Raw genomic sequence first — 121,896 nt, forward strand, 5'->3', positions numbered from 1 at the left:
GTCACCAAATATACTGAGGGAAAAACATATGGGATCACATGAAAGCACATTAGTGTTCCTTTCTTGTTTTCCATGTTTCTTCACAAGATGTGAGATACAAGGCTTGTGAAGAATCCTTGGGAAAAAACAAAGGAACACATTTGCTGTTTTGTGATCCCTTATTTGTTTTCCCTCAGTATATAATATAGCTGGAATGTTGCTGAGTGCTGCGTTGATAAAAACAAACAAAATATTGTTTCGCGAACACCTGCTATTTATATCTCTCGATAGTGACTCATACACACATGACTACAATGAACACTGTCACGCATGATTATCGAAAACCCTTTCCCAACAAATCCAAACACAAATTTATATGAATGAAAACAAGAAGACAAAGTCATCAATATCCCCCGCAACGGCAAAAGACTCTTTATGAATATGTCTACTAGTTATGATTATGTCAAATGTTTTGTATACAGCAAAGTGGAAGGAGGGTAATGAAAGGTTTTTTAAGATCTGCTCCAGAAAGGAGCACTGCCACCAAATTCTGTTGAAGCCTAACCTGTTGTGTATCAAGTTGTGTACTTTGTTGTGTACATGCTTGATATGTGTACCAAGTTTGATGATGCTAGCATGTATAGTTTAGGAGATCTGCTCCGGACAAGAAGACATCTTCATAGCCACAGCCTAAGATACGTTTCCATGGAAACCACAAAAAATCAAATTCATATCTGGGTCTAAACCCCAAAAGGCACGTCTAGGGATCATGGTTGACATGTGTACCAAGTTTGGTTAACTATCACGAATAGTTTAGGAGACAGCTTTGGACAAAGTGTGACGGACGGACGGACGGACACACGGACGCAAGGACGGACGGAACTCGTTTCTATATCCCCCGCAACTTCGTTGTTACGGGGGATAATAATGGGGGAATATGTACAAAACCACACGATTGTGTTCCACCAAACAAAATGTACTCACGTTGAAGACATTTGTCAGTGTGCCACCCTGCTGCACAACCTAAAGGACAGATGCCTGTGTCCTTGTCACAATAGGCAGCGTTGAGGCAGTTTCCACACTTGGAGGTGCAGTTTCCATAGTAACCGTCTTGACACCCTTTCCATGTAATAAATCAGTTCAACTGTATCAAACATTAGACATTTCATACATTCAATGTGTCATGTGTATATATTTGTGAAATTTGTATATATTCATTTTGAGGCCATTTTTTTATAATAAAGTTTCATCTTATCTTATCTCATCTTATCTTATCATAATGTTTATAATATATGTTACACATGTCCAATACATCAGAGGTATTTACGATAAAGGCAAGAGTAAGTAACAAATTCCTAGCACATGCCAGATATGAACGTAAGTAACCGTTTATTGGAGCTGGCGAAAAGTATTGACAGCGTCTTTAATTACTGACGATGCTTGCCTAGATATATTATGATTTACATTCTATGTGCTACATTCTGGCTGACAGACTAACAATAATACACAGATTTACATGTTGTTCTTCGTGATGTTGAATGTGAACGTGTTGGCTTAAGATCATAGCAGCATCACCACTAACATAATGTTGCAATCACAGGGGTTCGAATCACTGTTTGGATAATACATGTAATAGTTTTAAATAAAAATCTAGATTTTTGCTACCGTATATTGCTTTTAATTTTATGAGTACCTTATTTTTCAAATTTGAACAAAATCGGTGAAGAAATGGATTTTTAAGAAAATTCTCCCGCTACACTCATTACATAAAATACACAAGGGGTGACACTCGAAAACCGGACAGCCCGACTATTTTAAATTTCATTCACTTTAAATATTATACATTCATTCTTCGTACCCCAAATTCTGACTTTAGTAGGATTTTTTGGTACTGTGTTATGAAAACATGATGTTCCAAAATGAGTATATGCTATGTAAGAAAAAAAACACGTGCGTAGCTTTGCCAATCTGACATTACATTTTCCGTATGTATACCGAAGAATGCAAAATTGACTGACATTTTCAGCGAAAGATATAAACGTGTCATAACTGATTGAAGGCATAATTATATTCATGTCTATAAAACGCACAATATTTATATAGAGGAAAGAAGCTTGATAATAATAAAAAATAGAAGAGAAATACATGTGAAATGATGGAGCGTAACCCCATCGATATTAGCGGCTGCCAGCCCAGTTGTCGCCGTAGTTCTTACTCCTTTCCCTTTCCTCGATAATTCCTCTTTGATCTGGTGCAGCAAGGTGGTCTTGCCTGTGCCCGCTTGGCGCCAAATCAACAGATTATGGCAGTCTAAGTAAACTTAAGCTCAGTATTATTCGTAACACTGCTATACTGAGTCAAACAAAACCTGGTAGAAAGTCGCGTCAGCTAACCTTTGAGCGACCTGTGACCGTCCAATCAATCGCGAGACGGCCGAACGGATTTGACTAATCAGGCAACGACTACTTGTTAGCGCTCAGCGGGACTTACAAAACGGTTTTTTGGATTTTCTCTTCCCTGGTCGCTGACACTGATCTAACCTTGTGGACTGGCCAATAAGAACACGGCTTACCAAATCGTGAAAGTTCACATTCGCACATACCGTTTGAACCTTTACCTCAAAAGCTCGAACGATTCTGAATGCTTTTTTTCCGCACGATAGCTCCCGAGTGATACACATGGAGGACGCAATGAGTAACCAATCGCTTAAATTAGCGTTTTTGTCATTATTCAAGGATGTCATCTTGCGGAAATATAATCTAATAGTAACCATGTCATTAGAAACCCCTAAGCGTACATACTGCAGGTCAAATATCTGTGTTTTATGCGGATTTTCGTTTGTTGATAGATCGATGTCAGCGACCAGGAAAGAGAAAATCCAAAAGCCGTTTTGTAAGTCCCGCCGAGCGCTAACAAGTAGTCGTGGCCTGATTGGTTAAATCCTTTCGGCCGTCTCGCGTTAGATTGGACGGTCATAGGTCGCTTAAAGGTTAGCTGACGCGACCTTCTACCAGGTTTTGTTAGTATAGCAGTGTTGGTCAGTATAGCAGTGTAACGAATAATACTTAGACTGCAGATTATGGCCACCGATGGTCCCTCTCACTGCCCTGTCTGCCATGGTTGTTTGTTTTTTTCCCATACACGTGGAAACTGACCAATGAGAGCCGTTTTGTGTTCCGAGATTTTCGGACAGGGTCGATGTTTACCGAAGGGCGGCCAGACGTTTGTTCAAAACGGAGGGTAGTGCTAATGCGAGGGTCAGTGGTCAAATATGAAATGCAGTTAGACAAACTGAACACGATGAGCAGAAGGCCAAAAGAATAGTCTACAAGCTCAACACATTGTTTTGAGAAAAACGTAAGGTTTGATTGAACGCACGTTAGAATAGTGGTATTTTATGTAATGATTGTAGCGGCAGAATTTCTTAAAAAATCCATTTCTTCACCGATTTCCTTCAAATTAGAAATATAAGGTACTCATAACATATAAAAACAATATACGGTAGCAAAAGTCTAGATTTTTATTTGTAAAAAGTATTGTCCAAACAGTGATTCGAACCCATGTGGTTGCAATTATTTAGTATATGGCTCGTTCCTCACGCCTGTGCTTTTGTCTTACCAGCTTGTCGACCCCCCAACCTTGGGTTATCTTCTCGTCGCGATCAGTCACTGATGATAGTGTCAACAGTGTGCAAAATAGCCACTGCCCCGCTAGCCAGGCGGGCCAGTAAATCTCCACAGTCACTGGCCTAACTGGCTAGTGAATTTTCATAGGGTCACTTTGTAAATATATCACTCTCTCCGACTTGTTAACTTATAATGCACTTTTTAATCATCCAAGATTATGGCCTGAAAATATTGTTTACCATATTAGCAGCTTAATGATGAAACCTTTGCCCGTGCCAACATTATCTTATTCTCATTTATTGAATTGTTGTTTATTCAGAAGTAATCTATTTTTGTAATCATTTGCTTAGTTTCTACATTCAAATTTCGGGCAAGTGAATTATGTGTAGGCCAGTAACTTTCAGGCATAGCTAGCCCGACAGGCTAGCAAAATCTGGAAACTATTTTGCACACTGGATGTCAACAAATCCAAACTGAATTACACAAGTTTATCCTTCGATATTTATAATTCGATTCGAATTCTTCACTGCAATCACCATCATATTGCGTCTATGAGGTTCAGAGCCTGTACCTGCTTGACAGTCTATTTCCATGTATCCTGGAGCACATCCACTCAGACAATGTCCAGTGATCTTTTCACATACTTCTGTGTTTTGTGAACAGTGACACTGTTTGTCACAGTCCTCACCAAACCAGCCGTCACTGCACACTGAAAACAAACACGATGAGAATCCATAACTAACATGAAAAATGTAATTGACAACTTATGAATAATATTGGAATCATATTTTAAATTTAACGATTAACAAAATTGTGGAAAGAGCACATTCCCTTCGGAGCAAAACAAAACCCCACAACACAATATGAGAAAACGGAATTATAATTCGCCATTAAAATGCGTATCTATCGTAACAACTGTTACATTATGAGCGCTTATTTGGAACCCCGTTGTCTGTGACGTCATGTACAGCAACAACTTTGCCCAGCTTTAGTTGAGATTCATGGGTGCTACATTTGATGCTGATTCGAATATTTGGTCTGTCGTCAATTGTCTCAGCAAATAACAAGCATCAATTACCAGGCTTAACTGGAAACTTTTCCCTTACTGAATTGCTGTTTAAAAAACGTTAAAAACGAAGCATTTCCATCAAACGCTCAAAGGTGAATGTATTTTTCCATCTCAAGGGATAAGTATTTCAATGTTAAGACATTGAAGGATCTTTTGCTGCTGTATAAATTCTTATATAGTTTTTATATTGCATTGTCCATAATATTTGTTTTATTTTAAAGTCACAAGCTAGTTTTTAATCTCTATCTGTGATAATCTAGATACTTTACTGTCCTTCGTCGACAGGTGTTTATAATCTAATTGCGTTTATTATGAATGTATAACTTTTAAAGTCACGATATGGCAGAAATATTGCCGACGTGACTATAAATTGTAACTCACTCACTCACCCAAAGGTGCATGTTAACCTACCAAATATCTGCACCTCGCACAGAGTGAGAACTTTGTTTGTCTGTATGGTGAGGTTGTTTCCTTTCAGTGCTTGTTGACATTTGACGTCAGCTGTAGCAGGAGGGTATGTGTCCATTGACCGCTGGAAGCAAAGCTGTCCACCAACATATATCTTCATACCATTGTTTCTAGATAGGTCTGCATTTCAAAAGAGGAATAGGTGCTGTTAAACACATGTGAAAATGTACAGCATGTTTCAGAATCCATGAACACTAAAACAAATCTTGTCTAGATGGCCACTGACAAGCATATGACAGCACTGGGTGGATACCCGTTAATAAGCATTACAAGGGACACACCAACGATATCTTATATTATTATGTTACTGTTCTACATAATAAAACATAACATGTTTTCGTACTAAAAACAGAAACAAGACATATATTGTGCTACCAATACTCACAGTCCTGACGTAGATACAGCTTGATCTGTTGTATCTTGTCTGTGTTTGAGTTGTCCAGGTACACAGTCCATGTTTGGTCTCCACTGTTGGTATATGTACATGTCAGTGGTTTACTAAAGAAGTCGGTGGTAGCTATGCCATCCACGGCGTACCTGGCCTCGAAACGGTGTAATTTATTCCCTGTCCCGTCAGTGGATTCACTGTATGTACTGCTCTGTGTGGCATTTCTTCCTAAAGCAATAATTCCTGAAGAAAGTGAAACCCATATACAAGGCAATGGTGGAAATAAACGGCGTTAGGTTCATTGTGTGATAACAGTTAATGTATGGCCGTGTACATTATTTCTTAATATACATTTGTGTATATGTGTATGTCCATTTGTGTATGGAAGGAAAACAATATTATACAATACATATTTGACATGTCGTGCCTTCATGTGAATAGGAGGTCGTTATCAATTGCTTTGTTTTTCTGAACTGTAATAGTAACTGCAAGAATACATTTCACGAAGTCAAAATATGTTTAATACGTTGTGTGTATATAATCATATATAACTCTTTTGTCTGTTTTCAACGATAGCACCTAAGGACTTCGCTAAGGACATGCAAAATGCATGTATTTTCAACTTTGATTAAACATAGAGTCTTCAACAACAGCTCGTTTTTTCGATTGTATTCTCGTTTCTTTAAAAAAAATGATATTTCGAGTATTTTCTTGTTACTTCCAGTATTTTCTCTTCCAGATTCGGGGCGATGGGGTAGTCTAGTGGTTAAAGCGTTGGCTCGTCACGCCGAAGGCCCGGGTTCGATTCCCCACATGGGCACAATGTGTTAAGCCCATTTCTGGTGTCCCTCGCAGTGATATTGCTGGAATATTGCTAAAAGCGGCGTAAAACTAAACTCAGTCAGTCTTCCAGATTCACTCAATCGTATCTGTGACGAAATGTATGGCAACTGATTCGGGCCATCGCCTCATCATAATGAAAAACCTATTCAATATGGCGACAACGCGACATGCAACAAAATGCAGAAGTATAAAACAGTGCAGAGGTCTGCATTACAATTTGAATACCACGAATACTCACGTCTCTGGCAGTAGGGACCGAACCATCCTTCCTGACATCTGTCTGGATCACCGACCTGGCTACAGGGAGTAGAGGGGAACACGGTACAGGCAGCTACAGTGTTACAGTGACATTCGGCATCTGGAGGTATGAAGTGAACATATTCATGTATTTTTTAACAATGCAGGTATATCTACTATTACAGAGGAAATGCCTACTCAGGGGATGTGTAAGGCCACACCATTCGAAGTATATTATTCCTTCTACGTTTTAAATAGTTTTAGTCGTAATATCTTTGTGAATGTTTAATCGTTGGCTGGAATAGCATACTAGTGACGGTCCGATTAATTGAAATAATCGAAGATTGACGCAGTGGCTAAACAACCAAGCAATCGATCATGTTTCCTCATCATCGAACATAAAGAATTTCGAGCACTTGTTTGCATTTACAAGATTTTCAACAAGGTTTTGTTTTTTCGGTTACATTTCATAAGCACTACAACCTCGTTCCAATTCATGATTGAATTTATCATACTAGTCAACCTTTGGAGATGTGAAATTTGCAAATGCATTTTGTGCAATTTGAAAAAAACTCCGAGAGAACATGTTTTTTCTTTATTTTTTGTGCAGTAACAAAGACAACCAGGACACGCTAACCAATAATTTTAGATGATTGATCGGTTGTAATGAACCAATCATCAATTATGAGATCTAGGGATCATGCTTGATATGTGTACCAAGTTTGATGAAGTTAGCATGTATAGTTTAGGAGATCTGCTCCGGACAAGAAGACATCTTCATAGCCACAGCCTAAGATATGTTTCCATGGAAACCACACAAAATCAAATTCATATCTGGGTCTAAACCCCAAAAGGCGCATCTAGGGATCATGCTTGATATGTGTACCAAGTTTGATGAAGTTAGCATGTATAGTTTAGGAGATCTGCTCCGGACAAGAAGACATCTTCATAGCCACAGCCTAAGATACGTTTCCATGGAAACCACACAAAATCAAATTCATATCTGGGTCTAAACCCCAGAAGGCACATCTAGGGATCATGCTTGATATGTGTACCAAGTTTGATGAAGTTAGCATGTATAGTTTAGGAGATCTGCTCCGGACAAGAAGACATCTTCATAGCCACAGCCTAAGATACGTTTCCATGGAAACCACAAAAAAATCAAATTCATATCTGGGTCTAAACCCCAAAAGGCACGTCTAGGGATCATGGTTGACATGTGTACCAAGTTTGGTTAACTATCACGAATAGTTTAGGAGACAGCTTTGGACAAAGTGTGACGGACGGACGGACGGACACACGGACGCACGGACGGACGGAACTCGTTTCTATATCCCCCGCAACTTCGTTGTTACGGGGGATAATAATGGGGGAATATGTACAAAACCACACGATTGTGTTCCACCAAACAAAATGTACTCACGTTGAAGACATTTGTCAGTGTGCCACCCTGCTGCACAACCTCCAGGACAGATGCCTGTGTCCTTGTCACAATAGGCAGCGTTGAGGCAGTTTCCACACTTGGAGATGCAGTTTCCATAGTAACCGTCTTGACACCCTTTCCATGTAATAAATCAGTTCAACTGTATCAAACATTTGACATTTCATACATTCAATGTGTCATGTGTATATATTTGTGAAATTTGTATATATTCATTTTGAGGCCATTTTTTTATAATAAAGTTTCATCTTATCTTATCTCATCTTATCTTATCATAATGTTTATAATATATGTTACACATGTCCAATACATCAGAGGTATTTACGATAAAGGCAAGAGTAAGTAACAAATTCCTAGCACATGCCAGATATGAACGTAAGTAACCGTTTATTGGAGCTGGCGAAAAGTATTGACAGCGTCTTTAATTACTGACGATGCTTGCCTAGATATATTATGATTTACATTCTATCTGCTACATTCTGGCTGACTGACCAACAATAATACACAGATTTACACGTTGTTCTTCGTGATGTTGACTGTGAACGTGTTGGCTTAAGATCATAGCAGCATCACCACTAACATAATGTTGCAATCACTGGGGTTCGAATCACTGTTTGGATAATAATAGTTTTAAATAAAAATCTAGATTTTTGCTACCGTATATTGCTTTTAATTTTATGAGTACCTTATTTTTCAAATTTGAACAAAATCGGTGAAGAAATGGATTTTTAAGAAAATTCTCCCGCTACACTCATTACATAAAATACACAAGGGGTGACACTCGCGATGCTAAAGGCCTGATGGGAAACCAGACAGCCCGACTATTTTAAATTTCATTCACTTTAAATATTATACATTCATTCTTCGTACCCCCAATTCTGACTTTAGTAGGATTTTTTGGTACTATGTTATGAAAACATGATGTTCCAAAATGAGTATATGCTATGTAAGAAAAAAAACACGTGCGTAGATTTGCCAATCTGACATTACATTTTCCGTATGTATACCGCAGAATGCAAAATTGACTGACATTTTCAGCGAAAGATATAAACGTGTTATAACTGATTGAAGGCATAAATATATTCATGTCTATATAACGCACAATATTTATATAGAGGAAAGAAGCTTGATAATAATAAAAAATAACAGAGAAATACATGTGAAATGACTGAGCGTAACCCCATCGATATTAGCGGCTGCCAGCCCAGTTGTCGCCGTAGTTCTTACTCCTTTCCCTTTCCTCGATAATTCCTCTTTGATCTGGTGCAGCAAGGTGGTCTTGCCTGTGCCCGCTTGGCGCCAAATCAACAGATTATGGCAGTCTAAGTAAACTTAAGCTCAGTATTATTCGTAACACTGCTATACTGAGTCAAACAAAACCTGGTAGAAGGTCGCGTCAGCTAACCTTTGAGCGACCTGTGACCGTCCAATCAATCGCGAGACGGCCGAACGGATTTGACTAATCAGGCAACGACTACTTGTTAGCGCTCGGCGGGACTTACAAAACGGCTTTTGGATTTTCTCTTCCCTGGTCGCTGACACTGATCTAACCTTGTGGACTGGCCAATAAGAACACGGCTTACCAAATCGCGAAAGTTCACATTCGCACATACCGTTTGAACCTTTACCTCAAAAGCTCGAACGATCAGGTCAAAGGTTAGCTGACGCGACCTTCTACCAGGTTTTGTTAGTAAAGCAGTGTTGGCCAGTATAGCAGTGTAACGAATAATACTGAGACTAAGTTTACTTAGACTGCAGATTATGGCCACCGATGGTCCCTCTCACTGCCCTGTCTGCCATGTTTGTTTGTTTTCTTCCCATACACGTGGAAATTGACCAATGAGAGCCGTTTTGTGTTCCGAGTCATTCCGAGATTTTCGGACAGGGTCGATGTTTACCGAAGGGCGGCCAGACGTTTGTTCAAAACGGAGGGTAGTGCTAATGCGAGGGTCAGTGGTCAAATATGAAATGCAGTTAGACAAACTGAATACGATGAGCAGAAGGCCAAAAAGAAATAGTCTACAAGCTCAACACATTGTTTTGAGAAAAACGTAAGGTTTGATTGAACGCACGTTAAAATAGTGGTATTTTATGTAATGAGTGTAGCGGGAGAATTTTCTTAAAAAATCCATTTCTTCACCGATTTCCTTCAAATTAGAAATATAAGGTACTCATAACATATAAAAACAATATACGGTAGCAAAAGTCTAGATTTTTATTTTTAAAAAGTATTGTCCAAACAGTGATTCGAACCCATGTGGTTGCAATTATTTAGTATATGGCTCGTTCCTCACGCCTGTGCTTTTGTCTTACCAGCTTGTCGACCCCCCGAACTTGGGTTATCTTTTCGTCGCGATCAGTCACTGATAATAGTGTCAACAGAATGCAAAATAGCCACTGCCCCGCTAGCCAGGCGGGCCAGTAAATCTCAACAGTCACTGGCCCAACTGGCTAGTGAATTTTCGTAGGGTCACTTTGTAAATATATCACTCTCTCCGACTTGTTAACTTAAAATGCACTAATCATCCAAGATTATGGCCTGAAAATATTGTTTACCATATTAGCAGCTTAATGATGAAACCTTTGCCCGTGCCAACATTATCTTATTCTCATTTACTGAATTGTTGTTTATTCAGAAGTAATCTATTTTTGTAATCATTTGCTTAGTTTCTACATTCAAATTTCGGGCAAGTGAATTATGTGTAGGCCAGTTACTTTCAGGCATAGCTAGCCCGACAGGCTAGCAAAATCTGGAAACTATTTTGCACACTGGATGTCAACAAATCCAAATTGAATTACACAAGTTTATCCTTCGATATTTATAATTCGATTCGAATTCTTCACAGCAATCACCATCATATTGCGTCTATGAGGTTCAGAGCCTGTACCTGTTTGACAGTCTATTCCCATGTATCCTGGAGCACATCCACTCAGACAATGTCCAGTGATCTTTTCACATACTTCTGTGTTTTGTGAACAGTGACACTGTTTGTCACAGTCCTCACCAAACCAGCCGTCACTGCACACTGAAAACAAACACGATGAGAATCCATAACTAACATGAAAAATGTAATTGACAACTTATGAATAATATTGGAATCATATTTTAAATTTAACGATTAACAAAATTGTGGAAAGAGCACATTCCCTTCGGAGCAAACAAAACCCCACAACACAATATGAGAAAACGGAATTATAATTCGCCATTAAAATGCGTATCTATCATAACAACTGTTACATTATGAGCGCTTATTTGGAACCCCGTTGTCTGTGACGTCATGTACAGCAACAACTTTGCCCAGCTTTAGTTGAGATTCATGGGTGCTACATTTGATGCTGATTCGAATATTTGGTCTGTCGTCAATTGTCTCAGTAAATAACAAGCATCAATTACCAGACTTAACTGGAAACCTTTCCCTTACTGAATTGCTGTTTGAAAAACGTTAAAAACGAAGCATTTCCATCAAACGCTCAAAGGTGAATGTATTTTTCCATCTCAAGGGATAAGTATTTCAATGTTAAGACATTGAAGGATCTTTTACTGCTGTATAAATTCTTATATAGTTTTTATGTTGCATTGTCCATAACATTTGTTTGATTTTAAAGTCACAAGCTAGTTTTTAATCTCTATCTGTGATAATCTAGATACTTTACTGTCCTTCGTCGACAGGTGTTTTATAATCTAATTATGCTTATTATGAATGTATAACTTTTAAAGTCACGATATGGCAGAAATATTGCCGACGTGACTATAAATTGTAACTCACTCACTCACCCAAAGGTGCATGTTAACCTACCAAATATCTGCACCTCGCAATAGTGAGAACTTTGTTTGTCTGTATGGTGAGGTTGTTTCCTTTCAGTGCTTGTTGACATTTGACGTCAGCTGTAGCAGGAGGGTATGTGTCCGTTGACCACTTGAAGCAAAGCTGTCCACCAACATATATCTTCATACCATTGTTTCTAGATAGGTCTGCATTTCAAAAGAGGAATAGGTGCTGTTAAACACATGTGAAAATGTACAGTATGTTTCAGAATCCATGAACACTAAAACAAATCTTGTCTAGATGGCCACTGACAAGCATATGACAGCACTGGGTGGATACCCGTTAATAAGCATTACAAGGGACACACCAACGATATCTTATATTATTATGTTACTGTTCTACATAATAAAACATAACATGTTTTCGTACTAAAAACAGAAACAAGACATATATTGTGCTACCAATACTCACAGTCCTGACGTAGATACAGCTTGACGTGTTGTATCTTGTCTGTGTTTGAGTTGTCCAGGTACACAGTCCATGTTTGGTATCCATCGTTGGTACATGAACATGTCAGTGGTTTACTATAGAAGTCAGTGGTAGTTCTGCCATCCACGGCGTACCTGGCCTCGAAACGGTGTAATGTATATCCTGTCCCGCCAGTCGATTCACTGTATGTACTGCTCTGTGTGGCATTTCTTCCTAAAGCAATATTTCCTGAAGAAAGTGAAACCCATATACAAGGCAATGGTGGAAATAAACGGCGTTAGGTTCATTGAGAGATAACAGTTAATGTATAGCCGTGTGCATTATTTCTTAATATACATTTGTGTATATGTGTATGTCCATTTGTGTATGGAAGGAAAACAATATTATACAATACATATTTGACATGTCGTGCCTTCATGTGAATAGGAGGTCGTTATCAATTGCTTTGTTTTTCTGAACTGTAATAGTAACTGCAAGAATACATTTCACGAAGTCAAAATATGTTTAATACGTTGTGTGTATATAATCATATATAACTCTTTTGTCTGTTTTCAACGATAGCATGATGCAAAATGCATGTATTTTCAACTTTGATTAAACGTAGAGTCTTCAACAACAGCTCGTTTTTCGATTATATTCTCGTTTCTTTTAAAAAAATGATATTTCGAGTATTTTCTTGTTACTTCGAGTATTTTCTCTTCCAGATTCACTCAATCGTATCTGTGGCGAAATGTATGGCAACTGATTCGGGCCATCGCCTCATCATAATGAAAAACCCATTCAATATGGCGACAACGCGAAATGCAACAAAATGCAGAAGTATAAAACAGTGCAGAGGTCGGCATTACAAATTGCATACCATGAATACTCACGTTTCTGGCAGTAGGGACCGAACCATCCGTCCTGACATCCGTCCTGGCTACATGGAGTAGAGGGGAACACGGCGCAGGCAGCTGCAGTGTTACAGTGACACTGGCATCTGGAGGTATGAAGTGAACAAATTCATGTGTTTTTAACAATGCAGGTATATCTACTATTACAGAGGAAATGCCCACTCGGGGGATGTGTAAAAGGCCACACCATTCGCGTAGTATATTATTCCTTCTACGTTTTAAATAGTTTTTAGTCGTAATATATTTGTGAATTTTTAATCGCTGGCTGGAATAGCATACTAGTGATGGTCCGATTAATTGAAATAATCGTAGATTGACGCAGTTACTAAACAACCAAGCAATCGTTCATGTTTCCTCATCATCGAACACAAAGAATTTCGAGCACTTGTTTGCATTTACAAGATTTTCAACAAGGTTTTGTCTTGTCTGTTACATTTCATAAGCACTACAACCTCGTTGCAATTCATGATTGAATTTATCATACTAGTCAACCTTTAGAGATGTGAAATTTGCAAATGCATTTTGTGCAATTTGACAAAAATCCGAGAGAACATGTTTTTTCTTTATTTTTTGTGCAGTAAGAAAGACAACCAGGACACGCCAACCAATTATTTTAGATGATTGATCGGTTGTAATGAACCAATCATCAATTATGAGATTTAACTAATTCCCAACACTATAGCATACAGTCGCCAATCGCAGAGAAAGCTGAAGTATTGTACGTCCCCATGGTCCCAAGTGGCCAAACTGGTTGCTAGTGATCTATAGCCTAACTTTATATTGTGTTGGGGAACAATTAGTCATTATATACTCTCCCCAAAAAGAAACGCATATATGAATTTCAACTGTATTTTTATGTTTATTTTGAAACATCTTGTAGGCTTTATGAGTCAATGAAATATAGCGAAATTGCACACTGGGAATGCAGAATTATCCGTCTTTGTCACCAACTCGAGGAAAGTCAGTTTGAGTGTCACATGGAGACGTGTGGTGGCGCTGAAGTCAATACCTCGTGTGACCACCGTGGGCATCCAGAACTGCACGGCATCGCCTCAGCATCGAATGAATAAGTCTCAGAATCTCGTGTAGCCCAATCGCAGCCCACTCTGTCTGTAGTGCCTGTGCGAGTTGCTGAAGTGTCTGGGGTTGAGGGTTATGGCGTCGCACCCGTCTGTCCAGGGTATCCCACAGATGTTCGATCGGGTTTAAGTCCGTTGATCTTGAGGGCCAAGGGAGCACATTGATGTTGTGGTTCTGGAGGAAGTCTCTAGTGTGACGTGCTGTGTGGGGCCTGGCATTGTCCCGTTGAAACAACTCCCTCTGGCGATCAATGATTGGAAGGAGGTGTGGGCGTAGGATTTCGCCACAGTACCGTTGAGCTGTCAGGTTGCCCTGGATCATCACCAAATCACTTCTCCTACGGCAGGTGATCTCTCCCCACATCATAACACTTACCCGGCCGAATTTGTCTCCCTGGGGAACGCAAGCGTCGGCGAAACGTTCACGCGTCTACGTCTGTACACCTGCATTCTTCCATCGCTTCGTTCCAATAGAAATCGTGTTTCATCACTGAACCAGATTCTACGCTAATTCGGTAGGTTGCAGGCCTGAACGTTGGTGCACCCACAAATATTTGAAGGAAACGGTTACTGGGAAGATTTCTACGTTCAAACTGTCGTCATTTAGTAACTGAGAAGGTGAGTTCTTTTCAATTTGCCCATACTAGCCAAACTTACAAAATACACGAAATTTGTTACCCTGAACCGGGAAACTATTGTAAAGATTTTTCCAGCCATATGGTTCTAGCGCTGCGCTCGGGACAACACACCACTCGTCCGGGGCTAGATGACGTCACGATATCTATAAATACGAGCGCTAACCACGCAACTTCCTCTTTTCAATTTTGAAGCTCGGGGATGCGGGATTAATCTGAAGGCAGATGATCCTCACCCCTTATGTTTAGCATGCCGACACTTCTCTCGGTCATCGCCTTGTGCTGTGTGCAAGGATTGGACACCGGAGTAGTGGACCCAGTTGGAGAGGCGAGTTCGGAAGGCAATGCGGAAACGGGAGCTTCGTTCCCAGCGACTTTACGAACACCGTCTCTCCAACGGTCCTTCTCCGACGTGGTGGCGGGTGTAGGGGGTCTCAGGGCCACCTCCCCGCTGCTCGGGACCTCTGGATTCGTCCCGGACGTCACTGACGTCCCCGACTTACCCGTGACCGACCTCTCCCCTGGGATTGAGGACGGCCCAGATAGGGTCTTGAGTCGACGGCCCAGATAGAACCCGAACATCACTCACGGGACCGGCCGGGAATGAGGTCGGGTTGTCCCCCAGCGGGACACAGAGCCTTCTGTCTCGTGGGCCGACCTGGCTATGGGCCAGGTCCCACCCGGCCCTGCCACTTCAGTTCCAGGGGACCCACCCCCAGGTTGTTAGATGAGACACAGGTGCGGCGATCGTGCAGGCCCCGACAGTCCCGGTAGGTTCGTCCCAAGGACTCAGACCCGGATGACTCCTCGTCCGTGGACTCGAGCATCCTGTACGAGGAGTCTCACCCTAGGGTGGGACCCTCCTCTACAGTCCAGGGCAGTCGAGAAGGACCCACCAGGTCTAACCTTACTGTCCCTAGGGGTCCATCCACCTCGGTGCGACCGGACGGCAAAACCTTTGGGAACTTGGAGCCCCACGCAGGAGGCCAAGCCTCTCCTGACTCCTGCGCAGGTGAGTAGGGGGAGCGATGCGCCTGTCTCTCCCTACCCTTCTCTAGGGACCTGGATGAGGTATGGACGGAGCTGAATGACCTGATCCCAGGATCGGGAAATTCAGACCTGCCGGAGGACGGCAGGTTCATGAAAACGGGTGAAGTGCCCACCCATAAATCCCCTCGGACTTACAGTCCGGACACATACTCTTGCTTTGAACCAGACGGGTCGGAGCCATTCTCCCTGGCAGCTCCCCCCGTGCCCTCCCTCTCACCCAGCAAAATTGCTGATGTCTTTGGAAAACCTGAGGAGCTGGGAGGAGATGTGCCGCCACTCTTTTGTGGTGATCTCACATCTCTTTTTACTCCTTGGTGGGACCTTCCTGGCCCTGCCTAAGGACTCGGGGGCGAACACACCTCGCTTGCAAGCGTGGATGACGTCGGCGCTGACTGCGTTGTCTCATCTGTCACACTTGCAAGGGCGCCTCATGGCAGGTCTCCTGCTAACGAGGCGAGACGCGTCCTTGGCTGCTTGCTCCTATGTCGAGCAGACAAGGGCGCAGTTTAGGTGTGCCCCCATTGAGAGTCGGGTCTCCCTCACAGAATGCAGCAGCTGGCAGACAGGCAGAAGGACGACGCGCTGTGCACCCGTCAGCCGCCGTCTCTTTCCGTGTTCAAGTTCGGCGGACCTAAGGGTCCAGGGCCGGCAGGGAAAGCCGCAGGCCGTTCCTGACTCTCTCCCCCCACGAGACAGGTCGTCGGAGCTCCACAGGGAGCCTCCGATACCGGTGTCCGCATGGGACCTGGTACCCACTCAGGCCTCCGTATCAGGGGCAGAATTCCCTATAGCTGGCAGGCTGTCACACTTCCTACCAGCATGGGAAAAGGAGACACTCGACCCTTGGGTACATTCCGTACTACAGGTCGGATATTGCATTCAGTTTCACTGCGTACCGTACCCGCCACTGACATGCCACCCTTCTCTGTCTGCCCTCCCCTGGGACAAAAATCAATTGTCGTTGTTACGTCAAATGCTAAGGGAGTTTCTCGGAAAAGGGGCGATCGTTCCCCTCCCAAATACCTGGCCGGGATTTTACTTCCGACTGTTCCTAGTCCCCTTCACAGAGTCAGCAGATTCAGGAACTATTTGTGAAACTAAGGTTTGTAATAAATTTCGAGAAATTGGAACTAGTCCCTTCTCAGAAATTTACTTTTCTCCGAGTGAAATTTGACCTAGCGGAAGCCACTGTGTCTCCCGCCGATCACCGTCTGAATGCCTTTGTCACGCTAGCATCAAGTTGTGCACGAAGACTTTCGCCACGCCGAGAGAGATTCAATCTCCTAGGTCAGATGGAATCATTTTCAAAAATTCTGCCCTGGGCTAAACTGGCAAAAAGAGAGAGCTACAGCTGATGCTAGCCTCCAAGTGGGACCATCTGAGCTGGGACACACCCGTTCCCCTCGGGAAGTGGTTCAACTCGTCCATAAGTCAATTGTTAGCACGAGACTTCCTGTCTCAGACCATGCCGTTACACCCACCGACACCGTCGCAGTCCCTGTTCACATACGCCTGCGAGACGGGCTGGGGAGCTCATCTAGGCACCCTACAGGCCGACCTTCCGGAACTGCACCTTCTCAATCTCCACATCAATGTTCTGGAGATGGAAGCGGTCAATCAGGCAGTAGAGGTGTTCAAACCCCACTTGGCAAACAAAGTGACTCTCCTTCGTACCGACAACACAACGGTTGCCACGTACATAAACAAGGAGGGGGGGACATACTCTCCCGAACTCTGTCAGAGAACACTCATAGTTCTCAACAAAATGAGAGAGCTGAAGGGTCACTTAATACCTCAGTACATTCAGGGGAAGATAAATGTACTGGCCGACACCCTTAGCAGAAGGGGCAGGGTGGTTCAGACAGAATGGACACTACACCATTCGGTGGTGAAAGGGATATTCTCTGCTTGGGAGACTCCCCATGTGGATCTGTTTGCCACATGGTTGAATCACAGACTCCCCCTGTTTGTATCCCCGGTGCCGGACCCCCTAGCGTGGGCACGCGATGCTCTCACGTTAGATTGGACAGGTCTTGTCGCCTATGCCTTTCCTCCACCCCAGATACTGGATCGGATGATAATGAAAGTGCAAAAGAAAGTTCAGATCTCACTCTTATAGCTCCGAGATGGCCTGCTAAACCTTGGTTTCCCACACTGCTTGAGCTCCTAGTGGCCCCACCGATAGCGCTTCCACGCCGGTTCAATCTGTTAGTGCAACCTCAGTTAGACCTACACACCTGGAAACTGTGAAAGACTCCCTCCAGATGCGAGGTTTTTCTAAAGCAGTTGCCGAGCACTCGCTCAGTCCAGGCGCTCGTCAACTGGGAGACTATATCAGTCACACTGGCAGTGTTGGGTGGATGGACGAAGTCACAACAGGTGGATACCTTACGTCCAATGGTGAAAGACTTAGCTGACTATTAAGTCTTACCGCTCTGCGATTTGTACCACAATACGCCAAAGCGGGGGTCACGATTTCTCGGGGGATCCAGTTCTGAGAGATCTAATGACATGAATGTTTGCGTCCGTGGTGTCGAGACAGTTGACTCCCGAATGGGATGTATTCTTAGTCCATGAAGCTTTGAAGAAAGCCCCATTCGAGCCAATGGAGACGGCAGAGTTACGGCTTGTTTCTTACAAAACAGCCTTCCTCGCGGCTTGGCTACAGCTTGTCGCCGTAGTGAGTTACACGCTGTCGATTTCCAAAGTTTACGGTGGCAGAATGACTTGGTAAGCTTACAAACTCTTCCAGAGTTCAGGGCTAAGACTCAGAAACCACATGAGTGTTTAGCTCCGATTACAATCCCTTCTCTCTCCAATACCTTGGAGAAAGAAGATTCGAAGCGCTTACTTTGTCCTCCTGTACGCGCCCTTAAGTGGTATATCCACAGGGTTAAACCCCTACGGACTACACAGAGGAGGTTGTTTATTTCCTACACAACGGAAGGTAGAAAAATTGTGGCAGCCTCCTTCTCAAAGTGGATTACGAGCACTGTCAGTGTAGTTTATGATCAGGCCGGTAAATCCGAACTGCTGACCACTAGTAGTGTGAAATCACACGAATTAAGGGCTATCTCGGCCTCACTGGCATTCGCCTCCTCGGTCTCTTTAGATGCTATTATGAGGGCGGCTTACTGGAGACAACCTTCCACTTTTGCGAGATTTTATATCAGAAACATTGCTACACACCGCAACGGGTGTAAACGTCTTCCCCTCGCAGTTGCACAGAATTTATCTCTCTGTTAATGACGATGTCGATAATTCTGTGAGTTTGGAATATTTGTCCTGCAATATTGAGTATATTGCACTGTAGTTGCAGAGTTAGTGTGTTCATAGTAATGTTATATGGGCTGCTTTTATGGGTACCAATAACACTGTGCTCCAAAGTGCCATAAATGTAATTTTCCCTTAACGGAGATTGGAGAAGAAAACTTATGTATACCCTTCACGGGGTGGAAGTCATGGTAACGGTAATCTTGACGATTTACAAGCCCAAGGTGAGTAAATTTTCTTTCTCTATTTCTTGTGCACTGAAGTTTCCTATGGTCTAGGGGAAGCAACTTCTATCAGGTCGGGCTGACCCGCCCCCGCGTGGGTGGCAGTGTCAAGGCCGGATTGACCTGACCTAGGTCAGCATGACCACTGGGATTTTCCTTCATTTTACAATACCTCTACTTTTATCGGCGACTTGTCAAGACGAGGCTCGGTTCCCGCCGTCCGCTATGACAAAGTCTCATGATATAAGGAGTAGGTATTGTAATAAAAAGGGGGAATTCAATAGTAATTCCTGTTTGTATGAAATACTTACGAGTAATATCATAATTCCCACCCTCCTTCCCCACATTGGGAAACTAATTTTCCGAGTGTTGAGCAACGTTCTAACAAGGACGGGCCTCTAGGAGTGGTAGGGTGTAAGGTTATGATTTGGACAATGAGGAAGTTGCGTGGTAAGCGCTCGTATTTATAGATATTGTGACGTCATCTAGCGCGTGACGTCACCCGCCACGGACGAGTGGTGTGTTGTCCCGAGCGCACCGCAGCGTAGCGCTAGGACCATATAGCTGGGAAAATCTTTACGTTTGTTTCCCGGTTCGGGGTAACAAATTTCGTGTATTTTGTAAGTTTGGCTTGTATGGGCAAGAAACTATGATATTACTATGATATTTCATAAAACAGGAATTACTATGGAATTCCCCCTATTGCAACGACAAAAATACATGTTTTCAGAAAATATGTAAATACGAATACATTCATAATGTTGGGTCTAGATTTAGAGACAAAAAAAGTATAAAATTTGAAATAAATACAATATTTCCTTATATTTATATATAGCACGTGAATATACCATATGAAACACAGTCTCACATGCATTGCTGATACTTAAGGCAACAACCATTCCTACCAGTGAGTGTCCCAGTGATGGAGACGAACAGCAACCCAGTCAAACACCATGTCATTGCGTCTTGGGTCTATTCCTTTGGAGGCGGATCCTGAAACACCACATAAATAAATATATACATATTCCCAGAAATTATTGAGAAAGTTGTTTCAGCAAATATCTGATACATGTATATAAACTATAGAAGTTTTACTTTTATGAATATGTTGAGATATGATTCTCTTACAGGCTAAGTGTCATTTTAGTACTTTGTGAGACCTCCTTGCCCTGCAATACGACTGACTGCCGATCAAAGTTTGTAGCGTATCCCAAAATTCGGCCTCTTCTCGCTTCAAGTCCTCAATAAGTCCCTTTTGGTTTATTCTGTCCTTCATTAGTCCACACACATTCTCAATAGGGTTAAGATGTGGGCTGTAGCTGGGCCAGTCTAAAACTTGAACATTTTCGTCCGACAACCACTGTTTTGTGTGCTCGCAATTTGTTTTGGGTCGTTATCATGTTGGAAAATCCAATTATCTTCATACAGTGTTCGGGCCGTTGGAAGTAGGTGACCATTTAAGATGTCAACATATCGTTCCTTCGTCCGCACAACGAAGTCACTCCACGTGATGATATCCCACCCCACATGTGAAATTTCGGGCTATGTTTTCGGTGTTGGTAGATAGGTGTCACTGTATCTTTTGTCTAAATTTCCACACAGTTCGAAAAAAGCCAGACAGGAATTTTATCAGAAAAGAAAACATCCCAATCCCAATTTTAATTTCCTTGAGTAAAACACCAGTTTTTAAAACGTCTTCCTTTTTGTGCATCTTTCATCAATGGTGAGGAATTCCGCGCTTTTCCACCCAGTTAAGTCTTTGTAATTCTTGTCTAAGGGTTTCATTACATACCCCAGGACTTCCCTATTAATCATCTCATTTCTGATATTCTCAACGCTTTCAATTTTCCCTACTCACAATCTGACCAAGTCACGGGCGATCCGTAGTACTTACTGAACGTCCTTGGCCTCTCTGCCCCTGTCGTGCTCATTCCCAACTCTTGACTGAATATTCATCAAAGTTCTGTATACTTTAGACAGAGGAATGTCATGTCTACCAACAAACTCATTTGCATTAGTCACACCCCTTTCGAACTCATCTAGAACCAGCTTTCCTTTCTCTTCTGCTGTCAAATCGGCCATGTCAACAAAGGGATCTGTCTGCTACACCAGGGGAGATAACTCTTGATGTAGTAAGATTCATTCTTAAGCCTACAAGAGTTGCCTCCCATATTGAGTACCTTACTACATAATGTAACACTTGTTATAAAATTCTATTATCAGTATTAGGAAACAAAGACTTTTTCAATAATTTCTGCATTCAATGCATTCAGTCACTGTTTTTCATGTATCCAAAGTTATGATGTATTCAATGAATTTGGATGTGTTGCGTGTATTACGAAAAAGGTGGAGACATGTATCATTTACCATGAACGAATGTTACGGTTAATAATTTGCCGTGACAAAAGGTTTAAAAGTCCCTTTGAACCAGCAAAATAGAACACAGACAAGTCTAAAATATTCCATAATATATTGAACAAACAATTAGCAAACTACAATGAATGACAATACAAATTTCTAGTACAATGCAACTGAGTCACAAATCTAAAATATTGGGTCACAAATATTATATATCAACTCACCAGAGTCTTGACATTTACAGTGAAAGCAAATATACTGATTGAAGGTTGTCTACAGTGACAGTAGACGAATAGGCTAGCAAGGTCAGTGTTGAATGTTGAACAACCTGACGATGGCAGACATATGTGTATAACTCCAGTGATGTGGTAAGTCCGGTCGCACAACGCAACAACCAGCCTTTATATAGCTCTTACACAGTTCTCGAGCATTCTAGCAAAGCTCGGCTACATCATTATTCTCTCAGAACGATGCGGGATTTTCTCGAACATACGACATGACAAGACCATAATAATTATCACTTAATCAATGTGATATTACAATTACAAAAAACCACTCTTATAACATGGGAAGCAGACATCCACCAATACTTCTTCACATCAACGCAAATCGCTCTGCAGTTGATAATAAAATCTTTTATAAAAGACTTTATAATTATACTTTCACACACGGTCTTACCTGCTAGTGCTTAAGATAGTATTAAGTAAGTGATACGCGATAGATATATTTACTTTATGCGGGATCGGTAATAATGTTTACTAACTTAAATTACTTATTGATAAGGATTAGATATTCAGCACTATGAAATAGAGAAATAATATAGAGAGGGTCAACACCTGTGAATATGGAATACAACATTAGGGAGATGTTGTTGTGTCAGTGACAATTGAATGTGAATTCGAATTGTCATCCGTCACAGGTGTAGAAGCCCGCGATTTTGATGGTGAGCCAAATACGGGTAGCACGTACAACTCCCTGTATAAGACAATGGAGAAGCAGCTTTCTAAGGGGAAGATAGAGAAATAAAAGACTGTCAGTGACAATTATAATTGCAAATTGAATATATAAAACTTCAAAATACTCACCAGTGTAAATGCAACGAGGGGGAAATTTGTAGGGAGATGACCAGATGCCGTCCGGTTCGAGTAGTGATATTCAAGTTTGATATTTTGTTGATATTACATCCTATATTCTAGGTTATCTTGTGGGTGGATTTGGTTTTAAGTTATGTTTTTGACGACAAGGAAGAAAGTGTCTCTGTCCTACTAAGTTTCATAATGATATTTTGAAAATAAGATCCTTGTTAAGCTTAAATGCACATACACGTTTATGCTCCTCAGCTGTCACACCATGCTCACACGCTATGATAATAAAGAGTTGTGAGTTTAGCTAATGTATTGGTCATTTATTATCGGGAAGTGACACCTTTAGTTTTCATCATATTCCGCATTTTATACCACCTGTCGATCATGCTTGTATTGCTAGCAATCAATATATGTCACTGTGAATGTTTATAAAATTGCCACAAACAAACAAGTATTTGCCGTGACAGTTTACATAACATCATGTTTTCCATGGTAGCCAATCTATTTAAAATGCAAATAATTATGTGATTGTGATCTGCGACCAAGAGGGAAAGTGAGATGCCCCAAGCACTAAAAGTAGACCAATATTAACAGATTCAACTATGTCCCTTTTAATATAGAGACTCAAAAACGAATATCATAGCAACGCCCTCAAGGTACATAGAAACACCCGACACCTTACTGATAAAGTTCAACTCTTCACACATCCGTGATATTGACATTGAGGATAAATTTCAAATTAAGATAAGCGCTTCATAACTTTCACAATGCAGTGAATGTCACCGAGGAGGAAAGTTGTAGAGTCGTGTTAAATTGCAGTGATCCATTCATAAGCCGGTGTTTTGTTGATGTTCTTACATCCTGATTTCAAGGGTCTCCTCATACAACATGTCTGCTACCTGAATGAACTGGATTTGCTCATAAACCTGCGCGGTTAATCTCAAATCAGAACTAATTTGCGATAACGGTAAATAATTTTCTTCGCGAAAACGAAAGAGAATTTGTTGTGGATAAGGAAACACTGCTTGATATATTGTGCATGATGAACCAAACTATTTAAATACAAAGATCCGCAATGTAACCGGACACGATTTGGTTGTATCACCATTCTAACAAATGATGACTCGTACAACATGACTGACTGACTGAGTTTGGTTTTACGCCGCTTTTAGCAATATTCCAGCAATATCACGGCGGGAGACACCGGAAATGTGCTTCACTCATTGTACCCATGTGGGGATTCGAACCCGGGCCTTCGGCGTGACGAGCCAACGCTTTAACCACTAGACTACCCCACCGCCCCTTGTACAACATGAGAAATGATGTAATCGCTAAACGGATGGTGCTATCTGTATTATGTAAATTAGTTCCTAGTTTATCATATTATCCTGTTTGTGTAGATGTATCTTAACTAATGTTGCACAATCATTAACAAAGAACTAGTGATATCCTTTACTCAAATGAAATTTCTGAAATAGTTATATCACATTAGTTGACGCCATGGCTTGTTTTACGTGTTGTCGCGACGTCGGAGAAAGACGACGTTGGTATGTTTATTAGTATATATCTCACTTAATTTCCGTTCAAAGTATGAAAGACTTCGGTATTTGTTGCAGCTCAGTGTGAAATATATTCGATGTAATAGGCGTCTCATGACCGACCTTAGAGAAACTTGATTTTGTAAACACTCTCCAATATGGCGGAAAGCGGGCCTCGGTGTTCGCCAGATTCTAGGTTTATAGGTGACGTTCCAGAAAAACTATTGGTGATTTAATGATAAACTGATATCAGTGATCATTCATATACTATTTTTAAATTCAGTACACCGAGTAATTATCCAATTTAACATTTCAAAACATCCACCAAATAACGCCGTGAACCGGGATTTCGTAATGTTTCAAAATGGCGAGATTTACAATATAACCAATTTTAAAAGGACATTTTCAACACTTTTGCTTTGCCTAAAGTGATAGTGGATGAGTGAAACGAATGCACCTAAGGTGGTTCTCGGCTCCTTTATTGCGCGCCAACTTACGCCAAAGTAAAGTGGATATTGCTATAAGCGAGACCGGGCGCAGCTTACAAATGCACCAATCATGTCTCTGACGTCATGTCTCTCTGAGGTCATGATTCTGTGACGTCACGCTATTGTTGCCCATATGCGCATGGAAACAAGCCGCATATACAACAGCGCAAATAACTATCATATAAAATGGGATGTAAGCAAACTAAAGTTACACCATTGAAGCAAACATCTCCCGAGGAGGCTCTGGAGGGCAAGACCAACTGCCCTCACGAACTGTACTACGCCAAGAGTCAGGTGACATCGTCCACGCCCCGCCTGTCAGGGGACGAGATTCTCCAGCAGCTCAGAGAGGAGGGACTGGTCCCTGCCCACCAGACCCGCGGAGGAGTGGCTTTCTCTGTGCCCGCCACCGAGTGTGTTAGTTCCCGCGGCAAATTACCCCGACGTCTGGAGCAAATCCCAGTGCGATGTTTCTACACAGCAGAGAGGAGGAGACAGAAGGCTGACGCTTTCAGATTTAACAAGTATGCCATTACCTCATATATACGGTATTGGGGGATTGTCTTATTGAATATTGTGATCCGTGCTCTGATATGCTAGGCGATATGTAGCCTAACGTTGCATAAAAGAGTTTCATTAGTGCCGTTACTGATATACTTTTGTGCATTCCTCCGATTTGACTGACATGTTCCCATTACAATCATCTATTACAGGCTAGTTGATCAAGTTCAGAGGAAACAGTTAGACAGAGAAATAAAGCACAAAGCTGTGAAAGACGAAAAGAAACGTCGCCTGTCCTTGAAGAAAATGAGGGCGGAGCATCAGCTCCAGATGAGGGAGGAGAAACTAAAGAATCTGGACGAAGAGCGGGCCGAGAAGAAGAAGAAGAAGTCATCCAAGAAATAAATGGACTTAGGTGTGGGTGGGGCTAGGGTGGTTCGGGGTCGGGGATAGGGCGGGCGTGAGCAGAATGTAAAATAAAAAAGGATGTTGTGCAAAAGCAATATGTACATGCACTGTTTGTACTAAAATAGATATGAAATAAGTATACCTTATTTATACAAATATTTTTTCATAGATCGTTCATGACAGGCCAGATAGTTAGGGTTGGTCATCAAGAAAATAGCTATGTATTATCTGAAAAGATTTCCCAACACATGTACATCCACTCTCAGTGCTATAAAGATTTATAGCATGTTTAAAAATATATTTATATATCATTTTGCATTAATGTCTCTAACATTATTTATTTCAAGTATTTTGTACGTTATCTATTATCCTGCCACAGAGGATTGTGTACCATATAAAAAAATATACACGATTATGATTGTATTTTGCATACTAAATCAAATATTTAAACTGAAGATTGAATTTGTCTTCATGTCTTAAACAAAAAATGCATCTTGCAAGCTACTTTCTCCTTTCATGGGTCCTAATAGCTAATAGCATCTATTTGCCAAAGTACAAGACCATAACACACACGCATACAGGCATACAGGCATGTATGCACAATGGACTGACTGTTGTTTAACGCCGCACTCAGCAACATAATTCCAGCTATATGACGGCGGTCTGTAAATAATCGGGTCTGGACCAAACAATCCAGTGATCAACAGCATGAGCATCGGTCTACGCAATTGGGATACGATGACTTGTGTCAACCAAGTCAGCGAGCCTGACTACCCGATCTTGTTACTCGCCTCTCGCCTCTCTCGGCAAAGACCAATTCATGTCCGGATCTTCACGGGCTACGCATGTACGCACAGTTTACACACGTTTATTTATGAATCAACAGTTTAAGTTCGTTAATGTAGATACTGATTGTTTCCGTCTCTAGGGTAGACTAGAGGTTAAAGCGTTCGCTTGTCACGCCGAAGAAACGGGTTCGATTCCCCACATGGGTATAATGTTTTGAAAAGATGAAAAGTGACATTGCTGGAATATTGGAATATAAAGCGGCGTAAAACCATACTTACTCACTCTTAACGCTTTCTCTGAGCACATTGACGTGCTGAACGAACAGGGTTTCTCTCTGGGGATGTTACCTTCTACTCATTAGAATGATATTTCTTTCGAAAACCAAAAATTCAAGACAAAGTGCCGATCAGTATTAGTTAAATCCAAAACACATAGCACACTCACACCAGAGACGATATTATATGGTCTCTGCTAACACTTACAAATTAAACGCACACGCACACTCATACACACGCACGCGCCTGAACATCGTTCTTTTAATCTTGATCGTGGAAAGTGCTCCTCTGTAGTTCGCACAGCATACAAATCAAGTTATGCAGCTTTGAGGGGTGATCGTGTTCGGTAGATTGGCTCTTGAGGCCTACCCAGTACTGAAGCACATGTTCTGTCTCCGTAGGCAGGTGATTTTGTTGGAAATACCTACTGTTCCCCGCGCAGTCAATGGGTACCGGGAGATTAGAATGAAATGGAACATACACAGATGCATTTATCGGGGTAACAACCTCGTGGTGGGGAAATATAGCGCATCATACATGTATATGGCTTTAGTGTTATTTCGCCTCACTTCACTTCACTTCAAGACTACAGAATGGTGACTGATGCGTATGAGGGAATGAATTAGGAGATTTGTGAGTTGACGCAAATCAGTTTGGGAAAGGGCACACGCACGCATACGCATCCAAACACATACGTGCGTGATTTTCATTGATCAGCTCATATCATCTGCGACAATTTTAAAAAATATAAAACACGAGGACACGTTGGTATTTAAGTGACTGAATGAATTCAATTCTTCATGCTGTTGTTTTTCAGAGGTAAAGGAAACGAGCATATTCTGTCTCACATTATAGAGAATTTATTTCACTAAGATAGTGAATTACAATTAAAATAGACACTCCTAGTCGCAACAACAATTGTACAGTGAAATACAAGCAGTGTTGAGACAAGGACATTCGCGAAAGTCAAACATATCCTCTCTGAGCTACTGAATAGAAAAACATCTGAAAGTAAAAGGGGAGATTTTACTACCGCGTTAAGGACTCTCAAAGACTTTCCAATAAGTTATTATCACGCCAAGACTTATAAGATTGCAAATTTAGACCATAATATTTATGTTCAGAATATTTGAATCCATTATTTAACAATTTATTTACCATAAGTATTGGAAACATCTTGCTTTATAACTGTTGATGTCTTTAAATTGTATCCGCAGCGTATAGCGTTTCCTTTCTTCCACCTAAATTCCCTTGAAGTAGATGTAATCCCCTAAGTGTCTCTTCTGAGATGTCAACCAAAGCATAAAGGACAACAGCAACATGATTCACCTTCACTGACATCGTTAAATTGTTTACTGATTGTCAGGTTGAAGATCTATACAAGCGTTTAATTCCATACCCAAATAGGTAACATGTCATTACACATACTGCAGTATTACTTTTGGCTAGGATATGGGGTACATTTCTGTAGTACCCGTGTCCACAACGACCCCCTTCAGGGTTATTTGGTTATCCACTTCAAAGTTCAGTCAAGTCAATAACAGCCACCATGATCTATGTACACAAGTTTAGTGTACATATAGTGATCTATCAAGTACATGATTGATGGTAATGTATTAGATCTAGCAACATTTGAAAAGGACACCCACACATCATGATCTGGTTTCTGTTTCATACTCCGAGTTGCTATGGAAGGAAATACAGACCCGTGCAAAAAGTACTCGGCCACTTGACGTAATTTCCATAGACTGTTATTTCAGTGCAGCATAAATAATTTTCATGAAGTGAGTTTTGGATGGATCTTTGTAAAAGTTGACAGGCAAATTTGAAATCATTTCTGCTCTGCGCACATATTTCAGTTAAATTTTCCGACCACCATTTAACTAATGACATCACATTTATCAACTTGGGTGTAGTTCCACAATGCACAATCCCATAGGCCACCATGTTAAAGGAGTTCACGGCACTGTACATATTTTGATGAAATTGTTGCCATTCGATAAATAAGCAACGGAAAATTAAACAGAAATTATGTGATTGTAGGTAAGATGATTTCTCACAAATGTGCAAAATTTGACTTGGATCTTACCAAAATTAAATTCATGAAAATTATTTATGCTAAACTAAATTAACATGTACAGTCTGTACAGTAAGTCTTTGGATATTACGTCAAGTGCCCGAATACCTTTCGCACGACTCTGTATATTGACATAACAATGAGAACAGTGGGACATATGGAACTAAATGCAAGTGTCTATCTTCAAAGAACACTTTAGCTTTCAACTGACGTTTAGCGTTGATTGGGTCAGTATCTAGTGTCCGCTGCTTGCTCAAAACCAAATAGTTATACAAATCAATTAAATTATGGCACCAGTTTCAAGTGTAATGGGTCTGGTAAAAGCTCGCCGAGAGGTGACAGAAACTTTTCAAATCGTCTCCCACTCACCACGACGACTGTACGAACATCTTCAATCGATCGTCTCCCAAGATCACTGACATCTTTGGCAATCAAAACAAAGGCCACATTTAAATTTTCAAATTCAAATTTACGTCTTGTGCTTTCCCGCCCACATTCTCTGCTATCGACACCATTTTGAACTGAAAACGTCTCCGGAAGTGTCTTTGATAAAGGGAGATAATAAAAGACAGGGGAGATAAGAACTTATTCGAAAGGACTATTATCTACACACAAAAAACACACAACAGTGGATTTCCGATATATACTTTATGTATTATATACATCATCACCAGATCATAAATAAGTTGTTCATATTTAGCACAGGTCGTCGTCACTGACCGAGGTTGGTCATGGTACACGTGAAAAAATCGAATGTCTATTTTCAAAATTGTGTGTATGATCTTGTATGACCAAAGGCAGATTTGACTTCTTCTTTATTGACTTTTCGAAGGCCCTGGGCAGAGACGGGTCTTTTATAATATTTAAATCAAGTTTTCAACGACGACATGCATAGAAGATCAAATGTATCCTCTCTGAACTACTAAACAGAAGTTCATCGAAAAGAAAAAGAGGGATTTTACTGCCGCTGTATACATTGTTCGGAGGCTTTAGATAGACTAAAAGTTTAAATAACCTATCATGGTTTAGCCCCTTTTGTGCATGATAATCTCTGTAATCACAGAGGAAAAGAACTTTTCGTGGTTTATCTTAAGCTAGTTTTTATATTGAATGCATAGCATTATACATGAACTGACAAATCCGTTTGATATACTCTGCAAAATAAAGATACGCACAAAAGGCTTTCACATGTATACTTCATGTATCATATACATTATCAACAGATCCTAGAAAATTGTTCATATTTAGCATTTGTCATTTCCAATTACCGGTGGTTCATCACGGCACACATTAAACAGTTGTGGTTCCTCAAATGGTCGTTGTCAGTCTTGCCGTGTGAGGTCGGACATTGTCCTGTTGAAAAATAACGTTTGCTTCTTGCGAAATTAGAAGGACCGAAGAATTGTATCTGTGTAACAATGCGATGCTAAATTGCCCTGGAGCATGTCTGTTCTACAGGTAAGGGAGATGGCGATCCACATCTTTACACCTTCGTCTACTTCCTGTATCAACTTCAGAACATAATGTTCTCTATTACGTCTTCCGTCTCTACAGAGAAGCGAAAAACGTGACTCGTCACTAAACCAAAGACGTTTCCATCACTGTTGTGGCTATACTCTGTGTCCTTGAAACCACTGACGTCTAAGCTGATTAGTCAGAATGACGCCTCGATCTGGTCGTCACGGCGCGTAGAAGGTTTCTCGCGGTCTGGGCTGAAATCCTACGCTATCCGGAATTGCTGTAGACTAAGTCTAAAATAGAGTTTGATACAAACAATTACGTCAGTTTACATTGAAGTGGAGCCCCAATGAGATGGGAGATTCAGTCTGAACCTGAGGAAAATCTAGACTAGGCTAGCTGACTCGGTTGACACAAGTCATCGTATCCCAATTACGTAGATCGATACTCATGCTCTTCATCACTAGATTGTCTGGTCCAGACTCGATTATTTACAGACCGCCGTCATATAGCTGGGATATTGCTTAGTGCGGCGTTAAACAACAAACAGATCATTGTTGACTACTGTGGGATTGTCAAGATTCCAGGTAACATTTATTGGACTTCAAAGTGAGGGTTGAAGGAGAAGGACATATATGTCCCTTTGGCAGCCAGGGGGGTTAAACAACTAACTCCAAAGCGTGTAGTTGTGTGGGGTTTTATTGTTTTTTGACAGAATTATATTTATGACGTTCCGATACCAGGAAGTATTTTGTTCGTTCACCATCTTCCATAAACACGTGAAACAGATTTACAAAAGAAAAAACGTCCCTTGGTACGTTTATAGATGTACGCTAAAAAGTACATCTATTTAGATTTACCGAATTTTAACGCAAAACAAAATTTCGAACAACACTTAACCTGGTATTTGCACTTGAATTTACACCATTAACGTTCACTTTTGGCGATTGAGTGAAACGAATGCACCTAAGGTGGTTCTCGGCTCCTTTAGTGCGCGCCAACTTGCGCCAAAGTGGATATTGCGATAAGCGAGACCGGGCGCAGCTTACATATGCACCAATCATGTCTCTGACGTCATGTCTCTCTGAGGTCACGATTCTGTGACGTCACGCTATTGTTGCCCATATGCGCATGGAAACAAGCCGCGTCTACAACAGCGCCAATAACTATCATATAAAATGGGATGTAAGCAAACTAAGGTTACACCACTGAAGCAAACATCTCCCGAGGAGGCTCTGGAGGGCAAGACCAACTGCCCTCACGAACTGTACTACGCCAAGAGTCAGGTGACACCGTCCACGCCCCGTCTGTCAGGGGACGAGATTCTCCAGCAGCTCAGAGAGGAGGGACTGGTCCCTGTCCACCAGACAAGTGGAGGAGTGGCTTTCTCTGTGCCCGCCACCGAGTGTGTTGGTTCCCGCGGCAAACCACCTCGACGTCTGGAGCAAATCCCAGTGCGATGCTTCTACACAGCAGAGAGGAGGAGACAGAAGGCTGACGCTTTCAGATTTAGCAAGTATGTCATTACCTCAGATCTACGGTATTGGGGGATTGCCTTATTGAATATTGTGATCCGTGCTCTGATATGCTAGGCGATATGTAGCCTTAGGTTGCATAAAAGAGTTTCATTAGTGCCGTTACTGATATACTTTTGTGCATTCCTCCGATTTGACTGACATGTTCCCATTACAATCATCTATTACAGGCTAGTTGATCAAGTTCAGAGGAAACAGCTGGACAGAGAAATAAAGCACAAAGCTGTGAAAGATGAGAAGAAACGTCGCCTGTTCTTGAAGAAAATGAGGGCGGAGCATCAGCTCCAGATGAGGGAGGAGAAACTAAAGAATCTGGACGAAGAGCGGGCGGAGAAGAAGAAGAAGAAGTCGTCCAGGAAATAGATGGACTTGGGTGTGGGTGGGGCTAGGGTGGTTCGGGTCGGGGATAGGGCGGGCGTGAATCCTAGACCAGGGTGTGAGCATAATGTAAAACAAAAAAAGATCGGTAAGATTACAGAATACCGGATACCTTCCTAACTCCTAGGGTTAGGGTAAGGTTTAGGGTTAGGGTAAGGTTTAGGGTTCAGGTTAGGGTAAAGGTTTAGAGTTAGGGATAGCGTTAGAGTTAGATAGACGTGACATTAACAATATGGTTAGTATGTATCCGGTATTCTGTAAGTGTACCAAAAGATCTTGTGCAAAAGCAATGTGTATATGCTCTGTTTGTGCTAAAAATATATATGATATTTATACCATATTTATAAACATATTTTTTATAAATCGGTGATGACAGGCCAGGTAGTGAGGATTAGTCATCAAGAAAGTAACTATGCATTATCTAATAAGATATGCAAAAATGTGTACTTGTCAGTTCTATTAGGAGTAATATTCAAAAATATATTTCTGTATCAGTTTGCATTTTATTTGTGTAACATTGTTAATTTCGAGTTTTTTGTATAGTATATAATATATATACCATACTGATTGTATTTTGTATCCTAAATAAAATATTTAAACTAGATATTCAATTGGAAGTATGTCATTATGTATTTGTATATTCCTGGGATGAAACATGGATACACCTTTGGATTTACTGAGATTTAGACCTAGTTTGAAATGAACGTATACGAAGGATTCCCTATTGCTATCGTTTTCGCACTGGTCGTATTCCGAAATATGTACAGAATACGCCCGAAACAGTTCATACTCTCGAATTGTACAGGCATAACCAAACGTCATCCATTAAGTGAGTGAGTGAGGTTAGTTTTACCGAGCTTTTAGCAATAATCCACCAATATCACAGTGGGGGACACCCGAAATGGGCTTCAAACATTATACCAGTATGGGGAATCGAACCCGGATCTTAGGCGCGACTAGCGAACGCTGTAACCACTAGGCCACCCCACCGTCCCGCCGACCATCAGACATGTTCTTCTCTTGTCTGTACTTGATGGCCCCTTAATTATGCAGCTCAACGACAAATGTGAAACACGTCCATTGTTGGTCATTAAATGCGCATTCTAAATATGCATATTATTTTTGTTTCTTTTAACCCTGATTTTTATTCATCTCTTTCACTGATGCTCACAGCAAATGTTGACGCTCGACGCTATCAAATACAATCATCACAATATGAACAAATCGCTCTTGTCATATCAGAGGGGACTGAAGCTCTTGTGATTGTAGGGTAGTGGGGAAACCTTGTGGTTATCGGGTTCTCTTACACGGGTTCGATTCCCCAAATGTGCCCAATGTGTGCGGCCCATTTATGGTGTCCCACGCCGTGATATTGCTGGGGCAGTGGGATAGCCTTGTAGTTGAAGCGATCGCTTGTTACGCCAAAGACCCAGGTTCGATTCCTCACATGGGTTGGATACGTTGTGTTAAACCCATTTGGGGTGTCCTCCGGTATGATCTCTCTGGAATATTGCTAAAAGCGGCATAAAACCATACTGTCAATGAGACTGGTTACACACACGCACGCGCACGCACGCACACACACACGCGCGTCTCAACGCTTCAAATCACAATATCAATAGTATATAAAGTGAAACCTAAGTGGGTTTTTGACAAGGACATTCCCAGAGATCCAATTTTGCTTTTTGTGCTACTAAGCAGAAATTTATCTACACGACCAAGGGCAGATTCTTCTGCCTCTTGATTGACTTTTCAAAGACACTGCGAAGCACCGAAGTGCTCTACCTTACCATCGCGCGTTCAAATAACGGATCATTTTACCCGCAAAGTTGGTATTTGAAAGTTATCTGTTTCGGGGCCCAGACCTGGTATACTATTTTTGTTAAATGAAATCTCACTCAACATAGTTTGTTGGTATGTTGTTTAATGCCGCACCCAGCAATATTGCAGCTATATGGCGGCGCACTGTAAAGAATCAAGTCCGGACCAGGCAATCCTGTCATTACCCAGTGATCAACAGCATGAACATCGATCTACGAAATTGGATACCATGACATGTGTCAACCAAGACAGCGAGCCTGACCACCTGATCCCGCCAGTCACCTCTTACTACAAGCATGGGTTGCTAAAGTCCAATTCTAACCGGGATCAAAATAGTATTCAAGAAGCAAAACAAAGTGTTCAAAAGTCATGTAAACAGTGTTACAGGTTATTGAATGCAGTCAACGGCAATGATGAGGAAAGACCCGCCATGGATACCATGTTTTGAAAACAGCTGTAGTCTATACCCATGAGGAATCACTAGTGAAGAAGTAAAATATTCACGTACTATGACAAAATAAGGCCACCATTTGTGTTTCATTACACTTGATTGCATGAAAAACAAATCATGTTTGCTTTTGCATGCGTTTGCTGAAAGGCAGGTTGAACTGGGACCCGTTTCAAGAAGCGATTGTAGCACGACTTGGATTTAAAACTGAGGGTAAAGTTTGAGTCCCGTGCTAAAGCTTATAAACCTAGATGTGTGATGTCAACTATATGTTCTAATGTCTTTTCGCGGTTAGATTCTGCATCACCATTTTCGCTCAGATTTTGGACATTAAAGATTTTCGAACGGCAGTGTTTACTCGCGTTATAAAGTGTTGTGCCTCGTATATATACATAGACACTGGAAATTGGAAAGGTTTTTGGTTTTTGGTTTTAGAATTTTTAATGCCGCACTCAGCAATATGGCGGCAGTCTGTAGATATTCGCGTCTGGACCAGACAACCAAGTGATCATCAGCATTAGCATCGATCTGCGCAATTGGGATACGATGAAATGGTGTCAACCAGCTGATCACCGGATCCCGTTAGTTTCTTCGTGCGACCAGCATGGGCTGCTGAAGACCCGGATCTTCACGGGGCATCGTGTTATGGGTTTTTGGACATCCGCTGTTGTCTCGATCATCGCATTCAGGCACGAACAACATGCCACTATTAACTAATAAAAAATAATTTTATCCCAATCATAAGCCATTATTTAAGATTTTACAATGTAACGCAATACCTTCGTTGCAGCCCGAGTGACCACTGGGGGTCGGAAACCTGGAAAAGCAAGCTGTCATCCGTAAGACAAGAAGAGACTTTACATGAAAAGTATACGAGCATGTAAAAGAAGGTATAACTTCGATGAAAGTATAAAAGTAGAGAATCTGAAAACAAAAAACAAAAGCTTTTGGAGGCATTTTCGAAAACTCAAACAGCAAAAGGAGAAAATATAATGCAGAGGATTTCAGGGTATACTTTAACAACTGGCAAATGAGGGGTCAAACGAATCGTCCGTAAAAGGTAATTCGGAAAACACGAATTTGACCAGTAAAGCTGTGTTTGATGAACTGGGTCACGGGAGGAAGTCCTTACAGCAGTAAAGAAGTAGCTGAAAATGATAAATCACCTTCAACAATATACTACATGAATACTTAAAGAAGCAAGTGGCCTGTTGGTGGTAAGCATACTTATTCTCTTCAAAAGATACTAAGAGAAGACAAGTTTCCATCTTCGTTGTGTGCCGGACTTATCACTCCTATTCATAAAAAAGGTTCTAAACACGATCAAAGTAATTATAGAGGAATCACCATAATCATTTGGTTTTCTAAACTCTTTACCTCTGTATTTTCATCATGACTTGTTCCATGGTCCAGAAAATTACAACACCATCTCGTGTGCTCAGTTTGCCTTCAAAGCCCACTAGTTGGTTAGCTGTGGATGATATATTTGTAATACAAAACCTCATTTCTAGATATACCCAGGAAAAATAGAAGTTGTTGCGTTGTCGACTATAGGTCGTTTTAAAAAGCGTTTGACTCTGGTAATCGTGACAGTTTATTCTTCAAGTGACATAACATGCGCATCATATATAGACTTTGGAAAGTTATTGTCTATATATGATACTGTGAATTCATGCGTGAAACACAATAGTCAGATATCTGACTCCTTTCTCTGCTCTCTGGGTATTAAACAAGGGGAGGTAATGTCACCGATTCTCTTCTCCCTATTTCTTGAAGATCTTGACGTGGCATTGCAGGACTGGCTGACTGACTGACTGAGTTTGGTTTTACGCCGCTTTTAGACTGACTGAGTTTGGTTTTACGCCGCTTTTAGCAATATTCCAGCAACATCACGGCGGGGTCACCAGAAATGGGCTTCACACATTGTGCTCATGTGGGGATTCGAACCCGGGTCTTCGGCGTGACGAGCCAACGTTTTAACCATTAGGCTATTCCACCGCCCCGGCATTGGAGGAGAATATCGATGCGGGATTGTTGCTATACTATAAAGTAACTTTTTCGTGTACTATGTGCCTATGATATGGTTTGCACCCGTCTCTCCTCAACACACTATCCAACTGTGTTCGGAATGTAGTTAAAAAAACAAACAAACAAAAATTATGATTTTTCGTAAAGGAGGGAAGATTCGAGCGAAGGAGAAACGGTTCTTCAGCGATTCCCAATTTGAAGTTGTGGACCAGTTTAACTATTTAGGTACTGTCTTGACATACATCGGTTCTTTTACACAAGCATATAAGAATCGAGCAGACAAATGTCTTAAAGCCATGAATGTTTTGCTTAAAAATGTGAGCAATTACGATTTATCATTGAAATTTTGTGTGAACTGTTTGAGTGAGTGAGTTTGTTGGGTCTTACGCCGTATACGCCGTTTTCAGCTATATTCCAGCAATATCACAACGGGGGACACCAGAAATGGGCTTCACACATTGTACCCACGTGGGGAATCGAACCCGATCTTTGGCATGACGTGCGAACGCTTTACCACTAGACTGCCCCACCGCCCTGTGAACTGTTTGATACATTTGTAAATTCTACCATGATGCATGGTTGTGAATTGTAGAGAATCACAATATGTACTGAACTTAAAAGAATTCACTTAAAATTTTGCAAATCAATGGCAAATCTTAACAGTTGCTGCATGGTGAACTTGGGAGGTACCCTTTATATATTAATTCGTCTATCGTGTGTTACGTTGTTGGTCTAAGTTATTACGCAGTGAGAGCAGTATACTGCGGGTTATGTATGGTTTATGTTCAACTGGTTTAAATCATGGTTATAAATCTTGGTTCAATGGTGTTAAAAATATGCTTATGAACTTGGTTTTTGGACACGTTTGGGAATTTCCTGCTGTAAATGTTGATATGTTTTGTAAAGATGCAAAGCAACATGTTATTGATATTTATATTCAAAAATGGAGATCTGATTTAGGGTTGAATGGCAAATTATTTTTACACAAAATAATTAAAGTATTTTTTGTTACAAAACGTATCTTGATCAGGTTAGAAATTTCAGGGATAGAAAATTATGATGCAAATACGACCGTAATACCCCTCGCCTCATGATAACAAGATACAATAATATTCCGAGGGGAGACGGCGTTTATGTGCATATTGTAACAGCCAAGGAAATATTTTCATTGAAAATGAGAATCAGCTTATGTTAATTTGCCCAAAGTATTTACAGTTTAGAACGTTATATATTAAACAGTTTTATTGGGTTAGACCTGGTGTATTCAAACTTGTGTCATTGGTTAAACATTCAAATAAATCTCCTTTGTTAAAATTATCTAAATATATCAAATTCTCTAATGAATTAAGAATTAAAGCACAGTACAATGACCAGTTTCTATAAACAATTGTTTCTGTCCATGTCTGTATACCATCTGAATTGTGCACGAGGAACAAAATTGTTCAAATCCAAGATAAATTCGTTTTCATACAATGCGACCTGCCTCGTTATACCGAGAGTAAATACTGGCGTTCGAAAATATCTGACGTCAGAAAACCGGGACCCGACGATAACTGGGGCTTATTACCTCAAACCTATAGTGAATTATGAAGAATATACCCGCACTGAATATGGGACAGCATATGTATTTTAGTAATACTATTCTTCCTACCTGCCAATGCGTGTAATCCCGTCATAATTACACACAAGTTTGAATTAATTCTGTACGCAGTACGCGCTAACTGAATATTTTAAAAATACCGTCGTGTTATGGGGTTTTGTCACTTAGAAACAATCGTTGTTGTCTCGAATATCGCATGAACATTTGTAAAACATGTCACTAACTTATAAAAGATACCTTTATCATTCAAGATTTTACACTGTCGCTGTGACGTAACACCCCTTGTTACAGCCCGAGTGACTGCGATCGAAAACGTTTGCTGTCCGAAAAATAGTCTGCCAAACAGACCCTGAAACAAATATACCCAATACAGCCCATGCAAGTCTAGAATATGTGGCCAGTCTAGATTACCCCAGTTTGAAAATGAATAAACTTATAAAAAAAAAATATTAGATTTATATTTTATTAACATAATTTAAGAACCGTTATTTCTGTTAAATGTTTTCATTTTTAGGGTCTACTGTAGCCTACTATTGTGCATGTCTATCCAAAAACCTTTTTGATGTGTTGTAAGATATACCTAGATAACATAACACTGGTTTACAATATCTATTTCAAAATAACTTATCAATCAGATTTTTAAAGAGCTCTAAATCTCTCACAGTGGAGAAACGTTCTTCTGCTACTTGACCCGACGACCCGACTTATCCCAAACCGTCATTGTCGGGTCTCTGGGATCTTTCATAGTGTAAGTAATTCACTATCTCAAGCAGATTTCACAGTGGCAAATAATTGATAATGGATACCGACAAGATTACGTCTCGATTCCGAGATTTAAATGTATTGGTGATACTTCCGAGACCCTTCTGATTGTAAAGTGTCGCTGAGATTAGAGCCGAACGAGCACTTCAACCCGTGGCGTCCTGTTGCTAGGTGACAGGGCAACCCTCAATGGCGTTGTCAACAAGCAAACAAGATGGCGGCCTACGGAGCAGGTTCTCGCACCGGATGGATAGAAACTAGTTAATGGATGGGTATTACGCCACTGTCATCCTATTCATGACGGGTAAGATAATGTCGATGTATTTTAATGATAATTACGGCCTGAGATTGAAAATGTCCAGTGACAAACAACAGTGAACGCTGATAACTTTAGCTTGTCCCAAGTCGGACACCCGTCGCAAACACCAGTAAACACATTAGGCCTACAATCCTAGACTCGGTATTGGAAATATGAAAAGCAGCTGTCCCGTAGTTTGAAGAATTGAGTTATAGCTTTATCATGTCCAGAATGCAATATTTACATGCAGGTTTATCCTTTTTCTCGTAAAATTATGTGATTATCTTATTGAAAAGTTGAATTTTGACAAATTTTCCTTACACAGAATTCTTTCTGACATTTTTAGTTATAGTAATCCGCAGTTATCTACCACACAGCTATTTAGCATATAAAAAAGCATGAATGTAATATTTTCAACATATTCATGTACATTGTGTATTTTTAACTGAACATTATTCTTAGAATTTCTTCGCCCTATCAGTGTTTGAACTGTTTGTTTCTTGATCTCTTAGTAGTTGACGTGAAATAAACTTTCAGAGCTACCAAAGCTCCTGCATCTACAATGGCTAATATTGCTTTGTCTCCATTCTGTTGTAATAGATCTATATCCTTGACCCTTCAAGTGTTATAGCATCGTCTTGAGACAAAGTTTGAATGACAACACATTAAATTTTACAGCACAGTCACATTACATTCATACATGAAAACTTTCAAGTTGATATTACTGAACAAAATTGTAACATTACTTCCAAACTGAAACAATGGTTATGTGGTACCAAATGCAGCAAATCTAATCAGTGGAGATTTAATACACTGAATAATCATGATTATCATAACTCCATGCATCTGTCACCTTGGGTACAGTGAAAATGTGGTATAAATGTCACCTGATACAGACTGAAATGATAGAGAGTGGAATGTTGTAGTGTGTGCATGCATGCACACACACACACACACACACCCCACACAAAACACACACACCCACACACGCCATAGACAGTGCTGTATAACTGCAAAATCAAACCATCATACAAACCCAAACAAAAACACACAACACTGATGCACTCACCATAGACAGTGCTGTATAACTGCAATAATCATCCCATCATCATACATAATCACCCAACATCGTCACCTCTCCTAAACTTGAGTTTTACTAAAGTGTACAAACACTACAACCTCCACTTTACTCCCACATTAAGCTGACATCCAGTGATTAAACTGAAATGATCAATAAATGCTTCTAAAAGTGGCCTACCTCAAGAATTTATCATTCACAGAATTATCATTCATAAATCTAAACATAATTCTATTACGGGTCATTCTGCCAATGATTAAGTGCTCTTTGGTCAGTTGAGTACTAGTATTAATGACAGATCATAGTAAGAGGATGAAGATATCAGTCATCTAAACACGGGCAAGGCTTGACTGACGTGTTGACAGTGGAATTGTTGTATTTACTGACATCAGCTAGTAACATGATAATTACTATCTGGCACCGAGAGGGCTTACTGTCAAATTACACAGTGACCTTACATTAATTAATCATAACATTTATTTAAAATATGACCCATGAAGAACAAGTTTAGAATTGGTCTTCAGTAGGGCTGCTCAATATAACCGGTTTACCAGTATTTTCTGGTTCAGACATGAAAACGATATGTATTGCGATACGTTGGTTGAAAACCGAAAACTTCGCAACACTCTCGGAAATCTTCGGATATTTCCTTGTTTCGTTTGTGCCAAATATTCTTCACATTTTTATTTTATCATGATTAAAAGTTGTTATTAAAGCTTAATCAAGCATAGTGATTTTGTTGTGTTTTTGCTCTATAAATCAAGCATTAACTTGCTTATAAGTAGTATTTTGTTTAAAAATACTTCAGGCAATATATTGCAATACATATCACAATACATGCTTTTCGCATCGCAAGATATTGCAATATGAAAATTCTGTGCAGTACCCACCCCTAGTCTTCAGTAACCCATGCTTGCCATAAGATGCAACTAACAGGATCAGGTGGTCAGGCTCACTGACTTAGTTGACACATGTCATCGTATCCCAATTGTGTAGATCGATGCTCATGCTGATGATCACTGGATTGTCTGGTCCAGACTCGATTATTTACAGACCGCCGCCATATCCCAGGAAATTTGCTGAGTGCAGCATTATACAACAAACAAACAAAATTTAAATATTGTTACATTTTCCAAGACACATAAGTCAGGCTGCCTGTTGGTAGGTTTCTGATCATAATTTTGATAGGTTATATTAGCTGTGTTTAATAGATACTGAATGAAGAGAAATAAACCATAATAGGCAAGACCTATGAAAGAAAGGCTTTTAGTGACAGAAAAACAGCATTTAACAGAATTCATCAATGCGAAGCCTGAAGAAATTATTTACCACATTTTCATTCAAACTGTTCAAGGATGTGATTCATCTTATTTTTCTTAATCTAGTTTCTAAATTAGACTGTTCGAGGCACCTGATTTACAGGGAAAATATATATAGGTAGGACTATGCATATGGTGTTAGATAAATTGAGAAGAAAACAGGCATATAGTTTAAAATATTTTAGGTACGTTAGGAAAATGAAATAATGTGACACAGGGTGTTTGGTACAGGTGAGTATAAAAAGCTAATTATTTTAGGGACCGTTCATAATTTATGGCTAGATGGGGTGATGATGATTTTTATGGAGAAGCATATCCAAAATGAATGACCCCCCCTAAAATTTATGTACAAAGTAAGTGACCCCCCACAGCATGTCATGTACAAAATCAATTATCTCCCTCCCCTTCCTGTAATTTTTAAGGATATTTATTTAGTATTTTTATGTACAAAATTGCTGACACACCCCACAACTCCCTAGTACATGTGTACAAAATTGTCAACCTGCTACCTTCCTAGAAGAAAATGGGACCCCCAAAAATAAAATTCATCATCACCTCCTCCTCACCTTACATTCATTTCAAAATATGTTGTTCCATAGTCTTATTTGGGGCATGTGGGTGCAGTGTATATGGAAATCCTATTATGTTAATCTCCAGTACAATGATCCAAGACATGGAATGATTGGCATGTCCATTAGCTGTGGGTGTAACCCCCTCACTAATCCAGCTAGTTGCCAACATAATGTATATGACTCATGCATATTCATCAGGGGTTGTGCATATTCATCACCCAGTCATTGGGCCAGGTCGGTACAATGTAAACAATACTGATCAATATTCTATAATCACATTGTAACCGCCTCAACTCATGTTGGCAACAACACAAGACCCTTAGCGGTTCTGACGGTTTCCGATGCATTTTATTAAGCGGTGGTGATGGGTTACTGGTGAATATTTGTTTGTTTTTTCAGGAGGTGCTGATGGGCAGAGAATATGGTGATGACATAAAGGTACCTATCTAACAGAGGTCTGTGACTATTCCCAGGATGGAGGAACCGTTCTTTTTCCAACAAGCTGGGTTCAATTATCCCACAAAACGATTCCGGAAACTTCCAGAGGAATTACCAGACAGTTTAAAATTTGCCCATCTGAATCCTCGAGTTGCTGCCTACTTGGCCAGCAAGGAGAAGCAAAAGCAGGAAGAAGACTTGTTCGGAGATGGGCTCGGGAAGAAAAGTCTTATGCCAGAGATTAACCAAGCATTTCAGCACGTCAAAAACCATCTGGACACCACTCTGTCCAATGATGAAGACTCACAGAGATATCTCTTTGAGGAGGCAAGGAGGTCTGCCTTAACTATTCTCTACCAGTTAGGTAGAATTATATACAATTACGAAAATCTGGGAGAGTATATTCCAAAGAGTTTGGAATATCAGTTAATGCTCAATTATAAGGATCTCACAGCAGATGTGATACACATTCCTCGGGAATGGCAGACAGTGGTAGCACAGGGAGATGTACAATCGAAAAGTTACCGAAATCCCGAGTGATGATGATAAACAAGGTACTGACGATGACGGGAGGTCCACCCGGGCTGAAAAACAAGACAGGTTAAAGAAGAAAGTGCCTAAGTCGGGTTTGCCGGAAATAGTTGAGGATGAGGACACGAATCGGACTACAGGTGTCGCGACAACTCGACGCAGTGACAGCAAGCAGTCTGGACAGTCCAAGAAACCTGGAATGAGCCGGACGGATCGGGGGAAAAATACGCTCCATACTGAATCTTCAAGAATGTCAGGTTGGTTCTTTGCTTCATTCTTTGTTGTTCTTTATTTGTGGGTTTAGATTGAGGTATCACCCAAGGTGCACAGTTGCCATTATTTTCTGATCATGGGTTTGAATCCAGAGTTCTGTGTTACTTTCAGCTTTATTCTGGACACAAAGTGAAGCAACTTTACACCCCAGTAGGCGCATTGGTTTGAATCCATGATTGGTCATTAATAATCTTAGGCCTATTGGGTTTGGCCATGTAAGACAGTCACTATAAATGTTGAAGAATATGACATATCATATGTTATGTATTTTTCATAAATTATTAAATTAAGTCCCTTTGTAACTAAAGGGACAGATCAATATTTTCCTGGTTGTCAACGAAAAGTTCTCATATTTTGATTGAATTACTTATTTGTGAATTTCTTCAGTCATTGAAATATATCTTTAAACTTTGTGTGTAATGTACCAAGACTGGATTTCACCATAAAACATGCACTGGTGCAACCTCATATTGAAAGTGCAACCAATTATTCATCTCTACATGCAGCCTGTGTGTGTGAAGATTTTACAAATTTGTGACTGACTTACGAAAGACTGAGTGTTCTATACAACATCAATCTTTGCATACCTTACACAATACCAGTATATATTATTTATCATGCTACATTATTATTTCCAGTGTGATGTGTAATTTAACATTTTCTTTTGACGTCATTAAAGTAATCTTTAAGGACAATCATTAAGAATGATAAGAAACCAAAAGAATATATAGAATATATACACGGTATAACTGATTCAATAAAACTAGTCTTGTTAATGAACTGAAAATTTCAGAATATTGACAACACTGATTATCACTGTGTAAACATCCACAGTTAATGGGCTCTGCTATACGTGCAACTTCGTTTAGTCTGGCACAACTTGTGATGTCAACTTAGTCCAGGTGTCAGCTATATCAGATTCCTTATACTGATCCCTGCGTTTCACCTGATATAATTTTATTATAATTGTTATTTCTACAAATAGTATCATATATCAATGTTGTTTACAGATCAAACAGTGAAGTTTGTAAAAGGTAACGAGAATTGTTTGGATGTTGTTTACAGTATTTATGTTATTTTACTGAATGTTGTTCAAAAGGGAATATAATTTTCTCTGTTGTTACCATAGTTGGGTAGTTTTGTTGTTGTAATTTGTTGTAAGTTTCCTTAGCAACATTTTCATTAAAAAGGTTTATTAGCTTGATTTGTGTCATTATTATAGTCAATTACTGTCTTGTTCAATTGTTAAACATCATTGTGAGACACTTATTATTATTGTACAATTTTTTTTATTTTTTTTTCAAGAAGTTGAATTGAACTTAGATTAAGAAAATTCAACAAAAATGTATGCTCTCTTACACATACTCACACATGCACACTTGCACATGTGTATGCACACACATGTTGCTGGAATAATGGTAAAAGTGGCGTAAAATAAACTCACTCGCTTTCATCCGATCACTCACCCGATCACTCACTCTCTCTCTTTCTTTCTCTCTCTCTCTCTCTCTCTCTCTCTCTCTCTCTCTCTCTCTCTCTCTCTCTCTCTCTCTCTCTCTCTCTCTCTCTCTCTCTCTCTCTCTCTCTCTCTCTCTCTCTCTCTCTCTCTCTCTCTCCCTCTCACGTACACACACACATACTCACACTAAGGTTACAGCAACACACAGTGACACTAAGTATATGTCCACGTTTTCTATGTTCAAACAATTGCTGTTGTGTGGTCCCCCTAGTACTAATGACTTGAAATCTAGAACATTTGTATCTCTCAAGCCCCTGACATTTGTTATTTTTCAAACAAAATATCTGTCCACTTGGACTCCTGACCCCTCCGTGACCACAAAGTAGGAGCATTAATGTCCCTCAAGGTATAAAAGCATGTAAATCTCCAGTAACATCTGGCCTTGTCACAAATGTAGAAGGCTAGCAAGTTTGCATGGCCATAGAATTGCCTTGAGTTGCTGCCATAAGATATTGAGATAGACTTTGACGAGAGACAAGGGCTACCTTTGTAGTTATTTCAGCGTTATCTTTCATGAACAGAATAAAGCTGTAAAATGTCTGTCATTTGATGGCAGTGATTTCTAGATTACAGTAGAAATGTTTCCTCGGTAATTTGTTGGATAACATCATCTGAAGATAGACTGCTTTGTACTTGAGGGATATCTTCTGCTGACTTGTAGTTTTGTGGAAGATTGGATTGAGTAGATTTGAATACAGGACTATCAGTCTTTAGTGTGTTTGATTCGAGGAAGGAAGATCATTTTAAACTGATCTGCAACTATATCATTCATGCTGTATTATTTCAGTAATATTTACATACATCACATTTTGTGGCCAAAATATTCACAGCATTGTAATATAAAATGTAATCATTAAAATAGAAATATATGATATAAAATATAGCAATGTGCCTTTTAACTGCATATCTAGAAGATCCAGGTTAGAATTGGTCTTAATTAACCCCTGCTTGTCGTAAGAGGCGACTAATTGGATCGGGAGGTGAGGCTCGCTGACTTGGTGGACACATGTCATCGGTTCCCAATTGCGTAGATCAATGCTCATGACGTTGTTCACTGGATTGTCTGGTCCAGACTCGATTATATACAGACTGCCACCATGTAGCTGGAATATTGCCGAGTCTTGGCGTTAACCCCTGGATGCCACAGGGACATATATGTCCTTCCCTTCAACCCTCAATTTGAAGTCGAATAAAATCAAAATATCCCACGCACACAAATACACTTCACAGTTTTGAATTCTCGGGAAATTCCCTGTTTCTTGATACCATCCACTATTATTTTAAACAAAGCTCAAGTGCTGAAAATGACCTTACAAAATAGGCTTCATCGAAAATGGCGACATTTTTTGACACAGTATGAAATCGCGATTCACAGCGTTATTTGCTGTATGTTTTGCAATGTGAAAATCGGATAATTACTGTGAGTATTGAATTTCAAAAATAACATATTTATGATCACTGATATCAGTTTTACATGATTTAAGCTAATTATAATTCTGAAGCGTTGCCGATGAATCTAGAATCGGTTGGGATGTTTTCGAAAATGCACTTACCACGAACACCGTGGGGCGCTTTCCGCCATATTGGATAGTGTTTACAAAATCACGTTTAGCGAAGGCGGTATTGAGGCGCCTATTACATCGCGTATATTTCATATTCAGCTTCGAAAAATGCATCACTGAATTCCCCATACATTTTAGAATCAATTTGAAACTGGTCTGTGTCACCAATAATAACTGTCTAGATAAAATGAGGCCGAAACATATTGGGTGTGAAAGCGAGCGGCTGTGCTTGAAAGACTGCGTTTGTGTGAAATGTAAACAAAGACAAATTCGATTTTACACTCGCAGCATTTTCTGAAATTTTTCAACATTCATCCGTCTATTCATTGCTTGCAATGGCTCAATACCTTTAGAATATACATGGAAAGGGTATAAGTAGCAAGAAATAGGAAATTATAAATAGATACAATGCAATGATTTGATAATTCATAAGAAATTGTCAAAGTTTCCGTGCAGCGTGGCGCCATGACTGGCCTTAAAATCCGCATAGAGCGACAAGCGGTAATTATCTGCATTTCTGTCCTTTTTCTCTTCGCACGTATAGTGAAAGCGATAAAACATATAACAATACACAGATAGTCAGAATCATTCTGATTACTTACATCTCATATTTATGTACAAAGCGATCCCTGAATCAGTGGAAGGGTCCTCATAAAATCCTGTGTACCCTTGTCAGCCAAAGCCCGCCATTTTGTAAGAAATGGGTCAGCGGTAGTGATGTCATCACGTCAACATTGTTGTACATATTAGGCAATTTCTTTGAGGTGAAGGTCGGTTGAACAAGAGTAAACACAATTGCCATATCCTTCCGATTACACTGTCAGTATTATGATGTATATTTTTGCGGATAGTTCGGATACTTTTCAGGAAACTGACTTCAGTATCTACATTTAGCCTTGTTCAATATCATATCATATACATGCATATAGGGTTTACGGTGTTTTATTCTTTGAAAGTTTTTGATTGTTTGAATCATATTTACATAAAAGAAATTGACATATTTATTGCAATACACCATATTTTAAACCTTTACACAAGTGTTAGAAGATCAAGCGTAGCCATAACTGCAATTACTTTGGTTCCCTATGATGTACAATATTCAATTTATTTGGACTAATATTGCAATTTCATATGAACAGGTTAATGAGCGGTGATATAATTCAACCTTATATGCAAAACTGATAATATTCATGACAATGATTTATACATGGTATGAAATGTACATGCACACATATTTAAAGGAATTGTCTTGTTCATTGCATAATTTTGTGTAATGTTTTATAGACAAAGAATGATGCATATAGATCGGCTTAAAGATGGCGTTTGTTGGAAGCGTTTTATGATTCTCTATCATTGTTTTTTCGATAATATATTCAATTCATATTCGATTAAATAATATTGTGAAGACAGGATGTCAAACTCTAACTACTTATAGGAAAATTGTTGAAAAATATATATACCATCTCATGTATTGAATTCGGACAAATCTTATATCCATATTCTAATATATAGTTCCATGTATAAAAGCTATCTTTATGCATCTTTCATTGCATACGTATGAAGAGAAATAGCTTCATAATCATAAACAAACAAAATTCTTATCCCAAACAAAATATTCGGGTGTTGTGAAATATTATTTTTCTATTTCACGTTAAATTGATGCCAAACAGGTGCGCGTGTTGGTCACAATAAGATCGCTGTCAAACTGTCTAATTGTTGATATATTCAGGACACTATTTAAAATGGAAAAATCAGTCATTTATATTTTGTCTAAAGAGTGTTAAATTCTGACATAGAAAGTCTAGACCTTTTATACAATGAATGGAAATTAAATTGAGATATATGCTAATCAGCATACCAGTGTAAATGCGTTTTCAAACGCCTTATAAAATGCATAAAACAAGCGATAGCGTCAACTAAAATGTTGTATTATTTTTCAGCAATTTTGATTTACATTTGAAGATATGGCTGAGTACTCTGGTAATAACGATGCAAAATTAGTCAAATTACATCTACACAAACAGGAGAATATGGGAATCTAAGAACTAACTTTATATATCGGATAGGGCCATCCAAATGCGGCTATTACGTGCTTTCACATGTAATACGTTGTCATCTTTTCTTATAAATTGTGAAGAACTACCAAAGCATCCGTTCACATTGGGAACTTTGAATTGGAATAGTGAGGTTCACCATGAATATAAAAGTTAAACAACAAACCAAGCATATCTAGATCAGTGAGTTAAAGTTAACGTCACTTTGGAATTATTTGAACCATATAGCAACCACATGATCTACATGATTGCTTTGATAAGCGAATAGTAATGTTTTCTTTCAGATGGTACAAAGATAAGTCGTCTAGTGTAATATATTCTATTGATTGTCAATTTATGGATAACAAAATTTATTTTAAGATTACCGAAAAATGAAAAATCTCTCAGTAATTCAATTGAAAGTAGGTGGATGATGGGATTATTGTGTAGACGTAATGGATTTTGTCTGAAGTGTACTTATTGCAGTAAAGAAATGCATTGCTCACTGACGATATGAGTGTGTCTGTGATAGCATAAATCATAGGTCATTTTCACTATGGTGTTCATATCATGATACTGAAAGGTTGTCAATACCGAAAAGTGACTGAAATTTACGACTAATGTTATTGAAATGGACTAAGTATTCCTCATAGAAAAAATGACAGATAAATAAAAACGTTATTCCTGTATAGTGTCTTTAGTGCCTTTTAATGGTTATATATTTGGTGTGTTGTGGACAGGGTGTCGTCAATTTCAATATCTATGAAATCAGGCATGATAAATTACCTGTAAGTAATGTTGTGTATTTCATTGATCAACAGAATACCAAGGGTGTAACACAGGCATGAGGGAAGTAATGGGATAATGGTGTTATCAGAGTGAAATGAAATGGTAGTTTATATCACAGGCTGATAGATCTAGCTTGATACCGCAGATATTAAAAGTATGTTTTGGTGGTTTATGAGTTCTGTAATGATGTTGATGCACGTTCTTATCAAGGATTTATAGTTACCATAACAAATAATCAACAACATATTGTTTCCAGATTTGGAATATATTTTCTTTGAATATGATCTTCTGAAAACGGTTATAACATATTGTTGCTTTTATACTTGTATGTGTGCTTTCAAAGTGGGAGTTAGTGAGTGAGTGAGTATTACTTAATGCTGCATCAGCAATTTTGCAGCAATTTGTGGTGTTCAAAGTTGGAAATGTTGTTTTTATAAACTTCAGTACAAGTTTGAAACTGATTTTCCACTCAGAACAAAGAAGAGTCAGGGAATATGATTAAGAACAGGATTTCAGCAGGATTCAAGCTCAAGATAATGTGTATGTTTCCACTGAATATGAAAACAGATCACCATTATAGACTGTGCTATTAACTTCTGTTTCTACTCAACTAATTTGGATAGGGCATAATTTTTTGTGGAGTTTAGTGTCCAAATATAGAGTATTATCCACTGAGCTTTATAGACTGAATAGATTTTACTAGACTCGGGCTTCAGACCAGAAGTCACAAACTGACATTACTCCATAAATTTTTGTTTTCTTGTACACATGTATTGTGCTTGTGTCACTGTTAAGTTTAATGAAACTAGATCACTCCCAACAAAAGTCACCACAAGGCCTGTTTGGGCTGCATTTTGCAAAAGACATTGTCCGCTATCTTCAAGAAAAGTATTATTTGTCCTAATACCAAGTTTGTCATAACTCACTTTAACTCACTTTTTCTCCCAAGTACCAAGTTTTTCATAAACCTCACTTTTTCCAAAAGTACCAGGTTTTTCATATACCTCACTTTTTCCCCCAAGTACCAAGATTTTAATAAACCTCAATTTTTCCAAAAGTACCAGGTTTTTCATATACCTCACTTTTCCTCCCAAGTACCAAGATTTTAATAAGCCTCACTTTTCCTCCCAAGTACCAAGTTTTTAATAAACCTAAATTTTTTCCCAAAGTTTATAATAAAACTCAGGAAATGAAACAATCTCAGGGTTTAGAGAGGGTGGGCAAAATTTTGAATGTCTGCTACAAGGGAAGACGTAGTTGGTCAAATCCAACTAGTCTCATTTTCAGCTAATGTTTTATGTAAAGTAGCTGGATTTGGGAAGAAAACAACAAATATTCCAAGATTTTTACTATTCTCAGACTATGTCAAAAGAACTTTCTTAGAAGTAGCAACATATTGCACAAGGTTTGGGTTTATTGCCTGCTGTTTATTTTGGTTTTATTTAGCAGTTGTCTAGACAGTAGTATTTACTTAGAGTTGACAGGACTTGTTGGAACGTACAGGTATTTCTGCCTTTTGAGATAATATAATCTGTAAGGAAAACTGTGTTGGTTACCAGTATGAACATAAAAATAACCAAGGTTAAGACCTCGGCTTAGGGAAGTCAACTGGTATTGAACCATAGCAGAGATTTGTAAGAAGTGACTCATAAGGTCACAATGTCAATAATCCTGTATATAATATCGTCTTTCTATGATGGTAAATACTCTTCTGTTTGGTTAAGCATGTGCATATTGGGGCTGTGTATATAATGAAGTGCTTATGTTATAATAAAAAAATAATGTGATCGAATGATCTGTGATATTTTATTAATTTTTGGAATACAAAGTGACAGGTGAAGCACATATTCTCATATCTCAGCCATACTCGTTGTCCTTTCATGGACACTTTCACCAATGGAAAATGGGTTTGTTTTGTTGTTTTGGCTGTTTTCGTCAGTGAAACCATTTTGGCAAAGGTGTCATTTGAGCCATATTGGTATCTGTATTGCTATCCGTAGTAAAAGCTAAAGTTTTTGACAATCAGTGACTGATTGTACATGCAGATCCTCTTTTCTACATACTAAGGCCCTAAATCAAAGGACACTCTTCTGATAGCATAAACTTTAAAAAAAGGGTGTGTTTACAATTCATATGTGAAAAAATGGGTTTTTTATGCTATTCACGTGTAAAATATGCCATTTTGTCAATTAATTATGAAGGAAACATCAGAGATGAATGAAAGTCTGTAGATTTTAACTTAAACCATAGAAATAATTACAAAACTTTTTATATTTGTGTGTCCAATACAAAAAAATGTATTGCAATACGTATCATTTGAAAAGTGTATTGCAGTATACCGGTACTACTGTGCAGTCCAACGAAAGACTTTCCAAATTTAATATCTCAGTGCCAAAAATTATATCAGATGACTGCTTTGGTAACTTGTATGTTTCCATGTTAATAAGGTGAGAGATTGACTTGCCTCTGCAGGTGTTATGTACCGTGAGTGGGGCAGGATACAATCACCTTTTCATGAACACTTGGTATCATCACTATTTAGCAGTGATTTTTACAGGTTCATGATACAGTTGGAATTATACAATTGACTGCTTTGCCTATGATTTCTTCTTGGAGAGGTATTTTAGAAGTTGTAAAGATGAAGGAAAACAAGTTCTAAGGATAATCAACTTCTTATTGCAATGAATGCGATGTTTCGGTGTAGGTACTAACATCGTTATCAAGCAAGTAATGGTGTTAGTATCTACACTGAAACATCACATCCATTTCAACAAAGCTGTTGACTATATATAGAAATTAGTTTTCACTATGATTTCTTTTAATTTAATGGAAAGTACTTTTAACACTTCTTTTTGACAGTCTTAAATTGTTGTATATCCAACATTGTCAGCATCCTAAACTTTTCTTTTAAGTCATTAATCACTGATAAACATAATAACCTTATCCTAATCAAATTTTGCTCAACAAAAACTAAATCCATTTTTAGAAACTTAATTTTCAGTCTCTTATCAGCACCAAATAACAGTTTATACCTCTTGTGGCTAATTGTGCCAGCAAAGCAATTTCCAATATATTACAATTCAATATAAGCTCCACACTTACACCCTGGATCAAATAACAGTATTGAATTCACCCATATCGTTCCTCAATCTAAACCTTAGCGTATTGTTATATAACAGCACAACTCTATACCGCTGCCATTAAACAACAAAAGACTAGCAACGATATACCTGTCTGCCTCGGTTAACTTAATAACTGTAACTCCATTCCAACATTTAATTACATACCTAATCCCTGGATAAAAACGTAACAAATTCCGACAGAAGTAAATACTAATACACAATACGTCACGTCGATCAGATATATATCACTTCTGAATAGGCCCAGCATTCCCTGACGGAGGAATAATGGCCATATTGTTCAAAAACTACTCGAGACTGCATACTAAATCTCTCACAGTTAAACTTGACTCTCTTGCGATGTTGACATTAGTTTCACATTGTAAAGGACGCCCCTCGTGGTCAGGTTGGAAACGTGTAATTCTCCTGGAGGAGTAAGACTTGCAGCTCATTTCATGCTTGTTTTGACTTGTTGTTGATGGGACTTACTTGACGACGTCGTTGGGCTTATCTGTAGTATTGTTGAAATGTTTTAAAGCCTCCGGCACGATCTTAATGTTTGTTAAGGATTTGGGAACCTGTCCTTCTTACAAAGCCTGTATATGTGTAATGGGTGCTTGTTATTGGTGTTATTACCTGGAAATGTTCCTGAGAGACAGTTTGTTTAGGGACAGATTATCTGTCCATTGATTCCTTTTTCACACATTCTCCGGGCAAATGGTTCTGAATAACATTGTTGGTCTTTGTTTGTATGGTCTAAGAACACAATTATTCATATGTTGACTCTTGGGTTATGTTTTCATATCGTTTTCATTTGGTCACTGTTTATTTGTTTTCATTGCTATTTCTAAGGTGGTGATATGTTTTAGAGTAGGAGGTTATTTTTATTATGAAACCAGGGCTCGATTTAGTGCTTTGTTATTTGCACTGGTGCAACCCAATATTACAAAGTGCAACCTAGTTATTAGTCTAACTTGCACCACATGCTAGTCAATTTTTGAGAATTAAATCAAATGTAAATCTAACATTATCAGCATTATTATGGCAGCTCATTTTTCTTCTAAACTTGAATAATTCAATAGCATGTTTCTTTCATTACATATTGCAGAAAAAGCAGTGCAATTGGAATTTGGCTGATACAAAGGTTTTATCTTAGGTTGCACCTGGTGCATGTAGAATCTTTTAAATCGAGCCCTGGAAACTTTCACAACGTGAGTAGAATAGTAGAGTTTCGGATTTTTTTGAGTTTCTAGGACACTGACTGATTGTCATCCAAAATGTCAGACTGATACTTCCTCTAATTTAGACATGATGAGATAAACATGAAAATGTCCCTTTGCCATTCATCTCCAGTAAAATTTGTGTATTGGAAAAATATGATTTAAGTTATCCTAATGTTCTACAAACATGATAATTGTTCACTTGGCATGTTTGCATGTCATGAAATAATAATGTGAGGTGAATATATAATGTTGGGTTCATTCATTCAAAAACTATGGGTGGTGGTGGGGTAGCCTAATGGTTAAAACTGATTCACTTGATGCCACAGACTCACTGTAGTTTCATGATGCTGTCTCACTCACTGTTTTCACTCACTCACAAAAATTGAAACAATGACAATACATAAGGAAGATGGGCAATATTCCAGCTATAGTGGTTAAAAAGTGTTCACAATCCAGTGATCAACAGTTATGACAAAAGTCGCGAGTGACAATCATAGGTTGCTGAAGACCTATTCTACCCTGGATCTTCCTATCAACTAATGAAACATGATGTACATATATGTGAAAGTACTCATTTCTGAGTGACACACCCTGTAGTTTCATGATGCTTGCTGGAATATTACAAGTACTAAGGAAGATGGGTAAAACCATACTCACTCTCCCTCAGTTCGCTTCCCACAAGTACAATATGTGAATGAAGATTGTGTATTTCTGTATTTTCACATCCACACATTGTCAAACATATACAAACAGAATATATGCCGAATCTGTCAGAACATGTTTCTTCAATTATGTTGTCAATCACTGTCAGTAGTCTCATCAAAAGTTCAACCTTCACATTGACAAGCTGCTGACACAACACTAACCACCAGCCATGCAAGACGGTTGGTCTCCTTGTCTTTCTACAGCTCATGAATGATGTCCACAGTCCAGTGAGCATGGATTGGTTTTAGAAGGCCAATTATTTAGTTGGAACATGTCTCAGATGTTTTTTCTAGATTGTTTGATACAGTTGGCTTACCACTGAGAAATTTGTTATTTCATGGTGAGTTTCAATTAGCTATTGACAAAGAAAGCCATAGGCTGTAGGGGCATCGATGAACCCAATTTCAAATGTTTGTTTTCACGACAAATCTAAGACTGATTGATATCTTTTTGCAGGAAAGACTTCAAAACATGCCAAGCATTTTTATCATGCTGGCAGCTTGATTTCTCAATTTCATACTTTCTTGCACATCTTTGGCAGAATCCAACATTAATCTTTAACGTCATCCAACATTAATCCTTGATACAATCCAACAAATATCTTTGACATAATCCAGCATCCATCTTTGACATAATCCAACAATGCCATCCAACATACATCTTTGACATAATCCAACAAACATCTTTGATGCCATCCAACATACATCTTTGACATAATCCAACAAACATCTTTGATGTAATCCAACAAACATCTTTGATGTAATCCAACAAACATCTTTGACGTAATCCAACAAACATCTTTGATGTAATCCAACAAACATCTTTGATGTAATCTAACAAACATCTTTGATGTAATCCAACAAACATCTTTGACGTAATCCAACATACTTCTTTGACGTAATCCAACATACATCTTTGACATAATCTAACATACATCTTTGACGCCATCCAACATACTTCTTTGACATAATCCAACAAACATCTTTGATGTAATCCAACATACATCTTTGACATAATCCAACAAACATCTTTGACGCCATCCAACATACATCTTTGACATAATCCAACATACATCTTTGATGTAATCCAACAAACATCTTTGACGTAATCCAACAAACATCTTTGACATAATCCAACAAACATCTTTGATGTAATCCAACATACTTCTTTGTCCTAATCCAACATACATCTTTGACATAATCCAACATACATCTTTGATGTAATCCAACATACATCTTTGATGTAATCCAACAAACATCTTTGATGTAATCCAACATACATCTTAGACGCCATCCAACATACATCTTTGACATAATCCAACAAACATCTTTGACGTAATCCAACATACATCTTTGTCCTAATCCAACATATCATCTTTGACGTAATCCAACATACATCTTTGACCTAATCCAACATACATCTTTGACATAATCCAACATACATCTTTGACATAATCCAACATACATCTTTGACGTAATGCAACATACTTCTTTGACCTAATCCAACATACATCTTTGACATAATCCAACAAACATCTTTGACGTAATCCAACATACATCTTTGACATAATCCAACATACAACATCTTTGACGTAATCCAACATACATCTTTCATAATCCAACATACATCTTTGATGTAATCCAACAAACATCTTTGATGTAATCCAACATACATCTTTGATGTAATCCAACAATATACATCTTTGATGTAATAATCTTTGACAACATACATCTTTGACGTAATCCAACATACATCTTTGATGTAATCCAACATACATCTTTGATGTAATCCAACATACTTATTTGACGTAATCATCTTACATCCTTGACATAATCTAACATGCATCTTTGACGTAATAACAAATTCTTCCTTTGTGACATCATTGTATGAGACTGCCAAACATGAGGAAAGTTGTAAAACAGGATAGTTTGTTTTTGTTTATTGTTAAATGCCACCTTCAGCACTATTCAACTACATTACAGCATTCTGACAATAAGAAAGTCAGGACCAGACAGTCCAGTGATCAATATCATGAACATCTATCTTCACAACTGGGTCACAGTGACATGCATCAACCAAGTCACCAAGTCTGATCACTCATTTCCGTCAGTCATCTCATATGACAAGAGGCAAGCTTGTTTAATGCTACTCTCAGCAATATTCCAGCTATATGGTGGCATTCTGTAAAAAATAAAGTCTGGACAAGACAATCCAGTGATCAACAGCATGAGCATCGATCTACGCCATTGAGATACGATGACATGTGTCAACCAAGTCAGCAAGTCTGACCACCCGATCCTGTTAGTCGCCTCTTACATATATGCTGAACTATTTCCGTATTAATATTGCCAATATGACAGTCACAATATATGATTAATTTACCCAGGAGATAAAAAATATTGGGGGAAACTTGCTACATTGATTGTGCAGCTGTGATACTGTCTTGATGTGGCTCTGATGACTGTGTTTCTGTTACACATAGCTAAATTATTTACGTTAAATTTACTAGTTTAGTTTTTCATTGCAGATATGCAAAAAAGCAGTAAGTGAAACATTTTGCTTTGATTTTGATTTTATTTACTCTTTGGTGCATAAAGACTGAGTAGCTGGGTGTGTTTGTGGGTTTTGTGCTTATAGTAAACGTGTGTTGAAATTATGAGTGTGTAGTATTGCTGTGTACTGCTGTTGTTTAATCATGGTAACGCAATGACACCTTTTCAAATGTCATGCATATGTTTTACATAAAACATAACTGTCAATATAAATTTTGTGTATTATTAACACTTTATAATATTTCTTCCAGTTTATGTGTAACATTTATAACATTCTATATAAAAGCAACAGATTGAAAATATTCAGTCACAGATTTCTATCAGTTCTCATGTAGACTGATGTCCCTATAAAATACTTTTTTTCAAAACTGTTGGTATTTCTGTATTGTCCTAACCATTTTTCATAACTGTATTTCTTAAAGGCACAATGTCACACATTTTCGATAATATTTTGGCCTATAATTTTTGGGGTGTTTGTCGAACTGGTTTCAGTCACAAGTTGAGTTCTAGCATATTCATAAAGAGCGTTCCAAGGGACATAACTCTATGGGGTTCACTTAAAATAATGTTCAGCCGGTAGAAGGCATGCAAGTTGATTTAATGCAATGTCGCATTAATTCATTTGAACTTTTTAATTTTATATTGTAATTTAAACATGATTTTTTTTTTAAATAAATTATATGGTGACTTCATTGAGGGCTGATTGTTGAGAGAAATGCATTATTTTTAGAGAAGTGTGGTGTGATATAGTGCCTTTAAAAACCAGCCCATAGCCAGTAACACACAGTAGATCTGTGTTAAGTATATGATAAGTCAAGCAAAACCAGTGGAGCACAATTCCAATAGAATTCTGATTATTGATATATTTCAAGTGTTCTCAAACACACTGCCCTTGTTAAAGCAGAAACGTTGAACACCTACAGATCAATCGAGTTCCTGCGTAGGCAGTCATAAAACAATTCAATAACCACCCTGCCTCTACTTGTCGTCAATAGAACTGATATGTACAAAACGTGAAGTGACATTGATATTCAGATAACATAAGGGCTCTTAACTGCTTGACAGATTGATTGCAATTGATTACAACCAGCTATGAATGTCTCCTATTACATGATTTTGTTAAACGGGTGATAGTCTGATGGATTGGACGTGCATGTGTGTGTGACCCAACCTCTGACCTGACCCCTGACCCCACAGCTGACCACACCAATATTATGTTAATTTTTTAAAGCCCACGAAATATATTAATATTTTCTTATCCCTCATTAAAATAGATCATCAGTTCATAAATAATGCTCAAAGTTACATATCATCCTTCCTTGGTACTATACTGTAGATCCAATCAGCACCGAGTTTAGATGATTAATTATGTTATCGAATAGTAATATGTGCATGTTCAATTGTTTGGCCAAATATGTTTCTAGCTCTACAAAGAACATGCATATGTCAGCTATTGTATCAGTATGTGATGATTATTGTAAGTTATTATTCAATGCACAGTTTAATGATATTTTAATATTATAATATTTTGAATGTATAATAGGCTAGTGGCACCTTTATGGAACAACACACACTTTTACTCAGTCTGTATAGAAAGAGTGAGTGAGTGAGTGAGTATGGTTTTACGCCGCTTTTAGCAATATTCCAGCAATATCACAGCATGGGACACCAGAAATGGGCTTCACACATTACACCCATGCTGGGAATCTAACTCAGGTCTTTGGCGTGATCAGCGAACGCTTTAACCACTAGGCCCTGTATAGGAAAACAGGGTGTTTCATGTCAAGTACAAAACATGTTTTCTAAGGTCTCACGTTGCTTTCCTACGACATTATTAGGGCCAAATAACTCAAGGACCTAGAAAAAATTTCATCGGATAGAGTGTTTAGGACTGGTTGGCTGGTTTCTTGTTTAACACCACCCTCAGCAATATTCCAGCTATATGGCAGCGGTCTGTAAATAATCGAGTCTGGACCAGACAATCCAGTGATCAACATCGTGAGCTTTCATTTATGCAATTGGGACATGATGACATGTGTCAACCAAGTCAGCAAGTCTGACCACCTGATCCCGTTAGTTGCCTGCAAGACAATACCATCCTTGGAATTTGTATTCAATTAACTTATTGCTTCAGAAGCAGGTTTTGGGGAAAAGGGCAATCGAATGTTAGAGGTAGAATTCAAAGAATTATTATCTTTGTTGATAATATTCAAATTGCGTTGTGCACATGGTCCCAAGTCAATACGTAGCTAGTCTGTCTCACAGTCCCTGAACCATATTATTTTCCATACAGCCTAGCCCTCCCTGCAGTGTTAAAGCTCTAAACGAAGCAAGTCTAGATTTCTCCAGGTATCTCTGATCTTCCTGGGGCTTCTTTTCAATTTAAAGGGGTTTATTTGTTACAATCAAAATTATATATTCAGAGACTAAGCGTTAGTCTAATACATAGCCTGTATCATTACAATCCCAGACACAGTGTACCAGAACATTATTCGGTTTATCATTTCACCCTACAACATTTTATGGTCTAAATGGAGCTTTATACTAAACCCTTGTGGCTAATCCCGGGGATGTCGATATCAGTCAGGCCCACCAAAAGAATGCATGGTCACTTAAGATGAGTTTTATCAGAACTGTCATTGTAAATCATGATCGACAGTGTTTATGACAAAATTGTCAATAAACGTCTCCAAGCTAATAACATCAACTGACATGTTTAAGCTACCTGGCAGGACAAAATTTCTGTCCTCGATCGATCTAGGTTTGTTTTGTTCCATGAATTCATTGTAGCCTAAGGTTACGTCAATAGTATGCACATGGTAATATCTGATTAAGAGGTGACTTACGGCTTTGGGTGGTCAGGCTGGCTGACTTGGTTGACACATGTCATCGTATCACAATTATGTAGATCGATGCTCATGATGTCAATCACTGGATTGTTTGGTCCAGACTCAAGTATTTACAAACAGCCTCATATAGCTGGAATATTGCTGCATTAAACAACAAACAAACAACCACGTGGATGCATCTGAAGTAAACATTTTTTAACCATTATACAGTTTGATTTTGATAAATTTTGAGGGCATTTTGAATTTATACGGCCCTTCCATGGAAAAAGAGAATATCGTTTTAATTTTAAAATTTTATCAACCATTTCATTGATTATGATCAAAGGTTATTGAATTGTACCAGTGGCAGAGCTTTATTCAGATTATTACGAATACTTAAGGATTAGTTGACGGTGATATTGACATATATTGGAATCAATCTATTTCTGGTTACTGTCCTACCTTAGTAATAAAAAACACTGAATATATTGTGGTATGGATTTTCAACCTTCACTTGCAATTTAGTAGCCCTTTCTAAGTCCATTGTATTGATTTTCTGGTAAATATTATCCCAATGATATTTTATGATTTCATCAACTTTTGATGTGGCATTTTTATATATCCTAATTTAAACCCTACTGGATAAAAATCTTAGTCTTAGTGGTAGGAAATTGATCAGTGAAGCCTGTTGTGACGCAAGAGTGACAGGTTCATAAGCCAATGAAATCTGGTTCATTACTGTTGAAGCACATGCGTGTGTCACTGACAATGGTACCTCGTCAGGGCTGTTTTGAGGTGTGTGGAATTGTTACTGCTTGTTGAGTAATTGTGAGTGAATGAATGAGTGAATTTAGTTTTACACCACACTCAGCAATATTCCAGCTATATGGCGGCGGTCTGCAAATAATTAAGTCTGGACAAGACAATCCAGTGATCAACATCATGAGCATCAATCGAGGCAATTGGGACATGATGACATGTGTCAACCAAGTCAGCAAGCCTGACCACCCGATCCCATTAGTCGCCTCTCACAACAAGCTGAAGATCAATTCTAGCCCGGATCTTCACGGGTCGGGGCCTTTTGTGTGGATGAGGTACTAATGTGTATCTGTTAGTGCTGGAGTAATTGATTGAATAATCGGTGAAACATCAAATTAAACTTTAAAAAGCATATTTCTCATTGGTATGTTTGTTAAATCAAGAAATACACAACTGATGCAGTTTCCTGACTTGTAAATCTCCAATGTAAACAACATATTTGTGTAACGCGTCTCAACAGGAAGTATCCGTGATCATCTTGATCGTTGTGTACATTGTGCCTGTTTCATGTGCACAATGTTACAACTGTGTCCTGTTGTTGCCCGAAGACATGAGTTTTGTGTGAAGCCCGGTGTTTATGATTACAATCGATAATTGATCAATGACTAAGGTCCGATTATCGATCTGACAATAACCAACATTAGTACCTCATGAAATGAAACTATTTCCTGCAATGAAGCTTACTGAATCAGCTGAGGATGTGTTGTCGAAAGATCAAGAAAGTTGGCATATGTAATGAGTGTTGAATTGGGATTACACTTTCTAATTAAAAAAAGATTATTGTTCTTTTTGGGTTGAGTTCCATCCGGAAATCAAGCCCAAACCTTCATAATAATTCACCAAAACCTGCAAATAAGAGAATTGTTCAATTTTAAAGGTTACATTTCCCCTAATCCCCAAGTTTCCTATTTCCCAAATGATGAGGATAAGTTGGTAATAATTTATAAAACCTAAAACCAAATTGACACATGCCCTCAAATGGACATTCCAGGGTGCTGTTGTACAAATCGATATTGGCGTTAAGGTGATTGTAACTCCCATAAGGTGCGTTCTATTGGTGTGACTTATAGTAGCAACTTGTAGCATACGATTTGTAGTAACAACACAGAGCGTAACGACTTTGTTATTTGTGTACTTTTTAAGTTGTATACAAATCGTATCTCGCAAGATTCTCACGCATGACTCGGCAACATGGATTCGTCAATTGAAGAAGAAACGCTAACATTAATGTCAGTCTACATATCACAGTCACTGAAAAAGAAAAAGAGAAAGCCTAAATTGGTGTGGAACATTCCATAAACGTCCCTGAGACAAGTAAAAACCTATAAACCACTGTTTCTTCTCTGGTAAGGTCGATTTTTTTTTTCAGTCATGTCACTGACATGATGTCAACATAAACAAAAGGGACATCACTCTGAGGTGGACAAAGATCTAAGCGATTGGTCAAGAGTTTGCGACATGTAGTAGGAATTCCTATGTCTTACAACTCAGCTGCGACTAGTTGTATGCGATTTCAAATCATGCTACAAGTTGTTACTACCGGAGCGCACCAACATAGACTTAGCGCTAAAGTCATTTGGAACAAAGGCACCAAATTAGTTGGTTCCCAGCAACTTTGGCTGATTGTAAGTAACAACTGAATGGATTGGATGGTCAGGAACACTGACTTTGTTGATTGAATGTCATAGTATCTTGATGGCATAGGTTGCTGCTCACAACATCGATCACTGGATTGTTAAACAACAATATCTCTAACATCACACACACATTATGACACACAGACAGACACCACACACACACTGTTGCTATTTGTGCAATGGCGTTGCAATTAATATTTGTTTCTTTGTTTGTTTGTTGTTTAATGCTGTACTCAGCAACATTCCAGCTATATGGCGGCAGTCTGTAAATAATCCAGTCTGGACCAGACAATCTAATGATCAACAGCATGAGCATCAATCTACGTAATTGCAATACGATGACATGTGTCAGCTAAGTCAGCGAGCCTGACCACCAGATCCCGTTAGTCACCTTTTACGACAAGCATGGGTTGCTAAAGTCCAATCCTAACCCAGATATTCACGAGTTACGATTCTAACCAATTCTTTATCTGATAAGTTCCGCATAAAAGTCTGAGAATCTACTATATATGTGACATGTCATCTGTTTTTGTTGCAGTGGCAGGCTCTGTGAGATCTCCAGGCAATAAGCGGGGCTACCATGAAGACTATTTGTCAGCTCTGACAGAAACACCCTCGGACGCAAGATGTGAGTAGCTGTTAATGAGTCATAAATAGCTGATTTGATTTCAGTACATTTTGGGGTTTATGGAGGTATGAATAAACAAACCTTATGGCCATTGCCTTTGTAAATCACCATAAGTCATAAAATATATCAAAGTGTTATTAAACAATTTTGGTGTTGAATCTGGTTTAAAGAATTAGGCATATTATATGATGATATTGAATGAAGTAAATTTGGTCCTGTGTTAACAGATGAGGGTTATTCAGTCTGTTTTGGTTCTTTTAGTGTGATTCCACAGTAATTTATTGTTACATGGTAAAACATCCACCTGAAGAAGGGGCAAGGACAAGCCCTGAAATGTTGTGTATACAAAAAAGAAGTTGATATCCATAATATTTTGTCATTTCCTTCAACACCAACATCTATATGCTTTTCAAGAACCTCATGGTGAAACATAGCTTTAAATGTTGATGAATTTAACTTTTGTTCATTATCAGTTAATGTAAATAATATTTACCAGCTTTTGCATATTGTTTAAATTATCGGGTATTTAAATTTTTTAAATTCAAATTCATTCTAAAGTCATTTTGCTTTAGAAATTCACTAAATTAGACATTATTGTCGATAGTGTAGGTATAGGTAGTTTTTTTCATGTGTTGACAAACATCATTTCTTACAGAATATTTGCCTTTGTTTTCAACAAGTTCTACTCACAATATTTCAGATAGCTCAATGAGTAAGTCCCTTGATGCTACTGATTCAATTAACCTCTCTCTTTGTATTAACATTTCAACAAATATATTCATTCAGCCATTTTGCGTTATTGTGTTCATTCAATAATTATCCATAACTGTTGATTGAAAATTATATGAATATTCTGCCTATGAATATATAAATACTAATTATTTTGTTTGACCTGTATATTTTATGCATGAAACATGTTTATCATTGCTACATTTTATTCAATTTCTGTTTGTCTGAAAATCAGATAACTGTGCAAAACACAATTTATTATTGAAATTATGTGCTTACTGAAAGGGAAATAACTCCCATTCTAAAATGTTTTTTAAAGATAAATTGCATTCCAGGCTTTAGATTATACGTAGCAGTTATTGCCTTCTTCTTTGAGTATAAGCAACATTTTCTGTTTCTTAAGTTTGAAGATCAGTCAACAATACAAAAAACAAAATAAATTACTATTGGATTTGGGAATAGAGTTCTTGTTCAAAGGGACATAACTCACAGTGCTTTTTAAGATAAATTGCTTTCCAGGCTTTAAATTATAGGTAGCAGATATTGTTTTCTATGAGCAACATGTAGTTGGAGTATTAAGTAAAGATAAGATACATGGATGAACAATGTCACCTGTAATAGTAATAAAGCAATTGTTAGTTCATGTATGTCATCACCCGTGAAGGTCCGGGTTAGAATATTGATCTTCAGTAACCCATGCTTGTCGTAACAGGCGACTAACGGGATCGGGTGGTCAGGGTCGCTGACTTGGTTGACACATGTCATCGGTTCCCAATTGCGCAGGTCAATGCTCATGTTGTTGATCACTGGATTGTCTGGTCTAGACTCGATAATTTACAGACCGCCGCCACATAGCTGGAATATTGCTTAGTGCGGCGTAAAACTAAATTCACTCACTCACTCATGTATGTTATCCTTACCTTAAAATTGTAGTTGTGGAGACGAACAAATATTTTTTCTTTGTCATTTTAGCTGTTTTAACACATAGTTGATTTCTTGACAGTTATAATCAGACTGAACATGAGTAGCACAAAAATGTTTTTTTTTGAAGTGTAGGTATATTCATGCAATGTATTTTGTTTATTTATGAATCAAATGTATATTTATTTATTGCTTGAATATTTTCTGCAATAGTTAAGTGTATTAAATCCATATAAGGTAATCCTGAGGAGGAAGTAGAACAAGAAGATCACAGTGATAACCTCAGTTGTTGTATGTAAACAGTATACTATTTACCTGCAACTAATCTGGAATACAATTTTCACTTGAGGGACTGTCAGAGTAATTTCTTTCCATACTAAATGCTCTACAAAGGCCAGCATTTTTGTTTATTTCTTGATTTTCATATATGTCTGGCAATGACATGATTACAATGAATTAAACAATGAGATTTAAAAAGAAATGTTTTCACTGCTGAATAATTATTATATTTTGTATTTTCCCTAAAACATTTCTGACATTATATTCTTGATCAATTCCAAATATATTCATTACCCGATGTTAGAAATAAGATGTTCAGGAATACTTCTTGGCAAAACATATTTATCAGGAGTCATGGTAAATCAAGATGAAGACAAAAGATGGCCTAAACTAAAAATGAGCTTCCAGCTCCATGGACAACTTAGAACAGATCTCAAATCCAGGGTTATTGATGGTGATTATGATACTGATGGACCTGGTAACTCTTCATGTTGACTATAAACTTTGGTATCAGTTGAAGGGTGGCAGTGGTGGTTGTGTCAGATGAATTTATTCCAGAATGGTGAAGAAAGATTTAACATTTCTCGGTTTTCACAACTAATGTGACAAGAATAATACTTGGAGAACAACTGGTTTTGGTTTGTACAGGATGAATTTAACCATATCTTTACATAAATATTGAGATAATTTTACACATGCATTCATGTTAATTATGATTTTTGTATAGAAGATGAAGTATACTTAATTATGTGGTGAAATACATATCAGGTTCTTAAGTGGAATCAAGTCTGAATTTAATTTCAAAACCCTGTCAGCCATTTTATATACTTGAGGTGTGTTTTGAAAATTTCATGTTAAATGGTGTGGTAAAATGTGACTGCATCACATGTTTCAAGGTAAGATTACTTTGAAATAAGTCAGTGATGGCTATTTTTCTCACTTATGCATAAGTATTTGCAATTTCATAGATCTAGTGAATACCTGATCACATTGTTATACATAGTGTTCAAGTTAATAGAATTACAACCTAACACATATGAAACATATATGTAACATTGATTACAACACCATAGTTTTCATGATACGATATGAGTTATTTGTTGGCATAGTGTTAAATGGGATCACAGTAAAAGCAGTTTGTCAGTGACACTATAAGCGTGTCATTTTCTTAATAGACACTATTTTTTCACTAATTATTAAGTATGCATGTGTAAGAGATTTTTACATTTGTCCAAGAGATTATGTATCTGTTTGTACAGTATACCGGTACTAATTTTACGAAAGCCAGAATTCATGTGAACTCAAAATACAAATTCTGACAATTGTTTTGTGAACTCTACATGGCACACCACACATGGCTATGATGACTACGCATACATTGAAGGTGTGTCTGTATTTGTGTTTCAGCTACCATGGGGAACCCCAGCTATTACATGTGTACAATACAGTTCCAGCTGTCTTCAAAACAATGTGAAGAAAAAGGTAAGCTGTGTATTGCATATTACATAAATGTCTTGTTTCTTAAGACTGGGGCGGTGGTGTAGCCTAGTGGTTAAGGCTTTCGCTCGTCACACAGAAGATCCGGGTTCGATTCCCCACATGGGTACAATGTGTGAAGCCCATTTCTGGTGTCCCTCGCCATGATATTGCTGGAATATTGCTAATTAGTGCCGTAAAACCCAACTCACTCACTTATTAAGACTAACACACCACTAGTTTTTGTTACATTATGCATTTTTAAGAAAAAATTGAAATTTGTCTTAAAAGTGGATATCTTCTGCAACTCTGATCTATTATCTGGGGCAGTGGGGTAGCCCAGTGGTTAAAGTGTTCGCTTGTCACACCAAAGACCCAGGTTCTATTCCCCACATGGGTACAATGTGTGAAGCCCATTTCTGGTGTCGCCTGCCGTGATATTGTTGGAATATTTCTAAAAGTGGCGAAAACCATACTCACTCACTATTTATAAATTATTTACCTATCTTATATATAAGATGAACAAACATACTTCATATTATACAGTGATACTGTTTTTCATCAAGTCACATGATGTGGTCATATGACTTGATCTAACATGTCTTACAGTCGAAATGTGTATGACGATCTACAGTTATAACAAACTGTACTATCATTGAACTGGATTGATTGAACAGATTTGAACAGATACAGTGTTCATGAATGGTGTTGCAAAGTAACAGGACATTGGGTCCTGTAAGTTTCAGATGTCTGTCTGACCCATTGAAAATTCACAGGACCCAAAGAATAAAATTAAACACACATTTCAGATTTAACATTTCTTATAATTGGCATTGAAATTATTAACAAACATAAGATTTATAAACAACAAACAAGTGACACATGTCACATATAACAACTTCAGTCAAAGTCATTGTGAAATATACAGTCAGACACTGGGGCCGGCGGGTTGTAGACTTCTATCCGACCTTTGGCGAATCTGACGGATGTCAGAGGGTCAGACGCTATTCGTGAACACTGCAGATATAATCAATATACCACTTCCTTGTTGTAAATAGCATCGTTGAACCTGACTGACTGCGGCCGTGATGTTTAAGGATGGCTTGGTTTGTTGTTTAACGCCACACTCAGCATTTTTTCAGCATTATAATGACTTTCTGTAAATAATCAACAACCCAGTGATCACAGCATGAGCATAGATCTACACAATAAGATGCATGTGTCTTCCAAGTCAGCAAGTCTGACCACCCAATCCCCTTAGTCACATATCTTACGACAAGCACGGGTTGTTGAAAAAACAATTCTAACCCACATCTTCACAGGTGTTTCATTGTAAATAGCATTGTTAATTCTGACTGACGGCCACCATGATGTTTCAGGGTGGATCGTGCAGAAGGGGAGGGAGGACGAGATAGCGAGGGAGACGCTGTTGGAATGGTGTGTTCAGATCCTACAGCACTGCATGAAGATCACGTGAGTACATCGTACTGGTTTTACAATAACACTGTACTCATCAGCAGTGATACTCAGGGACAGAAAGGTCATCAGTAAGATGTATAAGGACTACTCTCGGTATTTGTTAATACATGTATTGATACTTCAATTCTTTGTTGTCATCTTGGTCTCAAAGAGGTGTGCTGGCCTTGGTCACATACTGAAGCACAATTGCATGTGTGATGTCCTCTTGGGGAAATGACTTTGTTTGAAATGTGCCCCTGTCCACCCAGCAATTAACGGGTACCCGGTAGGGTGAGATAGTAATGTGACAGTTAACTTTCTAGTGCCTTATAGGCAGCTAGGTTATATACGCTTGTGCACTGTTCCTTAAACCAGGATAATAATATACTGCAGGGATATAAACATCCATTGACATGTGGCATTAATAGTTTCAAGCGAACTCTTCTTCTTCTTCTTCTTCTTCTTCTTCTTCTTCTTCTTCTTCTTCTTCTTCTTCTTCTTAGCAGACCAAATGCTTTCTGTACTGCACCATGATTTGTTTGGATGGGCCTTAATTAATTCTGGCAGATGGATCCCATCATTTCATCTGAAAATATTTTCAATTACATTGTATGACAAATTTGCTCCCTCAAATTCAGTCTGATCATATATTTGTGTTTAATGTGATACCATAACAGTGTACCTAAATGTGGCTTTATGTTGGTACCTCTAACAAAACGGAGTGCGGAAGGTCGCGGGTTCGATCCCCGACCGCGTCATACCAAAAGACGTTAAAATATGGTACTTGTTGGTCCCTGCCTGGTGCTCAGCATTAATGGGTACAATAAGGACTGGTCGGCTCGAGGAGTCAGTATAATGTGTCTGAGTGGGGTATTCATGCTTCACTGCGGCATGGTATCTCATGCACGTCATCATGTAAGCGAAATATTCTCAAGCACGACGTTAAACCCAATTCCACCACCACCACCCCACTACCACCACTACCTCTAACAAAGCACTGTCTTCTTTTCACAGTCGAGACCAGTATGCACAAGAAATAGAACTTGGTTTAGACAAACCTGCTCAAGTTCGTTACTATGGTGACACTAGGAAAGAAACTTTGTTAAAATACCGAAAATCGCCAGTAAAGCCTTCAATCAACCCTGCAGTCAGAGGCCAGAAGCCACGGATACCTCACATGTACGACGACCGCAACGAGGGGAAACAACTCATGCTGACTTCACATATGGATGGCACAACAGTAGCATAGTATCCTTGTTTGGGGAAACTTTCAGATTTATTCAAGATAGTTTGTCAGTTTGGATCATCCTGTCATTTTATTTGTCTGGACGTTTAGTGTACATCTGTAGTTGTTATTTGGGGAAATTGGCTAAATAGTTGTCAGATTTTAGTTTTAATTTGTACAGAGTTGAATTTGAGTGACAAATAATGTACCTCTGTGTTTGTATCAGAACTTAAAGGGTTGGGAAAACAAGACCTATCTGCTCAAACTAGATTTATTGAAACTGGAGCTAGAATTCTTGAAAGATGACCTTCCATGATAAATGTCATGCAACTCAAAGCAAGCCAGGAACAAACATGGGAAGGCTTACAAACATGTCAAATTTACTGTACATTTCATAGGGTAAAAATTATCTCAGAGCAGGAGCAGGAATATCCCTGTGCACTCAAAATAGTCACACTTAGTGTCACGTCAACAGGGAAAGGTTATATTCAGGATTGATTCACTGAAACATGTTATGTATCCATAAAAAAATAGGAACTTAAGAATCAATAGATGTATTATTCTGTTAGAGTGTGTGATTGTCAAAACAATAAAAACTTCTAATCCAGCCTTTGCATAATAGAACAAAATGCCTTCATTAAATACTGTATTTTAGGTCGATGCTCATGGTGTCAATCACTGGATTGTCTGCCAATACTGAATTATTTACAGACCACAATCATTTAGCTGGAATATCACTGAGCATGGAGTTAAACATTAAAAAAACATACAGAAGTTTCAAGGTCATTCTGGTCAGTGCAGATACAAGCAATACACTTCCTTGACCGTTGTCCAGCTACCCATCTGGCCGTCCAGCAGTGGTGAGCAGCGGGGCAGGGTATGGCCGGCCAGGGTACTACACTATAGCGTACACAGACGACCTTGACATGAAGATGCTGGCCTGCTTCACACCGGCTGGGAAAGGGTGCTGTTATCATCCCAATGGTGTGGTCAAGTGAGTCAACCTTGACCATCATTCTTGTATTTATTACCAATAGGTTTAGAAAAAATAAGCTCATTAAAATAATATGTGCATAAGTGCAAATATAAGGCATACAATATGGTATTATTGGAATCATTCTAATCTTGCTGGCAAGATAACGTCCAAAAAGTTGATTATTTTTGCATGTGGGGCTGGTTCGATGCTGTTGGTTAGTAAAACCAGTATTACCATCATGTCTGTATTAAAATCTTCTCATCAATCGTCGTGGAGGTTGTGTAGCCTGGTGGTTCACTCGTCATGCCAAAGACCCGGGTTCAATTCCGCAAATGGGTACAATGTGTGAAGCCAATTTCTGCAGGTTCAAATGAATGTAGGTCTGAGTATGTTTCTAGGGTTTTCAGCACTATTCCTGTCTTCATGGGTTTCACCAAAGTGATTATCATCTGAGACCTGCATCTCGCCATTCTTTCCCACCTCATGCTAACACTGTGCCTTATAATTAGAATACTGTTCAGAGCGGCACAAAACCCACTCACTCACTCTGTGTCTCACTGTGTGCTGCAGGTTTCTAGCAACAGAGAAGGGAGGTCACCTGGCAGAAGACGACGGAACGGTCAACCAAAAATGGAAGTGGCCACTTGGAAATGTGAAAATAACATCCCCAGTTGGTTTCCAGGTGAGATATCTCAGAGCAAATTCAACAGCCATTTATTATATTGTCTATTTGTGTAAGGACTTGGGTTGGGTTGTTGGTTAACGCCACACACAGCAATATTCCAGCCATATGGTGGCTTGAAGGACTTGTAGAAGTATAGATGATTCAATGGATCATCTAAATGTATTTATCACGCTTATATAAACTGGCATACCTGCACGTTCTTGGCTACTTGTAGCTGTAGTAATCATAGTGTTCGCCTACTGAGATACCAGTTTAACATTGTTTTTGATTGATTGAATTCAGTTTAATGCTGTACTCAGCAATATTCCAGCTATATGGCGGCTGCCTGTAAATAATCGAGTCTGGACTAGACAATCCAGTGATCAACAGCATGAGCATCGATCTACGCAATTGGGATACAATGACATGTGTCTACCAAGTCAGTGAGCTTGACCACCCAATCCTGTTAGTCGCCTCTCATGACAATAATAGGTTACTGAAGACTAAATCTAACCCAGATCTTTACGGGTCAGTTCAACATGGATATCCAGCTTAAGAGGCAATATACCGACTCTAAGACTGCCATGATCCACTTGCAGTGTTGACCGCCTCCGTGGTGTAGTGGTTAGGGCCTCCGCCCGGAGAGCGGAATGTCGCGGGTTCGATCCCCGGTCGCGTCATACCAAAAGACGTTAAAATATGGTACTTGTTGGTCCCTGCCTGGTGCTCGTCATTAATGGGTACAACAAAGACTGGTCGGCTCGAAGTCAGTATAATGTGTCTGAGTGGGGTATTCATGCTTCACTGCGGCATGGTATCTCAGTGGGCTAGCACTATAAAACCAGCTTCAGTCTGAGCTAGTACAAGCAGCTGCACATACACATACACACGCATGCACGTCGTCATATGAGCGAAATATTCTCCAGCACGACGTTAAACCCAATTTCACCTCACCTCACCTCACTTCCAGTGTTAGAGTATCGAAGATCCCTTTGTGCAAGTGGGCACAGCATTTGTTTTTCATATCTTCTAAAGGGTGAGCACAAGGCAGAAGAGAGTGAGTGAGTATGATTTTACAACTCTAGCAATATTCCAGCAATATCATGCCAGGTGACACCAGAAATGGGCTTCACATATTGTACCCATGTGGGGAATTGAACCAGGGTCTTCAGCGTGACGAGTGGACGCTCATCAGGCTACCTCACCGAACCAGGCAGATTAGAACTGAATTACAGTAATCCATGCAAGTCTCTGACTAAATGGAACCTTTGGTCAGGCTCATACATTCCACATACATGATTTGTCTGGCCAAGACATAATCATATACAGGTGCTGTGACAGAAATCATCATCATCATCCTTTTCGATGACCTGCATTGTTGTTAATGTGTTTGTGGCCATGTTCCAGATAAACAGTTTCCTGACTTTCCGCTGCGTGAGCCAGAGCTCCATGGTGCTACACTTCAACTGTATGAAGGAGAGTGCTAAGTTCCCCGTGGGGCCAGTGCCCGGAGCTGTCGAGCCGCGACAAGGAGACGAAAATGTGAGCAAATTAAACCTGTCGGTTTCATAAAATGTTTAGAATTTGTTTGTACTGGAAATAAAAAAGAATCATGAGCAAATATTCCAGTTCTCATCTTCTTATCAATAGTGATGGATATATAGTCATCATCGTCATCGTCATCATCATCATCATCATACTTGTCAATGAACAGATCTGATCCCCCATTCTTTTGTCACTTCTTCCTCCTCTCCCTCTCCTTCCTTTTCTTCTTCCTCTTCCTCTTCTTCCCCATCTCCTTGCTCATTCTCTTCCTCCTCTTCTTCCCCATCCTCTCTCTCCCCTCTTCTTCCTCTTCCTCCCCTCTTCTTCTTCCTCCTCTTCTTCATCCCCTTCCTCTTCCACTATTCTTCATCCTCCTCATTTTCTTCTCTTCTTCCTTCATTTTCCTTCTTTTCTCTTCCTCCTCTTTCCTGCCTCCTCTTTTCTTCCTTCCTCCTATTCCTTATTCCTCTTCCTCCTTTTTAACTCCTCCTTTTCTTCATCTTCCTCCTTTCTTCCTCCTCATCTTCCTAGTCAGTGACTTTTGTTCTTCCTCTTAATATCATCTTGCTGACATTGTATAGTACATTGCTCACACTGTCAACCTCTGGTTTTCACACCCAATTAGACTATTAAAAACTGCAGTGATACAGCTGAAATACTGTTGTCAGACAGCAGCATAAAGGAACATTCTTCATCCTCTCCATCCAAAATCGCCATGTCAAGGATGCATATAGTTTCTTAAATTGTACAATGATTTGCACTGTAAATGTTTCTGTTTTCACTGCTAATCTGTGTATGTGTTGCCGCGAGCCACTCCTGTAGATGTTTAATGTTCGCAATGTATGATGTTTCAGGAACAGCTACTAACAACTTTCACCTTCTCATCACGAGCTGCCAAAGAACTACTCAGGCTTTTTGCACCAAAGACTAAAACAAAATCAAAATCAAAGAAAAAGGTGACACTAACAGTTTTATTTGCATATTAGGAACACAAAACTAAACCAGTCAATTTTCACCACTTCACAATTTTATCTAACTTTTACAAATTAATACTGTACACATAGTATTAGACCTAGAGATCAGCTGAACCAGATCAAGGTATTTCCACAGGTGCACAATTGAAGTCCCAGGTTCTCTATAATATTACTTGTTTCCTGAGTAAGTTAAAATTATAATGTGACTGTCAAATTGGCAATATCTTGACCACATTGCTACTTGTTTAGTTTATAAGTGGGAGAAGACGTTTCAAATATAAGGGACATGACCAGCACATGTATTGGCTAAAAATAGAATAATTGCCAAAGATTATGAAATTATTCGGGGGTTTAACATATTGTAAAGCTTTCACAGTGCAATCTAACCTGTGAAAAAGGGCACAATTTTATTCTTACAGAGTAATCATTTTATCACTATGGAAACCATGATGAAATGTGTCTGCACATAAATTATTTGGTGTCATTTAAGTAGGTCATATGGGTAAAATACATTGTGCTAAAATATCTGAAGATATAGATTGATGTGTATGTAGACTAGGGACAGATGTGTCTTCAGAAGTGAGTATGTTAGAAATTTAGATCACGTCAGCAATATTTCATCCACATCGTGACAAGTGGTCTTTCGAAACCTATGTAAAAAACAGAATCAGTTATTTTCCCTAATCTTACAGGAACATTGCTGAGGGCAGAGTTAAACAAAAACCTTCACTTCATGAAATGGAATGTTAACTATTAACATTCCGTCAATTGTTTGGTATTGTCTTGGTTAAATTCTGGTGACTGATATAAGTCAATACCGCTATTGTCTACTGTTCAATGCTTCATGCTGCAAAATACTGGCCACCTGACATCCCGATCCCTTTAGTCGCCTATTACAACAAGCATGGGTTGCTGAAAACCAAGTCTAACGCAGATTTTTGTGGATTGCGATAAGATAAACAGACAAAAATGGAAAAGACACACTGTACTGCACATAATTTTAAGAAAATTTTCTCAGCACAGTTTGCTCTTCTGGTTTGAAACACATTATCTCTATGCCATTGTTAAGTCAAACATTTGATGTCTTTGTGATAAAACCAATGACTTGTGTGTCACATGAAGAACCTTGCACATTGACACTGTTTTGTTATTTTATCAGTTTTATAATATCTGTTAATTCTGCTGTATCAAGAGTTGTTTGTGGGTGTTGAGTTGATGAGGATGTTGTCGGCTCCAGGATAAGTACAAGGGTCAGCTTGCGGAACTCCAGAAGATGATGGACGAGCAGGACCGGATCATGTATGATACGGAGGCTGACAAGGAGCTTGCCCGGCTCCAGAGGAAGGCAAGGTGAGGTGGACAGCAGCATACAGACAGAGGGATGGGGATTTCAAGGAAGGATGTTTGTTTGTTTGTTTGTTTGTTTGTTTGTTTGTTCCAACTTCCATTAAGGATTTTACAGTTGATAAATTAATAGATCAATGGCATTGATTGATTGATTTTTAACACTACATTCAGCAATATACCAGCTATATGGCATCTGTCTGTAAATAAACGAGTCTGGACCAGACAATCCAGTGATGAAAAGCATCAATCTACACAGCTGGGTTACGATGACATGTGTCAACCAAGTGTGACCACCCCATCCAATTAGTTACCTCTTACAAGCATGGGTCGCTGAAGACCAATTTTAACTTGGATCTTCACAGGTTTTTCAAGGAAGGAATTTTGAGTTACAATTTGAATAATCTTCTCTTCTATTTTTTTCTAATTTAAATCTTAATCAAAGTAGTGGATGGTATTGATTATCAAGGGCAGACAACTCTTTCAAGGTAGACAACTCCTGAAAATGATTGTTGGAATTTTCTTGCACGTGAAGGGAATATTTATTAGTAAAATCAGTGGAAAAAATATCTTCAAAATGATTCACTTCTTAAGTGTTTAATTTTGTTTTGCTTTGTTACCAGTTGCCATATTTTTTGTACATCTAGTCACATTTAAGTTCGCATATTGTTTGAATCACATGCATTTTAATTTAAGCATGAATCACATCACAATCTCCGAAGAATTATCTTTCACATATTTTGCACATTCTATATTTTGAACTCACAGAAACTTAGTAGATGATTGGTTGGAGCACTACCGTCTGGCACTGGAGATGTGCACGCCCACACTGAACTCTCTGCAAGACATGCCATCTGTACGGCGTCGCTATGCTCAGTCGGCTCGACTGGCCACAGACGCTGTAGGCATCATCAGGAGTGTGTCAGTGTCAATGTCCAGATCGCCGGACACTAGTAACGTATTCCGGACACTAAGAGCACCGTCAGCTCCTGCAGGTAATGGAAGTCTATGACTGTTTGGTTTGATTGTTATTTAATGCCAAACTCAGCAATATTCCAGCTATATGGCGGCGGTCTGTAGATAATCGAGTCTGGACCAGACAGTCCAGTGATCAACAGCATGAGCATAAAACTACGCAATTGGGATACGATAACATGCGTCATCCAAGTCAACAAGCATGCCCACCCGATCCCGTTAGTTGCCTCTTATGACAAGTATGGGTTACTAAAGACCAATTATAACCCGGACCTTCATGGGTGACTGATTGTCTTGAGGGTTTAGATAAGTAGCGTACCAAAAATCAAAACACTCAATACATTTAAGTTGTCAAAAAGGAAGTTTAATGTAAACTGACAATAAAATAATTCTTAGTGAAAAATAGATTAAACAAAAATGTAAAGAAATAGATAAGATTCTATGCCAGCACTTCTTACGGTTTTGAAAATATCTTGGTTTAAATATCTATCAAATATTGAAGTGAGAGACAGATGATGACTTTGACGGAAGCAGTCAGACAGCCCATAACTGTCTTTTGAAATTCCCTGAGACTGCATTATAAGATAACACATTCCGGCTGTCACAACGAACATGCTGATTGGTCAGATGAAAGGTCAGTCTGACATGACCGGTATTGGGATGCCCTCAAATTTTGGTTTACTGGTGAATTAAAATGAAACCTGATTTCCCTAAGACAAGCTTAAGATGATATGTTAGTTTGTTGTTTACAGCTGAGTCAGCTATATGAGTGCAGCACAACATCTGCCTCGAAATGACAGATCTTTGCCAGATTGCTGTGTAGCTGAGACTGACCACCCAATGTCAGTCTGCTCCCTAGTCTTATGATGATAATATAATAACAATATATTATTTCAGGGAATCAGAAGAGAGAGTCATCAGCGGTCGAGAGTCGTCAGTCATCACCTAATCGGTTATCAACTGTGAAGTTTGAGGAGAAGTCTGAGATGTACACGTATGGACAGGGAGATGGAGGAACAGTGTCTCCTACAGCTGTAGCTGTCATGAGAAGACTGTCAGAGTTAGTAAACATTGATGTCAGAGTTAGTAAACATTGAAGTCAGAGTTAGTAAACATTGAAGTCAGAGTTAGTGAAGTCAGAGTTAGGCAATATTGAAGTCAGAGTTAGTAATCACTGAAGTCAGAGTTAGTCAATATTGAAGTCAGAGTTAGTAATCACTAAAGTCAGAGTTAGTAATCACTGAAGTCAGAGTTAGTAAACATTGAAATCAGAGTTGGTAATCACTGAAGTCAGAGTTAGGAAATATTGAAGTCAGAGTTAGTAATCACTGAAGTCAGAGTTAGTCAATTTTGAAGTCAGAGTTAGGAATCACTGAAGTCAGAGTTAGTAATCACTGAAGTCAAGGTTAGTCAATATTGAAGTCAGAGTTAGTAATCATTGAAAAGAGTTAGTAATCACTGAAGAGTTGGTAGTCAGTTGAAGTCAGAGTTAGTAAACATTGAAGTCAGAGTTAGTAATCACTGAAGTCAGAGTTAGTCACATAGTTAGTAATTAGTCAGAGTTCGTAAATATTCAAGTCAGAGAATTAAATATTGAAGTCAGAGTTAGTAATCACTGAAGTCAGTCAGTTAGTGGTAAAATATTGTTAGTCAATCATTGAAGTCAGAGTTAGTTAGTAATCATCACTGAAGTCAGAGTTAGTAATCACTGAAGTCAGAGTTAGTAAACATTGAAGTCAGAGTTAGTAATCACTGAAGTCAGAGTTAGTAAATATTGAAGTCATTGAAGTCAGAGTTAGTAAACAGAGTTAGAGTAAATATTGAAGTCAACATTGAAGTCAGTTTTAGAAGACATTGCAGTCAGGATCATGAAATGTAGACGTCAGGGTTAGTAATAATTGAAATCAACATTGAAGTCGGAGATAGTATATTGAACTCAACATTTAATTCAGTTAGTAAACATTGAATTCAGAGTAAAAAAACACTGAGGAAGCTGTTTTACATGGGAACATTATAATTAAGCACTTGCTACTCCCGAGATGAGCAAGACATCTGTATGCATCCATTTTTGTTATGGTGGCTGCATGGTGTCCGTCATATTATTTTTCAACTATTCTTCTTCACAGAGTTGGATCCAGAGCCCAGTCAGCTCACGGTCAGTGTAAATCTCCCACCCGACAGAACACCAACATCTCCCTGCCAGAACGCATCCGTTCCGCCACCTTGTATCACAGCACATGTCCTCTGGCTGTGCGACAGTTTGCCATGACAGGGATAAAGAGTCAGTGTCGATGTAACCGTTACGCCATCCCCCACGTCACAGACATCGAAGTTTGACGAGTTCATCATCAGGGAAGCTCCACCATCCCAGCTCCAGATCGTGTGTGTCGTATCCTCTCTGTAAGTGACGCTAATTGTTGTTCAAGACTTACATGTGTTGTTATCCCTGCTTAGGGACCATTCAATATTTATGGGTAGGAGGGGTGATGCTGATTTTAAGGGGGGTCAGCCATTTTGTTCTGGGGAGGTAGTGGGGTCATCAATCTTGTACACATGTACTAGGGGGGTGTCATTTAATTTTGTACATGACATGCAGAGGGGTCACTTACTTTGTACATGAATTTTAGGGGGGAGTCATTCACATTGTACATGCTACTCCATATAAATCATCATCACACCCCCTAGCCGTAAATTATTAACGGTCTCTTATGAGATTTGGTTATACATTGTAGGGAGATGTTTAGACTGTAAGAAGGGTACTTATGTTTTGCTTACATTCTTCTAAAGTTGGCTCAGAATGGTAGTCTTGCAGTTTGAATATGTATACATGTATATATTACTGAGGTTTTAATGTGTTGAATGAGAGTGATCTCCCTTTGAACGTAGATGCACAAGACCTACAGTTACAAACTTCTTGTTTTCATCATTGAACACTTTCAAGGGTTCGTACTTATGTCATTTTGCACATTTTAAATTTGACTGAAAAACTGAAACATAGGCGTAGGAACGGGGGTCAGGGGTGGCAATTGCGCCCCCATCTTTTGAAGGATAATGACATCAAAGAGAATTTTATACTGTACTGTCAGTAATTATCTGACACAAATTATCAAATGATAATCATATGATAATAGTAAAGATAATAATGTCAAAAAGAAATATCTACTGACTCGTGAGCGATTATCCATGACTAATTATCAAACAATTATCATATGGTAATAATAAGGAATCCTATCAAAGAGAGTTGATGCTAACCTCCCCTTCACCCCCTGCAGCTACTCCCACGCTACAGGGGCCGAGGACATGTTGAACCAGCTGTACAACAACATGAACCGAAACCGGACACGCCCATGCACCCAGTGTCGGGGGGACACATACAGGATATTCAAGTACGACATCAACACCGCAGCGAACATGTCCGACCACACACAACCTCTTCTCCTCACCAGACATAATGTGGTTCCTGGAATGTTTCTGGTAGGTTCTGGAGACAGATGTCTTTGATGTAGAGGTGGCAAGATGAGAGAGTTTAGTTTATCACCGCTTTTAGCAATAATCCAGCAATATCATGGCAGGGGACACCAGAAATGGGCCTCACACAGTGTAGCCATGTGGGGAATCGAACCCATGTCTTTGGCGTGACGAGCGTACACTTTAACCACAAGGCTACCCCACTGCCCAAGAGGTGGCAGGAATGTACCTGGCCAGATATAGGATGGTGATCTTGATTATTGTCAGGCATCAAGTCTTCTGAGTCAGGAGTGTCAGGAATTCCGTAATATAACCTGATTAGGGTCCGTAATTCTTGGGTAACATTATATGGATGCCAAACCAGATCTGGGTTAGAATAGGTCTTCAGCAACCCTGTCATACTTGTCATAAGAGGCGACCAACATGACCGCAGCATTGAACAACAAACAAACAAACAAAGATATGAATGCCAGGATTGTTCATGTTAATAGACTTGCTTATTTGGTGAATTGATTGTCATTGTTCTCTCTGGTTTGTGCTCCTAATATTGACCACTTGTCAATCCAGATTGGCTGGAATATCATTAAATGTGATGTGAATCTACAACAAAGATAACATGTGCCATTTAGGTTCACTGAAGAACACAAACGATCATCCCGTCTTGTTTCCAGGTCTATGCTGATGGCCGTCTGCTGTTCTGATTTGTCTGAAATATCATTAAATGTGATTTGAATGAACAAAAAAGACACCATGTACCATTCAGGTTCACTGAAAACACAAATGAACATCCCTTCTTGTTTCCAGATCTATGCTGATGGCCGTCTGCTGTTCTGCGATCACATCTTCAATGGCTACGGTAACACCAGCAGGAAGGACTTCAAGAAGCAGATCATGAAATCGAGGCTAGACTCACTGCAGGGCTATTCTCTGCCGAAAGATTTCAGATTTAGGTGAGTAGGACATTTGGAACAGTCATCACATAAATCATTTGCATCTCTGAGCTCCATACTCTCCAGTCATCAACTCACTGACAACTGCCATCTCTCTGTTCAGCCCTACAGACATTGACCATAGAACTTTCTTTCACATTAGTCAATTTCATTAGAATTCCCTCCCTCTATAGATAAACATCCATCTCAGTGTGAGAAGTGAGTGAGTGTGGTCTTACACTGCTTTTAGCAATACTCCAGCAATATCACAGCAGGGGACAACAGAAATAGGCTTCTCACATAGTACCCATGTGGGGAATCGAACCCGAGTCTTTGTCATAACAAGCCAATGCTTGAACCACTTGGCTACCCACCACCCCAAGTCTTGAAAACTTTACCTACCTGTTCTGAAGTTGCCTTAGCCCTGTTTGTAATCGTTTCTTTCTCCTTTTATATATCTATATTCAGTTTCGGTGCATGATTTTACATGAACTATGTTTATTACTTGTCTTTGTAGCACCTTGAGCAGTAATTACTATCGTTGTTGCTATTGTTGTTGCTGTTGTTGTTGTTGTTTATAACCTCCCAAAAGGGTTATGGTATGAATGGAACTTTATTGGTCAGTTTTGGTCAACCATTATGTTAATGTTTGGAGACCTTGGTGAAATGCTTGCCCTCAGAGGAACATTAACCTAATACACTTCAGGAATACTGAACGCTGTAACCCAGCTGACATAACCCTTCTCAAGATAATCACTTTCCTAATCTTAAACCAAATCAAAATCTCCACCCCAGGCTAGAAGTTACTGACGCAAACTCTTGACATCCTCATTCAGGGCTTACACATATAGAACTGTGGCCCTTGTCATGGTTTCTATCATACATGTTTAGATGTAGAGCACACCTGTTCAACCACCTGTCTGCATGGCAGTAGTGTGAGAACAGACATCCTTAGTTAGGGCCAAGGTTCACAAAAACTATGCCCAAACTATGTGTTATCAATGTTATGAAGTAAGAATCACCTTAGTCTGAATGAATGCCTTTTCTGATCTGATATGACGGGTGGTATATTTGTGTAAGTTACTTGTATACATTATGAGGATTAGTTAATGGAACCTTGTATATATTTTGACGAAAAGTTCATGGGATCTGTCTAATGGTGTTAGTGTTTGTATGCATGTATTGATAGTATTACATAAACGTCTGGCCATGTCATATATCACTGGACCAGGTTAATTTAGCATTGCAGCCAGAGTATGTCAGAGTAATCATATAAGGATATGTTTCTTATAATTATTTTATGCAACTGACTGTGATTTATTTCAAACATTAGCATATCTGGGTAACTGTTTACTATCAGCATTATTTCAGAGTATGTTCAAGGCGGTGGGGTAGCCTAGTATTTAAAGCATTCGCTCGTCACGCCGAAGACCCGGGTTCGAATCCCCACATGGGTACAATGTGTGAAGCCTATTTCTGGTGTCCCCCACCGTGATGTTGCTGGAATATTGCTAAAAGCGGCGTAAAACCAAACTCAGTCAGTCAGTCAGAGTATGTTCAGGTTTGTTCTTGGTCTGAACTTGATTTGGACAGACCATTGTCATAAATCGGGAATATTGCTATAGTCTGTTTGCAGTGAAAACATGCCCATGAATTTCACTTTAATAAAAAAGTTAATCAAATAAGTGAAATTAAGATTGCGAATCCTCATAACTTTACCTTGCCAATTTATCCATTTAAATCTCAGAATTTTATTCAATTTACGATAAAAGTTGTTTAACAAACGATCATAGATTCAAATCACTATTATTGGTGTGTATTACAAGGGGGTAAGCGCAGTAGTTGGAACAGTGAAACAAATGCATGTGCAGTATGTTATGAGTGTTAACGTAGACTAACCCTTCTTGTTCTCGTTGTTTCATTTAATGTGCATACCCCATTGTAATACAAACCAACAATAGCGATTTGAAACTATGATCATTTGTTAAACAACTTTTATCCTAAGTTGAATAAAATTCTGACATTTCAATGTTCAGTTGGCAAGGTAAAATTATGAGGATTCGCAATCTTAATTTCACTTTATTTGATTTACATTTATGTATAAAGTGAAATTCATCGGTACGTTTTCACTGCAAACAGACTATATCAGACATTAAAATGAATTCACTCACTGAAAGAAGAAGCCAGTTCGAAAAATACTGAAAATATGTTTTTGGCTGACAGAAATCAATGGATGCCGTCTAGAATCACCTATATGCTTGTCTCAGGAAGCTCTGTTGTATAGGCTAGATAGATTACTGCACTTTTACAACCCTCACACACTCAAATCAAGTCAAATTTGAAATCCTGAGATTCTGAGTGAGTGAGATTAGTTTGACATCACTTTTAGCAATATTCCAACAATATCATGATGGGTACACCAGAAATGGGCTTCACACATTGTACCCATGTGGGGAACCGAGCCGGAGTCTTCGGTGTGACAAGTGAACGCCTTTACCACTAGGCTACCCAACTGCCTCACTGATACTTTAAAATATGAATACATGTATTTGCTTTTGTCATGAAGGAGTCAATCAAGAATAGAACCCGAGTAGAGAACCTGATTTAAAATGCAAAATAATTATTTAAAAACAAAATTTTATATATTTTTATGCTCCAGCCCTAGTCGTGGTCGCCATGGAGCCCGGTCAGCATGGGGTGGGGAGATTGGTGGCGCCGGAGTGGACAACTATGGCAGTCCAGGGACGTCGGTCAGCAACGCACTCATGCCAAGACTTGATTCATCGGACAGTGGGGAGGGTCCTACCCTGGACAAAGTAAAGTAAGTATGACAGTTTCAAAGAGCACATAGATGTTGTACCTAGTCGTTCCTGGGCAACTGTTCGTCTGTCGTGAACATCCCTTACACTTATTATTAGTATTTATAAATTAATTTTCATTCACAGGTCAACATCATCATATTTACAAATATAGTACTTTTGAGAAAAATTACCACAAAGTAAACTCTTAAATAGTTTATTTAGGTTTTTAGATTTTCATTTATGATTTTAAAAAATTGTAGAAGTAAAATTCCAATATATTCTTGTAGTTTCTTTTTTCAAATTTTTAACTCCTTTGATCGAAATATTCAAATTTGATAGAATGCACATGATTTTTTTAATTATTATTATTAACAAGATTTAGCTGGATTATGTTGTGAAATAATAAAACACAAAATACCTAGTAGGAATATAGAAGTCAAATATGTCAAAGTATCTCATGTTTTTAATGTATTGTGTAGATCGATGCTCATGCCGTTGATCACTGGATTGTCTGATCTAGACTCGATTATTTACAGTCCTCTGCCATATAGCCGGAATATTGCTGAGTGCAGTGTTAAAAATCAATCAATCAATGTCATTGATCTATTAATTTATGAACTACGAGATCCTTAATGGAAATTCGAAAATTTTGTAGGTTTTGTCAAGCTTTTTCAAATGAATCTCAAACACACAAACATTTTCATGCTTATCAAAATTTCAACAGTTTCAAAGTCTTTAAACAGCATGTAGTTGTATTTAAGTGAATAACGTGACATGTTGAAGTTAGAAAGTTCTCTATCTGTTTGAAAAGCTATTTTCCATTTAACTGGTACAAGAGAAAGATACGACTGGTAAGTTTAGTGGGGATATAATGTATGAGCATAACAAGGTGTTTCTGTTTCCCTCATATAGCCATATGTTGGTAACCAGCTAGTGTAAGCATCTATGTCCACACTGTGGGATGTCTCGAGCTGGCTGGGTTGTTGTACGATCAGACTCCACTGCTGTATACACTGGTACACCTGTCTTACTTGGATATAGATGTAATTAAACGTGACTGAATTGGGGATTGGGTGGCTAATGTTGTTGAATGCAGTTAGTATTTGGACACTGAAGCAAGTGAGTTTAGTTTTACTCCACTTTTAGCAATATTCCAGCAATATCACGGTGGGGGACACCGGAAATGGGCTTCACACATTGTACCCATGTGGGAATCGAACCCGGGTCTTCGGTGTGACAAGCAAAACGCTTTAACCACTAGGTGGCCCCACTGAACCAAGGAAAAGGTCTTAAGAATCCTTCTGATGAAATAAACCCTATTACTGTGAGTGCTGTGATTAATATACTGAGCACAACAAATTAGGGATCATGAACATTTATGGAGATATATTTTGTACTGAAGACTTAGCACCCAATTTAAAAAATATTAATGATCCTTAACTGGTTTGTCCCAATTCTACTAGCATAGCTGGCTGAGGTGCTAGGCTGGTGATCCAGCGAGCGAGCTAGTGTACAGTATACAACCCTGTTCACTTAAAAGAACCAACGAATACGTTGGTAAATGTGGTAAATGACCAGATGGTGGCCACATGAATACGTGCAAACACCTAGTTGCGGGTAGAGCAACGTGCAGTGAACTTGGATAAAGTACTGTGACTATGTGTCCCAGTCCACCCAGCCGTGAATGGGTACATCGTAAGGATGGGAAAGCCACAATAACTCGGTGCGCCTAGTGGCTGCAAGAGTTGTGAGCGGGGAGTTGAGATTGATGATATGATGTGCCGCTGAGATTGATAGCCAGTGATCGAGGGGAAAAAATACCGGCGCCTTGAGCATGTACTAGTTGCATGGATATGTGCTATATAAACATCCTATAATAATAATAGGGCGGTGGGGTAGCCTAGTGGTCAAAGCGTTGGCTCGTCACGCCGGAGACCCGGGTTCGAATCCCCACATGGGCACAATGTGTGAAGCCCATTTCTGGTGTCCCCCGCGGTGATGTTGCTGGAATATTGCTAAAAGCGGCGTAAAACCAAACTCAGTCAGTCAGTCAGTATAATAATAATAATATAATAATAATAATAAATTGGAACTTATAATGCACCTTTTCCATGCACAAGGCCCATGCTCAAAGCGCTAACAAAGTGAGTGGATAATATACATATATACAATGAGGGACTAGTAGTTAGTCATAATGCAGTGAAAACAGATGAGTCTTGAGAAGTCGTTTGAAGGAATTAAAGTCAACTGCTGATTTAATGGTGATAGGGAGCAGGCAAGGGATTTCCTTCCAAAAGTTTGCAGTTTGAAAAGAGGCACAGAGAGTAGGTTCAGATTCTGAGAACGGAGCTGTCTTTCTGGAGTGTATGGGGTAAGAAGTTCTTTCAAGTATTCTGGGCCTTTGCCATTGAGGCATTTATAGACAAAACACAATATTTTAAAGTCAATTCTTGATTTAACAGGCAGCCAGTGGAGGTTTTTCATGACAGGTGTTATGTGGGAGCGCTTTGAAGTTCTGCTTATGATTCGGGAGGCTGTATTTTGGACATTTTGCAATTTTGATAGCAGCTTCTGACATTCCAGATTGATGTCATATCTGTCTAACATAACATTAAGGGGTTTACAGAAACTCTGGCGCTTCCAAATGAAATTTCTGGGCAAGGACTAATAAATAAGACTTCAGCATATGAAAACACATGTCTATATTTTAAACCGGTTGTAGATGTGACATTGACAGGTACCAGGTATACAGCATTGGCATCTTTTACAACAAATACCGCCAGTCAGCCATGTATGTTGGCTGGGTTATAATGTTCAGCCTGTGGTGTCGACAACCCGTCAACCTTGTTTTGTCCATGGATACAGAGAAATGTATCAATGTGTTGTATCGTCCTTGTATCCTTGGTAACAATAACTCCTAACAGATGAACAATGGTTTCATATTTTTAAATTACTTCTCTCTAACCAAACATTACCTGTTCTATCTAAGAAACTGTTTGGCATAGAATACTGATGCACAAAAATAAGGGAACATGTAACATTACTTTAAAATGAGGTCAGCTGTTTACAATACAAATAGACAAACTGTATCAAGGCCCACGTGAAGTTATCTTAGTGTGAGGACAGTATAAAGTGTGTTAAGACATGGACATCGTGATGTCCTGTTAGTACTGAGCCTGCTTTGTGCACGTGGGCATTCTTGTTTTCGCTACTTTGACAAACATTCAGTGGTTATGCCTTCAGACTCATAGCTGCTCACATATTTTCACACTTTCATTTCAGTTCACCTTGTCATAAAATCAATGTGATGGACCTAAACATTCATAAAAATAACCATCATTGGCAATATACACCTGGAATTCTCATGGCACACCTCATCTACCTTCAACAGTGATGGGTTTGTCTGAAAAATGTGTTCTATTGACTTGAACAGAGAACGGGACGGTGGGGTAGCCTAGTGGTTAAAGCGTTCCCCACATGGGTACAATGTGTGAAGCCCATTTCTGTTGTCCCCCGCTGTGATATTGCTGGAATATTGCTAAAAGCAGCAAAAAAACATACAAACTCACTGAACGGAGTACGCCAGTGGTATTTTGCCTGTGATACAAGCATTGAGATCTTGGAAGTATAACCACATTATTTTTAATATAATAACATTTGTTCACTTAATGCTTCATGTTTGTGAAACAAGGTCAAGATTAGGTTTCAGAACATTACCGTTTGTAGTTGATACAAGCTGATGTATCATTTGTGAGCCTTTAGTTCCAGCGTGGGACAGACACAGGAAGGTAATTTGGATGGAGTGGCGCAAGCACATTGTTGACACGTGCTCAGCACTTGTGCTGTGGAGGACATACTTCATACTGATCCCTGTTTTCATAATTCTGACTGTGCTTAAGAAGGAAAATTCATGAAACAAATACCAAACCAGACACATCTTGGCCAGATCATTTTTTTCTCAAGTTTTCATACATGAGTCTGATTTGAATAAATGAATTTTATTTTTATTTGCAAAATTTAATTGTTTCCCATAAATATTCTATTCTTTTTATTTTAAATATCTTTTTAATTGAATCTCTCCCTTTTTAGATCATAAACCACAATCCTTTTTGTATAGGTTTTTGAAAATAATATTTTGTATTTAACAAAGAAAATCTGTGAAACAATTTAAAAAATGGTCTTGCCTTACATATTTCAAACAAACCATTTTGTCAATATCTGTGAGTCACATCCAGTGCATTCCCCTTGATGCAGCCTACCCAGATTTACCCATGCCAGCTTAGAATATTTTATCCTCAAACTACCCCAAATTATCCACCAATTCCATGTCAATGAAACCCCTGTGCTTCTCAAACCTTGCAATTTATCCTGTGTGTTCTGCTGTATGCTCAGGTTTTCATGAAAATGTATATTTCATTGACATGGTGAGTTGTTGACAGGCTGTCACTCATCGCCAATGACAGGTGATGACGTACGCTATTTACATGGTATACATTTCAGAATCTCTAAGTACACAAGACGACTACTTCAAGCTATAGGTACAACGTGTGGCTGGTTTTGTATTTCTAGAGCTAGATCAATGCTGTAAATGTCTGATATTTGAAAAAATGATCCCTTAATAAGAATAAGTTTTGAAGCAATGGAATATTGAAAAGAAATACTTCACAAAACTTAATCCGCATTTTTAGCCATTACTCCCAAACCAGAGTCTGATGAAAGCTCTTTCGGTCTGATAATAGTCTAGATATTAGTTTGTATACTAAGATTAAAATCTACTAAAATAACACCAAGGTGTAACTTCAAGCAAGAAGATTGTAAAATATTTTACTCTCATTTTTATGAAACAATTGACCTTTTAAGAAACTCTTAACTTTTCTTTTCAATTTCATGGTACATAATCTTTATTTGAGACATTTTTTCAAAAACGTTTTTCAATACTCATAAAATTCAGAAAAACTGAAGAGCAGCTAGCCACAGATATATATTCAGACTCCAAATATTGTTTGCGTGACCCAGCTTGAATGGTTTATGTCATAGGGCGATCTATCGGCGGATCGGGCCATTACTAAACATGGTGCCTTGGAGGTAAATGTGGTTGTGTGGTTGTTCATTGTCTGTATGCACAGGGGTTGTAGGCATGTTTGAAGTGATAACATTACCTTGATGGTCATTCACGCTTGTTTTTACGGCACCTCTACCACGATTGTGTTTTCTTTAATTTGTCACCAATAAGTTTGAAAATAATATTTTAACTTATGCACTGTCCACCTTGCAATTTTCTGGCACCGTTTCCTTTCTGTTTAGCACTACAGTATTGGGTGTATTTGGTTTCCTGTGATCTGTTGAGAGATTTCATAGAACGATATGATACTGAATGATACATGCTCAGAGATACTGACTGGATGATGCTTTGACACTTACGTATCTTGATAGTGAGATCACGATACGATACATTGTACAGACAAAATGAGACAAAATTATTAATATGTACTGACATCATGATAATAAATAGCCAAACATTTACATTAGGTTTGATTGGCTGATTCATCACTATCAATAAAATATTTAATTTAATGGATGAAAGAAATCAAATCATGCAAAATATTTTTTCATTGTTTCCTCTTTTTTATATAACAATTACAAAATAAACTTTCAATTTTGCAATACATGCTCATGTTGTTCATCATTTGTACAGACTCGATTATTTACAGACTGCCACCATTTAGCTTGAATATTGCTGTGTGTGATGTTTAGCAAACAAACAAACAAACTTCTAGGAAAACAAACAAAACTTTTAGGCAAACAATTTCACTGGACGCACCAACAGGACATGTTTAGCCATAACATCAAGCATTTACAGTGGTGTATTATTTTTCTTTGGAATGGGGTTTATATGTGAGGACAAATTATTTTTTACAAAATTTTCTTTGATTTTAACATATTTTATTCACAAATGTGAAAGGGATTGGGGATAAGTTATCCAACTTAAACTACCCACTCCCCTAAATTTTCTTTAACATTTAATATATTTGTATGTACTGAAATAACCCAGTGTTTCACATGTTGGACCATTACAGTGATTACGAACTGATAAAAAAATTAACACAGCAGACTGATACTCAGACTGTCGACCACTAGTTTGTAATTTCCAGTCTCTGTAACATGGCACCCAGTGGAGGAACAAATTAAATTGTACAGTCCGTTTGGGTTCAAATGAGAACAATGAATGATTAAATAACTCGAAATGGGGATAAGTGCACAAAACATAAATGAGACACATGGTCCTGAAACCTCTGTACGCAACGGGATCTGAAATATGACGTTTTATGATCAATCACGGAAATTGTTTAAGAAACTATCATGTAACATTGTTCTGTTTTCGCGCTTCACACCGAGGGGTGACAAATGACTGGTGGAACAGCGCCGGCCGTATCCTGACTATTAGGGGGGCTGTGCTGGGTTGCATGATATACTGGAATAGGCACTTTTCTCAGTGTTTAATGCAACAGGATGCCAAATATACCAAATACTATATCTGTACTGATATCAAAATTACCTGTTTGATTGATATTCATAGAATGAATTAAGGGGCCTTCTATGATTTTTACTGATCAAAATGATATCTTTGGGTTTCCTGTTTCGATAATTAGCTACGACAATAGTGTTTCATGGATGGTTGAGAATATTGTAGAATGTTTTGTTATGTGTTGATGTGCACTAGACGTTGGTGAAGGGTTGCATAAACAAACATCGCGATTGTTATTGTGTGAGATAACTTATACTATAAGCTGAATATATTTAACTCTGTAAAAGTCCAGTGCTGGATGTGTGACTGATTTATTGTTCTATTTATTTTCAATTTTTTTTATTGCATTTTAGGTTTTGTTTTTCATTTGCAGTCACAATCACTTGAAATGAAATCATTGTCATATATGTATTATAAGACTTTTTTGCTTCTTTTGAATGTTTTGTGAAAATTATCCTAGTACTCTCACAAGGAAAGAACTTTATTGTTTAAAATGATAATATCTATTTTATTTTGGCCAATATAGAATGTATATTGGCTGGCATCATGATTCTGATGTCCAGAGTTTAATATCACACTCCAGCTGTGTAATGAAATAAAATCTTTGTTTTCTTAAAAGACTTCATTGTAACAAATTTAGCCATGGTACAATATCCCTACATGCCCATGCTAGGGATTTAAGGGCTGTTGTTTTTTCAAACTAGGTATTTCAGCTTGTCATGGCATAAAGAATAATCTGTTTATTGCCATGTGAATATGTGTAGTAGACATGTTTTAATACATGATATCTGATCATAAGGAATTGGAAGTATTCAGAGATCAGTCAAATGTACTTAGTCTTTTTACACGTATGAAATTTCGCATGACTAGAATAAATAAGAATGTTTTTGTTTGAAGATATGATTTTTAATATCTGTATTTTCATTAAAACTTTGATAAAGACTTACATGAAGAAAACTGTGTTCAACACAACGAAGCCTAAAAGCATCTTTGTCCAGATTAGTTCATCCTCGATGATATCATCATTTCTCTTGCATAGAGTTCTGAATATGTGATTGGATTTAAGACTATTTTCTACGATCATTTCAACTGGATCCAAAATATAGTTTTGATGGTGAATGGACCCACAGTATTATCAGAATGTATTTGAAAATATATGTGGATAAGCTATGATGAATTCATTGATTGGTGAAGAAAATATTGCCTTAACAATTAAATATGTGATTTTTATGACATTTGATTAACAGTTACATTTGTTCCATGTGTGCATTGTGTGTTCACGTGACGTCTTCTGTGTTGCAATGTGTGTGGGTTTGCAGTGACTGACATTTAAATAAAATGCTTTTTGCTATCGGCAGCTATATCAACTGATGGAAATTAATAATTTTCTCATCAATTTTAAAATATCAAATGCTATAAATTGAATAAGTATTAAAACATCAAGAATTTTTATTCACCTTGACATCTTACTTAATGCTGAAACAGTTGAACGTGATGTGATTATTCATTTAAAATGTTCATTTATGATTAAAAGAGGTCTTCAACATAACATCTCACTTAATAGTTCTAATATATTAAGATTTGTGTGTAAAAGTATTCTTCCATCAAAATAGCTTCAGTAAAATATAAACAATAGATATGAATTTGTGTTCCTGCTTGACTGTTCTGTTTTCCTCCCTGCGGCAGTTCCAGCAATCAAATACCCTCCCTGACATCAATCACATCACATAATTGACAGGTAACAGTGACAGTCATAGATTTTTTTGTGTGGACAAAATATTTAATTTATGTGTGTGGAGAACAAACTGTAAATGTTTGGCAGTATCATTTTGTGTGTGAAAGATTAGATATTGATGGTCTTTCAGCTGGGGCTACTTCTGGATACAAGTTTTTAGTGGTGTGGTCCCAGTGTGATACTTATCCTGAAGTTATGGGGGGATACAATAATGTATCCAGATACAGTCCTTTCATTTCATACACCAATATTCTTTTTTTGGCAGGTGAATCATAACCCAGTATACATTTGTTTTTAAATTTCAGAGTTTGAACATCAGATTTTGTAAGGCAGAAATATACTGAGGGAAAAAAATAAGGGATCACATAAAACACAAGTGTTCCTTTATTTATTTCCAGGTTTCTGAGGGGCAGTAGGGTAGCCTAGTGGTTAAAGCGTTCGCTCGTCACGCCGAAGACTCGGGTTCGATTCCCCACTTGGGCACAGTGAGTGAAGCCCATTTCTGGTGTCCCCCGCCGTGATATTGCTGGAATATTGCTAAAAGCGGCGTAAAACCCAACTCACTCACTCACTCCAGGTTTCTGCACAAGCAATGCGATATAACGCTTCGAACCGGGAAATAACGCTTGTGAAGAAACCTGGAAAAAATTAAAGGAACACTTGTGCTTTCATGTGATCCCTTATTTTTTTCCCTCAGTATATATTGACTGGAGAGCACAGTGCACTTTATGCTGTTTGCAGCCAAATGAAATCCTGGAGAATCTTGTGAAAGCTGGTTATTAAAAAGACTGAAAGACTTATATTGCTATGTTGAACAGGACCCTGATTGTATTCAAGATGGTCGTCGACCTTTTGCCCTTGACCTGCAATATGTCTGTTTTATGATATATGGTTGCCTTTTGCCATTTTAAGATTGAAATGAAGCGTTGGCAGCAACTGCGTTGTAAAACCTTCACAACATCGTTGGTTGTCGTCATCTTCATCCCTTTGTCAATTTGCTCCATGATTCATCCTTCACCTTTTGCCCTTGACCTGCAGTGATATGTCTGTTTGATGCCATATGGTTGCCGTTTGCCATTATCAATTTAACACGAAGCATTTGCAGCAACTGGGTTGTAAAAGTCTCCACGACATCTCTCCTTCAGGGGCCTGCATCCCGTGGCCAAGTTGATCAGCCTCAGCCTCTCCCCCGTCAGCTTCCGACCAACCGCCCACCTGACCTCGCACCTCAAACAGCAGCCAGTAGCTCATCCAATCTCCGGGACAACAGGATGAGGCTGGACACCTCAACTCCATCTTGTAGATCCTCAAGTGTGTCAAGTCAACAAGTGCCAGTTATCCCCCTTGCAGTGCTCAAAATCCACTCTGAAATTCAGGGTACTCTTGTCATTGCCCAAATTTGAAATGTTAAAGGTTCGTGGTCCAAAGGGTCCAAGGAGCAAACCTGAAGGAACCCTGGACCCTGATCAATATTTAAAATGCCATGTATGAGTTTGGATGTACCTGTACCGATACATAGTGGTATCTAGATGTTGAGTGGCACTACAGTTTATCGATGAATTGTCAGTAAAAACCTTGTTAATTCAAACTGCCTGTCACATTATATGAAGCTTTTACGAAAAATAAACATTAACAAGTGCTTTTCTTGTCCAATTGCAGCAAACAGTGATACAAAACAGACATTGTATAGTGATTACTAGGACAATAATGATTCACTTGCGTATTCAGTGACTCATCGATTCAGTTGTTCATTATCACAAAACTAAATTTTGTTAATTTTTGAAGAAGTGTTTTTGCTTGAATTTGAGTTTTGTTTCTGAAAGTGAGATATTTAAAATGGAAGACGTCCCAGCCAGGCAGGATAATAGTCAACACATACAATTAATGTGACAGTATTGTGGTCAGTGGTCATAGGTGTGAAAAATTAACTATGTCAACATGGTCAAAACATGTCAAAGAATTAATTTTGTTGTTTCACTGAATATAAAGAATAAAACATCAAAGGCTGAAATGTTACTGTATCCATTAGCCAATTTCTTAGTCGTTACCCGATATTCATTATATGTGTCATATTCGCCTCAGTGGAATTGTTGTAGCCCTGTAGTGATTACAACAGAAAAAAGGTCAACGTGAAGCAAACTTGCCTGAAGCTGCTCATCCAAACAGATATTACTATTTTTCCCCATATAAAGAGGGTTTGCAGCATAGGATCGAAGAATTACCACATCAAAATAGAGGATGGTCGCTCAATATGTAATGTTACATTGAGAGGTAGATCAAATTAATGCTAAATCATTTCCAAATACATGTCATATGGGTATTGTTGTAAGTAGTGGGTATTGTTGTAAGTAAGAGTGGACATACATTATCAATACACCACGATGAATTTTCTTCCTAAAACTGATGAACATTTAACCATCATTGCTCTGTATGAATCATAATGACTATCCAAATAATATTGTAACAGAAAGAAATAGGTGAAATCTGTTTATGTATATTTTCATGCATGCATAATTTGGTTTACCTCAAAGCTAAGTGAGGTGCAACCTGACTGTTAAAAAATAGAAATACTACACAAGTTCTCGTTAGATACCACTTTTACAAAATGACTGAAATTCCTATGGTATATAATATGGTCAGATACAATAGGAGATTCACTCACTTTATCAAATAGTACCTAATGAGAATGAGAATTATTTATTACCCAAGCTTTAAATAAAATTATTTTTTTGTGAATGTTTTTCATGTACATATCACAAACTGAAACTGGTTTAAGAAAGAGGTTGCGGAGAAACTAAATTTACAAAAAGCCTGTGCACTACTTCATGCATTCCAATGTATGTACACCAGCATGAAGTTCTCAACTTACATTATGCCAACATGGTATTTAAATGTGATTAGTCATTGTTCTTAACTATTAATTTTTTTGTAATAATTTTATTACCCTGAGATGTGTTGACAAACAATATTGAAGTTGTAAAAGTTGAAAAAATAATTGATTGTTATGAATGAAAAATAGTTCTGGATCAATATGACCCAGTGTCATCTATCCAACGCTCAAATTGGCGTCAACCCTGTATGACGACACTGGTCCACCTTGTACATCACACACGTGTCATATCGTTTTGTATGTTACCATCTGTTTGTTTACCACTGTATGTGTATCTGCGTCATTTACATACAAAACCATCAGTAGTTGAACCAAAGAATGATCTCTTTCCCACCAAAGCATACTTAATGTTAATTATGGCCATGTTAAACTGCTGATACACTTATTCTTCCATCATATGATATTGTAAGTTTAGTTTATTTTTTTCATAAAAAAACTTTGTTACCAGTATTCAGTGGTCAAACTGCTGAGTTTTGTAATATATATATCCCATTGTTATGAAACCTTACTTCGCTATATGGCTGAATTAATGATGAGAAGTAAAATTGTAACTCAAATCAACTGAAACTTTACTTCCAGCATCAGAAAGTATCATTCAACCAAATGGCTGACTTTTATTCACATTTCCAAGAATGTTCTGACTGCCAAACTGCATTACTCAACAGTCGAACAAAAAATTACATTTTTGCAAAACTGATTTAATAGTATATTATTTAAAACATGCTTGTATCGCTGTCTGATTGATTTAGTTCCTGTATATAAGAATTCTTGCTTGCCAAAATATTTTTACATAGACTTGATACAGCTCTGTAACCTGAGTGAATGGGTTGCTTGTATAGTGTTATTGAAAATCTATATTATAATGTTGCAGTCTGTGATATTGTAGCTGTGATGAGCAAATTGTTTTCTATTCTATTGTTCATGTTCTACCCTATTGTTCATGATTCTACCGTTATTCATGGTTCTACCTGTTTATGATTCTCCCCTATTTTTCACGATTCTATCCTGTCCATTTTTCCATATCTTCATATTCTCATTTGAGCCAGTTTGTTTTCTTGGGAGTTTTTCTGTTATTTTTTAAGATACATTACGTACACAATTTCTTAATGTTGGAAGTATGTCTAGAAATGGTGTTTTTTGTAAGAGTTCTCTACAGATTAATATTATGAACAAAATAAAGTTTTGCATCATTTTTGTAAGGAAAAATTTCATCCTTAAGACCATATTTTGGTACTTAGGATATTTCTATTGTTAATAACACATTCAGGAATAATATTTCTGTTACAAAGTCCATAGAAACATGAAAAATACTCAGCACAGTAGAAAACACTGGCATGCACCCTCTCTTGTAGTTGACAAGATTTAATAGATAATTAATAAAATCTCTTAATTTCAAATCTATTACATAAATGTTTTGATTGTTTATAATGCCAGCAACAATGTGCCTTTTTGTCCTTGCTCATCTCATACTGTTGCCAGGCATGCATAAGTGATAAAAAAATATCCAGCTTCTCAGTACTGTATGTGACAGTAAGTTATCCCTCCTCTTAGCAGTGTAAATGTGACAGTAAAAGTTACCCCTCTCCTTGGTACTGTAAAGGTGACAGTAAAAGTTACCCCTCGCCTCAGTTAGTGTAAAAGTTACCCCTCGCCTCAGTTAGTGTAAAAGTCACCCTCTCCTTGGAAGTGTAAAGGTGACAGTAAAAGTTACCCTCTCCTCAGTTAGTGTAAATGTGACAGTAAAAGTTACCCCTCGCCTCAGTTAGTGTAAATGTGACAGTAAAAGTTACCCCTCGCCTCAGTTAGTGTAAATGTGACAGTAAAAGTTACCCCTCGCCTCAGTTAGTGTAAATGTGACAGTTAGTTAGTGTAAATGTGACAGTAAAAGTTACCTAAAAGCCTCAGTTAGTGTAAATGTGACAGTAAAGTTAAAGCCTCAGTGTAAATGTGACAGTAAAAGTTACCCCTCGCCTCAGTTAGTGTAAATGTGACAGTAAAAGTTACCCCTCGCCTCAGTTAGTGTAAATGTGACAGTAAAAGTTACCCCTCGCCTCAGTTAGTGTAAATGTGACAGTAAAAGTTACCCCTCGTCTCAGTTAGTGTAAATGTGACAGTAAAAGTTACCCCTCATCTCAGTTAGTGTAAATGTGACAGTAAAGTTACCCCTCGCCTCCAGTTAGTGTAAATGTGACAGTAAAAGTTACCCTCGCCTCAGTTAGTGTAAATGTGACAGTAAAAGTTACCCCTCGCCCAGTTAGTGTATGTGACAGTAAAAGTTACCCTCCGCCTCAGTTAGTGTAAATGTGACAGTAAAAGTTACCCCTCGCCTCAGTTAGTGTAAATGTGACAGTAAAAGTTACCCCTCGCCTCAGTTAGTGTAAATGTGACAGTAAAAGTTACCCCTTGCCTCAGTTAGTGTAAATGTGACAGTAAAAGTTACCCCTCTCCTTGCTAGTGTAAATGTGACAGTAAAAGTTATCCCTCCTCTCTTCAGTAGTGTAAATGTGACAGTAAAGTTACCCCTCTCTCCTTCAGAGTAAATGTGACAGTAAACGTTACCCCTCTCCTTCAGTGTAAATGTGACAGTAAAGTTACCCCTCTCAGTTAGTGTAAATGTGACAGTAAAAGTTACCCCTCGTCTCAGTTAGTGTAAATGTTACAGTAAAAGTTACCCCTCATGTCAGTGTAAATGTGACAGTAAAAGTTACCCCTTGCCTCAGTTAGTGTAAAAGTTACCCCTCGCCTCAGTTAGTGTAAATGTGACAGTAAAAGTTACCCCTTGCCTCAGTTAGTGTAAACGTTACCCCTCGCCTCAGTTAGTGTAAAAGTTACCCCTCGCCTCAGTTAGTGTAAAAGTTACCCCACTCCTTGCTGGTGTAAATGTGACAGTAAAAGTTATCCCTCCTCTCTTCAGTAGTGTAAAAGTTACCCCTCTCCTTGCTGGTTTAAATGTGACAGTAGAAGTGACCCCTCTCCTTGCTGGTGTAAATGTGACAGTAAAAGTTACCCTCTCCTTGGTAGTGTAAAGGTGACAGTAAAAGTTACCCCTCTCCTTGGTAGCGTACATGTGACAGTAAAAGTTACCTCTCTCCTTGGTAGATGTGGCAGTAAAAATTACAGTAAAAGTTGGTGTGTGTGACTGCTGGTGTACCCTTTGATGTAGCATACAAAACACTCTGGTACTAATCCTTCAGTATGGTTCTAATGTGATGATAACAGAAAATGCATTTCTAGTGTATGGCAGTGAATCAGCTTCTATTGCTAGCTTCTAACATGGTATCAGTCGTTAACCAAGCAGTTAAAGAATCATTTTGAAATTGCTCCAGAGTAGCATTGCTGCAATCATAATCAACATATCATGTGAATAATAATGCATTGCAGGACCGTGCCACAACTGGTTGGGTCTATTATTGTGAGGGGGTGCGCCTTTGTCAGTTGATTGTCATCATGTCCGAACAGCCGAGGCCAAGGTCGCCGTTTGACATCTCAGTGTTGAGAAATCGTCAGCAATGTACTAAGGTTCTTTAAAAAAGAACTACAGATGGTTTAATGTTTCCGATTCATGAAATAGAAAAAGTGAGAATTGAACTGGGTGTAGACAGTGATAGCGAGATCTGCAGGAAATACCTCCACGTCGACCTGTTATGTATCAGACATTCCAGTCGGCCACATAGACAGTGATTATAATTGTTATAATTACAATGCTCATAACTATCATACCATAACCCAACACCCACCTCCTGTACTGGAACCCCCGTACAAAGCTCACTATATGTAGTACCAGTTTCAGCTGTTAGGTTGTGTTTGATGGATCACAGATTTATTCTTGTTGAATCAGAAGTGGCATGGAAAATAAATCATTTTCGGCAACTTTGATTTTCAAAATCAATAACTGTCCAAAGACAAAACATTAGTCCAGGAGATCATTCCAGCAGTCTTTCAACCAATGACAAGGGACATAACTCTAGATTAATAAAGCACCAAATGTGCTATGAATGATATGTTTTTCAGAAATATAAATGTCAAAGCATATTGAGCATCATATTAATGTTACTGTTTTCTTTAAAGCCACTTGGTAATCCAGTCTTAGTGAACTTAGTATCAGTATTATTCGTTATACTGCTATACTGAGTCTAACAAACCCTAGTAGAAGGTCGCATCAGCTAACCTTTGAGCGACCTATGACCGTCCAATCAAACCTGAGACGGCCGAAAGGATTTACCAATCAGACAACGGCTACTATTTAGGGTTCGGCGGGACTTACCAAACGGTTTTTGGATTTTCTCTTCCCCAGTTGCTGACACTGACTCTCAACAAACGAAAATCCATAAAACACAGATATTTGACCTGCAGTATTTATGCTTAGGGGTTTCTGATGACGTGGTTACTATAAGATTTTATTTTCGCAAGATGACATCCTGGAATATTGACAAAAACGCTATTTTCAGTGACTGTTGACTCGCTGTTGTGAATAATGTGTCCTCCATGTGTAACACTCGGAAGTGATCGTGCAGAAAAATACATTCAGAATCGTTCGAGTTTTCGAGGTAAAAGTTCAAACGGTATGTGCGAATGTTAACTTTCGTGGTTTGGTAAGCTGTATGGTGATGGGTCAGTTCAAAAGGTTGGCAGCTGCGACCTTCTACTGGGGTTTGTTAGACTCAGTATAGCAGTGCAATGAATAATACTGAGGCTAAGTTTACATAGACTGCTTGGTAATCACAAATTATTCTTAAATATGTGATATCATACAAAATTATAATTATGAGATCTCCAGTTTTCATGAAAAGGTTGGAGAATATGTGATCATTCCAAAAAAGTTAATTTTGGTCTTAAGGCAAGTAACTCTGTATGTTCATGTTTGTCATCATGTCTAGTGAGTTGTGTACTATTTATGAAACAGATCTCATTCTGCTCAAGTTGACCTCGGAGGTTGGCTGTTACATATTCTTGTTACTTTGTTACACCAGTAGTGTGACCTGGAAGAGTTATTCACTCACATGATATTTTCAGTTTCATCCATGTGCCTGTGTGGAGACCATATTTCATTTACCACAGAAAACAATTGCTCTTGAGGATTTCCTATAAAATATTTATGTCAGTGAGGACTTGTGTTATTATTTTGAATGTCATATTCCAGCTATATGGTTGCGGTTGTTAAGTTTGACTCGTGGTAATAAAACACCGAGGCGAAGTTGCCAGGACATGTACTTTATTCCTCTCGCATGAGTGAACATCAACACAACCACGCCGGCCGGCACATGGTTCTTCACTGACCTCACTGACACCTTGCGCATGAGCATGCCTCTCACGCAAAGCTACTTCCTTTCCTCTCCAGTGCTCCAGCCACCTATACGTACACATACGTTAACAGCGGTCTGTATGTAATCGGGTGTGGACCAGACAATCCAGTGATCAACAGCATGAGCATCGATCTACGAAATTGGGAACCGATGACATGTGTCAACCAAGTCAGCGAGCCTGACCACCTGATCCCATTAGTTTACGACATGCATGGGTTGCTGAAGACCAATTCTAACACAGATCTTCACGGGTCTGCCTATTATAACAAGCATGGGTTGCTGAAGACCAATTCTAAGTGTGTGGCACAACTGGGGCATAGATGTTTGTGTGTCATACCAGTAAATCATAACTTTGTATCAGACTTCTGTGTTTGGCAAGTACATTGCCAGGAGTCAAGCTCACAAGATTAACTGTGGCCTGGTAGTTTCAGTGAATCAGCTGATTCTGCGACAAGGTAGACACGAGGATTCCAAGATAGACACCGCAGATTCCGAGGTAGACACACAACACTAACACAAGCTTCACCGTCACTGGTTTATGTACAAAATGCTGGTGACTGTATTTACAAGAATGGTTTGTCTAGACTCCTCTGGAGGTCAGCTGGTCGGGTCCTCGTCCGACGATGTGTCCGAGCTGTTTGCCGTCTGCACTTTCTATAAAACAGAGCACAGTTATATATATATATATATACTGAGGGATATAAATGTGTGGAACACAAGCAACAGGGATGAGAAACACCTGACTCAGCAAAATGAGTGAGTGAGTGAGTGAATTAGTTTCACGCTTTTAGCAATATTCCAACAATATCATGGTGCAGGACACCAGAAATGGGCTTCACACATTGCACAAGTGTGGGGAATCAAACCTGGGTCCTCGGCAGGACTAGCAAACACTTTAACCACTAGGCTACCTCTTCGCCCCTTCAGCAAAATGAAAGGCCAGACAAGCACAAGTTGATATCTTAGTTATTTGTTATTTTATTCATCTAATAATTTTCCATGCACTACAATAAAATATTTTCACTACAATATGGAATATTTCATCATTTTACATAATCTTAAGCTATTTAATATCAAGGATAGTAGTTTACATATAGTATATGTTGAATATATTTAAGAGCCGTTAATATGGCATTTGCTTCTGCTGTAAAAATAGAGCTGTTATTCTAGAAGAGTGAGTGAGTGAGTTTAGTTTTACGCCGCACTCAACAATATTCCAGCTATATGGAGGCAGTCTGTAAATACAGTCGAACCTGGACCAGACAATCCAGTGATCAATAGCATGAGCATCGATCTCATCAGTAGTATATATACACATCAAGGTCTGTAGCATGCTGAAATACAAACAGATATCCCTCGGTTCAAAACAGGTCAACCACATCTGATCATAATGTAACAACCACACTGAAATACAGACTTTGGTACAAGCAGTTTTCATACTTGTACATTTGAGATTCAGTCTGATTTTTTGGCTTCAGCTATTTAGGGTCCCAATAGATTAAAGCACACAAACAACCTCTGTTCTAATATGGCCCTTTCATGGTGTGAGTGTTCAGGATTTGTGATTGGTTGCAATCAGATTTAGTTGTACAATCAGCGACGACGTTCAAAAGTGATCATTTGCAAGGCCTCGGTAATTTCCGTATGCTTCGGGAAAACTAGAACCTTTTTTCTCCTGCACGATGCACAATCGTTTCTACTGGACAGAACTCAGACAGGTCATGGCGGATCAATGGCGTCTCCATCGCCCTCGTTGACAACGGACATGCTAGCTATTAAATGTCTTGCGTGTAACATCAACATAAGTCAGAGCAGGGATATTTGTGGCCCTACTTTCTATTGCTAGTTTCTAATTTTCAGTTAAACATGAAATACCAAAACTATCCTTCACATATTAATCAACTAACTCCATGGTGGACGCCATATTGGATCTAAGTCGATGTAACGTGTACTGATTGGATACAAAGAAGGGAGATAATTCGTGCTGCAATGTTTTGCCACCAGGAGATTATACGAGAACCAGGAAATATTGACCATATTAGAACAGAGGTTACGTGGGAAGATATGACTTGAGTAACCTCTGTGGGAAGAGAATGACAAACAAGTGGCATGACATATACTGGCCACATAAAGAAACTGTGCACACAGAAAATATAAATATAGGCACACAGCGTATTTATACATAAATACATTTGTGAACATAGCAAGTATTAGAGACATTCAAACGCTCATGCACTTGCCAGGCGACGTGACGTCATTGATGGTGGCCTAAGGCCTTGCAATGTGTTACTGCACGTGCAGCCCGTACAGAAACTCTGAAATTGCTGTCACTGTCGAAAGTTTGATCTTTGGTAACTCAAACGTTCACCAATTCACATGAGAAGTCACATGCACATCATGCCAAGATTAACATCTGCTCAACGGCATGAAGCCATTGGAATGGTTCGAGCAGGAATGAGCCAACAACAGGTGGCAGCACTTTCCAATGCCATCGTAACACAATATCTGCATGGGTCAGGCGTTATCGAAACAGTAATGACGTCGCCAACCACCCACGTTCTGGGCGTTCCCGACGTAACGATGCAAAGACAGAGCGGTGGATTCGGGTGACTCATCTCAGATACAGGTTCCAGACAGCAGTGACCATGCCCCAGACCATTTCCCAGGCCTCCAATGCTCATTTGGTAGCCTCTATGCGTCGTTGTTGCACTGCTGTGCTTCACGCACATGGTGGCCATACCCGTTACTGATTTTGTGACTTCGTCGTGTGACCCCCTCCTCGATTTTGAACTTCTGACGTCATCGTTACGGATATTGTTCATGTTCTTTTGACATTTTCTTGTGGTCCGATACTTCAGCTTATAAAGTGTCTACATCATTTCGTCTTTGCTGTGTTGTATTCCAATTCTGAAGGCATTTTCTGTGTGCACAGTTTCTTTATGTGGCTAGTATAGTTCATCTACTATTATGCAAACCTAATATGGGGGACTGAGGATTCACCACAGAGTTGAACATATGGAAGTCTGTTACGTTGATCATACCAGGTGCAAGAGATCCATGAGCTTGTAGGGGTCCTCCCCGGCTGCCAGGTCGACGAAGTCCCTGGGCATGGCGTAGTACGCGTAGGGGTTGGGCTGAACTCCATCCCTGCTCTTCAGGAACCGGAACTCAGGACGCTGTGAAGGAAACAACCAGAGATCACATGACAACATGATGTCATCAGTATAGGCAAGGCTATCAAATCATAATAGATTTAAACAACAAGACATGGTCATCAATATCCCCCGCCAGTCATCTGTTCCTATTTGGTTCCTGTTTTTTCATCTCCACCACGACATTCATGTCCTCAAAACACATACCACATTTGGTTTCCCTATCTATAACAGCTACTGAGAAAATCTGTTCCCATTAGGGACACCATGCACTAAGTCAAGAAGCGCACGACAAGGGCCATAACTCTGTAACAAATTGTTATGCGGTTTCCATTTTTGAACTCCATCAAGGCATTCATGTCCTGAAAACACATACCAAATTTGGTTTCCCTATCTATAACGTTTTTTGAAATAATCTGTCCCCATCATCTCGGATGGACAGATGGACACACAGACAGACGGATGGAGCTCAAACCAATATCTCTGTTCCACTTCATGGCGGGGTATAATGATATTAAAGTCAGCCATACATCCCCACTCACTCTCTGTATCACTTCCTTTGACTGAGAACGTGCAAGCAAACAAAGATTATTCCTCTTGTAACATATGTTACACATGTATATGGGATAAGACTAAGGTATAGATTCTAGCATGTTTTGGTAGATACTCCTAGGCCAAATGTAGAGATAACATCATTATCAGGTAATATGATACACCAGGCCTTATCACCCATACTGCATATCCTGATCATGTTGAACATCAGTGCTTGTCACCGTCCATTAAACCATGCAGTTAATACTCATGCAGTTGGTCTATGAACATGTGGACACTGTTTCAACAGCGGGGTAATCCTTGTTTGTTTTCAGCAACCTGATACATTCTGTGTCTAGTTCCACATTGAAAGAACCTCTGGAGGGTGGGAGTTGTCATACCAATTACTGGATAACGCTTTTACTGCTGCTGAGAGATCCTAAAAGATAGGGACTTTTCTAACATTTGGCCTAGGACTATAGAGTCCCATCCGGGTTTCGACTTTCACAGACTGCTGACTTTGTGTGCTGGCAATTAGGCCTCTGAGAGTGAGGGGTGAAATCACATATGGGACTCAACCTTAAACATACTAGAATCTGTACTTTAGTGAGTGGGTGTAATCCCAAATATAACACATGTTACAAGACATAAAATATTTTGTATTTCTTGAATACATATGTTACATCTGACCACTTTCTAAATGGCACTGTGTATTAACAGATTATCCCTTGTTTCCAAAACCCGATTACACCAGTACGACAGGCACATTTATCATCTGTACATAATGTCTGACCTCAGCCTTGAGTTCTCCACTGTCATTGGCCAGTTCATCCCACGTAAACAGCAGGGGGAGTCCGTCACCTTGCCGAACGGGTTGAAGTCAACCAGTGTAAGGTGTCCCTGAAACAGACGAGGAACATGTTTCAAAGTCTTCTGAGCACAAGATCTTGAAAATTTGTTTCAGTGTTTAACCAACTTTTGTTGGTCTAAATTTTGTTTCTTTAACCATTCTACGATTTCAATATGTATCCCAATGGCAGCCTCCAGAAATGGGCTTCACACATTGTGCCCATGTGGGGAATCGAACCCGGGTCTTTGGCGTGACGAGCGAAAACATTAACCACTATGCTACCCTACCGCCTGCACAACACAGACCTCATGAACAACCATACTAAGCTAGCCTTACCGTCCAATGACAAACCATCCCTTCCTCATTGGAAAGGTGAGGCTATAATTATCCTATTCTCTTCCATTGTAGACATTGTTCCAGACGACTTACCTTGTCTCTCCTGTACACATCAAAAACATCTGAAAAAATAGAAAGAACATGATAGATGACACCTATACAAGATCTCAGATGATTTGAATGTTATATTATCTCAGCAATATCTGTCTTCTAAATACTACTGACCCGTGAAGATACGGGTTAGAATTGATCTTCAGTAACCCTTGCTTGTCGTAAGAGGCGACCAACGGGATCAGGTGGTCAGTTTCGCTGACTTGGTTGACACATGTCATCGTATCCTAATTGAGTAGATCAATGCTCATGCTGTTGACCATTGGATTGTCTGGTCCAGACTCGATTATTTACAGACCGCCGCCATATAGCTGGAATATTGCTGAGTGTAGCGTAAAACTAAACTCACTCACTCTAAATATACCCGTGAAAGTCTGGGTTAGAATATGATCTTCAGTAAATTGTCGTAAGAGGCGACAAAAGGGATCAGGTGGTCAAGCTCGCTGACTTGGTGGACACGTCATTGGTTCCCAATTGCGTAGATCAGTGCTCATGCTTTTGATCATTGAATTGTCTGGTTCAGACTCGATTATTTACAGACCGCCGCCATATAGCTGGACTCACTCACTCTAAATACTACTGCCTGTGATCTGTAAGTTATAAACCAACAGGTAGCTGAGTCCCCAAGTTTCAGGTGGTGAATGTACACAGTAACAACAGCCCGTTCGATTTCATTTGAGACCGATGAATTGCTCACCAACACAAAATCTAATAATTGCAACAATACAAATTTTGCACAGTCACATGAAAAATCGATGGACCAACTCAGATGATTTGTCTCATAATTTTGGACACCTGAATAAAAAAGTTGTCTGACAAACAGTCATTATTTTGTTGTCACTTTTCGCTATTTCTTACAAGGGGGGACCACTTGCTGGTAGAACAGCCAGGTAATCAACAAGCGTGTGTAGTGAAATTGCAAATTAACACGAGTAACTCACACACCTGTCTGTTCCACCAGCAAGTGGTACCCCCTCTTATTAGATTTTGAGTTAGTGAGCAATTCATCAGTCTCAAATGAAATCAAACGGACTGTAACCATGGTAACCATATACTTTATCCACTAGACACAGGGGACCGTCTCCCGTACGTTACATCCTCTACCATTAATGATGGAGACAGTATTTTAAACATATAAATCAGTATGGGAATTTTCCCAAACCTCAGAACCAGGTTTGTGAATGTTACTTACAGTCCTCATCAGGGAATTTATTGGAGATCATGTGATAGAAGAACGCCTGGATGTCATTGATGATCTCATCCTTCTGACTCTCCAGGAAGGCGTAGTACTGGATGTGATGTCTCTGAGATATAGCTGCAAAATTAGAACATCAAAACCGTTAATACTACTGTGAATATTTTAATAACCAAAGAGTGTAATAACAGGACTACTTGCACGTTTGTTCATTCAGTTTTTGTCTTTCTGTTCATTCCTTCATTTTTCTACCTGTGAAAATCCTGGTCTTCAGCCACCCATGCTTGCCGTAAAAGGCGACTGACAGGATCATGTGGTCAGACCCGTTGACTTGTCTGAGGCATGACAGTGTATGCCAGTTGAGCAGATGAATGCTCATGATGTCAATCACTGGATTGTCTGGTGAGACTTGATTATTTACAGACAGTCGTCATATTGTTGGAAAATTGCTGAGCAAGAACGAAACCAATACAAAACAAACTTTCATTCATATTTGCATATTTCTACACAGCTGTATTTTTCTCTGTGCATGATACTGCTTGTCGTAAGAGACGACTAACGGGATCTGGTGGTCAGGCTCGCTGACTTGGTTGACACATGTCATCGGTTCCCAATTGCGCAGATCTATACTCATGCTGTTGATCACTGGATTGTCTGGTCCAGACTCGATTATTTACAGACCGCAGCCATATAGCTGGAATATTGCTGAGTGTGGCATAAAACTACTCACTCACTCACTATGCATGATACTCAATAAAACATGGAAGGTAATTTGCCTGTAGCCACAGGAAGCAGGGGCTGGTCCCAGTATCCCATGTTTATTGTGCCCTAAGACAAAAGTAAATCGAGAGAGTCAGATTCTGTGATTTGGCTGCAGGTGTCATTCTGCTCCACTGAGATGGACCATCACTCATGTTATCAATCACTGGTTTGCTCGTCCAGTTTTGATTGTTTACAACATATATCTGGAAGTATTCTTGATTGTGGTGTTGAGGCATCAGACAAACGACATGTGATAATACTGGGATGTAAAGATTCAGTCGCAAGAACCAGGGATGAAGTAAACCTGGGTTGTACTTTTCATCCAACTCCTTTTATCCAGACAAAGTCCTACTTTTATCCAGCACACACTTTCTCCTACACCTACAGTTTCATACACAAAGACTTTAAAAAATCATCAACATACAGTGTCCTTTTTCCCTTCAATAGAGGATACAAGAGTAAATTAACAAGTATTTCAGCTGTATCACAGCATATGATTTATATGCACTAGAAACCCTAGGATGCAGAATCATTATCAAGTGACCCTAAGACTTCGAACCATAGCAGATCCTGGCATGAGTAAGGGATGCAACTCAGCACCGCAGACGTCTGCTGCATGATTCATCAAACAAAAATTTACCTACCAATTAGTTTTTTGTTCCGGACAAAACACCTGAACTCCATGCCTGGCTGGAGGTCCTGCCATCGCCTCAGGATCAGGTCATACTTGACGTCTGCTCGCGCTGCCTCAAGGTCACAGTCCGAACAATGGTGAAATCTGGAAACAAGCAGTCCTTTAAACTTTGTACTTACAACTTCCTCCAACACAGGGACAAATGAAAACAGATTCTCGAACTGTTGATGTATTGAAACCAACTTTAGACCGAATTTAGATACATCCATTGTAAAATGGTACTCTTTTTTTTTGCCTCAAGATCAAAGTATCATATTTCAGGGCCCAACCTTCATTGTCAATGTACTAATTAAAACCCAGATAGATGTATTTCTTAAAAATACATCATAACAGGAACAATCACCATTATTATCATAAATGATCATCGTAAATCAAACGACTAATGTTATCTGCAAGTAAAATAGCATTCACACATATCTGGGTATGAACAGACAACAGAAGAGAGAGAATTCAACTGACCACTGAAACACATGTGAATGAGTGAGTACTGTTTCAGCAATTTTCTAGGAATATCATACTTTGAGATAATAGAAACAAGTTCCACAGGAATCAAACTCCACCTTTGGCATAGAGAGCAAAGACTCTAATCACTAGGCTACCCCACCCTGACACGTGTAAATATGAACAACAAAACTCACGGTTGTGACAGATCATGTGCGATGAAATCAGAACTCTTCAACAGAAGGTAGATATCGCTGGGACATGTGCACTTCAGGGTTTTATCGAACGAGATCCACGTGGCATCCTGCAACACAACGATGGGGAGATTTCATATACACACCTAGCCACTGCCACAACATTTAAACTGAATTAAAATGACGGGCTTTTTTTTAAAAAAAGTTAAAGAATGTTAAAAATCAAGACTTAAATAGTAAACTTAGCATATTTTTTTCTGATTTGGTTAATTCAAATGTTTTTGGTGCTCAACTTAGTTGATTATCACATATAATGTCTGAGGAATGTTAAAATATTTGCTAAAAATTAAGGCAGTTCAATTAGGGAAGGTTGAGTTGATATATTAGTAGTTAAGATACAAATATGTGGTATTATAACTTGTATTATAGAAAACAACTTCTTCCATGTACATGTGTCAGGGCTACTTCCTGTCCCTTCCTCTAGTACCTGTGAAGGTCCAGGTTAGATCTTCAGTAACCCATGTTTGTCATAAGACGCAACTAACGGGACCGGGTGGTCAGGCTCACTGACTTGGTTGATACATGTCATCATGTCTGTATACCCAGGTGATGAATCGAACCCGGGTTTTTGGCATGATGAGAAAACGCTTTAACCACTAGGCTACCCCTCCCGCCCCATGATAAAGAGATATGATGGAGTATCTCTATATGAGACAGGTCATCTGCAACCATGGGCAGTATGTAAGAAAGACCAGAAATGACTTCATGAAGTCACATGATCTAACCAGGGACAAGCCCCACGATAAAGAGATATGCATGAGTTACCAGTGACATGGCCTACAACAAGAGATGGAGCTGGACAGACAAGTCATTTTACCAGTGACTGGTGTTAGAAGACCCTGGAAACCCTGCAAACTTTGTTTCAGGTCGTTTCCATTGGACAAATAAATTAGGGGAAAGTGCTTAATGTGAGATAGGATAACTTTAAAGGTCACATGCAACGTAAAACACAACTTTGCAGATTCTGATACCTTTCGGTATGGACTTACCGAAACAAATCATCAAAAATGCAAATTCACTAATTTTCCCCCGACTTTTCTGGGGAAAACGGGTTTCAACAGCTGGGCTGCGTTTATAGCACATGCGCAGTGAAGTAGGTTCGCGCAGCTTGGAAACGGTTGTCCGTAGAATACTCGGTGAAGGCTTTGGTGTGAGCTATTTTTCTAATGTTTTGTTGATATCTCACAGGCGCGAGCTTTTTATACGTTATGACAGTAGATTGCCGATTTAACTGTTTATATAATTTCATTTGTCTATTTCACCACACGTTCTTCTTACCGAGTCACTTTCTCAGTTCGATACTTAAAAGCAATGCCATTATTTAGAGTTGACAGAATTTCCAACTGTGATATAGATATGTCGTTGTCACAGACTAAACTCAATGTCTTGTTTTATTGACACCAGTGTGTCTGCCTGCCTGTCTGCTAATGACAATATTCAATACACAGCTGCGATCACTGACCACATGCAATTTGAACTTAACACCAATCAGGCTATACACCATAAACAAAATGCATTGATTTATGGCCCGAGTTTGGTCTCTGTCACATTATGTAATTACACAAACAGGCAGGTGTGATACTTGAACACATGACATGATATGATGTCTGTTGATTGCAAAATGTTATACACAAAAAATGAGCATGTATTTACAAAACCCAACATCTCTATATATACACACACAATGACACGTGAGGGCATCTGCAAATGAACCAGCCGTTACACTTGAGTGCACACCCACACGCTCTGACTGGGTTCGGTATCCCGGCTGCTTCGTTTCTTGGGAAGTAAACCGAAGGACACAATATTGCACTTTTGATTTGCGATTGTACGCTTATAATTTTGTTTATATGTTTTTTCATAACCAGCCATGTATATTATATGTCATGAATAAGTGATAATTGTGTTTTAATTATGTTTGATTTTTTGGTTGCATGTGACCTTTAACAATAATTTTTTATTCATAAATCTCCATAATGAGAACCAATTGCTAAATACCTAAGATTCTCTTAAGCCCATGTGTATTGTCACAATTCTTAGAAGTGATCATCTCCACAAAAGATTGAATTCAGCTAAAACGTGCCCCATTCCTACACAAGGTACATCTAAGCCATGATTCCTTGTCGCGAGTAGGTTCTTCTGCTTATAGGGGTGATGGGGTAGAGTAGTGGTTAAAGCATTTGATCTTCCCTTAGAAGACCTGGGTTCGATTTCCCACATGGGTACAATATGTGAAGCCCATTTCCGTCCAGTAACATAATATCGCTGGAATATCGCAAAAAGTTGGGGTAAACACAAACTCACTCTTCTCTGTGTAACTTTTATCTGAGACACTGACTTACCCGTGGGGCGCTCCAGTTGAGTTTGGGGAACACTCTCCCCCCTAGTTTCTGTATGGCTTTTTTCACCTGCCTCTCAAACTCAGGGAACTCTGGCGCCTGGACACAGGAAATGGTCAGAACAATTATTACCAAAATCGTGCTGCCATATCACTTCCAGGGATTTTACTAGTGTTTCATACAGTTACCCTTGGCAGATAAATTGTGAGAACAATGTCTTTTGTTCAAAATGCAGACTAGTTCCCGCAAAACTAAAGAGTAAAATTATACCCTGACATCATTAAAACCTCTTCTTATGTACCAGGGTGCATTGTACAAAACAATCTTAGCTCTAACATGATCGTAACTCTCATACCTTAACATGGACTTAAAATAGCCCACACTAAGGTTGTTTTATAAAATGGCACCCAGTTCTTCAGTGAAATACAAGTTACTTCTGTAAAACAATACATGGAAACAACAAAATTCCAATCTGAGAATTCTCACTGACAATAGCTTCATATTATTCATGGACAGAATATTGGTTTCGAGCAAGTCTAGATACACCCCAGGGCCTCGTTTCACACAGCTCTCGTTGCTCTACGACTGTCGTAAGTCAATGTTACAGTATAGGAAGTACGAATACTACGAGAAAAGTTACAAGATCTTAGGCTTACGAGAGCTTTGTGAAACAGGGCCGAGGTCTCTATTCTGGGAAATCTCCATCTTCATAAATTTTTCATTTGTTTATATCAGAAACCATCACTTGTAACAGAACAACACTGCCTTATACCACTTAACACAAAACAATGACCTTAAATTTTTAGAAGTGATCCAAATAAAGGCAAGGATTTATGGATGTCAACTTCTTTATTTTTAGGAAGACAATATTTCGCAGTATATTCTTACTCCATCATCATTCACCTGATGAAGGAGTAAGAATATTCTCCTAAACAGTGTGTTTCTCAAAATATAGAAGTTGACATTCATAAATTCTCACCCGTTCACCTGACATTGCTAGCAGTAGTGACAATGAACTTGATGATCTTTATAGAGAACAGCTGTGTTAGTTCACACAATGAACTTGATGATCTTTATAGAGAACAGCTGTGTTAGTTCACACAATGAACATGATGATCTTTATAGAGAACAGCTGTGTTAGTTCACACAATGAACATGATGATCTTTATAGAGAACAGCTGTGTTAGTTCACACAATGAACTTGATGATCTTTATAGAGAACAGCTGTGTTAGTTCACACAATGAACTTGATGATCTTTATAGAGAACAGCTGTGTTAGTTCACACAATGAACATGATGATCTTTATAGAGAACAGCTGTGTTAGTTCACACAATGAACATGATGATCTTTTATAGAGAACAGCTGTGTTAGTTCACACAATGAACATGATGATCTTTATAGAGAACAGCTGTGTTAGTTCACACAATGAACATGATGATCTTTATAGAGAACAGCTGTGTTAGTTCACACAATGAACATGATGATCTTTATAGAGAACAGCTGTGTTAGTTCACACAATGAACATGATGATCTTTATAGAGAACAGCTGTGTTAGTTCACACAATGAACATGATGATCTTTATAGAGAACAGCTGTGTTAGTTCACACAATGAACATGATGATCTTTATAGAGAACAGCTGTGTTAGTTCACACAATGAACATGATGATCTTTATAGAGAACAGCTGTGTTAGTTCACACAATGAACATGATGATCTTTATAGAGAACAGCTGTGTTAGTTCACACAATGAACTTGATGATCTTTATAGAGAACAGCTGTGTTAGTTCACACAATGAACATGATGATCTTTATAGAGAACAGCTGTGTTAGTTCACACAATGAACATGATGATCTTTATAGAGAACAGCTGTGTTAGTTCACACAATGAACATGATGATCTTTATAGAGAACAGCTGTGTTAGTTCACACAATGAACATGATGATCTTTATAGAGAACAGCTGTGTTAGTTCACACAATGAACATGATGATCTTTATAGAGAACAGCTGTGTTAGTTCACACAATGAACATGATGATCTTTATAGAGAACAGCTGTGTTAGTTCACACAATGAACTTGATGATCTTTATAGAGAACAGCTGTGTTAGTTCACACAATGAACATGATGATCTTTATAGAGAACAGCTGTGTTAGTTCACACAATGAACTTGATGATCTTTATAGAGAACAGCTGTGTTAGTTCACACAATGAACATGATGATCTTTATAGAGAACAGCTGTGTTAGTTCACACAATGAACATGATGATCTTTATAGAGAACAGCTGTGTTAGTTCACACAATGAACATGATGATCTTTATAGAGAACAGCTGTGTTAGTTCACACAATGAACATGATGATCTTTATAGAGAACAGCTGTGTTAGTTCACACAATGAACATGATGATCTTTATAGAGAACAGCTGTGTTAGTTCACACAATGAACTTGATGATCTTTATAGAGAACAGCTGTGTTAGTTCACACAATGAACATGATGATCTCTTTATAGAGAACAGCTGTGTTAGTTCACACAATGAACATGATGATCTTTATAGAGAACAGCTGTGTTAGTTCACACAATGAACTTGATGATCTTTATAGAGAACAGCTGTGTTAGTTCACACAATGAACATGATGATCTTTATAGAGAACAGCTGTGTTAGTTCACACAATGAACTTGATGATCTTTATAGAGAACAGCTGTGTTAGTTCACACAATGAACATGATGATCTTTATAGAGAACAGCTGTGTTAGTTCACACAATGAACTTGATGATCTCTTTATAGAGAACAGCTGTGTTAGTTCACACAATGAACTTGATGATCTTTATAGAGAACAGCTGTGTTAGTTCACACACAATGAACATGATGATCTCTTTATAGAGAACAGCTGTGTTAGTTCACACAATGAACATGATGATCTTTATAGAGAACAGCTGTGTTAGTTCACACAATGAACTTGATGATCTTTATAGAGAACAGCTGTGTTAGTTCACACAATGAACATGATGATCTTTATAGAGAACAGCTGTGTTAGTTCACACAATGAACATGATGATCTTTATAGAGAACAGCTGTGTTAGTTCACACAATGAACATGATGATCTTTATAGAGAACAGCTGTGTTAGTTCACACAATGAACATGATGATCTTTATAGAGAACAGCTGTGTTAGTTCACACAATGAACATGATGATCTTTATAGAGAACAGCTGTGTTAGTTCACACAATGAACTTGATGATCTTTATAGAGAACAGCTGTGTTAGTTCACACAATGAACATGATGATCTTTATAGAGAACAGCTGTGTTAGTTCACACAATGAACATGATGATCTTTATAGAGAACAGCTGTGTTAGTTCACACAATGAACATGATGATCTTTATAGAGAACAGCTGTGTTAGTTCACACAATGAACATGATGATCTTTATAGAGAACAGCTGTGTTAGTTCACACAATGAACATGATGATCTTTATAGAGAACAGCTGTGTTAGTTCACACAATGAACATGATGATCTTTATAGAGAACAGCTGTGTTAGTTCACACAATGAACATGATGATCTTTATAGAGAACAGCTGTGTTAGTTCACACAATGAACTTGATGATCTTTATAGAGAACAGCTGTGTTAGTTCACACAATGAACATGATGATCTTTATAGAGAACAGCTGTGTTAGTTCACACAATGAACATGATGATCTTTATAGAGAACAGCTGTGTTAGTTCACACAATGAACATGATGATCTTTATAGAGAACAGCTGTGTTAGTTCACACAATGAACATGATGATCTTTATAGAGAACAGCTGTGTTAGTTCACACAATGAACATGATGATCTTTATAGAGAACAGCTGTGTTAGTTCACACAATGAACATGATGATCTTTATAGAGAACAGCTGTGTTAGTTCACACAATGAACATGATGATCTTTATAGAGAACAGCTGTGTTAGTTCACACAATGAACATGATGATCTTTATAGAGAACAGCTGTGTTAGTTCACACAATGAACATGATGATCTTTATAGAGAACAGCTGTGTTAGTTCACACAATGAACATGATGATCTTTATAGAGAACAGCTGTGTTAGTTCACACAATGAACATGATGATCTTTATAGAGAACAGCTGTGTTAGTTCACACAATGAACTTGATGATCTTTATAGAGAACAGCTGTGTTAGTTCACACAATGAACTTGATGATCTTTATAGAGAACAGCTGTGTTAGTTCACACAATGAACTTGATGATCTTTATAGAGAACAGCTGTGTTAGTTCACACAATGAACTTGATGATCTTTATAGAGAACAGCTGTGTTAGTTCACACAATGAACTTGATGATCTTTATAGAGAACAGCTGTGTTAGTTCACACAATGAACTTGATGATCTTTATAGAGAACAGCTGTGTTAGTTCACACAATGAACTTGATGATCTTTATAGAGAACAGCTGTGTTAGTTCACACAATGAACATGATGATCTTTATAGAGAACAGCTGTGTTAGTTCACACAATGAACATGATGATCTTTATAGAGAACAGCTGTGTTAGTTCACACAATGAACATGATGATCTTTATAGAGAACAGCTGTGTTAGTTCACACAATGAACATGATGATCTTTATAGAGAACAGCTGTGTTAGTTCACACAATGAACATGATGATCTTTATAGAGAACAGCTGTGTTAGTTCACACAATGAACTTGATGATCTTTATAGAGAACAGCTGTGTTAGTTCACACAATGAACTTGATGATCTTTATAGAGAACAGCTGTGTTAGTTCACACAATGAACATGATGATCTTTATAGAGAACAGCTGTGTTAGTTCACACAATGAACATGATGATCTTTATAGAGAACAGCTGTGTTAGTTCACACAATGAACATGATGATCTTTATAGAGAACAGCTGTGTTAGTTCACACAATGAACATGATGATCTTTATAGAGAACAGCTGTGTTAGTTCACACAATGAACATGATGATCTTTATAGAGAACAGCTGTGTTAGTTCACACAATGAACTTGATGATCTTTATAGAGAACAGCTGTGTTAGTTCACACAATGAACATGATGATCTTTATAGAGAACAGCTGTGTTAGTTCACACAATGAACATGATGATCTTTACAGAGAACAGCTGTGTTAGTTCACACAATGAACATGATGATCTTTATAGAGAACAGCTGTGTTAGTTCACACAATGAACATGATGATCTTTATAGAGAACAGCTGTGTTAGTTCACAATAATGAACATGATGATCTTTATAGAGAACAGCTGTGTTAGTTCACACAATGAACTTGATGATCTTTATAGAGAACAGCTGTGTTAGTTCACACAATGAACATGATGATCTTTATAGAGAACAGCTGTGTTAGTTCACACAATGAACATGATGATCTTTATAGAGAACAGCTGTGTTAGTTCACACAATGAACATGATGATCTTTACAGAGAACAGCTGTGTTAGTTCACACAATGAACATGATGATCTTTATAGAGAACAGCTGTGTTAGTTCACACAATGAACATGATGATCTTTATAGAGAACAGCTGTGTTAGTTCACACAATGAACATGATGATCTTTATAGAGAACAGCTGTGTTAGTTCACACAATGAACTTGATGATCTTTATAGAGAACAGCTGTGTTAGTTCACACAATGAACTTGATGATCTTTATAGAGAACAGCTGTGTTAGTTCACACAATGAACTTGATGATCTTTATAGAGAACAGCTGTGTTAGTTCACACAATGAACTTGATGATCTTTATAGAGAACAGCTGTGTTAGTTCACACAATGAACTTGATGATCTTTATAGAGAACAGCTGTGTTAGTTCACACAATGAACTTGATGATCTTTATAGAGAACAGCTGTGTTAGTTCACACAATGAACTTGATGATCTTTATAGAGAACAGCTGTGTTAGTTCACACAATGAACATGATGATCTTTATAGAGAACAGCTGTGTTAGTTCACACAATGAACTTGATGATCTTTATAGAGAACAGCTGTGTTAGTTCACACAATGAACATGATGATCTTTATAGAGAACAGCTGTGTTAGTTCACACAATGAACATGATGATCTTTATAGAGAACAGCTGTGTTAGTTCACACAATGAACATGATGATCTTTATAGAGAACAGCTGTGTTAGTTCACACAATGAACATGATGATCTTTATAGAGAACAGCTGTGTTAGTTCACACAATGAACATGATGATCTTTATAGAGAACAGCTGTGTTAGTTCACACAATGAACATGATGATCTTTATAGAGAACAGCTGTGTTAGTTCACACAATGAACATGATGATCTTTATAGAGAACAGCTGTGTTAGTTCACACAATGAACATGATGATCTTTATAGAGAACAGCTGTGTTAGTTCACACAATGAACATGATGATCTTTATAGAGAACAGCTGTGTTAGTTCACACAATGAACATGATGATCTTTATAGAGAACAGCTGTGTTAGTTCACACAATGAACATGATGATCTTTATAGAGAACAGCTGTGTTAGTTCACACAATGAACATGATGATCTTTATAGAGAACAGCTGTGTTAGTTCACACAATGAACTTGATGATCTTTATAGAGAACAGCTGTGTTAGTTCACACAATGAACTTGATGATCTTTATAGAGAACAGCTGTGTTAGTTCACACAATGAACATGATGATCTTTATAGAGAACAGCTGTGTTAGTTCACACAATGAACATGATGATCTTTATAGAGAACAGCTGTGTTAGTTCACACAATGAACTTGATGATCTTTATAGAGAACAGCTGTGTTAGTTCACACAATGAACATGATGATCTTTATAGAGAACAGCTGTGTTAGTTCACACAATGAACATGATGATCTTTATAGAGAACAGCTGTGTTAGTTCACACAATGAACTTGATGATCTTTATAGAGAACAGCTGTGTTAGTTCACACAATGAACATGATGATCTTTATAGAGAACAGCTGTGTTAGTTCACACAATGAACATGATGATCTTTATAGAGAACAGCTGTGTTAGTTCACACAATGAACATGATGATCTTTATAGAGAACAGCTGTGTTAGTTCACACAATGAACATGATGATCTTTATAGAGAACAGCTGTGTTAGTTCACACAATGAACTTGATGATCTTTATAGAGAACAGCTGTGTTAGTTCACACAATGAACATGATGATCTTTATAGAGAACAGCTGTGTTAGTTCACACAATGAACTTGATGATCTTTATAGAGAACAGCTGTGTTAGTTCACACAATGAACATGATGATCTTTATAGAGAACAGCTGTGTTAGTTCACACAATGAACATGATGAACTTTATAGAGAACAGCTGTGTTAGTTCACACAATGAACATGATGATCTTTATAGAGAACAGCTGTGTTAGTTCACACAATTAAAACATGATGATCTTTATAGAGAACAGCTGTGATAGTTCACACAATGAACATGATGATCTTTATAGAGAACAGCTGTGTTAGTTCACACAATGAACATGATGAACTTTATAGAGAACAGCTGTGTTAGTTCACACAATGAACATGTGTGGCATTAATCAAATCATTAAAAATCCTTTAAGAGTCTAAATTTATAGGAAAGTCATACAAGCTGTGTTGATTGTGTTGCATTTGGAGTATTTGACAGACCCATACATCGAGGCCCTGTACACAGGGTAAGTACAGTGCCCCTGTGTGCAGAGGATGGATACCTACCACTGCTACAGCTGTACTGCCTGACCCCCAGTCAACGTCCTGGACAAACAAACAACAGCATGGCGTTAGTTCATCTTGTGTGAGACTGGGCCAACAAATGTCATGACATCATAACATGTAGTGAGTGAGTTTAGTTTTACGCCGCACTCAGCAATATGCCAGCTATATGACGACAGTCTGTAAATAATCGTGTCTCGACCAGACAATCAAGTGATCAACAGCATGAACATCGATCTACGCGATTGGGATACGATGACATGTGTCAACCAAGTCAGAGAGTCTGACCACCCGATCCCGTTAGTCGCCTCTTACGACAAGCATGAGTTACTGAAGATCAATTCTAACCCAGATCTTCACGGGTCATAACATGTAGTGTAATATATAAACAATCCAGTCATGACATTATCATGCTCTGTGCAATGTCATGTGAACAAACTTCATGCTAGAAAATGTCATGATATCATCCAACATTGTGGAATGTCAAGTAAAGAAATGTACTGATGTCATATAAATACTGTGTAATGCCAGGAAACAAACATCATAATGTCATCAAATACTATGTAATGCCAGGAAAACAGATGTCATAATGTCATCGGGGGCACATGGGTACAATGTGTGAAGCCCATTTCTGGAGTCCCCCCCGCCGTGATATTGCTACAAGCGGCGTAAAACCAAACTCACTCACTCACTCATAATGTCATCATATAGTGTGTAATGTATACAAATATAGGCTAAAAAGACATGATCTCATCACGTATTTTGTTATGTCATGAAAACAACATCACTTACAATCAATCACAAGTAGTGTCAAAACACAATAAAAACCTCCTTTTACACACTAAGGATTATCATGACTATCACGGTTAACTCACATCATCATCATCATCATTTTCATCTTCAGGTCTTGATTGTGAGCTCCCCTGTACTGAGCTGTAAACAGAACAATAATAATAATAATAGTGGATATTTGTAAAGCGCCAGTGTCCACCCACTCATGCATGCTCATGGCGCATTAAAACTATTTACAGAAGAAGGGAAAATGTCAATTATAGGCATTAGCAAAAAAGGAATGTCTTTAGGGCCTCCTTAAAAATGGAACACATTATCCACACAGGTCTAAACACAGTTGCCATGGTTACTCAAAACATAATTAAGTTGCAACAGTTTATCTGACAATAGTGAAATGAGCAAAATGGATGAATTGATGTTTGATGATCAAACTCAGGACAAAGAAAAAGAAATGTATTTATGTGAGTTAGCTTTATTTAGCTAAATCGGTTTATGGTCAGTGCCAGGTCGTAACTACTTGTACTAGCAACTATCACACAACTCTTGTTTACAAACATTCCCTTCCCTCATTATTCCGCCGAACAATAATACTACAATAATACTACCTAGTGCAGTCATGATGTCACGATATATTATCAGCTGCCATTCTGTCCCCCTCCCCCACAAATCTTAACGGTAGGTTTCCACAGTGAACAACATTGTACATGTATAATCACATAAATTTGCTTTCAATGTATCATTCTCCTTGCTTCCATGGGGGAGTGACAGCCACAGTATCATTCCTTTGGGTCCAGTCTGACAAGCACAGGGACAGATTGACCAACGATAGGGTCTGTAATTTGTATGGGGGTCTAAGGTAGGACTGCGGCTTATTGCCCCCGCTTGCATCATCCACACTGTGCCCATTATATCCCACAAATCATTGTTGTTGATTTTGTTGTTGTTTATCTTTACTTCCATGGCAGTCTGGCCATAATAATCATGATAATGTGTCAGATCCATTCAAGAGTCAGCTCATGGTACTACATCACCCATGGGATCAGTGTAAACTCAAATTTCATTCTCACCTCCCCAGAATTTATACAATTCAATGAGGCACCAGAAATTTTACAGTCTCCATACCACCTTGACCTCAGTGAACAGAACATATGACAGCATGTGGCAGGACCAATGCAACAGCCCAGATAGCATTTGGACATTGGCCCAACGTTGGCCAAACCATTGCCAACGAGATAACTCTGAACGCTATCTGGGAGAGACTCTCAGGGGATTTAGGGTACAAAAAACACCACAGAAGACAATGTCAGTGCTACTCACCCCTCTGGCAATACAACGCCATCCTTGTGAAGGTAGTCTATGAATTCTTGTGGCAAAGGCAACACCACACTGAAAGACCAAACATCAGACCACTGAGGAAATGCTGGGATATGAATACATTTACATATATAAAGCCAAACTTGTGAATGGTTATTTATCACATCTTTTAACTATTGAACACTTGATATCGTGAATGATGTCAAAATTGGATACAATTACATCATCTAAACTTCAACGCTGTTTAGAAAATGATATTTATTGGATTCTTTCAATTAAAAATTAAATTAAATTAAATAAAAAATCGTTATCCCGATATCATACAACCTAAAAAATACTTGAAAGAAAAGACACATGACCAACCAGATATTGAAATACTTTGCGGGGTTTTACACATAAAACACTTTCTATCATACAATTTCAGTCAATCATAACCGAACACCGAAAGCCGTCAAGGCGAAAATCTCCCTGTTTACCTTTTGATCGTAAGATCTTTGAATTTGTCATACCAAGACGAGAAGCTACAATTGAGGACGTGCTCCTTTTTCATTTTGTTCCTGTTGAGGTTGTTAACGTCCGTCCTGCCCATTGATTCAAAATTACCTGACAGCTACATCAGAACATGAACTTTCCTAGCGATTGCGTGAGAAATCAAAACATGTACATGTGCGGGACTGATATCTCTACGCTCACATCCGCTTCCGGATTATAGGGGAACCAGTCCTACAATTGTAGACTTGCTCCGGGCTCACACAATGAATAATGTACAGAGATCGCGATCTCGCAACATACACCTCAGATACATTATTTTAGTGGTACCAAAACATATGTTTGTCAATTTATCTGTTTTTTGTACAGTTCTCAAAATAACTTACGGGTGTCCCTGTTTCGGACAGCGCAATTTCTTGTGCAGTTTCTCTAAAATTGATTCACATTGTCATTGATGGACACTAATTACCAAACCACCAATACTAATGAACGGCCAATGTGGAAATGAAAATGAGAGATGGTCTCTTGACACTGTCCGAAGTATTCCAACGTTTAGGTCAATAGACCAGATTTGTAGAAATAAAATCCAACCACATAATGATCGTAAAGAATGTAAAAATAATATTTGACGTAGACAAAGTCGATTCATATTCGTGGCGAGAACAGGCAACCCACCACCAATTGACTGTCCGAACTAAAGATGATGATGATGATGATGATGATGATTTGGAGATTTTACGTGCGTTTGAAGATATATGCGTATTTCACACATGTCTGCACTACTATTTATGGGCCACAAATATATGTTTGTTTTATCGCTAAACTTTTGTTATCTGAGATGTTTGTTGCGAGATTGTATCACAACTTGTTTGTTCATAAAGGATAGAAAATATCGAATTAATTGATTGCATGTGGAGGTTGTTGACAGGCGCGTAGCAAGACAATGTTTCGTGTAAGCCCTATAGATTGCAAAGCTATATATTCAGATAGTATTGAGGGCTTGCCCAACCTTTCTAGCAACAATCATGTGTAAGCCCGGGCTTTTTTTTATAATGGCAGCTACGTCCCTGGTTGAAGCTATATTTTTGCAATATTTTTATCCATATTTCGTTCTGTGAATTTAATGTATTATATTCTATCCCAACAATAAGAAGGCTGCTCTTAATGCAGCACCTGAAATAATATACTTTTTAAGAAATTTGTTCGCTTAACACCGTACTCAGCATTACCACAGCTACATGACAATAATCTTTAAATAACAGAGCCTGGACCAGAAAATACAGTGATCAGTATTATGATGGCACTAAGCACCCAAGACAAGGAAGCTAACGGTGGAATCTAATTTGTTAGACTACATACACAGAAACCAGTGTGGCCAGTTAGGGGCTGACAGAAGAGCCTTAAACCCCTAGTGAAGAGCTCACAAATAAAGTCTTGGGGCAGTGGAGTAGCCTGGTGGTTAAGCGTCCGCTCGTCACGCCGAAGACCCCGGTTCGATTCCCCATATGGGAATTCTCCTAGGACCAAGTCATTCAAAGTACTCGCATATATACCAGAATAAAAGCAGAATATGACTTTCCTTTTTTAAGTGTGGCTTAACTTGTGTCGACAGTAGTCTGCGACTAAATGGATGAACCAATAAAATCATTAATTTTCTGAAGCAGCCAATCAACGTTCAACAAAAGGTGTAACCTCCCTAGGGACTTACAGAAATAATACTACCCCGTGTCTTCTTTCCCATATGGGTAATAAACTG

At 38.6% G+C, this 121,896-nt stretch overlaps 5 protein-coding genes across 5 annotated transcripts in view; 3 read left to right on the plus strand and 2 right to left on the minus strand.

The window, feature by feature from the left end:
* The window catches only part of LOC124262323 (multiple epidermal growth factor-like domains protein 10), a 15,892-nt gene extending 3,965 nt beyond the window's left edge, over window positions 1-11,927 (minus strand). Inside the window, exons 1-4 of the mRNA XM_046696818.1 lie at window positions 11,849-11,927; window positions 10,940-11,077; window positions 8,034-8,168; window positions 964-1,098 (exon numbers count right to left, since the gene is read on the minus strand). Of these exons, the coding sequence (XP_046552774.1) occupies window positions 964-1,098; window positions 8,034-8,168; window positions 10,940-11,077; window positions 11,849-11,927 (487 nt within the window). The remainder of the gene's footprint in view (window positions 1-963; window positions 1,099-8,033; window positions 8,169-10,939; window positions 11,078-11,848) is intronic.
* A 13,189-nt stretch (window positions 11,928-25,116) lies between these two features.
* On the plus strand, window positions 25,117-25,836 carry LOC124262316. Its single transcript, XM_046696801.1, has 2 exons — window positions 25,117-25,454; window positions 25,644-25,836. Exons 1-2 carry the CDS (start codon window positions 25,117-25,119, stop codon window positions 25,834-25,836), a joined length of 531 nt encoding a protein of 176 aa, XP_046552757.1.
* A 5,780-nt stretch (window positions 25,837-31,616) lies between these two features.
* LOC124262317 lies at window positions 31,617-32,382 on the plus strand. The gene is made up of 2 exons (XM_046696802.1): window positions 31,617-31,954; window positions 32,144-32,382. The coding sequence occupies exons 1-2, from the start codon at window positions 31,617-31,619 to the stop codon at window positions 32,334-32,336; spliced, it is 531 nt and encodes a 176-aa protein (XP_046552758.1). The 3' UTR covers window positions 32,337-32,382.
* Window positions 32,383-39,239: 6,857 nt separating this feature from the next.
* On the plus strand, window positions 39,240-95,701 carry LOC124262328. The gene is given in 21 exon segments (XM_046696820.1): window positions 39,240-39,314; window positions 42,677-43,213; window positions 43,215-43,503; window positions 44,530-44,553; window positions 62,844-62,933; window positions 66,270-66,344; window positions 67,718-67,811; window positions 68,811-69,044; window positions 69,857-70,015; window positions 70,568-70,679; window positions 72,069-72,203; window positions 73,061-73,162; window positions 74,418-74,530; window positions 75,293-75,519; window positions 76,397-76,559; window positions 77,626-77,830; window positions 77,832-77,899; window positions 78,772-78,973; window positions 79,772-79,917; window positions 82,556-82,717; window positions 92,104-95,701. Coding segments are annotated over 20 exon segments (3,192 nt in total). The 5' UTR covers window positions 39,240-39,314; window positions 42,677-42,751; the 3' UTR covers window positions 92,234-95,701.
* Window positions 95,702-99,672: 3,971 nt separating this feature from the next.
* On the minus strand, window positions 99,673-120,347 carry LOC124262326 (cell division cycle protein 123 homolog). Its single transcript, XM_046696819.1, has 12 exons — window positions 120,128-120,347; window positions 119,655-119,723; window positions 118,421-118,478; window positions 117,549-117,587; window positions 109,820-109,915; window positions 107,421-107,527; window positions 106,733-106,866; window positions 105,324-105,446; window positions 104,114-104,142; window positions 103,628-103,734; window positions 102,193-102,327; window positions 99,673-99,805 (listed from the first exon to the last, which is right to left on the minus strand). Exons 1-11 carry the CDS (start codon window positions 120,238-120,240, stop codon window positions 102,306-102,308), a joined length of 897 nt encoding a protein of 298 aa, XP_046552775.1. The 5' UTR covers window positions 120,241-120,347; the 3' UTR covers window positions 99,673-99,805; window positions 102,193-102,305.
* Between the last annotated feature and the right edge of the window lie 1,549 nt (window positions 120,348-121,896).

This window comes from Haliotis rubra, unplaced genomic scaffold (genome assembly GCF_003918875.1).
Source record: "Haliotis rubra isolate DU_JTF1 unplaced genomic scaffold, ASM391887v1 Scf830, whole genome shotgun sequence".
NCBI lineage: Eukaryota > Metazoa > Mollusca > Gastropoda > Lepetellida > Haliotidae > Haliotis > Haliotis rubra.

Excerpts from the sequence above, each read along its gene's own strand:
- LOC124262316 (XM_046696801.1), top strand. The coding sequence starts at position 25,117 with ATGGGATGTAAGCAAACTAAAGTTACACCATTGAAGCAAACATCTCCC. Across the intron at positions 25,455-25,643 it reads GACGCTTTCAGATTTAACAA|GCTAGTTGATCAAGTTCAGA; the intron begins GTATGCCATTAC and ends CATCTATTACAG.
- LOC124262317 (XM_046696802.1), top strand. The coding sequence starts at position 31,617 with ATGGGATGTAAGCAAACTAAGGTTACACCACTGAAGCAAACATCTCCC. Across the intron at positions 31,955-32,143 it reads GACGCTTTCAGATTTAGCAA|GCTAGTTGATCAAGTTCAGA; the intron begins GTATGTCATTAC and ends CATCTATTACAG.
- LOC124262326 (XM_046696819.1), bottom strand. The coding sequence starts at position 120,240 with ATGGGCAGGACGGACGTTAACAACCTCAACAGGAACAAAATGAAAAAG. Across the intron at positions 109,916-117,548 it reads GCAGTACAGCTGTAGCAGTG|GCGCCAGAGTTCCCTGAGTT; the intron begins GTAGGTATCCAT and ends TCCTGTGTCCAG. Across the intron at positions 104,143-105,323 it reads TAAATTCCCTGATGAGGACT|ATGTTTTTGATGTGTACAGG; the intron begins GTAAGTAACATT and ends CTATTTTTTCAG.